General features: G+C 42.7%; 1 protein-coding gene across 2 annotated transcripts; it reads left to right on the forward strand.

Annotated features, from left to right (window-relative positions):
- The first annotated feature begins 29,546 nt into the window (after positions 1-29,546).
- On the forward strand, positions 29,547-108,058 carry kiaa0930. 2 transcript variants are annotated; one of them, XM_078220117.1, is made up of 11 exons: positions 29,547-29,908; positions 65,195-65,343; positions 79,927-80,031; positions 84,295-84,372; positions 86,029-86,130; positions 89,960-90,100; positions 92,675-92,869; positions 93,344-93,376; positions 96,875-97,049; positions 100,656-100,811; positions 107,156-107,590. In XM_078220117.1, exons 1-11 carry the CDS (start codon positions 29,773-29,775, stop codon positions 107,194-107,196), a joined length of 1,311 nt encoding a protein of 436 aa, XP_078076243.1. In that variant the 5' UTR covers positions 29,547-29,772; the 3' UTR covers positions 107,197-107,590. The 2 variants fall into 2 exon arrangements, with proteins under 2 accessions (XP_078076243.1, XP_078076244.1); XM_078220118.1 differs by lacking the exon at positions 93,344-93,376 and having other exon boundaries at positions 107,156-108,058.
- Positions 108,059-144,179: the final 36,121 nt, after the last annotated feature.

Below are 144,179 nucleotides of genomic sequence, written 5' to 3' on the forward strand. Positions count from 1 at the left end.
ATTCTTCCTAGTCTAGATCCACCATTGGTCGAGGAGCCTTTAGCTGCATCAACCTTACGCTCTCCAACTGACCTTTTAAAAGCCACCTTTAAAGCCATCCTCTCAATCTTGCTGCTAATACCTCTGCCAACTCCTTATAACTCCAATTCTGTTCTCTGAAACCACTTCTAATCTATTTCATATTAAAGTTGCCATGTAGGTTATTGTTGTTATTCCATCTATCTGAGTAAGCCTGGCTCCCTCAGCTATCACCAGTTTCCTTAGCACAGGGCAGATACTGATCCTGGCATGCTTTAGAATACATAACTCAACAAGATGTGTTTACCTCCAGATGAGTTCTGTAGCTTGATAAAGTAACAAAGAGGCTTTATCAGATGGCAACACCTTGAATACCAAGTCACATTGCCTCAGGGTGAAGTGACGAGGGATGTCCATACAGGGTTTGCATGTTCAATAATGTTCACAGTAATTTATGCAGAACTTCAAATACTGTGCACTTATTTTCCTGATACAAATTTTATATATCTCTACTAAAGGTTATCAGTCTGAAATGAGCAAATATGAGTGTCACATGTGAACAAATTTTAAATTTACAAACTCTGACATAATATTTTAAAATAACGCTACATGAGTTAAGAAAAGCTGATCATGATACAGTGAGCCCCTCTGTACAGTGTATTCCTCAATACTGTGCGTTTTTCTGTAGTATATTCCTCTGTACAATGTATTCCTCTGCACAGTGAGCCCTTCTGTACAATGTATTTCTCTGTACAATGTTCTTCTGTACACTGTATTTCTCCATACAGTGTATTTCTCTGTACAGTGTTTCCTCTGTACAGTATGTCCCTCTATACAGTGTATTTCTCTGTACAGTGTGTTCCTCTGTACAGTGTGTTCCTCTGTACGGTGTATTTCTCTGTACAGTGAGCCCCTGTAATATTTGCATAGATATGTTACATTATAGTTCAAATTTGACATTAAAGTGAAATACAGATCAGTTTCTTTCAATAGATACTACATGAGATTCTCCACTACACCACACAGGTTATATTTACAGTGCACATTTATATTTCATGTCAGACAATCTTTGGAGAATACAACTCGAGGAGTTTTGCAAGGTTCCTGTCCCTCAGTGAACTACCGTGGGAAAGGCAACTTGGGGCATTCTAAGGTCATGAAAGAATTTTACATCCTTTTTATTTTTCTGTCTCACCCCCACAAAAACAAACATTAAAAAACAATTTCTAACTGGAAAACGCCCCTGTGAGAACTTTTACACAAATATATCCTTTAGTCATAACATTTGTGGAAGTTCTTTACACAACAGTTCAAATTTGATATTACATGAAGTGCAGTAGAGATTAGCTTTTCCAATGCATTGCATGAGGCCCCTCACTACTTCCACATTTGCAAGTTCATATGTACAATGTACATTTATGTTTCATGTGGTGCGTACAACTTACAGGGTTTTACATGGATTCTAGCTATGGTGTGTGTACTATGGCAAAAAGCCTTAAGACAGTGACCTTTCCCCTTTTTGCCTTGACGGCAGTTGCCCCAAGCTTTGGTGGATTCCTCTGTGGTTAGCCCTGGAAGACGGCATGGGCCAGTTTGGAACAATAGCTCGTTGACAGCTGTTTGCACTAGAAGACCAGCAAGTTTCAGGCCGAGAGCGATTTTGACCAAGTTGATGATCCTCCAGCAGTATTTTTTGTTTATCTCGATATCTTCCCAGGCAAGAGCACAGAATCCTGAATTACAGAGCTGCTCGGGATGAACCTCAACAAAAAGCACTGCAAATCTTTGCAGACCTGCTTTGTAAAGTGTGGTGAACTATCGTTGGTTACCACTGTGGGTTATTCCTATGTTACTGTTGGGTTAGGGTGTTGCCACTGTGGGGGTTGTTATAATGTTGTTCCATACTCCCTTTACTGTCGAGAGTTTTATGTTTGCTAATAAAATTGATGCGCGACAATCAAGCACGAGGTACAAGGCTTCAGCTATTGAAGGCTTTTATTAGCAAACAATGGAACTAACTAACACGAGTACACCAATTCAGACTGGAGGGGTCCCGCCTGAGCAGAGGGTCTTATACCTCTCCCCAGGAGGCGGGGCCCGACCGGGATGTGCCATAACAACATCTACCACAGGTAAACACCCTAACCCAACAACATTATAACAACCCCCACAGTGGCAACACCCTAACCCAACAGTAACATAGGAATAACCCACAGTGGTAACCAACGATGGTTCACCACATAAAGGTACTTTCTAGAAGGAAATGGGTGAAATGCATGTAGTGCCGGATTTAGACTTGGTGAGGCCCTAAGCTATATAAAGCTTGGAGGCCCCTTGTTAAAAAGTTACACCAAAAGGTCTCACAAAGGTGCGTACCAAAACAGGACCTTGGGTCGCCACAAAAAAATTGAAAACATAATTATGCCGTTTAATTATTTAATAGCAAGGTATTTAAAGTGAAAAATACAAATTATTTTCAAATGAATGCATTTACTGATTACATATTTATCATTTGGCTGGCTTGATTTCTCTCATAGATTTTGGTAATTTTGGTAATTTTTTGAGTTGCTCTTCAAGCTGGTGCTTTCTTTTTCTTTTCTGGTATCCGCTCTTAAATGTTCTCTTCATTGTAAACCTTCTGAAATTTTGTGAGGCCCCTGTGGATTGTGAGGCCCTAAACTCTAGCTTGTTTAGCTTATGCCTAAATCCGGCACTGAATGCATGCTGGGAACATCTACACTTCCTGCCTGGCCCTCCCTGACTGCCTGGAGGTTACACATTCCCTCTCCACTTCCATATCCTAAAGCTGTGGATGATCGTATCCAGAAATGTGCTTTACGCGTGGCTCTCAGGCTCTCAGGCATTCTGAGTGGGATTTTATAGCCTCGCTCATCTCAAAATCATAAAATCCCGCCCAAAGACAATGAACCTTTCTATTGTCCGCCCCTCGTCCACTCCGATTCCCGTGGCAGGCGGGATGGTAAAATTCCGGCCTTTGTTGTGACGGCAGCAGCTATGAATCAGCAATTCAGCATAAACTCTTTGTTAAATCAAAATTAGTGTCTGAGACTGATACAAATCTATGTTTACAGCTACAGCTCAGTTGAACTGAGAGAAAGGGAGGTTGAAGAAGGAAGACAAAGAAAGGGAAGAGAAGGGGTGGGGCGGGGGTGAATGAGTTCATTCAACTGATTAGGAACTGAATTGCTCTATTTCTAATTTGTTTGGCTCAACAGTGCGACTCATGGAGAATTAACAAAGTAAACCAATCAAAATGCTCATTGACCACATCTCTTGACATCACAATATTTAGCATAGGTTTTGGTTGCCTCTGCTAGGAACTAGCTCCCTCCTCTTCCTTCTTCTACCAGTGGGGATGGGTTTCGACCCATTCATAGAATCATAGAATCCCTACAGGGGCCATTTGGCCCATCGAGCCTGCATTGACTAGAATTCCACTCAGGCCCTATTCCTTTAACCCCACATATTTACCCTGCTAATCCCTAACACCAAGGAGCAATTTATCATGGCTAATCAACCTAACCCTCACATCTCTGGACTGTGGGAGGAAACAAGAGCACCCGGAGGAAACCCACACAGACATAGGGAGAATGTGCAAACTCCACACAGACAATGACCCGAGGCAGGAATTGAACCCGGGTCTCTGGTGCTATGAGGCAACAGTGTTAACCACTGTGCTACCGTGTCACCCCAAATTTCTCATCCTCTTTCCAATTCTCCCTCTATCTAAACTCAATTTGAAATGAACTGGTTGGCAGTGGAAACATTTTGGATGTTTTGTCCGGTGCACTTAGTAAAATTAAGCAACAAATCAGTAAGGTTTAGCAACAGGGCACGACGGTCTAAGCAGTCAAAAAAAACATTGGTGTCTCCATTTCGCAACCTTGTCAAACTGGCATTGAGCAGTGCCTCCCCCTACTGACTATTAGCAGGACTGCACCATATAAACAAAACTTTCTGAAGATCAATTCCATACAAAAGGGGCAATTTCCCCTTTTCGTTCATCTATCCAATTCCTCCATTACAATATCTAATGTTTGTCCCAAATGATTCAAGAACTTTCCCTGACTGTTCTGCCCATGAGTTTCTCCCCGCATGTAATGATCATTCTGTGTGTGTGTGTGAGCTTTGTAATCAGTTGCTATATTTGCCTTTTGCTAATATGAATCCATGTCGTCCTGTTCTCATAATTTTATCAAATGTAATTTTCTTACCTATACAATTTCTGGCTTACGTACCTCTATAACTTAATCTCTCAGCCATCCTCTTACAAAGAAAAGCAGCTTGAGTCTCCCCAGTCTTTCCTTATAATTCAAAGCTCTGGCATTAGTAAATATTTTGTTGCTCTTTGTGGGTGTCCATGTAGGCCACAGAGGAGCAACCCTCCCTCCCCCACCCGCCCAACCCCACCTACTCCCAACCCACCCCCACTCCCAACCCCACACCCCACCCATCCCTTCCCCAACCCTCTAATCACAGATCCTGTTGTGTAGGGGGTTTTCAGAGGCTAAGTATTCAGCTTAACTTTAGCTAATTCAAAGACTCAGAACACAGTATCCTGGTGAAAGACATTTCTTTATTGACCAATGCACGCTGGGAGAGAAGGGCTGGGCAGTCCAACTCTTCTCTGAAGTTACATCACAGTGGCAATACAATTATATAACTTCCAAAATACATTTTACCCGCATTCTGGCTCATCACTGGCTTATCATGAGCCAATCATCATTATTACAGGTCAATCATCATCAGCAAATATCATACACCTTGGCCAATCAGAGATAATCTCTGACAGCATGGGAACAATAAGTTCTAACGGTTTCTGCCTGACTTTCCCATGGCCACCTGTCCTGGACTCTTATCTGGCATAATACTCAGCCTATTCATTAGCTGTCTGGAACCACTGGCATGTCCTTGCTCAATGAATGTCTCATTCACTGAGCTGTGTGGTACCTATGCTGATAAGAGCTATGCTTCTATGGGTGTATTATTATGAAAAATGTGGTTCATTTCTTTATTGACCAATGCACGCTGGGAGAGAAGGGCTGGGCAGTCCAACTCTTCTCTGAAGTTACATCACAGTGGCAATACAATTATATAACTTCCAAAATACATTTTACCCGCATTCTGGCTCATCACTGGCTTATCATGAGCCAATCATCATTATTATGAAAAATGTGGTTCATTTCTTTATTGACCAATGCACGCTGGGAGAGAAGGGCTGGGCAGTCTAATTTATTAGGTATTGGTTCACTGTCTGTGTGGAGTTTGCACATTCTCCTCGTGTCTGCGTGGGTTTCCTCCGGGTGCTCCGGTTTCCTCCCACAGTCCAAAGATGTGCGGGTTAGGTTGATTGGCCATGCTAAAATTGCCCCTTAGTGTCCTGGGATGCGTGGATTAGAGGGATTAGCGGGTAAAATATGTAGGGATATGGGGGTAGGGCCTGGGTGGGATTGTGGTCGGTGCAGACTTGATGGGCCAAATGGCCTCTTTCTGTACTGTAGGGTTTCTATGATTTCTATGATTTACTGGCCTATTTTCCATGATGCATTAGAATCCCTTGCCATTAGCCAAGATGTATGCCTGTTCAATAATACACTTTCAAAAATACATGTTTAAATTCTCCAAATGTGGTTATATGTGTTTCTATGCAGACAGCACCTCTGTAAAATATATGTAAGGCAGTCTGTGCTTCTTATCCTAAGCTACTCCACTCAGTTCTAATAGTCTTCATTACTGTTTTAAATCCCAGAGTATTTTGAAGTCCTCTAATATGTTGTAACATTGAACTGAAACAGTAAGCCTGACAATCACAGCATTTTAAAGCACGATTGTGATCTATGACTAGTTTGAATATAGTTGTATAAGTAATCCAACTCGGCCAATTTTATTGTTCACCTGGTTCTTGTGTGTGACCATAAATTAGGTGCTGACTTATACAATGGCCTGAAATTATATTTTAATAAAAAAATCATCAAAGTGCTCATTTCGTTTATTACCATCCAGCCTCTTACCTATTGTACGCTGTTCTTCATAACTGTCAAACATTTGAATATCTGGTACAGGGTGTCTCATTTGCATTCTATTAATTGCTCAGATTCTGAAAATTTATGAAGGTGAAATGACCTTAACAGTTTCACTATCATGCAGAAGAACCATTGTTTCACCATCATATCAACTTAACTGGACCTTTCCACATTTCATAATCCTCTTGGAGAGTTTGTGTCACAAACTCTCCAAGATTAGTGCTTATTTCAGACAGTTTTATATGATGTCTCACGGCTCTCCAAATTTGCTTGGAGACCTTGGTCTTGATGAATTCCCTTCCTCCTGCATATTAGACATTTGAGTGCGTAGAAAAAAATGGAACTAATTGTGGGTGGTCCCTCTAGGGCAATGGTCGATTACACAGTACAGAAGGAATTTTGGGATTCCTCCCATAGACCAATTCATATCGACTTTAGTCCCCAAACATCTGAAGTAAAATCTTTGGGCTACTCGTTGTTAACTTGCACTTTGTTTGATTGGCTAAGATGTCATCGATTACTGCATTATTTCACAGACTCGAATTTCAGTTGTGGTGTGACCACAATGTTACATTTCCACAAAACTCTCTAAACTTGTCCTTAACAAACTCTAACCATCCCCCCCCCCTCCCCCCCACCACCCCCATTGTCAGGCACAAATTTAGCTGGTGCTCCCAGTCCGGTCCATTTGCATTTCTGCATGACTCTATCACCTTTCTGTACTTACAATGTATTACTATAGAAAGATTGAATTTGGCTGCCTGTCTTTTGCCTGCACCTTTAAGTCAATAACTATTTCATTATCATTTTGTACCAATGGAAGACTTACAATTGGACATGGCAGCATTTTCTGATACTTTTTACGTATGCCACATTTTGCACTAATGTCTTCGATGAGCTTTGTATACTCAACCACATGTATACTTTAGTAGGATTTTTAATCTTTCACAAGAAGGGTGAGCAAATTGTCTGTGTAACTCTAAGATTTTGTTGGGTTTTTTTCTCTCAGACTTTTAACACACGATGCCACTAACATTTCTTTAGCATTCTGAATAGAAATGTTACATTTTGATAAGGGGATACAATAATGCCCTCATTGGGTAAATGGCAAGCATGTTGACTTCCCAAACCAATTGTTTTATCATGTTCCATGTCCAGTTTCATTTGTGCTTTATTCATGGAAGATTTGCTTCGCAGCAAGGATATCTCACTAGAGACTACATCAGTACTAATAAAGTGGTCAACGCCAGCTATTTTGCATGGAATCACCACTCTTTTCAATAACCTCATGTGTTGTCAAACCCAAGTCTGAAACAAGTAGAACTTTCATACCCCCTGACTTTATTTCAATCCTTACTACTGAGTGAATCTAAATAGCATTTTAACCAATCTCTTCCACATACTGCTGAGGGGCAACAACTATCTAGCAAAGCACAATTAAATGTATCTGTGACTAATACATATTGCCAGACTAAAGTTCCTTGTGATGAATACAATTCCATCAGACTGATCATGATCATCATCTTCAACCATCGAATTCCAATGTGCCATGCATCACTTTGAAAACTCTGCCATTCTGCTTTGGGAAGCTTGTTGCATAATGATATTTTGAGTCACATCTAAGATACCTGTTAACTGAGACCCAGGCATTCTGTGGGTTATTTTGTCTATTGTTATTGCTACTCCAATACTATTGTCTGCCAGATTTGCTAAAAATATCTTCAGCCTCATTCCTTATGCCTGTATCTCTTCCATTGAACTCACTCCTGTGGCCAGTCTGTGAACAATCTTGGAAAACTGCAATCATTGAGTCCTCCATCCTTTGTGACATCACAGAATGTCCCATTTACACCATCAAAGTTGCCAGGAACAATTGCTTCCTGTGGAATTTCTCTAAAGCAGCAATTTAATCCAAAGGGTGTCTTTTCTGCCAACCAAATGCAAGTTAAGAGCAGGAACCTATCCATATGGTACTTTTAAATTGCCTGATTGTGCTAAGCTGAATAAGGAATCTGCAAATGGAATTGCTGAAATTTTGAATGCAGGCTGTTAAAATCCATGATGTATTCCTCTATAGAGTCTCTATAGAGAGTTCATCTTTTGGAATCTATCAAAGTCTATCCATGCCCCATAGATTTGATTGGATTTGATTTGATTTGATTTGATTTGATTTGATTTATTATTGTCACATATTTTGGTATACAATGAAAATTATGTTTCTTGCGCATTATACAGACAAAGCATACAGTTCACAGAGAAGTAAAGGAAAATGTGAAGAATGTAGTGTTACAGTCATAGCTAGGGTGTAGAAAAAGATCAACTTAGTGTGAAGTAGCTCCATTCAAAAGTCTGATGGCAGCAGGGAAGAAGCTGTTCTTAAGTCGGTTGGTACATGTCCTCAGACTTTTGTATCTTTTTCCTGATGGAAGAAGGTGTAAGAGAGAATGTATGGGGTGCGTTGGTCCTTAGTTATGCTGGCTGTTTTTCCGAGGCAGCAGGAAGTGTAGACGGTGTCAATGGGTAGGAGACTGGTTTGAGTGATGGACTCATTCACAACCCTTTGTAGTTTCTTGCGGTCTTGGACAGAGCAGGAGCCATATTGAGCTGTGATACAACCAGAAAGAATGCTTTCTATGGTGCATCTGTAAAAGTTAGTGAGAGTCATAGAGGACATATCAAGTTTATATATAAAACTATATCACTTTTGCTTCACTGTCACTGAGGCAAAATCCTGGAACTCTCTTCTTAACAGCACTGTGGATGTATCTACAACATGTTTCAGAAAAGCAGCTCACCATCACCTTTGCAACGGTAAGTAGGGCAGGACAATAATTGCTGGATTTGCCAGTGACCTCTATATCTCGTGAACTAGAAAAATAAAAAAAATATCTCAAGGAGAAGATAAGTTTTTTGTTGTTTTTATTTCTGTGGTGACAGGAGGGCCAATCACAAAAATCTAACTTGCTGCAAGCTTGTTTTCAGCCCTACCCCTCAACAGACCCCACCAGCCACCTTGTAGTCTTGATGTGGAAAAGCCAGCGTTGGACTGGGGTGGGCACAGTAAGAAGTCTCACAACACCAGATTAAAGTCCAGCAGGTTTTTTTGGTAGTACGAGCTTTCGGAGCGCTGCTCCTTCATCAGGTGAGTGGAGAGTTGGGTTCACAAACAAGGCATATATAGACACAGACTCAATTGCAAGATAATGGTTGGAATGCGGGTCTTAACAAGTAATCAAGTCTTTACAGGTACAGACAATGTGAGTGGAGTGAGGGATAAAGACAACTTAAAGAGGTGTGAATTGTCTCAAGACAGGACAGTTAGGGAGATTTTGAAGCCCAGGCCAAATGATGGCGGTTACAGGTAGTGTGACATTAACCCAAGATCCTGGTTGAGGCCATCCTCATATGTGCGGAACTTGGCTATCAGTGTCTGCTCCGTGATCCTGTGTTGTCGTGTGTCTTGAAGACCGCCTTGTAGAACGCTTACCCGAAGATCGGAGGCTGGATGCCCGTGACTGCTGAAGTGTTCCCCAACAGAAAGGGAACACTCCTGCCTGGTGATTGTCAAGCGGTATCCGTTCACCTGTACTCTAGCATCTGCATGGTCTCGCCGATGTACCATGCCTCAGGACATCTTTTCCTGCAGCGCATCAGATAGACAATGTTGGCCGAGTCGCATGAATATGTACCATGTACCTGGTGGATGGTGTTCTCATGTGTGATGATGGCATCCATGTCGATGATCCGGCACATCTTGCAGAGGTTGCAGTGGCAGGGTTGTGTGGTGTCGTGGTCACTGTTCTCCTCAAGGCTGGGTAGTTTGCTGCGTACAATGGTCTGTTTGAGGTTGCGCGGTTGTTTGAAGGCAAGTAATGGGAATGTGGGGATGGCCTTTGCAACATGTTCGCCTTCATCGATGACATGTTGAAAGCTCTGAAGAAGATGCCATAGCTTCTCCGCTCTGGGGAAGTACTGGATGACGAAGGGTACTCTGTCGGCCGTGTCCCGTGTTTGTCTTCTGAGGTGGCCGGTCCGGTTTTTTGCTGAGGCGCGTCGGAACTGTTGATCGATGAGTCGAGTGCCATATCCTGTTGTTTTGAGGGCACCTTTCAGTGTCTTTAAGTGTCTGTTGCGATCCTCCTCATCTGAGCAGATCTTGTGTATACGGAGGGCTTGTCCGTAGGGGATGGCTTCTTTAACGTGTTTAGAGTGGAAGCTGGAGAAGTGGAGCATCGTGAGGTTATCCGTGGGCTTGTGGTAGAGTGAAGTGCTGAGGTTACTGTCCTTGATGGAGATCTGTGTGTCCAGGAATGCAACCGATTCCGGAGAGTAGCCCATGGATGAGTCTGATGGTGGGATGGAACTTGTTGATGTCATCATATAGTTGTTTCAGTGATTATTCACCATGAGTCCAAAGGAAGAAAATGTCATCGATGTATCTAATGTATAGCATCGGTTGAAGGTCCCGTGCGGTGAAGAGGTCTTGTTCGAACTTGTGCATGAAGATGTTGGCATATTGAGGTGCGGATTTGGTCCCCATGGCTGTTCCGTGTGTCTGGATGAAGAACCGGTTGTTGAAGACGTTGTGGTCCAGGATGAAGCGGATGAGTTATAGAATTGCATCTGGAGATTGGCAGTTGTTGGTGTTGAATACTGAGGCAGTTGCAGCAATGCCGTCGTCGTGGGGGATGCTGGTGTAGAGTGCCGAGACATCCATTGTGACGAGGAGTGCTCCTGGTTCAACTGCTCCATGGGTTGTTCAGTTGTCGATTCACTTCTTTGCCGTAATCCATTCTGATCCGACACAGACATCAAGTTTCTTCAAAGATGCAAGAAAGCAGACAAGATCCCCAAAGGACTACAGATCACAAATCCACTCAAGTCGACATATAACACAGACTACGCTGAGAGACTTTGCCGCTGCACCTCTGTTACACTCCTCAACCACCTCATACACCAGATCTACAGCAGACGCCGCAACCTGGAAAGCAAGATAGAGTCCATATTCTCAACTTGCGCTCAGAATGCAGACCAGCTGCGAAACTCTGCCAAGCAGATGAGACAACGGAATTACGCCATTTACATGCACACCAAGAACAGGAAACTTGAGAAACTCGGCATCACCACCAGCAGCAACCAAGCCTCCCCCGGTATCACAGTAGAAAACAGTACCACTGCAGGGAAGTCCAAATGTCAACTTCTCAGACTACGCACTTCAACCAGACGAAATCGAAGTTCTCAGCCGAGGGCTCAATTTTTGCCCCACCACCAAAATGGACCCCATCAGTCTCGTAGTGGACACAGAGAAATTCATCAGGCGAATGAGGCTGCGGGAGTTCTTCCACATACCCCAAGAGGCCAACAGCAAACACAATGAGACAGCCAATGAACCGGAACAGCCAACAGAGAGATCCACAGTGCAGCAACCGAAGAGGAAAGAGTCGAATTTGACCACTCTGAAAGGCCGCTGCCCTCGACTCGACATGTATGCCCAAGCCTTCAGAAGATGCATCAATGCCAGATTCACCAGCCGCACTCACAAGACAGCCCCGAACATCACCCAAGCACAACGTAACGCCATCCACGCTCTCAAGACCAACTGCAACATTGTCATCAAACTAGCAGACAAAGGAGGGGCCACCATCATACTGAACAGAACGGATTACTGCAAAGAGGTGTACCAACAACTGAACAACCAGGAGCACTACAGACAGTTACCCGCAGATCCGACCAAAGAACATACCCGTCAACTCAACAGACTGATCAAGACCTTTGACTAGACCTGCAGAGCACCTACCGTGCTCTCATCCCATGTACTCCCTGCATTGGAGATCTCTATTGCCTCCCAAAGATACACAAAGCCAACACACCCGGCCGTCCCATCATATCAGGCAATGGGACCCAGTTTGAGAACATCTCTGGCGACGTCGAGGACATCCTGAAACCCATCGTACAAAGAACCCTCAGCTTCTGCCGCGGCACTAAAGACTTCTTACAGAAACTCAGCACCATTGGAGCAGTTCAACCAGGAACACTTCTTGTCACAATGGATATCTCGGCACTCTACACCAGCATCCCCCAAGACTGCAATTGCCTCAGTACTCAACACCGACAACTGCCAATCTCCAGATGCAATTCTACAACTCATCAGCTTCATCCTGGACCACAATGTCTTCACCTTCAACAAGCAGTTCTTCATCCAGACACACGGAACAGCCATGGGGACCAAATTCACACCTCAATATGCCAACATCTTCATGCACAAGTTCGAACAAAACCTCTTCACCGCACAGGACCTTCAACTGACACTATACACTAGATACATTGATGACATTTTCTTCCTTTGGACTCACTGGCGAAGAATCACTGAAACAACTATATGATAACATCAACAAGTTTCTTCCCAGCATCAGACTCACCACGGACTACTCTCCAGAATCAGTTGCATTCTTGGACACACGCATCTCCATCAAGGACGGTCACCTCAGCACTTTACTGTACTGCAAGCCCACGGATAACCTCACGATGCTCCACTTCTCCAGCTTCCACCTTAAACACGTTAAAGAAGCCATCCCCTACGTATAAGCCCTCTGTATATACAGGATCTGCTCAGATGAGGTGGATCGCAACAGACACCTCCAGACGCTGAAAAGCACCCTCATAAGAACAGGATATGGTGCTCGACTCATCGATCAACAGAGCGGAGAAGCTACAACATCTTCTTCAGAGCCTTCAACATGTCATAGATGAAGACGAATATCTCACCAAGGCCATCCCCGCAGCCCCAGTACTTGCCTTCAAACAATTGCGCAACCTCAAACAGACCATTGTCCGCAGCAAACTACCCAGCCCTCAGGAGAACAGTGACCACGGCACCACACAACCCTGCCACAGCAACCTCTGCAAGACGTGCCGGATCATCAACACGGATGCCATCATCTCACGTGAAAACACCATCCACCAGGTACACGGTACATACTGTTGCAACTTGGCCAACGTTGTCTACCTGATACGCTGCAGGAAAAGATGTCCCAAGGCATGATACATTGGCGAGACCATGCAGATGCTACGACAACAGATGAACGGACACTGCTCGACAATCATCAGGCAGGAGTGTTCTCTTCCTGTTGGGGAACACTTCAGCAGTCAAGGACATTCAGCCTCTGATCTTCGGGTAAGCGTTTTCCAAAGCGGCCTTCAAGACACGACAACGCAGAATTTCCAAGCAGAAACTGATAGTTAAATTCCGCATACATGAGGACGGCCTCAACCGGGATCTTGGATTCATGTCACACTACCTGTAACCCCCACCATTTGGCCTGGGCTTGCAAAATCCTGCTAACTGTCCTGTCTTGAGACAATTCACACCGCTTTAAGCTGTCATTATCCCTCTCTCCACTTGCATTGTCTGTACCTGTAAAGACTTCATTACCTGTTAAGACTCGCATTCCAATCATTATCTTGTGTCTATATATGTCCTGTTTGTAAATCCAACTCTCCACTCACCTGGTGAAGGCACAGCGCTCCAAAAGCTCGTGCTACCTGTTAGACTTTAACCTGGTGTTGTGAGACTTCTTACTGTGCCCACCTTGTAGTCTGTGAGAGAGCCAATGGCCTCCTTCTGCACTGTAGGGATTCTATGATTCTATAAATTTCATCCATGAATCTTAATAGAAGATTCAAACATTCTTTGGCATCCAGCTGGTGGGCATCCAATTCACAAAATACTCTGTTTCTGATTTTAGTTTTGTTTGGAAGTGGCAATTCCAGATTCCATGCCTTGTTTTCTCTTCAGCAACAATGCAGTCCAAGTCCACCCATATATTTCAATTTCCCATTGGTCATAAGGCTTAGATTCAGGACATTGGTGGGTGATCATACCCTGACAATTTACAATTGCTTTCAGCCAGTCATCACAATAGTAAGGTAGATTACTATCCTCTGTCTGAAAATAAATTTTCTTAGTTTCCATCCTTCAGCTACTCTCTGCTACCATGTTAATTCATTCGGATGCCAGATGGTGAGGCAGGAAACCAGATGCTAATCTTTTAGGTCATGGACAAGGTGCCGCATAGGAGACTGTTAAATAAGTTAAGAGCCCATGGTGTTAAGGGTAAGATCCTGGCATGGATAGAGGATTGGCTGACTGGCAGAAGGCAGAGAGTGGGGATAAAGGGGTCTTTTTCAGGATGGCAGCCGGTGACTAGTGGTGTGCCTCAGGGGTCAGTGCTGGGACCACAACTTTTCACAATATACATTAACAATTTGAAGGAAGGAACTGAAGGCACTGTTGCTAAGTTTGCAGATGATACTAAGATATGTAGAGGGACAGGTAGTATTGAGGAAGCAGGGGGGCTGCAGAAGGACTTGGACAGGTTAGGAATGTGGGCAAAGAAGTGGCAGATGGAATACAATGTGGAAAAGTGTGAGGTTATGCACTTTGGAAGAAGGAATGGAAGCATAGACTATTTTCTAAGTGGGAAAATGCTTAGGAAATCAGAAACACAAAGGGACTTGGGAGTTATTGTTCAAGATTCTCTTAAGGTTAATGTGCAGGTTCAGTTGGCAGTTAGGAAGGAAAATGCAATGTCAGCATTCATGTCGAGAGGGCTAGAATACAAGAGCAGGGATGTACTTCTGAGGTTGAATAATGCTCTGGTCAGACTCCATTTGAAGTATTGTGAGCAATTTTGGGCTCCATATCTAAGGAAGGATGTGCTGGCCTTGGAAAGGGTCCAGAGGAGGTTCACAAGAATGATCCCTGGAATGAAGAGCTTGTCGTATGAGTAACGGTTGAGGACTCTGGGTCTGTACTCATTGGAGTTTAGAAGGGTGAGGGGGATTTTATTGAAACTTACAGGATACTGCGAGGCCTGGATGGAGTGGACGTGGAGAGGATGTTTCCACTAGTGGGAAATCTAGAACCAGAGGGCACAACCTCAGGCTAAAGAGATGATTCTTTGAAACAGAGATGAGGAGGAATTTCTTCAGCCAGAGAGTGGTGAATCTGTGGAACTCTTTGCCGCAGGAGGCTGTGGAGGCCAGGTCATTGAGTGTCTTTAAGACAGAGATAGAAAGGTTCTTGATTAATAAGGGGATCAAGGGTTATGGGGAAAAGGCAGGAGAATGGGGATGAGAAAAATATCAGCCATGATTGAATGGCGGAGCAGACTCGATGGGCCGAGTGGCCTAATTCTGCTCCTATGTCTTATGGTCTTATGGTAATACTAGAACAATTAACATAGTGCAACAATACAAATATCTGTCTCCACCCTCAGCAATGCCCAATGTCTGAGTCTCTCTTTATATGTGCTCAAGGTGCTTAATCAATCAATGTTCACCATCTGTACATCCTGAAGCTTAATAATGCTTTACATATAACATACAGTTAATAGAGGGTAGAGTTGAACTGTTGTTTTTCAGAGTGGAGGAAAAAGTTCTCTGTCATTTTAATTTTCCACTCCCACTCCCACATTTGCAATGTCCATAAGACCATAAGATATCGGAGCAGAATTAAGCCATTTGGCCCATTGAGTCTGCTCTGACATTCAATCATGGCTGATAAGTTTCTAAACTCCATTCTCCCGCCTTTTGCCCATAACCTTTGATCCCCTTACCAATCAAGAACCTATCTATCTCTGTCTTAAATACATTCAATGACCTGGCCTCCACAGTCTTCTGTGGCAATGAATTCCATAGATTCATCACCTTCTAGATGAAGAAATTCCTCCTCATCTCGGATCTAAAGGGTTGTCTCTTTATTCTGAGGCCGTGCTCTCGGATCCTAGTCTCTCCTACTAATGGAAACATCTTCCCCATGTCCACTCTATCCAGTCCTTTCAGTATTCTGTAAGTTTCAATGAGAGCCCGCCTCATCCTTCTAAACTCCATCGAGTATAGACCCAGAGTCCTCAAATGCTCCTCATATATCAAGCTTTTCATTCCTGGGATCATTCTCGCGAATCTCCTCTGGACCCCCTCCAAGGCCAGCACATTCTTCCTTAGATATGGGGCCCAAAATTGCTCACAATATTCCAAATGTGATCTGACCAGAGCCTTATACAGCCTCAGCAGTACATCCCTGCTCTTGTATTCTAGCCCTCTCGAAATGAATGCTAACATTGCATTTGCCTTCCTAACTACCAACTCAACCTGCAATGTAAACCTTAAGAGAATCCTGAAGTAGGACTCCCAAGTCCCTTTGCACTTCCGATTTCTGAACTCTCTCCCCATTTAGAAAATAGTCTATGCCTCTATTCTTCATACCAAAGTGCATAATCTCACAGTTTCCCACGTTGTATTCCATCTGCCACTTCTTTGCCCACTCTCCTAACCTGTCCAAGTCCTTCTGCAGCCTTCCTGCCTCCCAATACTACCTGTCCCACCACCTATCTTTGTATCATCTGCAAACTTGGCCACAATGCCCTCAGTTCCATCATCTAGATCATTGATGTATAAAGTGAAAAGTTGTGTCCCAACACTGACCCCTGCGGAACTCCACTAGTCACCGGCTGCCATCCTGAAAAGGACCTTTTTCTCCCCATTCTCTACCTTCCACCAACCAGTCAATCTTCTATCCATATTAGTATCTTTCCTCTAACACCATGGGGGGCTTGTATCTTATTCAGCAGCCTCCTGTACGCCTCCTTGTCAAAGGCCTTCTGGAAATCCAAGTAGATAACATCCACTGGCTCTCCTTTGTCTAACCTGCTCATTACTTCCCCAAAAAATTCGAACAGATTAGTCAGGCATGACCTCCCCTTGACAAAACCATGCTGACTTTGCCCTATTTTACCCTGCACTTTCAAATATTCTGAAATCTCATCCTTAATAATGGACTCTAAAATCTTACCAATGACCAAGGTCAGGCTAATCGGCCTGTAATTTTTCCCGTCTTTTGCCTGCCTCCCTTCTTAAACAGGGCTGTTACATAAATGATTTTCCTGTCCTCTGGAATCCTCCCTGACTCCAGTGACGTTCCTTGGAGACTGTGCGTGTGCATGGCTGTGCAGCAACCCAGAAGGTATGGAGCAGGCTGCCTGCAAGCTTTAAGGTATCACAGAAGCACAGCCACACTGAAACAAACAGGTTGCTAACAACAAAAGAAATTTGGGAGCGGTAATTGACACTGTCCTCTCTGCCCTTGGCCTTCAATCCTGTTCCGATGAAGTGCAAAGCAAACTCAAAGATCAGCCCCTCATCTTTCAATTGCAGCCTTCTGGACCTAACACTGAATTCAACAATTTCAGCTCAGAACCACGACTCCACATTTTCAGACGATGGTCCTTGGTAATGACTCTGCTGTGGTCGGTTAGAGCCATCAGGATGATTTTGAGGCAAGATGGGCTGGTACGTCAGCAGATGGGTGGGGGGGCTGGGGGTGGTGGGGTGGGGGGGGGAGGTGGTTAGAGGCTGGGGGTTGGGGGGGAGGTGGTGCTTGAAAGAGAAGAAAGGCCAGGAGAGAAATGTCCATCACTGTCCCACATCTATGGCGTACTGCCAGAGGTGGGGAATTTGGAGGTCAGCCTTCCTGCTCGGAAGCCAATTGTATCATTTAAGTGGCCAATTAATGGCCTCTTTCCACTGCTACTGTCATTTTACCAAGAGTGTTGGAGGAGGCGGGGGGGCGGGGGTGGGGGGGGGGGAGGCGGGTGGTGGGGGGGTTGGGGGGGGTGGGGGGGTTGGGGGGTGGTTGGGGAGAGCGGCCTCTGGCCCTTCCCCTCTTCTCCTGGGCCAGGTTCTTTCTGACTGTCCCGGTGACACTCGACCTCCACTGACCGTGCTGTGATGGCGGTGTCCATGGCTGCAGCCTCTCAGTTGGCTGCAGTCCCAGTAGCTGCCACCTCTCCCAGTGACGTAAATGGGACTGAAGAACACCCAGTCTTCTGATTGTCTGTCAGCTGTTGGAGAAGGAATCTCATCCCTGAAAGAGACGGAAGTCCCAATGGCAGCTCATTGGCCGAAAAATAGGAATAAAATCGAGCTGAAGTTTCCCCAAGTGGCCAAGTGCCCCATGTTTTCCAGCCCATCATCACCATCACCAAGATCTGGCCCACCTTTGTTTATTTTCTTGTCACTTTGCCATCTCCTTTTTTCTTGCTCCCTGAACCCTTTTGTTATTTACTGTCTCCTGTCTTCCCCCAGCTCCTTTTTTGTACTTTACCCCCTCCCCCTCCTTTTCATGCCTGCTTAATATCTGTTATATCTCCACATTTTTCTGGTTCTGGTGAAAGATTATAAGACCTGAAGCGTTAGACCAGGTATCTCTTAATATCTCTTCTCTCAGATATTGCCTGTTGTGTATTTCCAGCATTTTCTGTTTTTCTTTGCAAAGAATACAGAGCATAAATTCAAAGTTGCAGGTAACACAAATCTCACTAAATGTGGTACAAACTTCAGAAGGACATAAACTGGCAAAGTAAGTGGTGCACGGCAGGTGGCATTTAACACAGAGAAGTGTGAAGTGATACATTTTGGTAGGATGAAAAAGAGGAGGCTCTATAAATGAAATGAAAGTGGGCACAGGCACAGACAGACCTGGGGTGTATGTACACAAATGTTTGAGGTACCAGGTCAAGTTGAGAAGGCAGTTCAAAAGAAGATAATGTGATTCTGGACTTTATAAACAGAGTCAAAGGGTGCAAACATAAGATGATTATGACAAATATTTCTAAAACCCTATTTAGGCCTCAGCTGGAGTATTATATTCAATTTTGGACACCACACTTTAGGAAGGATTAAGGTCTTAAATTGGGCCCTAAGGAGATTTACTAACATGGTACTAGGGATGAGGGACTTATGTTATGTGAAAGATTGGGGAAGCTGTGCTTGTTTCCCCTACGGACTTCCTACAGAAACTCAGCACACATGGAGCAGTTGAACCAGGAGCACTCCTCGTCACAATGGATGTCTCGGCACTCTACACCAGCATCCCCCATGATGATGGCATTGCTGCAACTGCCTCAGTACTCAATGCCGACAACTGCCAATCTCCAGATCCAATTTTACAACTCATCCGCTTCATCCTGGAACATGATGTCTTCACCTTCAACAACCAGTTCTTCATCCAGACACACGGAACAGCCATGGGGACCAAATTCACACTTCAATATGCCAACATCTTCATGCACAGGTTTGAACAAGACCTCTTCACCGCACAGGACCTTCAACTGACGCTATACACTAGATACATCGATGACATTTTCTTTTCTTCCTTTGGACTCATGACGAACAATCACTGAAACAACTATACAGTGACATCAACAAGTTCCATCCCACCATCAGACTCACCATGAACTACTCTCCAGAATTGGTTGCATTCTTGGACACACGCATCTCCATCAAGGACGGTCACCTCAGCACTTCACTGTACCGCAAGCCCACGGATAACCTCACGATGCTCCATTTCTCCAGCTTCCACCCTAAACATGTTAAAGAAGCCATCCCCTACGGACAAGCCCTCCGTATACACAGGATTTGCTCAGATGAGGTGGAACGTAACAGACACCTCCAGATGCTGAAAGATGCCCTCATAAGAACAGGATATGGTGCTCGACTCATCGATCAACAGTTCCGATGCGCCACAGCAAAACACCGCACCGACCTCCTCAGAAGACAAACACGTGACACGGTGGACAGAGTACCCTTCGTCGTCCAAAACTTCCACGGAGCGGAGAAGCTACGACACCTTCTCCGGAGCCTTCGACATGTCATCGGTGAAGACAAACATCTCGCCAAGGCCATTCCCACACCCCCACTTCTTGTCTTCAAACAACCGCACAACCTCAAACAGACCATTGTCCGCAGCAAACTACCAGCCTTCAGGAGAAGAGTGACAACGATACCACACAATCCTGCCACAGCAACCTCTGCAAGACGTGCTGGATCATCGACACTGATGCCATCATCTTACGTGAGAACACCATCTACCTGGTACACGGTACATACTCTTGCAACTCGGCCAACATTGTCTACCTGATACGTTGCAGGAAAGGATGTCCCGAGGCATGGTACATTGGGGAGACCATGCAGACGCTACGACAATGGATGAATGAACACCGCTTGACAATCACCAGGCAGGCGTGTTCTCTTCCTCTTGGGGAACACTTCAGCGGTCACGGGCATTCAGCCTCTGATCTTCGGGTAAGCATTCTCCAAAGTGGCCTTCACGACACACGACAACTCAGAATCGCCGAGCAGAAACTGATAGCCAGGTTCCGCACACATGAGGACGGCCTCAACCGGGATCTTGGCTTCATGTCACACTATCTGTAACCCCCACAACGTGCCTGGGCTTGCAAAATCTCATTAACTGTCCTGGCTGGAGACAATACACATCTCTTTAACCTGTGCTTAACCCTCTCTCCACTCACATTGTCTGTACTTTTAAGACTTGATTACCTGTAAAGACTCGCATTCCAACCATTATTTTGTAAATTGAGTTTGTGTCTTTATATGCCCTGTTTGTGAACAGAACTCCCAATCACCTGATGAAGGGGAAGTGCTCCGAAAGCTTGTGGCTTGTGCTACCAAATAAACCTGTTGGACTTTAACCTGGTGTTGTGAGACTTCTTACTGAGTTTTCCCTGGAGCAGAGAATGTTAAGAGGACATTCGCTGAAGGTGTTCAAAATCTTGAACAGCATTGATGGAATAGTTAAAAAGAAGCTGTTTCCAGTGGCAGAGGCTTGGTAGCCAGAGGACATGGATTTAAGGTGATTGGCAAAAAAACAAAAGAGACAAGAAGCAATATCCTTTTGCACAGCAAGTTGTTCTGATATCGCACAATCACAGCTTTGTTAGAGCGCATATGAAGGCCATTCGGCCCGCTGTGTCTGTACCAGCTCTCCCTAGGAGCAATTTACCTCGTGCCACCTCCCGTCTTCTCCTCCATAGCCTTTCTTCCTTTTCAGAGAACAATCCAATTCCCTCCACCACATGCTCTGGCAGTGCATTCCACATTTTAACACTCACAGCATGAAAATGTTTTTCCTCATGTCACCATTACTTCTTTTGTCAATTACCTTCAGTCTGTGCCCCTTTGTTCTCAACCTTTCCACAGATTTTCACACTATTTATGGTTCAAGAAGGCAGTTCAACGCCACATTCTGAAGGGCAACTAAGGATGGGAAATAAAAGCTGCTCTAACCAGCAAAGCCCACATCCCGTGACATGAATTTTAAAAAAAACTTGAGATTGTTGCACACAAGTCGATCAATTGGATGGGACACCCAAAAAAACGATAATGATCTGGCTGAGTTTAAAAGTTACTGACTGAGTGACTTAACATATTTCCCTGTTTACCAAGTGTTACTGGGCACTGTCCCCACACTCCTCCATAACAGATTAAAATCCAGCTTGTTAAATTTATTTTATCAATGTTGCCAATCACATCGCTATTGCAACGTGGCATTTGCAAGAATAGCAATGACAACAGTTTCTATTTATATAGCACCTTTAATAAAATGACCAAAGGTGCTTTGCAGGAGCAAAACAAAGCCTGATGTCAAGACACATAAGGGGTATTAGACGGAATGTTACCGCCTCACCCGCCCAAGGCTCGTAAGATCCCACCTGAGGCCAACGGAGAATGCCGTTCGGCGAGTCTTGCCCACCCCGATTCTGGGGCGGGCGAGGTGGTAAAATTCCAGTCATTTGGTCAGATGACCAAAAGCTTGGTCAAAGAGATAGGTTTTAAAAAGGAAAGCGAGGTCGAGGCAGAGAGAGCTCGGGGGGGAATTCCAGAGCTTGATGGAGCCTTGGTCACTGGAGCATGACCACCAAATGTGGAGAGATTATAGTTGGGAAAGCATAGGAATGCAGAGATGAGAATTAGAGGAGCACAGATATCTTGGAGGGTTGTGGACTGGGGGACATTAAAGAGATAAGGAGTGGAAAGGCAATGGAGCGATTTGAAAAGAGGGATAAGAATTTGAAAATAAAGATGTTGCCTGACCGTGGACTAATATGGGTCAGCGAGCACAGGAGTGTTCGGGGAATAGGATTTGCTGTGGGTTCGGACATGGGCAGTGGAGATTTGCATGATCTCAAGGGTAGAATGTGGGAGGCTAGTCAGGAGTGCATGGGAATAGTCAAGTGGAGAGGGTAACGAAGGCACGAATGGTTGTTTCAGCAGCAGATGAGCTGAGACGGGGAGAAGATGGACAATTTTCCCTAAGGCAGTCTTAGCGATGTCATGAATATAAGGTTGAAAGCTCATCGCAGGGTCAAATGTGACACTAACATAGCGAACAGTCTGGCTTAATCTCAGACTGTTATCGGGGTGAGGAATGGAATTAGTAGCTAGACATTGGAGTTCAGAGTGGGGACTGAAAACAATGGCTTTGGTCTTCCCCATTTATAACTGGGGGAAATTTCTGCTCCTTCAGTATTGGATTTCTGATCATTTAGCAACAGTGGATGTGTCAAGAGAGGCAGAACTGGGTCATCAGTGTACATGTGTAAACATGTGCAAAATAAATTACACCATTTTATAATTCTCCTCTACCGCCTTAATGCCAACTCTAAAAATGACTAAGAATCTAATTAATCTCAAACTGACAATCCTGTGACAGAAGTCCTGGCAGAGACACTCTTTCGCTGATTCACTCAGCATGTGATGGTTCCAGACTCATTTACACATCGTCCTTGCCAAAAGAATGTTACACAATCTGTCAACAGTGATGTGCGGTGTGGTCAACAGGACAAGGGATCAACGAGAAAGTGCGTCCAGCTTCAGAGCCGGCAATTATCCTGCCGGATCACAGGCATTAAAGGCTGCAAACAAATTCTGCTTACGGCACCTAAAAATTTACAGGCCAGAAGGAATCCCCGCTCAAGGAGATGGGTCAGGGAGGGAATGAGATGGTGGGGGGTGGGAAGGAGGGGGTGGATGGAATATGGGCAGCCCTGAAACCAGGCTGGGTAGGTCTTACTGGTCTATCTTTCCTGGCTTACTGACTTGCTTTCTCATGAATAGATTAGTGTAAAAACCCAAAAAGTTTACAAATGTCTTTCCGGGAAAGGAATCTGCTGCCTCAATCTCGTCTGGTCTACAGACAAATCCAACTCCACATTATGTCAAGGAATGTAAGAATGGTAGAATCACACAGCAAAGGTGGAGACCATTTGGCTCATTGTGTCTCTTCTAGCCCTTTGAAAGAACTACCCATTTAGTCTGCCTCCCCTGCTCTCTCCCCATAGCCCTGCAAACCATTCCTTGACAAATATATACCCGATTCCCTTCTGACAGTTACTGTTGAATCTGCTTCTTCCACCCTTTCAGGGTATACATATCATAAAAAAGCACTAGCTGCATTCAAAACTCTTCTTCATAACCATCCTGTGTTTTGTTTTGCCAATTATTTAAAATCTGAGCCCTCTGGTTAAAACCCTCCTGTCAGTGGAAACAGCTTCTCCCTATCCACTCTGTCAACTCCTTCCACATTTTGAACACCTTGTTACAAGTCTCAAAGAGACCATTGATGTTGAAAGAGAGATCCAAACACCCGGTGTCATCTGAAAGAACTGTGCCACAAGACTTCACGTTTTTAAACAAAAACAAACTTCATGGTATGTATTTTAAAAGCTTAAAGAAAGCAAGCACTACTAATGTAACTATAGTTTCTAATGTTACAGACAGGAGGAGGGTGTTAATTTAAAACAGCCCTGATTTCTCCTCTCACCATCCATCCATAACCAGAAATGTGTTTTTGATTTCCCACTTTAGTGGTGGCACATTTTCCACAACCCTCCAGTTTTGGACTTACCCAATCCTTTATTTATAACCCCACAGCAAACGTAAGTAGGGTAAAATCAGAGGGTTAGTTTATTTTACACATTCAAAATGTGGGAAGTGGGTTTGCAATGTCTTCTCCTTTTTACATTCATATAATAAAAGAGTGATAAAGGAAAAAAAAGAGATACAGGCCAAAGATCACAGACGAAATAAAAATTATTATTTCACGCGAGCTCAAGGTCCAGAACCAAAAATTCAATGGTGTATTCCTTCAGAGAGGTTAACAGGCTGAAGCTAATACAGGGTAATCCACTTTTCCAGTAACACTGACTTTGACAATGAGAGAAGCACGTTAAGATGAATTAGTCTTGTAGCAGACACTGATACAGAAGTTCAGATCTTCTGATAGAAACAATGTAGATGAGGACCAGGCAATTTAAACCTGAATGGGGCCCTGGTTCTGTTGCTGTTTTGTAGATGTAGGTAGCAGACTGCCTCTTTCAGCTTCACAAGGCAATATTACAGGTTCTGGCAGCTTGGGGTTTGGGTGGTGGTGCAGGGGGCTTATGCGACATAATTCCTACATCTTCTCCCTGGTTTGCACAAAGGATGTATATTCCTGGTCTGGATTCTTGATATGGTTAATGTTTTATCCATTGATGAGTTTACCAGAGGCTTCAGGGTCCTTTGTCCTCACAGATGGATTGCCTCCATTGGCCAGGCCTTTGCCTCAGAAATGTAAAGGGGCTTTAAGGCATTTCTTTGCAATTTGGTTTCTGCCGTCATGGGAGACATTAGTACCTCTTTTGAAATAACAAGATTGCTGTGGTTTACTGAAGGCTAGAATTGTTTTTTGTGTGAGTTGTAATATGTTGTGTCTTCAGCCAGTGTAAAGGCTTTGTCCATTATATATTTTTAAAAAATAATTTTATAAAGTAGCCAGGATCTCTATATTATAAATAGATATTTTTTTCTTTCATGTCTTCTTGGCATGACAATAACTACTTATGCTATGAATTCAGTTTTACCTGTACTTCAACCCTAGGGATCCCTCATCTTATGAAAGCTTAAAGATCCATTCACCTCTTTAGGGACCAACCCTAAGGCCTGCCACAGCCTTCCAGAATTCATTTTGATTTCATTTCAGTGTTCCACCGTTCTGAGGAACAAGATTTCAAGAGAATTTTTGATTGTCTTTTGGCTAAATGACCCTCTGACTTTTCTTTAAGACCTCATGACTGTATACTCCTCAGCTCCTTGTTAGACATACATGGACTGCTTTTGCCAGTCTGCTTTGCTCAGTCTGCTCCCACAACTACATTACGGCCCATTCCAAGCTAAAGATTCAAGCTGACTTCTGCCACAAGGCCTTAGCTTCTCCTCCTTTAGCTTCAAGCAAAGAAGATCTTCCAACACCCTTTCCCCTCATCAACTCCAAGTGACTGCAATCTACATAAGACTAAATCTGCAACAACCTCTGTTGAATCTCCCCTTACCATTCTTTGCTCTAAGATAAACAATCCTAGCTTCTCTAATCATTCCTCATTCCAACCATCAGTTTAGCAAATTGTTCTATACTCTTTAAAGCCTTAACATGCTTCCTAAAGAGAGGTGCTCCGAATTGGACATAACACACTAAGGCCTAACCAGTCATTTATAAAGGTTTACCGTAACTTTGTTGTTTTTGTAAATCTCTATTTCACAGAATCACAGAATCACAGAAATCCTACAGTGCAGAAGGAGGCCATTCGGCCCATCGAGTCTGCACCGACCACAATCCCACCCAGGCCCTACCCCCACATATTTACCCGCTAATCCCACTAACCTACGCATCTCAGGACTCTAAGGGGCAATTTTTAACCTGGCCAATCAACCTAACCCGCACATCTTTGGACTGTGGGAGGAAACCGGAGCACCCGGAGGAAACCCACGCAGACACGAGGAGAATGTGCAAACTCCACACAGACAGTGACCCAAGCCGGGAATCGAACCCGGGACCCTGGAGCTGTGAAGCAGCAGTGCTAACCACTGTGCAACCGTGCCGCCCGAATATTTATAAGAATTTATAAGAATATTTATAATTCTTAGGGTGACATATACTTTAAATGGCCTTATAAACTCGTCCTTCTGCCTTCAAAGATTTGTGTCTGTGGACCCCCAGGTTTCCTATGAAATTGCACCATTTGATTTATATTGCTTCTCCTAATTTTTCTTTACAAAATGCACTACTTCACATTTCTCTGCATTAAATTCCAGCTGACATGTGCCTGCCCATTTCACCAGTCTGCCTATGGGTTCCCGAATTCTTCGATGGCTGGAAGTACAGTGTTGCCTGCACCCCAGGAACCAGATATACAAACTGTGGGGGTAATTCTCCCAAAAAAATTCTAAGTCCTGAATTTGTGTAAAAATGGGAATAACTCTCATCGATTTTTTAGTGGGATTTTCAAAATGAATCTCCCACACTCTGAGCACTACAGAATGTCTCAGAGACATTCACACTGAAAATCAGGGGGCAGGACCTATTCCCGCTGGAGAAGCTGGCAGCGTAACGCCAAGCGGGCCATTATGCATGTGCCGACCTGCCAGCACCAAGATCAGCGCATGCACACTGGCACCACACTGCCGGCCTCCCAATTGCTGGCCAGCACAGCAACCCTGCATCGCTGTCATTGCTGACCCCCCAGCCCCCCGATCCCTGCCCTCCCAGACTTCTCCGGGCCAGCACTGATGTCTCCCACCCTGCCCCAACCGTCCTGATCTTCCCGACCCCTCCCTGACAGTACCGAACCCCTCCACCCCTGATTGCCCTCCCATAGGCCCTGCCCCTAAACACACCGCCCCCTCTGGCCTGCCCGCCTGGCACTACCCGATGCCCGATGGGCAGTGCCAGGGAGCCTCGCTGGCACTGCCAGACTGGCAATGCTGACGGGGAACCCCCTTGCCCCCGACATCCTGGGGCAGGCCTCCATGGCTTTTGTTCCCTCCAACGGGGTTGACTGCCAGTTCCCTGTTGGTGGGGAGCTGTTGTAAACCCCACCTGAGTGAACCACTCCTGGTGGTGGGGAGACACTAGTGGGTCTAGAAAATTTAGCCCTGGGCCTGCTAATGATAACGAAATACAAATTTTAATATTTAAATGGGCTCCGCGCCAATTTCCAGTGAGGAACTGATTACACTAAAAATCCTGGCCCCGGAGACACACAGAGACCGTGGCGCCCAGCAGCGAGCCCTCTAAATGGCCTCCGCTGATGTCTCCTGGCCCGTTGAATTGCTAGAGCAGAGTAGCAGGCTGGGAGAATCGCCCACCCCCCCCTATATTTATAAAATGACATTGATCATCTAACATCTAACTGAGTGAGTGAGAGCGAGAGTGAAAGAAAGAAGCAGAGAGAGTAATTGAAAGAAGGAGAAGGGCTGAAATCTTTGGAGGGAAATACTTTTTACATTCATGTGGATTGTTTTGTTAAAATTTGTGCCAAGAGTAAAAGAGAATTTATTACCTTATAAAAATGATTCATACGGCTCTTAGTAAGATCAATGGGGTAAATTAAGCTTGTCTGATATAACTGAGAACCTTTGCCTTGTGAATTATATCATGTGGATGGAATAGAAACCAAAATAAGGAAATAGAGTGGACAGATGACACAATTGTACATGAAGATTTCTGAATATTTCATAAGTTGCATGGTCCTGACTCCACAGAATAAAAATTAACTTCTTCTGTGCTTGACAATCAAGAAGAGGATACTGTAAGAAGACATCTCAGAGGGTTGTTGGACTCGAGGAAATCACAGAGATAGAGAGGGGTAAGGACATGAAGAGATTTGAAATAAATAGATAAGAATTTTAAAATCAAGGTGCTGTTTAACTGGAGCCCAATATAAATGAACCAGCACAGGGATGATAGATGAATGAGACACGGTTCAAGTCACCGGGAGCAGCATTTTGGATAACTTCAAGTTTACAAAGGGTAGGACTATGGGAGGCCGGCCAGGAGTGTGCACGGAATAGCCAGGTCTGGCGGTGCATGCAGCAAATGAGCTGAGGCAGGAATGGAGTCAGCTGATCAGTCAGTCAATATGTGACCAATAGCTCATCCCGAGGTTAGATATTTCACCAAGATTGCAAACAATTTCACTGAAACTCAGGGGCAACTGCCAGAGGCAGGGATAAGGTGACAGGCTAGAGAATGGAGTTTGTGACTGTAGTCTTCCCAATATTTAGTTATGATGTGGAGATGCCAGCATTGGACTGGCATGGGCAGAGTAAGAAGTCTCACAACACCAGGTTAAAGTCCAACAGGTTTATTTGGAATCACGAGTTTTCTGAGCGCTGCTCTTTCCTCTTTCCTCTTACTACCTAACTCTCCATTCACCTAATGAGGAGCAGCGCTCTGAAAGCTCGTGATTCCAAATAAACCTGTTGGACTTTAACCTGGTGTTGTGAGACTTCTTACAATATTTAGTTGGAGGAGATTACTGCTCATCCAGCATTGGGCAACAAAGGGGTTGAGAGAGGTGGCGCTGAGATGGAGCTGGGTGTCCTCATTGTAGGGGTGGGACCTGATGTTTATAGATAATGTCAATGAGGGGCAGTGTCTAGATGAGAAATAGGGGGATAGATCCTTGGGGATATCAGAGGTGATGGTTCAGGACATTGATGATTCCAACTTACAAAATGAGTTTGAAAATTGAAGTAATTGATGTTGTTTGTTTTATTCTAGAACAGTGGAAAGGTTTTGTTCAATATGAATAGATAATAAATGGCGCAACAACAAGGCAAAGAGGAAAATTAAGAAAGAGCGAGTATGTATCACAACTCATAAATGAGTTGCAGGGACATGCACGCAAAAAGCAGACTGCTTAAATTCACCTTCGAAAATGTGATTGGCTCAGAATGATAACGCCTAGTCCACACAAAGACGTTCAATGAAGTTTGATCCATGTACACCTGGATGTGTAAGAATCATGTGTACATGAATGTAATCCCAGACATCATACGTGATTTGTATCTTTCTCTTTCATGATGAGTGTTGTGGCCCTAAGTTCATGGAGAGCTATCATATGACAGCCGGTGGTTTGCTTGGGTGGCCCTTCAGAGAATTGCCTGCTTGTGACAGCAATAGCCGAATTGTTGGTTAGCAACATTTAACTGGAGCAGTTTGACTGAACATTCATGGTTCTCGGCTCAGAATCTATTGGTCAGGACAAAATAGTCGGGTGTTGCGGAGTTCGGTCACTGGGAAAAAAAGGAAATAACAACAGAAAGTGCTGGAGAGATTCAGCGGGTCTGGCTGGGAAGAGGGAACCAAGAGTTAACATTTCAGGTTCACGACCTTTGGGTCAGAATTATAAAGTAGATTGGATGGGACACAAGTTATTTCTGGATGTGTATATCAGAAATCTGTGAACACACTGAGGTATCTGCGGACTGTGATTACTGCCTGTGTGTTTACATCGGATAGAGTGCAAATAACAATTATTACTACATGTGTCAAGTTTTCTTTGCTTCTTATGATTTGGAGTTTCGGCTTTGCTCCTCCTACAGGGAGCCAACTCTCCTAGATTTTTTTGGATTGATGACACTGGGTTTCCTTACAATTTATTTGAAGAAGGAGTCATACACTTGAGACCACGGATTAACATTCCTGTCTGGTGTAGTCTGGATAATTGCTCGTTTCAATTGGCTGTGGAGAGCAGGAAGTGGACATGTTGTTACCTCCTTCCATGTCTCAGCTGATCTCTCAGAGACGGAAGTGAGTGCGGCTGTCTGAGGCACCCAGGCTGTCAGGTTTTATTTTACTTTAAACATTTCCCTCTCCCCCCACAAGAAAGTGGGCATGTGGGGGTGAGGGTTCTCATCACTCCTGTCCTGAGTAAGGGTGGTGGGGCAAGGGGTTTGGCTGCCAGGGAATTAAAGCGGGCAGGAGAGAGAGACAGCCTGCAATGAGAAGAGTGTCAGAGGGTCAGGGATGGCATTCATTCAGCAGCAGAGCCGAACCGGAGACGAAGGAGAGGACAGCGAGGACGGCTCTCTGCACAAAATGCTGACGGCGATAGAGGAAGAGAGGATCAGGGCAAGCCTCAAGCAGGAGATGAGTGGACTGGGTAAGTGAGCTGTTGCCTCGCCTCCAGTTGTGCTTGCTGTGGGTTGGGGCGATCCCCTCACGGGCTATTTATCTTCTTGTCTGCGCTGCCAGTGTCTCTGTCTGAGATTAGTCCAATGTTTCTGCTGTGATACTGAAAGGTGTGCTGGCTGCTGGCGAGATTCCTGACACATCTGGATCCTTCCCGGAGAGAAACAATGGACTGTTGACTTTCCAAAGTTGTTCTTGGGGAGTGGAGCCTGCACCACTTTGTAAAATCGGTCATATAAATAATTTTTTATTTTCAAGAAACCCCACACGATGTGTCTATTGGTTTTAGTGATAACCTGTTAAGGGCCCTGTTTAAAGGGGTGGTTTTTGCTTGTTGTGTTTGAAGTGGCCGAAAGGAGATGATATTTATTGGTGACTGGGCGTTTCGTTAGTTACACTCCACCATTCATGTCACTCTCGAGTGCTGCATTTTCCTGTTACCTTGGGAGTTGTGTTTCCCTTGAATCTCAGTGCACTCAGAAATGTCAAGGTGTGGGATTGCCTCTGCTGTTTGCTGGTATTCACACGGTGCGCTGTTGAGGGATAGACTGGCTTTTAACATCGACATGATGAAGAGGTGGGTGTGGAGGCTGTGTCAGTATCCCCCAGTTCTCTGGGCAGTGGGCACTCTCTGATGTTCAATGAAAGCTGGGTTTGAAATTCAATCAGATGGATGTAGGTTTGAAAATCCATGTGTGGATGCTGTAGATCGAGTGGAGATGGTTTTTACTGATATGTTTGACTAGTCTTCACTGTGGCACTTGTCTAGGATTGACACTTAGAGCTGCAACATTTTAAATGGTTACTTTATAGAGAGAGAATGCTAGGCTTTAACTTATGATGGGATCGTCAGGTTACATTGTAGTTTCGATGTGGGGCTAAACAAGACTGGGAGAAGAGAATAGGAAAGCTCTCCACTCCCCCCGCCTGTGATTTAATTCAATTACCCCCAGTGCCCAGCTCAGGATGAGGTAACCTGCAGCTTCAAAGGAAGCCGCAGGTGGGGAGGGAGCATGCGTACCGTGGGGCGCGGTGCATCCTGGGGGTTGTAGTCCCAGGAAGCCGGGTTTGTTGTCGGCCGGGCGGAGGGACGGACTACACCTCCCAGAGGGCGCGGCGGCGGCGCAGCCTCAGTCAAAGGGATGATGTAATGGGCAGTGGAGCCACCCTGAAGCTCCCTCTGCGCTGCTGGAAATGAGGGGACAGCTTCTTCATCTTGCCACTTGTTACAGGTTTTCTCAGCTGCAGCATCGTTTATAAACCTTCGCCCTAACCAAGGGCATTTAATTCTGTGCAACTGGTCAACTGCACGCTTGTTGTGCATTTCACAGCCCTCCAGTCATTCCTGTGGCAATAAAATCAATGTATTTGTTCTCACTGCACCTCCCACACCTCCAATTTATTCACCGCCGACGTTGTGTGTAGGGTTTGGGGATGTTGTCAAATACTGGTAGTAAAAGTAAGCAATCGGCTGTTGGATTGTCAGAAGATTTAAGTGAATCACCGATGTCCTCCTCAGGAAATGAAACCTGCTATCGCCACTCTGGCCTATTTGTAACTCCAGCCCCACCAATGTGATTGACTGCTAGCTGCCCACTGTGTGGCCTGGCAAGCCTCTCAGTCACATCAGACAATGCCCACTTTTTCTGGGAAACAGGAAGTGAGCAATAAATACAGCACTGCCAAGGCCCACATTGTCTTTCTCGTGGCTTTTCCCCATGTCACATGTTAGTTGATCATCCATCTCCATGTCTAGTCATTATCAAACTTCACTTTTGGATTGGACAGACCGAATCCTCTCATATTTATCAAGGCTGGGGTCTGGCACCATTTCACACGGCTTCTCTGTACCAGCGGCTGTGTTCCTCCATGGCTAACAAATCCTGGAGTGCGACTTGAGCCAAGAGCATTTGGTTCAGAGATAGGGGTGGTTCTGCCTGAGGCACCTATAGCAAAGCCCACACTCTGTTACTGAATAAATAAGACTTGTTTAAAAGTCCCTTCAATAAAGGTTATGGGGAGACAGCAGGATTAGCTATTGAGTTGGATGATCAGCCATGATCGTGATGAATGGCGGAGCAGGCTCGAAGGGCCAAATGGCCTCCTCCTGCTCCTATCTTCTATGTTTCTATAACTTTTTCTTTGACATCTTTCTGCTGGGCATCTTGGAACCGTCATGGGCACAGGTTAAAAAGGTAAATAACTTCAAATCAAATCTGTCCATTCTAAAATGATCTTTATCAAGTCTTTAAAGACTTACAGTATAATGGGATCTTTTACTGCCTCTGATATAAGAATAATGAAATCTTTCATGAAGCCTGCCACAGACAGATACATTTTTCAGTAATGGCTTGCAACTTTTTAGCAAGATTTGCAAAGGCTGGTTAGCATGTAATCTGAAAAATGTCACTTTGGAATTGCTTTTTCTGAGTGGGACAATTGTTATTTCCAATGCAGTTCAGATGTTCAAGGTAGCTAATTTTTTTGTTTAATAAATATAGGTGCTGAGCTGAGACAGTGAATGTTGTTCAGCAATGAGGAATGGGGCATCATAGTTTGTTACCTGTACCACCAATGTTTAACCAGGGTTACTGCAGTATGACCAGGAATAAGAACTGTGGCTTTTTATCCCATCATGCAGGCCAAGGGTAAATTCTGCTAATATTAGCCCCTGCCCCAAACGGTTTGGTGAGATCAGTTAACTCTGGCAGAGACCATACTGTACTGATCTTTCTGGGTCATTATCCATGCATTTACCTACTAAAGCATTGGGATGGGCCTATATTGCGCATGTTAATTGTATGTACAACATGAGGAACATTTATTGCCTTAGAAGACTTCAAGATGTATCTAAAATTGGGAAAACAGTATGCTTAGGTTGTAGTAATGTTTAAAGTGTGATGTTGGCAGAAAATCATTGATTATAATGAAAATCAGTACATAATTTGGAAATTCTCTCTTAAAGAAGTACTCTTAAGAAAACAGCAGATGGCATTTATGACAGTCCTCGATTTTTAAATAGATATAAATTCCCGCTCTATGCTGCAGCTAACAATCATCGTGAATAATTTGTCTCTGATTCCACTGGTACTGAATTAGGTTCTGGATTGCTGCCCTCTCTATGTACACAGAAAGTAGGAAAGGGCATGAATGCTGAAGAACATTTTTTCTGAGTCCTTCCAATAATTGTTTTATTTTCAGTCTGCTGTAACAAGAGATTTAATGTTGGTTAATGACTGTATCAAATTTTATTTTCATAAAATGAGTCCCTTTTAATAGCAGATAATCTGCATATTTAATGGAATAGTGTCTCCAGATAACTTGTGTGTCATTAATAGGATGTGATGGTCTCTGTAGAGATGTGATATAATAATTATTTAATTCTGTTCACACTATTCAATCTCTAATCATGCTGGGTAGGCAAAGCTATGGTTCATATAAAGAATAACTGATGAATTGTGTTATGAGGTTGCAAGGCACTTGGGCTTGGATGAGGTTAGAAGCTATGTGAACACATCTCATGTAGCTGCAACCCTCAGGACAATGGAATATTTTAAAACACTAGCGTCATGGTGATGTTACTCGAATGGTAATCCAAAGGCCTGGCCTAATGATCTCAAGGACATGAGATTAAGTTCCACCAAGACAGCAGTTAAATTTCAATTCAGTTAATTAATTAAATTTCTTGTATCTGTAATGGTGACTGTGTAACAACCGGATTGTTGTGAGAACCCATCTATTAACTGATGTCTTTTAAATCTACTGTCGTTACCCCCATTTGGCCTATTTATGACTGTAGACACAGAGCAGTTGGTTGATGCTTACCTAGACTCTGAAATGGTAAATCAAACCACTTACCTATGTCAAACTGTTAGAAAGAAAATGGATAGACCACCAGCATTGGCCTATAAGGCACTGCACACAACAGAGGCACACCAGCCCAGTCTGCCTGCAAAGCCCTCCTCAGGAATATCTGTGGACTTGTGTTAGAATTGGGGAAGTGACTATGTCAGAGTGGTCAAGCAACAGCCTGACATAAGCATACTCACAGAAGCATACATTTTAGCTAATGTCCCGGATTTCTCTCCTACCATCCCTGGAGGTAATCTCTTGTTGGAGTGGACCTGGGAGTCCTCAGCATTTCCCCCGATGAAATCCCAGGGCAGGAGGTCAAACAAGGCAAGGGAACTTATTCATGTTGACCTATCTGTCTTCCTTCAGTTAATGAGTCAGTACCCCTCCACCCTGAATACCACCTGAAGGAGCAGCAACAGTAGTAAGGACACAGACTTATGCTAGATGAATACAAAATTTGACCTTGACAGGGAGTTGTAAGGGCAGATGGTGAGAAGCTTGGTAAAAGAGGTTAGTTTAAATATAGAATCATAAAAAATAAGAGCAGGAGTAGGTCATTTGTTTTTTTAAGCCTACTCCACCATTCTATATGATCGTGGCTGATCCTCTCACAAGGCCATACCCCCATGCTCTCCCCATGACCCTTGACACCTTTGGAGTCTAGAAATCTATTTCCTTCTTAAATACATTCAGTGATTTGGCCTCCGCAGCTTTCTGTGGTAGAGAATTCCACAGGTTCACCACCTGAAGAAGTTTCTCCTCATCTCAGCCCTAAATGGCCTACCCCATATCCTGAGACCCCTTGTTCTACAGTACCCAGCCAGAGGAAACAGCCTCCCTGTGTCCAGTCCTGACAGAATTTTATACATTTCAAATGTTCAACACTTAAGAGGATCTTTGTGAAGCGATTTAGGGGGGGGGGGAAATCCCAGAACTTAGGCCCTTGAGAGCTGAAGGCAGTGAATGGTGAAGCAATTAAAATCAAGGATGCTGGTGGTCAGAATTGAAGGATAGCAGATATTTTGCAATGCCAGTGTGTACTTGGGGTAGCGCTTGCACAAGTCGGGTTGCCCAGCTGGGGATGACCCATGAACTGATTTGAACACAGATTAAAATTGTGGCATTGTTTATCCAGGAGCTAATGCACATCAATGAATGCAGGGTAATGGTTGAGGAGCACTTTGTGCACGTGAGGACATGGGCAGCTGAGTTTTGAATGATCAAGTCTAAGGCAGGTGATACCCGGCCAGGAGTGTATTGGAGTAGTCAGGTCTTGAGGTAACAAAGGCATAGCTGTGGATTTTCAGAACCAGACAGTGAAAGTACAGACATATTAAATAATTACTTTGCCTTAGTATTTATCAGGTTAAGCTAACATGGTGGACATGACACCAAAGAGGTGGAAAAGGAGGTAAAGAAATTTAAGATAGAAAGGTGTGAGGGAGAGAGATGATAAATTAATCAAACATGAGAGAGTAAGATCCCTGGTCCATATTAAAGGTTAGGGGAGAGATAGCACATATATATAATAGTGCCAGAGGACGAGTGAAATTCCACTGTGTGAAAAGGGCGATGGATCAAACCCAGGGAACTATAGACTAATTGACGTAATGTCCATGATCAGGGATGTATAGAAAAACACTTTAAGTTAAAACTATAAGAGCAGTTAGTGCAGATTCCAAATGGGAAAGTCCTACTTGAGCAACCTTATCGAATTTTTTGCTGAAGTAGACAAAGGTAAGCAGCAGACAATATATTTGGATTTCCAAAAAGCCTTGAAAAGGTATTGCATTGTAGACTCATGATTAAGGTCAGAATATGTGGAGTCAGCGGACAAGTAGCAGAATGAATCACAAAGTGGCTACAAAACAATAGTGAGAGAGTTGGGGTTAAAGGTGCTTACTCAGAATGGCACATGGTAGGAAGTAGTGTTTCACAAGAATCATTGTTGGGACCACTGCTCACAATTTACACAAACAATTTGGACCTGGGAATCCGAAGTACTGTTTTGAAATTTGAGAATGACACTAAATTCAAGAGTTTAGTTGCTACAGAGAAGGACTGTAGCAAAAAACAGGAAGATATTAATAAACTTGCAGAATGGGTGTGTAATTGGCAAGTAAATTTACTGTAGATAAATGCAAAGTAGTACAATTTTGAAGGATGAATAAAGCCATGTAATGGTTCGAAAATAGCGTAGAAATGAAGTCGAGGAACAAAGATACACAGGTCATCAAAAATAATGATGCTGATTATTAAGATCTTTTTAATAAAAAGCAAACTTAGCCATGCCAATCATATCTGGAGGGATAGAATTGAAAAGCAGACAAGTTATGTTAATCTACTCTGGAGCCTCAGTTATACTTGACAGTTCTGATCTCCATATTATAAAAAGAATACAGAGGCAGTGATGAAGATGCTAAAACCATTCGCTGGAAAGTATAATCAATTCGGGTATGATATCGGGAAAGCTTGAACTGGCTGGGGCTCTTTTCTCTGGAAAAGAAAAGATTATTGGGTGACCTTACAGACACCTTTGTGATTATAAAAGAGTTTGACAGGGCAGAGAGAGGGAAAATGCTTACACTTGCAGGCAAGACCAGAACTAAAGGTCATAAATATAACATAGTTGCAAATAAATCCAATGGAAAATTCAGGAGAACCTCTTCACCCAGAGAGACGTCACAATTTGGTCGCATTGAGAGTAATTGAGGTGAATAGCATGGATGCATTGAAAGTGAATCTGGAAGAGAAAGCAATAGAAGGTTATGTTGATGGGGTTAGAAGATGAAGTGTTGGGAGGCATGTGGATTATTAACATCAGCATAGATTTTCTGTGCTGTACATACTTTGTAAATTTTACAGTTTACTTCCTCTGAAATGATTACTTTAACATTTAAAGCATGTAATCTCTGGTCCACACTCCACCACTGCTGCCACCAAACATCTGGAGTTATCCAAGTCAACCAAAGTTATTGGTTCAGACGGCAAAACTGTCAATGTTCACCATCATTGCTTCTCTCAAACTGACAGTAGCTTCTGCAGTTTGCACACGCTAAACTGTGTGAAAATCCAGAAGTTGTTGTCAGTGATTTTACACTTCCTCAATGTCAAAGCCTTCCCAAACTTCGATCAAATAGAAATCATTGACTAGACAAAAACTTGCCTTTTTGAACCAATTTGTCTCCCTGTTTTTAAAAAAAAAACTTTTTTGAGGAAGTAACATTTTGTTGAATGAATTTTAACTGGGTTTTCAATCCTATACAAAATTCATAATTACTGCTGAACAATCTCATTGTCCCTGAGCAACATAATTTATATTTGAGATGTATCAAATTTCTCCATTGTAAAATTCATATTTTTAGAAACGGATTTTGTATTTCCGCTTCCACTGCAAGGATGTTCCAGTCGTTTATTTCACTTTCTGTAAAATTTTAATTAAATTTGAAACAGTCAGTACTTTTTACTTCCTGGTTTGCTGTCTGTGAGAATACTTTCATGTGATTGACTGCTTACCCCACTTAATGCCATCTCTGTCAAAGGGAAAACCTACAGCAAAGATCACTAGATTTCTGTGGGGAACTTTCATCGAGGGCAGTGGCAAGTATTGTTGCTTCATTGCTGAATGCAAAATTCGGGCCATAATAGGTTGCTCTCTTTGTGAAAGACAGCATGATTTAATGCTACTCAGAATGTGAACAACAGTTACTCATAAAGAGTATCACGGCAGAGGCAGAACTTTGATGCTATGAACTCTGCCGTGCAGCTTGGTTGTTGAGAAAAATTGGTATGGCAACAAATTCTGCCTCTGCTGCTGCAACTGTTTTATCATGCTTTTGCTAACCACTGTGCTACCGTGCCGCCCTGTTTTATCATGCTGATTTTGGCATTGTGATCTTTTTCTAAAGTTTTTTTTTCAGAATATTACAAACATTTTGCAATGTCATTGTGTACTTGGGGTAGCGCTTGCACAAGTAGTGTCGGTAATTAGGAAAATGAGCTGAGCCATCTGGGCTGCCATGTGCTGGGACCAATTTTGGGTTTACGCTGGTGGGAGGATTCAGCAATATCAAAGAATATTTGAATTTTGTGGATTTTTGCTTCATTTAGTATATCGTGCTTTGTTGGATTGTGCAGGATAAATATGGGCTGAAGTCCAAATTCCTAGAGGCAGGAGCTTGTTCCATTACAAATATTTAAATGTCTCCAAACATGTCGCTGCCAGGGGGCCCACAGTTCTGCGTCTTTGTGAGGCACGTCCTTCACAACGTGATGGCAACAGTAACAGTTAATAATAACTTCCAAAGCTTAGTGGTGAGACTTCCAGACAGAAGGTGTGAACTTCAGCATCTAGTGGAGTTTAAACATGACGTCATTCTATAATTGAGCCATTTTTATCTGACTGGACTTCAGGTGTGAAGGGCCTTAGGAAAGTGGAACCTCTTTTTTTTTGGGCAGAGGAAAGAAAATCAAACCGGACTAATTATCCTTTGTGGAAGATGCAACGTGACAGGAAAGCTCTATGGCTGTAGACTAAATTCAGCTCCAGACACTGAGAAAAAACAATCTGTTTATAAGCAAATACCAGGTGAAGGAAGAACGTGTTGAAATACTCACAGTTACAGAACAAGGTGTGTTATCTATTATCAGACACCGACCTTTTCAGCTGCCCTTTGTTGTTCTACTATTATTGATTGCAGTTGGCAATCAATGTACCCCATCTAATATGATTCAGTCTTCAAAGGAGTTTTCACTTGAGCTCCAGGTGACGTCTATTGTGTTTGTTTTATGGGCTGCAGATCAGACATTTTCCAAATGATTTTTCAAATGCAAATGACACAGTCAGGCTAGACATTGAATCTGACTCTAATTAACTTGTTTCAGCAATCGGCCAGCTCCTGTTAATGCTTTATCAATTGCAATATCCAGATTGTAAGCAGCCTTCTACAGTACTCCAGGCAGATCACCCTGCTCCTGTCTCTTTCTCTGTGATGTTGAAGACTCACACTGGGATAGTTTCATAAATACCAAACATTTTACAATGTTTCTCTCACATTGGCTCTCTTGTGTGATCTTAACCAGCGAGTACTGACTGTTAAATGGACCTTAGGGGATGTTATAGGCAAGCCGGCCCCTATCCTTCTAGCATCCAGGTGCCCTTTCTACTAGGGACCAACATGTAATAAGCAAGAGCCCTGGTTTCTTACTTCTCATACCCAAGTACCCTAGCCAGCTATCACACTGCTATTTTCCTATTCTTGATGTCTTCCCTACCTGGTGAATGCCACCATCTCCTCCCTCCCACAGCCATGCATGTCCAGTAACATCAAATGGGCTTCCTCTCAACCTCCCGCCACCAGCTGACTTGGTGGAAACTCTGTGTGGCATAGCTGAGAAATAGTGAAGTGAGGTCCCTCCAATCCACTGGCACTTTGCCTTAGGAACAGCTGGGGAGATGGCTCATTCTGCAATATAACTTTGAGTTCATCCTGAGATCAGACAGGGAGTGCTGAGGAAGAGTAGTCTTATGGCATCATCTGTATTGTGTAAGGCTCTGTAAATGAACATGAGAATGTTTGGTCACAGCAAATATAGCAATGAACTGGATAGAATTGGCAAGATTATTAAAACTATGAAGAAAGCTGGGTTTTTTTAAGTGCCATTTACAATATATGTGAAAATTAGTAAGGCAAAAATTTGTGGGATTTTGTGAGCCTATATTCTAGCGTGTTTGTTTTACAGTGAAATAATTGGGTGATTTCCTCGGTGTAACATCAGCAAATCTATTTTTAAGATGACCATTATGTTGGCAGAATGCAGAGGGGAAATTCCACGCCCCCCCATGAAGGGATTGACCAGGCTGTCTATATGCAGTAACAAGATGGTGGTTTCTCCAAGTGCCAACCCACTTTTACATTTACACTATGGTGCTGTGAGGTACTATATCACAAGGGATTGTGATTGCTCAGGTGTGTTCTTGGAGACTAAATCCCTCTCTCTTCTCTCTTTTCCCCCCCCCCCCCCCACCCCCCATTCCCCAATCTCTGCAGAGGTGGAAAATGTGAGGGAAAATCACTTAACTGTGGCTGTTTTGCAGGCCATAAAGCACACAAAGGGCGGCATGGTGGCACAGTGGTTAGCACTGCTGCCTCACTGCGCCAGAGACCCGGGTTCAATTCCGGCCTCGGATGACTGTCTGTGTGGAGTTTGCACATCCTCTCTGTGTCTGCGTGAGTTTCCTCCGGGTGCTCCGGTTTCCTCCCACGGTCCAAAGATGTGCGGATTAGGTGAAATGACCATGGTAAATTGCCCCTTTGTGTCGGGGGGGATGGCTAGCAGGGTAAATACATGGGGTTATGGGAATAATTATGGGCCTGGGTGGGATTGTTGTCGGTGCAAACTCAATGGACTAAATGGCTTCCTTCTGCGCTATAGGGATTCTATTGAACAATCACCTTGGGAATGTTGGGTGAGATAGCAGAAGATCAATAATTGTAAATGGTTTTCCCTTCTTAGCATTTTGTTAATTTTTATTTGTTAATATTTGACACCATATACATTTTTAATAGTTATTAATATAAGGAAACTGCCAATGGAGCTGAAATTGGGGAAGTGGGGTTTGAATTGGGTGATTAATTTGGAGCTGTATTTTTAGTCCCATAACCTCTGATCTCCAGGGTGTCCTCGTCATGAGCTGCCCCAAAGATGCACTGGATGTAGATCACACGGCAATTGCTCAGGATGTTCAGACTTCTGTTGAGATTAACCCTGGGAACCATCCAATACTCTAATTTAAATTGAAAACTTCAGGTGGTTCCGACTATCTCGCAGTAACAGGTACCCAGGAAAAGTTGGAAGAATGGAAACCACTCCTAACACCTGGGTAACTATAGTTCTGACCCGTCCATCCCAACTACCCTCCTCATCCTCCATGGGACCCCTGGCCACCCTCCTGATGACCCACCTTCTTACCCTCCTGACCCCATCCTGTCCACTAATCTTACTTACTTTATCCCTGACTTCTCAAAGTGGTTAGACATTAAATGAATCATAGAATCTCTACGGTGCAGAAGGGGGTCATTCGGCCCATCTGCACCGACCACAATCCCACCCTATCCCCAGAACTCCATGCATTTACCCAGCTAGTCCCCCTGACACTAAGAGGCAATTTAGCATGGCCAATCCACCTAACCTGCACATCTTTGGACTGTGGGAGGAAACGGGAGCGCCCGGAGGAAACCCACGCAGGCACAGGAAGAATGTGCAAACTCCACACAGACAGTGACCCAAGCCGGGAATCGAACTTGGGTCCCTGGCACTGTGAGGCAGCAGTGCTAACCATTGTGCCACTGTACCTGCTTTATGGCAGCTAGTGCCATATAAAAGGAGTCATGTCATTTGACAGAAAGGACTTTTGGACAGCTGCACTGCATTTCTCTTACCCGGCCAGAGACAAAAGCTCGGGCAGAGTGGCAACTGCCTGCCAGTGGGAGCAGAGTGCAGAGTGGTAACCCCAAGGCAATTTGCTCCAATATGCTGTTAATGCTCATGAGTCTAACAGCCACAAATTCAGCAGGGCAAGGACAAGAGGAAACCAAAGATAAGCAACTTTGAACAGTGGATCTTGTTACATTTCGGTGGCAGTTACGGTAATCGTTGCGGAAGTCAGATTCGACATGTATGCTGTCGACACGCAGTTTTACCTCATCATCATCTGTCTTGAACCCTCCACTCTTTTGAAATTTAGTCTGCTCATCTGAGATCCAATCCAGGATGAGCTGATAACTCCTCCTGCGAATCGGGAGGAGCTGAGGGCATTGGGTGGGATTGTGGAGGAGCTGAGGGAATTGGGAAGCAGCTAAAGGGGAAGAAAATTGTAGGGCTACAGGGAAAGGGTAGGGAGTGGGACTGGGCAAATTGCCCCTACAGAGTGCCAACACAGGCTCAATGGGCTGAATGGCCACCTCCTACCATTCCTTGATTCTATGATTCTAGTTATGGACGAGCTAAACCGGAATATTACAGCCATTCGCACTGGCAGGATTTTCCCATCCCACCAGAGAGAACAGAGATTTGGCTGGGCGCCAAATTCTCCAACCTCGCTGCAGCAGGAGCGTGGCATGAACAGCTGGCAAGATTGCGCCCAATTGTCTTTGGTTCTCGCCACAGGTCCCCAACCACATAGTCTCCCCACTAACTGTCTGAACTAGACTACTCACAAAGCTGGTGTTGCACGTGACTCCGAGAGGAGCTTTCAACTACATATTCACACCAAATCTAAGACTTCACAACGTCACTCTGTTTCACTCTTTTGCCTCACTCAGCTCATCTGCTTTTGAGACCATCATGCATGTCTTTGTTACCTCTGGACTATTCCAGCATGTTCCTGGCTGGTATCGTATCTTTCACCATGGATAAATTTCAGCTGATCCAAACCCCGCTGTCCATATCCGAACTTGCGCCAAGTCCCATTTGCCCATCATCCCTCTGCTCATTGACTAATATTGACTCCAGTGGAACAATGCCTTTATAAAAAATTCTTTATCCTAATTTTCAAACTGCAACATGGCCTCTAGCTCTCGTGCCCTACCATCCTCCATTATTTGCACTCCTCCCATTCTGGCCTCTTGTGTAGTGTGATTTTTAATTATTCCACCATTGGGTGATCGTATTGTTAGTTGGTGAGGCCATCCATTCCGGCATTACCTCCATGTACCTTGAAAGCCATTCCTCTGACTTCTGTCCTAATGTCATGTTATGTGGCTTGATGTCAGACTTGGATTGTACTCCTTACTATCTATGTTAAAGGTGCTATTTAAATGCAAGTTGTTGCTGTAGCTTTTGAGGAAGAAGTGTTTGGAGGTCAGAAATTACACTGGCAAAACTGTTTTCAGATGGATAATGCAACAGATCCCTTAACTCTGTTTTTAGTAACAAAATCTCTAAAGATTCAAAAATATTTATACAATAGAATATCTAACTGTCTGAAAACCGCACTGAAACATGTTTCGCTGGAGAAAAGGGATTCCTTGAAGATTCCACCATTTAAAATCCGACCAAATGTGCACTTTTGTAGATACCTTACATGAACTGTTTTTTACTAGGTTTGGTGCAGGTTCTAGTGCCCATGTCTGACATAAAGACAATGTAATCCTATCTCCTTAGGTCCAACAACAATGCCCCTTTGGAAATGCGGCAGTGCTTGTTGCCATAGTGGTTAATGAAACAATGGCACAGTTGTTGATTTCCACTCCATCTGACGAAGGAGCAGTGCTCCGAAAGCTTATGGTATTTGCTACCAAATAAACCTGTTGGACTTTAACCTGGTGTTGTGAGACTTCTTACTGTGTTCACCCCAGTCCAACGCCGGCATCTCCACATCATTTTTTATGGAACACAGCTCTGCTTTGCAGAGCTCATCAGCCAGTCTCTGACAAGCAGAAAACTCAGTTTATTTCAGTTGTTTATTCAGTTTTCTTTGTTTTGGGGTTCCCTCCAGCTTCCAGCCAGGTATTATTCTCTAATAAGAGGGTTAGCAGACAATTTCCTTTCAAGCCTTTGCAAAGCTACAACTGGGACAGCCCAGAGGAGATGCACAAGAACAATTTCTTTTCAACTTGTCTTATAGAGAAGACTCCACTCTGCTTTTCTTTTCCTTCTAATGCACTAGCTAATATTGGAAAATAGCTGCATCGAGAAGCAATGGCCATGATGGCTACTTCCTGAATTATATTTACTTTGCCATTCATATTCAATTCAGGCTGGAAAACGTGGTGGAGGGCAAACAAAAAGTAGAAAATGGAGATGCCCCACTTACCAGGCACCTTTCCTGTGCTCACTGATCAGGTCACATTGCAGGCACGCACAGGACAGGCACTGCTTTATCACATGAAGTGAATTCCAAGAGCTTGAATTCTGCTGAAAGTCCAGGCAGCTGATGTCTGATTTAGAAGTGGGTGGTTAACATGTGCAATGATGTGATTATTTTTTTTAAATTCCCTAATTCTAATGGGAAGCTTTTCTCTGAAAGGAAGCAGTTTGTAACATTTGCAGTAGTTTGAAAGAAGAAGTATGATGTACGTTCGCAGAAAAGGAGGAGTGGACAGTGACAATTCATGGGAGTGACTGCAGTCATTGTCGATGCACAGACTAAAATAGATTGTTAAACTGGAAGCGAGCCATTCGACCCAACAGGTTTTTCTGGTGTTTTACTCCAAGTGAAACCACCACATCTAATGCTATGTGCCTACCTACTCTCCATGTACTTGGAGTTACTTGTCGAAGTGATTGTTTCATGGGGGTAAATAATCCTCATAATTTTGGAAAAGTAAATGTGTGCGTTTTATCTCACAGTTGAATTTGGTGCAGAATGTATCTTTTTTCACACTCTTGTCCTTTGAACATCAGGACAGAAACTGCTGGGCAGTTCAGTTTAGACAATTGATATCAACTATACACAATTTATATCAATGATCTGCAAGCAGGGACAGAGTGTAACATAGCAAAATTTGCTGACAGCACGGAAATAGGTGGGAAAGCAGGCTGTAATGAGGAAATAAAAAGCTAGGGGAATGGGCCAGAATCTGGCAAATGGAGTTTAATGTGGATAAATATGAGGTTATCCATTTTGGCCGGAAAAATAAAAGGGCAAATTACTATTTAAATAGGAAACAGATTTAAAAGGTGTCTTGCAGAGGGATCTGGGTGTCCTTGTGCACGAGTCTCAGAAAGTGGGTATGCAGGTGCAGAATGTTATAAAGAAAGCAAATGGAATCTTGGCATTTATTGCAAAGGGTTTAGAGTATAAAAATACAGAAATGTTGTTACAATTGTATAAGGCGTTAGTGAAACCACACTTGGACTATTGTGTTCAGTTTTGGTCACCTTTGAGGAAGAATGTGGTGGCACTGAAGAGTTTCTCGAGATTGATTCCAGGTTTGAAGGGGCTGTCGTATGAGGAGTGGTTGAGTAGCTTGGGCTTGTACTCGCTGGAGTACAGAAGAATGAGAGAGGATTTGATTGAGGTTTATAAAATATTCAACGGGATTGATAAAGTAAATGTTAACCAAATGTTCCCCCTTCTAGAACAGTCTGGGACAAGCGGTCATAGTTGTAGAGTAAGAGGGTGGAGCTTCAAAACAGAGATAAGGAGAAGCTACTTCTCACAGAGGGTTATGAATCTATGGAACTCACTGTCCCAGAGTGCAGTGGATGCAGAATCAATCAATGCATTCAAAAAAGAGATAGATAAATATTTGATCAAAAGCGGGATAAAGGGCTATGGGGAAAAAGCAGGGAAGTGGAGTTAGGATAAGATTGAGATCAGCCATGATCATATAGAATGGCAGAGCAGACTCGAAGGGCTGAATGGCCTACTCTCGCTCCTAATTCCTATGCTCTGATCAACAATTCCATCAGACACGTCAATGATCTTTTCATAAAGGGGATTTGATAAGTCTTTGCTTAAATGGTGAATAATAGCTATTGATGCAAATGATTGGAAATTTCTGCATCTTTGGATATGTAACAACGCCTTCACTTAACAAAGCCTGGAGGTGTTTTATGCTGAGGTGTGATTGAGTGAATAAAAAATTATGAGGAGCGATGGTTGTAGTTCTGAGGAGTAAGACATATACAGAATTCTGTGTCACACTGAATCAGACTAATAGCTTGAATCATCCGAGCAGCGGCATGCGGGCAGCTGCTGACCCAACACTGCTGCACATCTCTCCTGATGCCGGCTGTCAAAAGAATGCTCAGCACAGCATTGCCTGGAGGAACTCTGTCAGAGCAGAGTAGTCATGATGTGGAGATGCCAGCGTTGGACTGGGGTAAACACAGTAAGAAGTTTAACAACACCAGGTTAAAGTCCAACAGGTTTATTTGGTAGCAAATGCCACTAGCTTTCGGAGCGTGCTGCTCCTTCATCAGGTGGAGTGGGAGATGTGCTCACAAACAGGGCATACAGAGACACAAACTCAATTTACAGAATAATGATTGGGATGCTAATCAAGCTAATCAATGCTAATACAGCTAATCAAGTCTTAAGGGTACAGACAATTTGAGTGGAGAGAGCATTAAGCACAGGTTAGAGAGTCAGGGGAAGAGAGGACATGCCCCCTTTATGGCATTGCTGTTGTATTCTGATAAGTATTTAAATGTCCGGGGGGAGCGATTCTCCCAGCCCGCTGCACTGCTTTTGTAGGGGGGGGGGGGGGGGGGCGCTGCAATGGGTGTCAGGGCTGTGGGGTGGTCAGAGCTGTTGTTGGGAGGGGCGATATCGGGGCTATCAAGGGTGAGGGGGGGTGGTGGAGTTTCGAGGCTGGCCCAGGCATGTGATCAGGCCGTGGGGAGCTGCACGGCCGATGATGCGGGGTTCACAGGGCTGATCAGCGATCAGGAGGGCGGCAGACAGGAGTCACTGTGTATGTGCCGATCTCGGCATTAACAGATCGGCACTATGCTGTCCATCATTCCAGCGGGAATGCACCTCACCCACGGCTTATTGGACTGATTCGTACTAGTGCACTCAGCAATGCACAGAGTGTGGGAGATTCATTTTGAAACTCCCGCTGAAAAATCCAGCACGATTTACTGCAGTTTTTACACGAATTCGACAATTGGAATGTTTTTGGGAGAATCCCCCCCCCCCTTCCCTCGGGTGGGGAATTGCCCATTGGAATTTAGCTTCGTGGCCAATACCCACATGTCAAGACTTCCCAAGAGTCCTGATGTGCATCTTTCATCAGAACCATTGACTGGAAGATTTGGGTCAAATGTCTTTCTGCAATTTCACTGATTAAGTTGCTGATCTTGTCATTAACTGAAAAAAGTCTGATCCTGCCTAATAGTTTAGACTTTTACCAAGGTTTCCCTCCAACTATTAACATTCTTGCCTTGTTTGCCAAACACATTTTTTATTCTCTCAATTTAGTTTATCTAAATGATAAATAGGTTGAATTATCAAAAATGGCATTAATCAGAAAAAATCCGTCTCAAAAAAATGTATTTTTATCAAATTGAAGGATGGCGTAGTGTTTATTTGTGATTTTGATGCCACCATGTATTTTGATGACACAATTGGTGAAACAATATGACTGTGGCTACTTGGGAATGAGTTCCCTACAAGTGAATACTGCAGCAGATTGGTGTATTGTCCTACAGAGAAGGTGTTTGATTCCATGTGAGAACTCAGTTGTCCTTAACTGCCACACCTCTGTTTTCAATTAGAATGAAGTGTTTTCGCAGTGCTGTTAAAGTAATCACATGAACAGAGTTGAAGAAAGATAGAACACACATTTTGTAACACCTTGCATCCCAAAGTGCGTCAGACAAAGAATACTTCAAAATGCAATCTGTTCAAAATGACAAAGCTTTAGGAGGCAGCTAATAGGGAAATGCATTATCTAGCAGGGCGATGAACATTCAACTGGCTTTTAATATCATCAATGTTGTAGAGTGCTTTAGAGGCAAAATAGAGGCCTACGGAGGAGGATGAGGATTGACAGCTGACAGCAGTAGCAGCTGGACGTCAATGGTGCCTTTAATGTAGCAAAATGTCCAAAGGCGCCTCACAGCAATCACAATTTGTCATCGAGCCATGTAAGATAATGTTAGGGCTTGGTGTGGTGTGAGGTAGGTTAGAAGAAAACGAGGTATCAAGATGGAAGGAATTCCAGAGATCGGAGCATAGGCAGCTGAAGGGACAGCCACTAATGGTAGGATGATTAAAAATCTGAGATGTTCAAGAGGCCAGAATTGGGGAAAAAGAGGTTCTGGGGTTGGAGGAAATTCGAGATAGGGCAAGGTCATGGAGGGACTTGTCAACCAGGATTGGAATATGAAAGTCCAGGTATAGAAAAAGGCAAGGATGGGAGTTTCAGCAGCAGATGAGCTGAGGCAGAGGGTAAAGGTCGGGCAATGTCATTGAAGTGAAAATAAACAGTTCTAGTGAAACATATGAAGTCAGAAATTCATCCTTTATCTCAAATATGACACCAAAATTGCGAGCTATCCGGTTTGAAATTCCGCTTTCCTGCCTTGACTTCTTCACCTATCAAAAATCTACCTCACTCGGCCTTGTATAAATTCAATGATCCAGCTTCCACTGCTTTCTGGTGATGAGAATTTCACAGACTAATAACCCACTCTTTTATTTACTAATGACCCTCTGAGGAAAAAATTCTCCTCATCTACATCTTAACAAGGAGAATTATGTCCCTTAATCTCCCCCGCAAGAGGAAAGACCTTCTCAGTATCTATAGGTACAGCCTGTTCAATCTTTCTTCATAAGATAAGCCCTTCATTCCAGGAATGAATCAAATGGACGTCCTCTGCACTGCTAATTTATATCCTCTTTCAAACAAGACCAAAACTGTACACATCATTCCAGATGTGGCTCACCAATACCCTGTATGGCTCTGGTAAAAGAATCATCACATCTACAGGCTCCCCTTTATCCACCTTGCTTTTTACTTCCTCAACGGACTCTAATACATGGGGTGGCACAGTGGTTAGCACTGCTGTCTCACAGCACCAGGGACCCGGGTTCGATTCCCAGCTGGGTCACTGTCTGTGTGGAGTTTGCACATTCTCCCCATGTATGCGTGGGTTTCCTCCAGGTGCTCCGGTTTCAAAGAACAAAGAACAATACAGCACAGGAACAGGCCCTTCGGCCCTCCAAGCCCGCGCCGCTCCCCGGTCCAGGATTGAATCCTGAATCCAGGATCCCCGCCCAATTTTCCAGCCTATCTACATACCAATATCCTATCCACCGAGCTGTCCCTCACAGCTACGATGCTTTGTTCATTACAACCTATTAACTCAACCCCACCCCCCTATTCCAGACCATGTGATCCCCAGGGAGAGGCGAAAACCCAGAGTGAAAAACCCCAGGGCCAATATGGGGAAGAAAAAAAAATCTGGGAAATTCCTCTCCGACCCCCTGAGGCGATCGAAACGAGTCCAGGAGATCACAATGGCCCTGATCGGAAAATGCTTCCCAACCCTAGTCATTTCCACTTCCATGAACACCATATGAATTCCCTGCCCCCGAGACAGGTTCCCAACTATCCGCAGTCTCGCTCTGTACTGGCACCAGCAAGATGATCATAGAATGAAGCCTTGAAACGAGAAACAAGGAACAATTAGCCCGCGCCGCTCCCTGGTCCAAACTAGACCACTCTTTTGTATCCCTCCATTCCCACTCCGGTCATATAGCTGTCTAGATAAGTCTTAAACGTTCCCAGTGTGTCCGCCTCCACCACCTTGCCCGGCAACACATTCCAGGCCCCCACGACCCTCTGTGTGAAATATGTCCTTCTGATATCTGTGTTAAACCTCCCCCCCTTCAAAGAACAAAGAACAAAGAACAGTACAGCACAGGAAACAGGCCTTCGGCCCTCCAAGCCTGTGCCGCTCCTTGGTCCAACTAGACCAATCGTTTGTATCCCTCCATTCCCAGGCTGCTCATGTGACTATCCAGGTAAGTCTTAAACGATGTCAGCGTGCCTGCCTCCACCACCCTACTTGGCAGCGCATTCCAGGCCCCCACCACCCTCTGTGTAAAAAACGTCCCTCTGATGTCTGAGTTATACTTCGCCCCTCTCAGCTTGAGCCCGTGACCCCTCGTGATCGTCACCTCCGACCTGGGAAAAAGCTTCCCACTGTTCACCCTATCTATACCCTTCATAATCTTGTATACCTCTATTAGATCTCCCCTCATTCTCCGTCTTTCCAAGGAGAACAACCCCAGTCTACCCAATCTCTCCTCATAGCTAAGACCCTCCATACCAGGCAACATCCTGGTAAACCTTCTCTGCACTCTCTCCAATGCCTCCACGTCCTTCTGGTAGTGCGGCGACCAGAACTGGACGCAGTACTCCAAATGCGGCCTAACCAGCGTTCTATACAGCTGCATCATCAGACTCCAGCTTTTATACTCTATACCCCGTCCTATAAAGGCAAGCATACCATATGCCTTCTTCACCACCTTCTCCACCTGTGTTGCCACCTTCAAGGATTTGTGGACTTGCACACCTAGGTCCCTCTGTGTTTCTATACTCCTGATGACTCTGCCATTTATTGCATAACTCCTCCCTACATTATTTCTTCCAAAATGCATCACTTCGCATTTATCCGGATTAAATTCCATCTGCCACCTCTCCGCCCAATTTTCCAGCCTATCTATATCCTGCTGTATTGCCCGACAATGCTCTTCGCTATCCGCAATTCCAGCCATCTTTGTGTCATCCGCAAACTTGCTGATTACACCAGTTACACCTTCTTCCAAATCATTTATATATATCACAAATAGCAGAGGTCCCAGTACAGAGCCCTGCGGAACACCACTGGTCACAGACCTCCAGCCGGAAAAAGACCCTTCGACCACTACCCTCTGTCTCCTATGGCCAAGCCAGTTCTCCACCCATCGAGCCACTTCTCCTTGTATCCCATGAGCCTTAACCTTCTTAACCAACCTGCCATGTGGGACTTTGTCAAATGCCTTACTGAAATCCATATAGACGACATCCACGGCCCTTCCTTCATCAACCGTTTTTGTCACTTCCTCAAAAAACTCCACCAAATTTGTAAGGCACGACCTCCCTCTTACAAAACCATGCTGTCTGTCACTAATGAGATTGTTCCGTTCTAAATGCACATACATCCTGTCTCTAAGAATCCTCTCCAACAACTTCCCTACCACGGACGTCAAGCTCACCGGCCTATAATTTCCTGGGTTATCCCTGCTACCCTTCTTAAACAACGGGACCACATTCGCTATCCTCCAATCCTCAGGGACCTCACCCGTGTCCAAAGAAGCGACAAAAATTTCCGTCAGAGGCCCAGCAATTTCCTCTCTCGTCTCCCTGAGCAGCACACATTTCCTCCCACAGTCCAAAGATGTGCAGGTTAGGTGGATTAGCCATGCTAAATTGCCTCATAGTGTCAGGGGGACTAGCAAGGTAAATACATGGGACTATGGGGATAGGGCCTGGGTGGGATTGTGGTCGGTTCAGACTCGATGGGCCGAATGGCCTCCTTCTACACTGTAGGATTCTTGATATTATGATTATTTAACCATGATTTTCCTGTCGCAAAACTATGTTGACTCTGTCTTATTCTATTATGATTTTCTAAGTATCCTGCTATAACTTCCTTAGTAATGGATTCTAGCATTTTCCCTCTGATAGATATTAGACTAACTCATCTATGGCTTCCTGTTATTCCGCCCCCCCCCCCCCCCCCCGCCCACCCCAGGTGAGTCGCCTGATGAAGGAACAGTGCTCGAAAGCTCGTAATTCCAAATAAACCTGCTGGATTTTAACCTGGTGTTGTGAGATTTCTCACTGTTTGTTTCTAGTCACTGAAGCAAGAGGATGGAAGACTTCAAGCTTTCACCACTGATCCCCAATATCATCAATTGACTGAGTTTTGAGGAAAGGTTAGAAAAACATAAGAAGAAATATTGAAAAGAGGAGAATAAGGAAGCATTTGAGAGCTGTTCCAATTGGAGAAGAATATTAAAAGATGAATCCAGAACATTTTTCGAGTTTAACTATGACTGGAGAACATTTACCTTTGCCCTTCAGATCTCACACATCACAAGTGATCCACAGCCAATAAAATCCATGCTTTGAACAGTGTGTTATGGACAGGAGGGGGATTAATTTAAGCAGTTCTAATTTCTCCCCTCGCCACCCAGCCATAAGCTTAGCAGTGTTTTTATTTGCTTCCCCCCCCCGCCCCCCCTTTATAAGTGGTGGAGTTTCCTAACCCCTCAATTTAGGTGTGATCACATTTTCTATTAATAACAGACAGCAAACTCATGATGGGGTGAATTACTTTATTTGCATGCACTCAAAATGTGAGAGCGGGATGTGGACACATAACGCCTTGTGCACTGTCTCAGTCAGAGGGATAAAAGAAAAGAAAGATTTACAGGACAACGACCACAGAATAAAAGAATGATTGATCACGTAGGTCCAGAGTGGAGAATCCAAGTCCAATGAGATATTCCTTCAGAGGTCAGCAGGTTGAAAACCCATGCTGGATAATTCACTTTTCCAGTGGTGATGGGCACATAGGTGTTGCACCAGAAGTTCCAGTAGAAACAATGCATTCAATCTAAGCAGAGCCCCTTTTCTGTGCTGTTGCTTCTAGAAGTTAGATGAGAGATTGAGTTGCAGTGCAGTAAGGCAACATAACCGTTTCCACCAGCTAGCGGTTCATGTCACATAACTTCCACTCCCACTCGCACTTGCAAAAATACAGCCATCCCTCACGACTGCACTAATGGTATGACTGAACGAAGACTGTCTCAGATACAAATAAATAGATAGTCAGTCGAGGGCTGAGGTCAGGAAGCACTTTATGCAAATATTGGTCTTGTGGTTTGGGTAATGGAGACAATTGTTCAAGGGCAGTTAGGCGCAGCGAGGGTATACGGCCAGTTCCTTAGAAGAACGAGGTAAATGAACCAAAGTATTTTGTTTGCACTGACTAACTGCAGATTGTCCCTTTGCTCAGAAGTTGACAGAGTAAATATTTTATTCTGCTTCATTCACATAGTTGGTTGTTGCCATTTGTTTATTAAAAGCCGGTGTAAATGGAAAACAATGTTTTGGATTTTTGTTCCTCGTTTCAGGTGACAAATCAGAGTTACAGGTGTAACCCCAAATATCAGCATCAGTCATGGTTTTGTATCAGCTGATCATCAACTCTGTGGCTGGAATTTTACCGCCCTGTCCGCCATGGGAATCGGAGCAGGCGAGTGGCGGACAATGGGAAGGTCCGTTGAACTCAGGTGGGATTTTACAGTTTCGGGACGAGCAATGCTATAAAATCCCATCCTGTATCTCTCAATTCTATTAAAAAGTGATATGAAATTGAGGGATCTTCCTTCTGCATATATACCTCATTGTATTTTGCATCTGTTTGGCATGAGCCATCTGCTGTTCGTATTTTAAAAAAATTATATTATCCTTATCAGGGTTCATAATGTTGCCATTTGGCCATGACAAGTTACTTAAAACGAAATGATAACTTGGTTGAAAAACACATTTTCCACATTGTGCTTTCTTCATTGTTCTATGTTTCTTTAAGCTGTGCTATGTACAGTTGTTGACTGCTCTAATTTGGAGCAAATGAGGTTAGTGTCAACTTGTTGAAAGTTGAATGGACGGTTTACATTGCAGTTCCAGGTCCTGCAGATAGCACTCAGCCTTGTTTATATCATTTTCTGATCGTTTTACCACAGAACACAATATATGGTGGTCTGTTTTATTTTCTCTGCAGTTGTTTCTTGGAGGACAGGACCTTCCTCCCTGCACAGACTTCCCTTTATGGGCAAAACAAAAGAAGTGAGCTCCTTCATCTTGTTTAGTGCAGTTAAACTAATTATTTCCATTTCTAGGACGTGCCTGTTAAAGCTGAATGGAAAATTGATGAGTAGTGGAGCATTGATATTCTTTGAAGGTCAAATGTGGTCATCTCATTAAAGATAGGAGGTTATTTCAGAAACTGCTGGCAGTAGCATGAGAAGCACTCCATGGTTTCTCTTGTCACCTCTCTTTGGGGTGCTCATTGTGATATTTTTTACTTGATTAAAATGTCTTTGACTTTCGAAACACTTCTACACTTTTTCTTTAGAAACTGTTCTGTCAATAAGACAGGTAAAGAAATCCAACTGTACGTATCAAAACAGGTTTTTCAAGCTATTTTTCCAATGCATTTTCTGCTGAACCAAAAGGATGGCTGCTACAAGGCATGTGACCATGGAATTGGCCCTTTTGTTCTGGAAAGTACCAACAGGAGTTACAAGAACAAAATAATCCTTCTTTCATCATCGTGGAATCTTACACCCAATTGTCAGGACACTTTAATCATGAAACCAGGGGACTCTCAGATCAAAACCACATTATGTCTGCAGAGTTGTTAAGAGACCTATCGCACACTTGGGACTGACCAAGTCCATTTCAAAAAGGGATCAGTGAGGGGGATAATGGATGTCATTGTGATAAGATTACCCCTCTCATGGATTTGGGTGGTCTGCCTAAACAATGGCTTCCTGACACAAGAATATCAATATGGATAGTAACTCTTTCAAAAGCTAATGACTAGGATATTATCAGTCCTCAACCCAAAAGCCAGTTCCAGATAATAGATACACATCCCTTTTGACATCATTGTGGCGGAAAAAGGTCACCTGTTAACACCAACTGGAATGGATCCCAGCAGCCCAGCTGAGCAAACAGCCAGCCACCATCTCTCAATTCTTCAAAGCCGGTTTGATTTTAAAAGTCTCTGATCATCGCCTGCCAAGTGCTCTAAGCACAGAAAACCCACCGTGCTGCATCGTCATTCGTTTCCAGGTTCTTTTGTGTTTTTGTCTCCAACCAGAATCTCATCTGCATGAAGGAAAGCCCCTCTCGGGCTTTGGAAATCGCGTGAACTAATATTGATTTCTGTGGTTCTTTTGTTGTTGCCAATAGTTGTAAATCTTCCTCTTTTCTATCCCCCTTACTGTATGTGTGTATGTATGTCTGTACGTGCATTTCTGTGTATGTGCATTTGTGTGTGTGTGTGGGGTTGCAAACACCATCCCCACCCCCTGGGTTTGAGTGTGTAGTAGGTAAAAATACCTCTTGAGACTGGTATGAGTCAAAATAGAGTAGGCTTTATTCTCTCAAGCTTGTGGGAGAACTTGACCCCTTGAAAGCGGAAGCCAAAGTTCTCTCTGAACACAGAAAAGTGGGGATATATATACATCATGGCTCCCAGTACCAGTCACGACACCAACACTGGTCTGGTCATGAATCAAAGTCCATACAACAGTCCTTGATCATGAAGCAGCAGTTCTCTGGCTAACTGGCAGCTGCAGTCACGATACAGTCTGAGGTTTCCTGCTCTTCCACGGCCCTTCCTTTGAAGTTACCGGCACAATTGTAGCTGGCCCAGCGGGAGTCCTCCTTTAAACGGCCGTTATCATGCTCCACATCTTGTAATGCTTTCTTCCCTTTACATTTACCACGCAAGCCTGTAGAAAAGGTAAGACTTGCATATCTGCAAACACATTCACATTTACATTTACTTTTGACTATCTTTTGTTATAAGAATAAAAGTTAATTTATATTAATGTCAGAAGCAGTATAAACAAGGGGATTAGCCATAATGAAGGGTTATGCTTGTGATACATTCTAAGTACAAAATCCATTAACCCTTTAGGTACAAAATACATTGAATACAAAAAACATTAACCCTTTCCCTTCTTCAGAGTGTGTCTAAATTAACCTTCTGTGTTAATCATAATGCAAGTCTGCTGCAAGTTATTAGTAAATCTAATGTTTGAGGAAATGCACCACTTTACAGCCTACTTTTAAAAACAATTCAAAAACACCTCTGCTTACGGACAGAGTGGGAGAGTTTTTTAAAAAAGTTCAGTTTCTCTCTCCTGTCTGGAACCAAAGTGTAAAATAGGTCATCTACTTCACAAGGCTTGTTAATTGCATGAGAAGCTGGCTGTAGGGCAAATATAATAGATTGTTTAAATTTAGGACAATTCCATTATAGAGCATGAATTCCTTAGTTTGATGGGAAATCCAATAAGCTATTTTGATCAAATTAGTGGTCTGTTCCTTTCAAAATTGAGCTGACATTTGCTGCTTGGAGTAACAGTCTTTGTGCGCAATCTACAGGTTGTTGCTGGCAAGAAACAGTCCAACCACTGTACATTTATGGGATTTTGATGCCATAATGTAAGATCAACGTGAGTCCGATATATGCAGTATAAGTCAATGTGTTAGCCACAAACCATTGTGGTGAATTTCATTTCTGATTAGTAAGTAAAAATCAAACAAGATGCACCATTTTGCTGGGCATGTAATCTCAATGTTCCTATTGTGTGGTATATGTTTCTGTTTTGAGCACTTTATACTAAAATGGTAAAATAAAAAGCAGAATGCTTTTTAATCATGGTCCCTTAAAGGTGCTGGATTTTTAAGTAAACACATGAAGCACATTTACCAGTCTTGTGTTCGTGCACATAAGAAAATTGCCACTGATATTAGTGAATGTATTTGTGGTTAGTCAGTAAGTGAACAATCCTGTTATAAGTAAATCGCCCTTTCAAATTATTCCTTATTCAGTATTGCCTTGTACAGTTGTAATGCAGATGTGCAGGTTTTTCGAACCTATGCCACTCCGCCATGTGAAGTGTTGACTGACACACGGATAAAATCTCTATGTAATATTTTAGGATAACACTTTTTGATGTGAAAAATTAAAATGGCCACTATGCTCTAATTTCCAGCGTGTGCCTCTGTCCCATTGCCAATCAATACAAACATGAACATGCTTTTCTATGAGAGCAAAACCTGTTCTTTTTAAAAGGAAGCTTCGCACCAGTCCATCGCAAGGAAAAATGTAGGTCAGAATTCTATTGTCTTGCACGCCGCGCTGCCAGTGAAAACGGAGAATTTGGCGCTCAGCCAAATCTCCATTCACTGCAGCAGGACTGGAGAATCCCAGCTGCGGGCGAGGTTGGAGAATTCAGTCTTTCTGAGGTTGGGCTGCGCTGTTCTTGCTTTGGTGAAGCACTGGACCAGACAGTATCAAATTAGCTGTGACGCCTAGAGGATTACAAAAAGAATGGAATTGCCTTTAGAACATGTGGCCTTTGACCTATCTGTTGACATTCAGCCAATTGAACAATATTCCTGACTCATAGCCATGTTTTTAACCTCCTGATCAGTATGTCGATTCATTTGTCCCCCATGTTGTTCTAATGATATTCAGTCTGAACTTGCAGCTGTCATGTAAGACCTGTAAAATGAATCAAAGATTGCAGGAAAATTAAAGCTCAACAACGAGGTCTCCAGAAATGCAGTATTCATGTCCATTTTATTATGAACATTTATTCTGTAGATTTCCAAGCATCAATCAGGGCAAGCTTAGAAATAAATAGTGTGTGTGCGCCAGCAATGTGGCATTTTCATTCTTGTTCTCTAGCTCTGAATGCTACATTTACTCTTCAAATGATTTGCTTTCCCAGTGACCTATAACACATCAGGTTTGAATGCTAATTTTACCCAAGCTGAAATCGTTTGCACATAGTGTGAATCTTTCAACTCGAACCTTATGACTTGTGTTGAGAATCATTTAAGGTGTTTTATCGTTATCAGATGATCACGTGTTTGTAAAAGCTTGAATGTGTAACTAATGCAGTGGTGTTGATCAGAAGGGTACTGGAGAAGCACAGAATCGGAGTTATGTAATGTGTGAAAGTGGAACATTGTGTATGGAACTGCTAAGCTTGGCTCCTATGCAGTAGGTATGGGGGTTGAATGGGTATGGTGTGTTTGCAATTGGTGCATGTTGCTGATTGTTCTGGAGCACTTGGTGAATAGGTTGCTGCAATTGTGGCTCTATTTTTGCGATTTGCTGAGGACTTGGCGAAATGGATTTCAAAAGCAGTCTCTTCGGAGAGTATTTTACAGCCTTGCTCATCCTGAAACCGTAAAGTCTCGTCCAAGGTCGACGACCTTTCCATGATCTGCCCCTCGCCCGCTCTGATTTCCGTGGTGGGCGGGACGGCAAAATTCCGGCCAAGAGTAAATTTGTTTTCTATGTTTCAATGATTCCATTTTTCTGGTACACTCGGTGCAATAAGTACTGGGTGGAATAGAAGTTTTGGTGGGAGTGGACTGGCCAGATAACCTCATTGTAGGCGTGATTAGTTTGTTGGCTAATTTCAATAACTTGTTGAAGCACACGGTGTGTTTTTAAAAGTGGTTGGTGTGCAGTCAGTACCAGTTTTGTTTAAAATTAATGTTCAAAGTTGATATTCATGTATATTGCATAGAGCCGTATGTATATGGGGATCCAGAGTGTAGCAGTATATTTTAAAGGGAGACAGCATTTATTTCCAAGAGTCCTGACTGAAGAACTGTATCTGCTGGAGCACCAACAACACCGAAGGGATCCTGAAGTTTCAAAGAGAAAAATATAAGTGTCTTTGGGGCTGAAAGGAATGTGAACATGGCCAGTGTGACAGAAAGTAGTCAGAACATTTAAATTGATTGATTATTATCACATGTATCGGGATACAGTGAAAAGTATTGTTTCTTGTGCACTATAGAGACAAAACATACCATTCGTAGAGTACATAGGGGAGAAGGAAATGATAGAATATAGTGTTGCAGTTACAGATAGGGTGAAGTGAGAGATCAGCTTAATATATGGTAGGTCCATTCAAAAGTCTGATGGCAGCAGGGAAGAAGCTGTTCTTGAGTTGATTGGTAAGTGTTCTCAGACTTTTGTATACATTTCCTGATGGAAGAAGGGGGAAGAGAATATGTCCAGGCAGCGTGGAGTCCTTGATGATGCTGGCTGCTTTCTTGCTTGTCTGTTTGCCAATCCGTGATGTATCCAGTCTACGGTGCATTAAATTGATTTTGTAGATATGAGGTATGCCAGGCTGACTAAGCTTTTAGTCTTTAACTGCATAGATTTACCATAGACCATGTATAAAGTTCTTAACCAGGATGTCACAAACCTGCATTTATCTCCAATTGCTAATGGAACAAATCTCGACAATCTGATGTTAGATTTATTCACCAACAGTACTAAGCGCAGACTTTTCTGAAAGGCCAGGTTTATAAAATTTAAGTAGAAGTCAACAATTTGAAATATTTCAAAAGAAATGACACTCGTTTGCAAGGCCTGGGGCAACTGTTTAAAGCCACATTGTCTCGAGGAAGATTTCTTCAGTCACAGGAAGTAGGCGATTTAGGAGAATACGTGTCAGGATTTTCCCTGTTATGGACAAGAGGGAGATACCTCGATAGTTCCCAAAGCATGAATTATCTCCCTTCTTGAAAATGGTTACAGGTGTCACATTCCTGAAGTTGGTTGGCGGGTGGTGGGCAGAAAGAGCTAATTTTCCTTCCAAACCCATTGCATGAGTCTTGGTATGAGAAAAAACCCACCAGCCTTGAAGAGCTGGAATACCATCTGGGCCGGAGGATTTCTGGTTTTTCTTGCGGTGTCTTGGAGTGGGACTTGACACTGAGGTCAGAGTGCTCCCACTGGCTGACTTGGCAAATCCAGGTGTTCAATATTATGAATGGTTTTGAGAAGTTAATGAGGAGAAACTGTTTCCACTGATAGGACAGTAACCAGATTTATTATAGATCGTGGCATGTGATTCGACATCCGAAGCCTCAAAACAGCAGGTATAAAATGTGAACCACTGCTGTTGGTGTAAGCAATCGCCATTTGTCACACCATTGCTTTTGGCACCAATCCATAGAATTCATTCAGCATCATATTAGCTTTGGGATTATCGTAAGAATCACACTCTGGATCAGATTTAGCATTTTCAGTTTCAGAATCATCTCGCCGTAACAAATCACCTTCCTGTCCATACATTAAACTGGATATTCTACATTTTCCAAATGATCTGATGACAGTTTGTGCATTAATAAAATCTGCAATTTCATTATCAAATCAGGCAAAACAGCAGATAGGGGAGCATGCATATCCACTTTTTTTTGTGAAGGTTTGTTCTCCACCAAATATCCACCTATTCCATTTGATGTGAACATAATCATTGAATGGTTTGTTGAGGCATATATGCAAAATGTAACTATGGATGTTAGACCCCTTGTATAACTGCAACATGGGTATTGTTATATCTTCACTGGGGTCTCTTGATCTTATCAGTTGTATACAATCTAAAAATGTGTCACATTAATAAACTGCGTATTTTGTGTAAGCCAGCAGGACATCCGTTCCACTTATTGCCTATCCACATTGTCAGGACAGACACAAAAACGCCATGCATGTTTGACATGATTTTCCATTTAAAAAGCACCATAGTTTTAATTTAATTCCATCAGCCATGCAGGCTAGTACCATTCTAAATCTTGTTTTCTCATAGAATCCCTACAGTGCAGAAGGAAGCTATTCAGCCCATTGAGTCCACACCGATTCTCCACCAGAGCATCTCACCCAGGACCTCTCACCCTGCCCTATCCCGGTAACCCCATGTATTTACCCCACTAATACCCTTAACCTACACAATTTGGGACACCAAAGGGCAATTTACCATGGCCAATCCACCTAACCTGCACATCTTTGGTATGTGGGAGGAAACCCATGCAGACACTGGGAGAATGTGCTGCCTCTGTCATTTTCACTAAAACTTCTTTTGAACCTTTCCATTCCATAGTTTGGCTGCAGGGCATATTCGTGGGCATCTCATCCATGTTGCCAATGTGTTTTTGCCACTGCCCAATGATGAATTCTTGGAAACTGGTAATTTTGGCATCACAGTCTTTAGGTCGTCGCTGAGCGATCTTGGTCTTCTGCCACAATACTAGACATTTTCATTTCATAAGATGATCATACCAACTAGCTGTTGCTCTGAAATCTTTGCTGGACTCAGTGTTTCATTTCGCCCAATTAAATGCATTAATAGGCATTGGTTACATTGTCACCAGAACTGCATTCTGACTATTTTTGAGGACCCATTCTGATACATGCTTCTCAAGATCAGGCCAGTCTTTGGCATTTTCTTCAGGAAGAATTCCTCCTCCTTCCATGCTCACATCAGATTTTCTACTAACACTGAATTTCCTTGCTGTAGCAGTTACTTGGTAAATTAGCAAATGAATTATAGCTTGAAACCAGCTTTACATTTAATTCTTTTTGCTGGAGAACTGATTTCTGTTTGTCATTTGCCATGTGTGGGGTCTGCTTTTTCTGGGCTTGTCTTAAACCTGGAGGCCTGCTGGTCCCACGTGCTGATTTATCAGTAAAACATGCACTGCTGAGGTGAAAACTTGGGCCTGACTCCTAATGCGAGGATAGCCTATCTTAGCAGAAAAAGTCAGTGTTGACTTGTACACCAGTTAAAGGCCTGAACAAGAGTTCTGGCACCAAAGAAATCAGGTCATCTTACATGCTGCAGTGCACTGTAATATAATTACCAATCCATGGGAGAAATTAGGAGCTCTTTTGACATAGTGGTTAGCACTGCTGCCTCACCCGGGTTCAATTCCAGCCTCGGATCACTGTCTGTGTGGAGTCTGCACATTCTCCCCGTATCTGCGTGGATTTCCTCTCACGGTCCAAAAATGTGCATGTTAGGTTGATTGGCCCTGATAAATTGCTCCTTAGTGTCAGGGGAATTGGATTAGGAGGGTAAATATGTGGGATTATGGGGATGGGACCTGGGTGGGATTGTTGTCGGTGCAGGCTTGATGGGCCAAATGGCCTCTTCTGCACTGTAGATTCTATGATCTGGAATGCATTACCTAAAAAGATGGAAGCAGATACAGCAATTTTTTTTTAAGGAAATTGAATCAATACTTGAAAAGATATTTACAAGGGTATGGATACTAATTGGATAGCTTTTTCAAAGAGATGATGCAAATACGACGGATCAAATTATTTCCTTCTGCGCTGTTTGATTCTGTGAAACCTGTTTGTATGAATAATTATTTCTTCTGTGTTCCTTATCAACAAGAAGGCAAGCTCTATTTAGAGTACAACACTTTACAGAAATCCCTCTTTGAAATTTGGGGAATAACCACCTCGAATATTGTAATCAGCATTCTGTTTTTTATTGAAAGAATTGTTCAGTAAAATTTGGAGGTCATTGACTTGCCTTGAGATTAAGTATCCTGGAACAATAAATAAATACATATCTCCTTTTAATGGCTAGTTATTGTGTCACGAACAGAATGGGGGAAGTGTGCGTATGATCGAGTCCCACTACTCCACAGGTTGTAAAAGTTCTATTTACTCACCAAAATGGTCAATTATTTACCTTCCCGACTGGTATCCAGAATGAAATACAGTATACACTATATATATATATATATATATATATATATATATATATTACACACACACACACACACACACAGTATACACTACACACACACTATAAAATAAAGGATAAAGTTGGTGAGTCTAGATGCTGTCAATCTGGGTTCCCTCCATGGATGTCTGAAAGTTCTCAGCAACAGGACATCAGCATAGAAAAGCATTTGGGGTGGATGAGTTCTTCTCACCTCGGCTCTGCAGGTCCAAATGCAGATATCCTCATCCCACCAGAGAGGCCGGCAGAATACTGCTCAGGACGCCAGTGCGCATGCGCACCGATCTCCCAGTGCGCCAGGAGATCCTGTTTATTTCCCCTCCCCATGGACAAGGCCTCCTCCCATTGGAATGGTTCCCCCCCACCCCCCCCTCATGACATTGCCAGCCTACAGCCTCTCACCGCCTCCTCCCGCCCCACCCCCCGATTGCTGGCCGAACCTTCTTGGCACTGCCTGGTGACCAGTGCCAGTGTCCCCAGTGGGTGCTGCAAGGGTGCCAGGCTCTATCTGAATGTGTTCATTTGACTCAAATGGGAAAGTTATAGTTGGACAATAGAGTCAAAATGAAGAGAGGAGATGCAAGCTTGACCTCCTACAATTGGTTAATTAGGAAGAAGCAAGAATATGTGGGAAAAGGTTCAGCATAGATCTACCCAGTAATTCAAGGTATAATTGGGTCCTCCAAGCTGAGCTTCTGGAGGATGACTGGCTTTTCCGTGTGTTTACTATATAGGCAACTAAGTAATAATCCATCTTTTATGCAGAATCCAATCATGTATTTTGTTGCTAATGTTACTTTTATTTATCAGTTTTGAACAGGGAGAACCCCAGGTCATACACTATCCCGACTTGGGGACCACATCACTGTCACTGGGTCAAAAACCTGAAACTCTGCCCCTCTACAGCACTGTGGTGTACTTGCATCATATGAGGGCAATTAGAAATGGGCAATAATTTGCTGGCCTTGTCAATGAATGAAGTTTCAAAAATTGCAGCTTGTGACAGAATTCAAGCGGAGCAGTATTTGACTCGGGTCAATTGGACCATTATGGGATTTGACTGGTTGTTCTTTTTGAAGAGCAACATGATATAACATATTAATATATCTCATTTAAAACAGTTATTTTGATTTTTTAAAAATCCCATAAGTAAGGCTATTATAAGAACAAATACTGCAGACTAGAGAGATCACATTTTGTTCATTCATGAGTGACAGATCATTTATTCCTGACCTCTGATGTTGTTTATTAACAGGGAAGCTGTATAACACGCCCTCTCTACAACATGACCCATCACTATGAATGTTCTGACATGTTCAGCTCATGTAACAACTACTATTTATGGCTTTGTTTATTTCACCATTAATATTCATTGTAAACCAGCCCCCTTGACTGTAACTTTGAGAGATTAAGGACATATCATGAGTCACTTCTAGATTCCAGGAGAGACAAATGTATTGTTATTATTTAAATTCTGATATGTTTGACTTGTTTTTGAGATTGATTTTCCTAGCTCACTGTATAGGGAAAGGGTCAGTACAAACACTTAATAGCGCAGGAAGAGAATAGTGTGGGAAGCATCTGAGCTATTTCCTTTACACTGAGGGAATAGGAGCATTAACGTAACTGCAAGATGACCCACGGTTTCAGATCCCTGGGACCTAGATCACTTCTTTTAACTACTGAATGGAAACCTATGGGTGGGCAGGGAGATGTCCTACCTCCATCTAGTGGTTGGAGGAGAAACAATCACCATCAGCCGATCTAAAGCCCTAAACTTTCCCAGCTGATCCCAAATTTTAGAAGTCTTCCTTTGCAGTGAAAGGAAGTGACAAGTGAGTAATGAAACGATAGTTGGTGATGCTGGGTTTAGGTTGCAGGATTTCATTTCTCAGCATTCCTCTACTGGAACTTCACATCTTGTATTCAAATGGTCAAGTTTTTCATTCTGCTTGTCCTAGAGCTGGCCAGATGGACTTGGGAGTTCATCCAGCAGTAAGGATCTCCAGTTGCAAGCAATAAAAGAACTAACTTAGGAAAGTAAATCAAAGAGAGAGGTTTAATAAAGAAATTTCATTACACCAACACTCGGGTCACAGCCTGGGCCACAAATGTTCCCACAATCCCCATCTGCTTTCTATTTATACCAGGTCAGCTGACCACCACATCATTTTGCCATTGGTTAGATTATAACAGATTCCAATGTCATCATTGGTTACATTATAATAATGGGTAGATGTGGATTAGTCCAATCCCGTAATGGTCCAATTGGATTATGCTTGTGAAGAAGTTGTCAGTGTCTATTATTCTTTTCAGCGGTGGAATCTGTGGCATTGCTCATACCAGCCTCTACACTTCTATTATTTCCTGCTTACTGGAGGTTTAGGAACTTGCATTGTTCGGTAATTGGAAACAACACTATTGTTTCAATATTCTTTAACTTATTACTGTACCTCCATTTCTTTTTGTTTTCTGCAAGAAGTATATCAACTTTAATATAGTACGTGTCTTTACATACTTAAGTCTGTTTGACACATAAGGATTCTTCCTCCAATCAACAGACAAATATTCTTAAAGAAGCAAAACCAAAGCCCATTAGTACCAAGTACCCATTTAACAGTTTACACCAAGCTCTGAGCTAATGGTCTTGGTAGCAAAGGCTCAGTTTATTGGAATAAAAAAGCCCTAAAGATATCTTTGAATATCTCCTGGTCAATCTGTATTACAGCCAATATAGAATCTGTTGGAATCAGAAACGCAGTTTTTATATTAAAATATTGGTTAGGTTGACGTGATACCATGGGATAGCCAAGGCCATTCCAGTATCCTGTATTGACATGGATTTTGATGGCCTTCATACCATATGTAAATGTCAGATAGCCATTGATGCTGCAGTTCCATTTAAAATCAAACTGAGTTCCTTTTTAATAGCTATCATGGATCCAAAAGGATTCTGACTTCCGATTACTGGTTTACACAGATCACAAAGGTCTGACCTGTCCGTGGAGATTGAACATTAAGCTGTTTGTAAGACCATCTATAGCAGTCCCGTAGTTACCAAAAGTGAACTGAAATTATGGGTTGTACATTTGAGTCAACACCTTACCACACGTGGCAACATGTTTTTAGGAAGTGCATTATGAAATTTAACTTGCGTGTGTTCCTCTTATGGTAAAGAAAAGCTGAAGTATTGTAATAAGTGAATGGTAACTCTCCCTAATGTGGCAGTCTTCCACAATGTTCAGAAGTGTTTTCATAAATTAATGTGTTAAGTTATTTTAGTATTTCACAGTGAGGGAACAGTCAGAGCAGAATCCTTGCCATCATTGCTGAAAGATTCCCAGTTGAGCATGCAGCTTTCAATTAGTCTTGGTCCACCTTATGAGAAAAAGTTGTATTGTGCAAACAGCATTTCAGGGAGGGGAGGGAGTGCTGCCAAGTTAACAACATGAGATGTTGGTTAAACTGACCATTTCAACATCAGACTTCCACTTAGACCATTTATTTGCTTACCAGGCTGTTTCAAAGATGATCGGATTGTCTTTTGGACCTGGATGTTTTCAACTTACTTCATGGAGAAATGGGCCTCGAGACAGGATGATATGTTGTTCTACGTGCGTCGAAAGCTGACCTTTGTTGGTACAGACAGCGGTGATGGAAAGCAGGTAGGCCCAGCAGAGGAGTACATTAAAGAAATTCCATGTAAATTAGTTCATGCCTTGTTCTTCTGAACCTTTCCGTCAAATAACTCACTGTTAACTGGCTTTGCAATCTTCGGACTTCCTCTTTCAGTTTTAGCCAATTGATCTAACACTTTTAAGTAACTAAATAAAGATGCGGCAAGAAGAATTTGCCAGAAAGTCGTCTTTTTCAAACAACAGATGTATAATTTTGAATTTGCTCAATTTAATTAATCTCCAATGAAATCAAGAACTTTTGGCAAAACCTTCTAGGGGAGGAAATTGTACCATTTCACTTGACTCCTATATATTCAGTTTAATGCAGGTTGTGTGATACAGTTCACTCTGCACAGAGTGCCTGTGACAAAGGAACTTTTACATGCATGTTGTAGTCTGGAGCAATGGAAAACAATGGTACAGTGTGACATGTTCTTTCCATCACATAACTAAGCAGCAATCTCTCCTGCTGTTACTAGCTGCCATTAGTGAGTGCTGGAAAGATTTGCAGACCGATACTCAACCTGCTTGGTGCATTATGAATGCATCTTCTTTCACCACCGAGTCCTGGGATGGTACTTGAACCTGGAACGTCTGGCTCTGTGGAAGGGATGCTATCCACTTCACCACAATATCTCCCATTCAGTTCAGTGCAAACTAATAAACAACGTTCTTTCCTTCTTCCATTTGGGAGGGAAGTAGAAAGCTAGGGTTCAGGATCAGGAGAAGGCGACGGCCTGATGGTATTATTGCTGGACTATTAATCTAGAAACTCAGCTAAAGTTTCGGGACCCGGGTTCGAATCTCGCCACAGCAGATAATGAAATGTGAATTCATTAAAAAATATCTGGAATTAAGAATCTACTGATGACAATGAAACCATTGTCAGAAAAGCCCAACCCAACCTTCATTAATGTCCTTTAGGGAAGAAAATCTGCTGTCCTTACCTAGTCTGGCCTACATGTGACTCCAGAGCCACAGCAATGTGGTTGATTCTCAACTACCCTCTGAAATGGGCAGCTAGGGATGGGCAATAAATGGTGGCCAGCCAGCGACGCCCATGTCCCACGAATGAATTAAAAAATGCTCCAAGATGAGACTCCAACCCACCCACCAACAGCAAATGGCCTGCTGTTGGATCAGCCCATTTCTCATTAAAAGGGAGTTCATACGTGCAGCAACAATTGATGATATTTGAAGAAATTGTTCACCCACCTCCAAAGAAAGCCCAGCTGGAACGTTCCAGGCTTGCTCGAGTTCCTGAGAGTGACAAAGACTAGATCATCTTTATCATCCTATCCAATGATCATCAATTAATGCCCTGAGGACTGGAGGGAGAGGGTCGATTTTTTAAAAATCCTAATTACATTTGTGTTTGCCTGATGGAAGTAAAATAAAGTAAATCATGCAGTACAAGTAGTTTAATTTGTTCATTGTTTAAGGCTCCATCATTTATCTGATGATTCTCTGTGTAAAATGATTAAATGCTAATTGGGAAAATTGTGTCTAAGCACCAAACCCATTCCACCCCCCCCCCACCCCCCCCCCCCCAATTGTGTACAGGGTATTTGAGCAGAATGCCTGAGTAATATTTCAAAAATTTAACTTAATTTCAGGTCCACATGAGATTTTCTGAGGCCACAGTTCATAGTAAGCTGCTTACTGGCTATTAATTGGAACAAAATCCTAATCCTCCAGCAGCCAGACATTTGCAGAGTTGTGTAACTTACAAAACTCCAGTCTTCCAGGAGACCCTTTAGGATTTTTCAGCTGTCTGTAACAACTTCTGCACTTTATTTCTGGCTCTGCAAAAGTAACTTCCTCATGGTATGTTGTTCCTTTCAGAAGTCCAAAAAACAACAAGCTTGAGTCACTGCTTCCTAGAATCACAGAATCTTTACCATGCAGAAAGAGACCATGTGGCCCTTCGAGTCAGCGCTGGCTCTCTGAAAGAACATTCTACTGAGTCCCACTCCCCCGCCTTATCCCCGTAACCTTCCACATGCTTTATTTTAAGAAACCCTTTTGAATACCTCGATCAAACCTGCCTCCACCACCCTCTTTGGAAGCTCGATCCAGACTCCAACCACTCTCTAGGGGAAAATGTCTTTCCTCACGTCACTTTTATGCCTTTTCCCAACTATTTTGAATCTGTGCCCTCTAGTTCTTGATGCTGTCTTGAGTGGGAGCAGTTTCTCACTATTTACCCTGTCACAAGAGTATGTACCGTGTACCTGGTGTATCTGCTCAGATGAGGAGGATCGCAATAGACACCTACAGACGTTGAAAACCTCTATCAAGTCTCCTCTCACCCATCTTCTTTTCTCCAAGGGAAACAGTCCTAACCTCACCAATCTATCCTCATAGCTACAGTTCTTTATCCCTGGAATTATTCTTGTGAATCTCCTCTGTACTCTCTACAATGTCTTCATATCCTTCCTCAAGTATGGTGCTCAGAATGGATGCAGTACTCCAGATGAGGCTTTATAGTGTCATATACAAGTTCAGTAAGAGGTCTCACAACACCAGGTTAAAGTCCAACAGGTTTATATGGCAGCACTAGCTTTCGGAGTGTTGCTCCTTCTTCAGGTGAGTGAAGAGTTGTGTTCACAAACAGGGCATACCTAGACACAGACTCAATTTACAAGATAATGGTTGGAATGCGAGCCTTAACAGATAATCAAGTCTTAAAGGTACAGACAATGTGAGTGGAGAGAGGGTTAAGCACAGGTTAAAGAGATGTGTATTGTCTCCAGCCAGGACAGTTAGTGAGATTTTGCAAGCCCAGGCAAGTCGTGGGGGTTACAGATAGTGTGACATGAACCCAAGATCCCGGTTGAGGCCGTCCTCGTGTGTGCGGAACTTGGCTATCAGTTTCTGCTCAGCGACTCTGCATTGTCGTGTATCATGAAGGCCGCCTTGGAGAACACTTACCCGAAGATCAGAGCCTGAATGTTTGGAAGGGAACACTCCTGCCTGGTGATTGTCGAGGGTGTCCATTCATCCATTGTCATAGCGTCTGCATGATCTCACCAATGTACCATGCCTTGGGACATCCTTTCCTGCAGCATATCAGGTAGACAACGTTGGCCGAGTCACAAGAGTATGTACCGTGTACCTGGTGTATCTGCTCAGACGAGGAGGATCACAATAGACACCTAAAGACGCCCTCATAAGAACAGGGTATGGCGCTCGGCTCATCGATCGACAGTTCCGATTCGCCACAGCGCAAAACCGCACCGACCACCTCAGAAGGCAAAAACGGGACATGGCGGACAGAGTACCCTTCGTCATCCAGTACTTCCCCGGAGCAGAGAAGCTACGACATCTTCTCCGGAGCCTTCAACATGTCATTGATGAAGACGAACATCTCGCCAAGTCCATCCCCACACCCCCACTTGCCTTCAAGCAACCGCACAACCTCAAACAGACCATTGTCCGCAGCAAACTACCCAGCTTTCAGGAGAACAGTGACCACGACACCACACAACCCTGCCACAGCAACCTCTGCAAGACGTGCTGGATCATCAACACGGATGCCATCATCTCACATAAGAACACCATCCACCAGGTACATATTCTTGCGACTCAGCCAACCTTGTTTACCTGATACGCTGCAAGAAAGGATGTCCCAAGGCATGGTACATTGGGGAGACCATGCAGACACTATGACAATGGATGAATGAACACCGCTCGACAATCACCAGGCAGGAGTGTTCTCTTCCTGTCGGGGAATACTTCAGCAGTCATGGGCATTCAGCCTCTGATCTTTGGGTAAGCGTTCTCCAAGGCGGCCTTCACGATGCACGACAACGCAGAATCGCAGAGCAAAACCTGATAGCCAAGTTCCGCACACATGAGGACGGCCTAAACCGGGATCTTGGGTTCATGTCACACTATCTGTAACCCCCACGACTATGCTGGGCTTGCAAAATCTCACTAACTGTCCTGGCTGGAGACAATTCACACCTCTTTAACCTGTGCTTAACCCTCTCTCCACTCACATTGTCTGTACCTGTAAAGACTTGATTACCTGTAAAGACTCGCATTCCAACCATTATCTTGTAAATTGAGTCTGTGTCTATGTAAGCCCTGTTTGTGAACACAACTCTTCACTCACATGAAGAAGGAGCAATGCTGCGAAAGCTTGTGCTATCAAATAAACCTGTTGGACTTTAACCTGGTGTTGTGAGACTTCTTACGGTGCTTACCCCAGTCCAATGTCAGCATCTCCACATCATACACAAGTTCAACATGACTTCCTTCCTTTATGCTTCATTAACTGCTCTCTCAATCTGCGCTACCATCATGAATGACTTATGTACATATATACTGAGGTCCCTCTGTTCCTGTAGCCCCTTTAGAGTTTCTCCCTTTATTTTATTCTTCCTGCCTCACACTTCTCTGCATTGAACTTCACCTGCCACTTGTTTGTCCAATCCACTAACACGTCTGTGTTCTTTTGAATAGATGAAATGCAAATAACTGTAATTGATTTACATGGTACTAATGGCATGTTGTTTGAGTAAATGTGCTTACACTACCTTGAAAACAACAAGCCGGAGTGATATGAAGGTGTGTGTGTCATTTTGATTAAGAATTTCATATTTCAGTCTCGCTAGCCCACCAAAGGAATACTGTTTCTCAGAAAATAAAAAAAAACAATAAACTCTAGGATCTAAAGACAGTGGTATCCTCCTCACCGTTGACATTTCCAATCTTCATATCATCTGCAAATTTTGAAATCATGCCCTGAACACCACAGTTTAATATACATCAGGAAGAGCAAGGCTCCCAACACTGACCCCTGGGGACCCTCACTACAAATCTGAAAAACAAACATTTATCACTACTCCCTGTTTCCTGTCACTAAGCCAATTTCTTACCCAAGTGCCAACTTTCCCTTTAATTCCAGGAGCTAGAATTTTGCTCATAAGTCTGTTGTGTGACACTGTATCAAATGTCTTTGGAAAATCTTTGGAAAACAGCATTACGCTTATGAACCTTCACTGTTACCTCCGCAAAAAACTCTAGCAAGTTAGATGAACATGGTTTTCCCTTAATGAATCCATGCTTGTTTTTCTTACTTATCCTGCACCTGTCTAAGTTAATTTTATCCTGAAGTATAGTTTCCAAAAGTTTCCCAGTCAAACTGCACGGTCTACTGTTGTCCGCATTATCCTTGCACCCATTTTTGAACATTTGTGTAACATTTGCAATTCTTCAGTACCACCGCTGTGTCTAAAGAAGATTGAAAGATTATCACCAGTGTCTCTTAAATTTCCACTCTCACCTCCGTCAATATCCTTGAATGCATCTCATCCAGTCTTGCTACCTTATCTATTTTAAGAAAAGATAGCATTTCTAACACATCCCTCCCTCAATTGTAAATTCTGCTAGAGTAACAGTTACCTCCTCTCTAACACTGGACTGAGTAATATCTTCTTCTTTTGTGAAGACAGATGCAAAGCACTTGTTAATACCTCAGCTATTTCTTGAACCTCCATGTGCAGGTCCGTTTTTTTAGTGCCTAATCAGCCCTTCAAACTTGTCTGAATCTGTCTGATTCCGTTCCTGTGAAGCACATTGGGATGCTTAATCAGAACAAAAGTTATCTCTGCTGCTTTTTGAAAGAAGTGAACTCGACGAACTGAACAACTTCTTGTTAATCCTGTGCTTCAGTTGATGGGTTCTTTGTGGAAGTAAGCACAATGATGTGGTCAGCATGCCTAAATCTTAGTGTGATCATACCTGACATGACAGATTAATTATTTGCAAAGCAATAGTCCACATCACACCTTTTTTAGAATCTGAAAATTGTGTCCCAGCATTCATCCAAATAGAACGACTAATGATGAGTCCACTTTCCTTCTGATATTCACCACTCAGACTCACGAATGATGACATAATAATTGTGTTGTGTATTTCACTGTGAATGTGGGTTTCCTCTGGGTGCTCTGGTTTCCTCCCACAGTCTGAAAGATGTGTGGGTTAGGTGCATTGCACTGAAAGATGTGTGGGTTAGGTGCATTGGTCGTGCTAAATTCTCCCTCGGTGTACCCGAACAGGCGCTGGAGTGTGGCGACTAGGGGATTTTCACAGTAACTTCACTGCAGTGTTAATGTAAGCCTATTTGTGATACTAATAAAGAAACTTTAACTTTAAACTTTAGAACTTCAAACTTTAAAACTCCTTAATTCCTGAAGATCCCAGAGTAATTGTGGCAGGTTGTCGACCTGTTCAGGGTACTGCGTATCTCTGTGTGGTAATCTAAACGGCTTTACGTTGAAAGATTATGGCATTTCAAGTGTGATTTTTTTTGAAACGTTGCCTTCACTTAAAAGTTATTGAGGCATAAAGCAGAAGAGTGATTTCTTCTTTTCCCCTCATTTAAATCTGGCACCAACAACTTGCGAATATTGAAGCAAATTACAGGGTGGGACACTGGGCGAGTGATATCAGCACTTGCTGATAGATGGAACACCACAGCATGACATGTTATAGAGCAGCAAATATGTGGATGATGAGTAAATAGTTTGATTTTATACTAGATGATAGAACTGGGTCAACAATTTTCACTTGTGTCATGAAAATAACTCCAGGATGGTTTCTGGGGCATCTGTCTCCCTCTTTCTACTCTGAACACTGACCACCATGCAAACGGTGCGCACTTTGACTGTTTGCCTTTTATTTAATATAAAGCAGGTCCAGCATTTCCCTGCTGATTAAAGTTGTGGGCACAGCTAGACAGCAATCGAGGTTAATTCCAGTAGAAGACCCTGCGTGGAAACAGCTCCCTTATGCTGTGCCCCCATCCAGTAAAAGCAGCAAATTATTCAGTAGTGCAGAGAATCCAACTCTTGTGGTAATTGTCCAGGGAATAAGTGCACTCTAATAATTATTCATGAACAGTGCAATGGCTACAATTCTTTCTCATCGATTTTAATTAGTTCCATTTTGAATTGTAATCATTTAGCGCTGGAAAATGTGTAGTTTTCTCAGTAAATGTATTCAAGCTTCAAAATACACATTGTGCTGAAAGGTTTTTTGTTCTCTCACCAGTCATATTTTTTGCTGCCATGTTATTTTGTAGCTGAGGGTTGTTCAAATGGTTTCTGTGGTTATTGGTCTCACCAATTAGCTGACCCAGTGCATGAATATTTTTATTTTTTTAAAAGAGGAACATCATTGGGACGTTCCTATTTCTCACACCCACCATATTTAAACAAATAGTTTTGGGGTGATTTAAGTATTAAATTAATAGCACAATTTGTTAAACTCCATAATACTTTAGGAACTTTCAAGCGGTTATTGGATAGGCACATGGAGCACACCAGAATGATAGGGAGTGGGATAGCTTGATCTTGGTTTCGGACAAAGCTTGGCACAACATCGAGGGCCTGTACTGTGCTGTACTGTTCTATGTTCTATAACTACAGATAAACGTGATATTCTAAACCTGATATTTTTTCAGCTGTAAGTAAGTACAAAATGATGAGGGAAGGGCAGTGATGTGTTGACTGAGAGCTGGTGGACGCCTGTGTGATCCACAGCAACCACATCTGCAGTAAGTTTATTTTTTCTTTATTCATTCGTCATGGGATCTGGGCATCGCTGGCTAGGCCAGCGTTTATCACCCATCCTTAATTGCCCTTGAGAAGGTGGTGGTGAGCTGCCTTCTCGAACTATTACAGACCATGTGGTGCAGGTATACCCACATTGCAGTTAGGGAGGGAGTTCCAGGATTGTGACCCAGTGACAGTGAAGGAATGGTGATATATTTCTAAGTCAGGATGGTGAATACTTGGGGAATTTCCAGGTGGTGGTGTTCCCAGGTATTTGCTGCCCTTGTCCCTCTAGATGGTAGTGGTTGTGGGTTTGGAAGGTGCTGCCTAAGGAACCTTGGTGAGTTCCTGCAGTACATTTTGTAAATGGCATACACGCTACTACTGTCCGTCGAGAGAGGGAGTGAATGTTTGTGGAAGGAGGGTTGCTTTGTCCTGGATGGTGTTGAGCTTCTTGAGTGTTGTTGGAGCTGCACCCATCCAGGCAAGTGAAGAGTATTCCATCACACTCCTGACTTGTGGACAGGCTTTGGGAAATCAGGAGGTGAATTATTTGCCACAGGATTCCTAGTCAGTAACTTGCTCTGGTCGCCACAGTATTTGTATGGCTAGCCCAGTTCAGTTTCTGGTCAGTGATAACCCACCCCCAGGATGTTGATGATGGGGGATTCAGCATTGGTAATGCCATTGAATGTCAAGTGCCTGCAGCTTGAGGATCTTTGGCTCAGAGTTAATGAGCTGGAGTTGTCCGAGCACTGCAATGCTTCAGGGAGGGGGAAGGTTACAAGGAGATTTTGTCACCACATCTTCTAACATCTGTGTAACTGTTTTAAAGACCCAGCAATGACAGTCTCCCTCTGACCCACCCAACCTCTAAACCTTTTAACCACCCAAATCCCATCCACTTACTGAACCTTGCGTTCTACCTGGCCTGTCAGTTTCACCGGGCCCTTTAAACCTACCAGCTTTATGGCAGCTTGTACATGAATCCCAAAAAGTATAGCAATTAATTAGGTAGGCAAATGGATTGTTAACCTGTTCACAAACAGGGCATATAAAGACACAAACTCAATTTACAAGATAATGGTTGGAATGCAATCTTTACAGGTAATCAAGTCTTAAAGGTACAGACAATGTGAGTGGAGAGAGGGCCAAGCACAGGTTAAAGAGGTGTGTATTGTCTCCAGCCAGAAGAGTTAGTGAGATTTTGCAAGCCCAGTCAAGTCGTGGGGGTTACAGATAGTGTGACATGAACTCAAGATCTCGGTTGAGGCCATTCTCATGTGTGCGGAACTTGGCTATCAGTTTCTGCTCAGCGATTCTGCGTTGTCGTGTGTTGTGAAGGCCGCCTTGGAGAACGCTTACCCGAAGATCAGAGGCTGAATGCCCATGACTGCTGAAGTGTTCCCCGACTGGAAGGGAACACTCCTGTCTGGTGGTTGTCGAGCGGTATTCATTCATCCGTTGTCATAGCATCTGCATGGTCGCCCCAATGTACCATGCCTCGGGACATCCTTTCCTGCAGGTAGACAATGCTGGCCGAGTCGCAAGAGTATGCACCGTGTACCTGGTGGATGGTGTTCTCACGTGAGATGATGGCATCCGTGTCAATGATCCAGCACATTATCTAACTAGGAGATAACGTACAAGCTTCACAATCTGTCCTTTTGTTGGGACAGGTAACTGTAAAGCAATCATGAACGGTTCCAGTCCTTTAGAGGAAATTGCATGTTTTGAATGCTTCAGGTGAGAGAATGGCATTAGGTGAATCCCTCCCACAAATAGCCACACTGACCTGATGGGCCAAATGGCCAGCTTCTGTGCTGTAACCTGTTCTATGACTGGAAGATGGACCTTGTTGTTCTACTGGTTGGCATTCTCAAAGGGTTGCCTTGATTTCCAGTAACTCAGTCTTGTAGACAGAGGGAGGTTCCATGGGATGTCTTAGTAATAGAGGCCCAGGGTTAAAGAATATGTTCTGCTGATTGAACCATTCGAGATGAAGGCTGAAGACTCTGTTGCTGGGTGAAATCTCGAGTACAAGTTAAATGCTGAATGTCTATCATGAAGACGGTTAGCAAGGTATTGCACGTTTAATTTTTCTAGCAGAGGAGCTGCAAGGTTCTGTAATTAGCTGACATTTGCCAATCCTAACCGTTAACCTAAGCCACATGATCAGATAATAGAAGAACAAGCGCTGAAGATTAGAGGATTCATGTTAACTTGGTGCATAATTTCAGCAATGAGATTTTATCTCAGGACAACGCAAAGTTGACAATGTGTGCAGTCATACTCTGGTGATGGGAAGTGAGGATTCACTCCCAGGAATGCCTGTGTGGGTAGACTGAGGGAGAATTTAGCATGGCCAATGCACCTAACCAGCACGTCTTTGGACTGTGGGAAGAAACCGGAGCACTTGGAGGAAACCCACGCAGACACGGGGAGAACGTAAAAACACCACACAGACAGTGACCTGAGCCAGGAATCGAACCCGGGTCCCTGGCGCTGTGAGGCAGTAGTTCTAACCACTGTGCTTCCCAGAAGAGGAGACGGGAGGCTGGGGCGGGTAGAATGATTTTAAAACACACCTTTTATATTTCTCCTGTCATCACTTGGATATGAGTTACTACTCTGAAATGTTTTCTTTCTAAGGACAGTCACCTGCCTTCAATTGAACAGCTCACTTGAACTAATGATTGCCATTCAGTACAATCTGCAACCTCTGAAGCACAGCCTCCGCTGGCTGGCTAGCTGGATGCTGTTCCTGCAGAGTGGAGGTGGTGTGTTTGTTTCCACGGAAACCAGAATATGCCTGGTAGCGGCTGAATTTATTGAAGAATAGAGCTCCAGCAGTGGCCTGAGCAGAAGTGTCACTCAACCATGTACAAATAGTCTGTGCTGCTCCACAAATGTTGTGGTCTTTTTATATTCATCCAAGTTATTGTAGAATAAGAATAAAATTGCACTGACCTTCTCACGTTGACCTAGGCATTGGAAATGACAAAGGCACACTCTGCCCAGTCAACTCTGCAAAATCATCCTCACTAATATGTGGAGAAATGCTCCAAATTTGGAGCGCTGTTGACAGATTAGTCGAGCACCAGCCTGATGTAATCAGACTCCCGAATTATACCTTCCAGCCAATGTCCCAGACTCCTCCGTCACCATTCCTGGGTATGTTTCATCCCACTGGCAAGACAGGCGCACCAGAATTGGCAGCACAGTGGTATGGAGGGAATGGTCCTGGGTGTCCAAACTTCACTCCAGATGCCAAGAAATTTTGTGGCATCAGATCAAACATGGGCAAAGAAACCACCCACTGATTATTGCCTAACAATGCCCCCCCCCCCCCGCCCCCCCCGCCCCCCCCCCCCCCCCCCCCCCCCCCCCACCCCCCCCCCCCCACCCCCCCAGCTGATGAATCATTCTGAAGGGAGAGGGTGAACAGCCAGTTGTTGTGTGGTCCACATCAGGACCAATGACGTAGGTAAGAAGAGGGATGAGATCCTGAAAGCAGAACATGGGGAGCTAGGAAATAAATTACAAAGCAGGGCCTCCAGAGTAGTCATCTCAGGATTACTCCTAGAGCCAAGAGACCGGGAAGAGGGGAATAGAGCAGATAAATGTGTGGCAGGAGAGAGGGATTTGGATTCCTGAGGCATTGGGACTGATTGTGAGGAAGATGGGGCCTGTACAAGGTGGACAGTCTGTACCCCAGCAGGACCATATAAACGGGCATGATATAATTGCGATTACGGAGACATGGCTGCAGGGCGACCAAGGCTGGAAACGGAATATCTAAGGGTACTCGATATTTGGGAAATGCAGGCAAAAAGAGAAAAGAAGCAATGGTAATGTTAGCAGAGGAATTTAGGTGTTCTGGTACACTGAGTCACAAGATGTTTGTATGCAAAAGCAGCAAGTGATTAATAAAGTTAATGGAATGCTATCCTTTGTAGGGAGAGGAATTGAACATAACGTATGCTATGTTTCAGTGAAACAAGACATTGGTGAGACCACATCTCGAATATAATGGACTGTTTTGACTTCCTTATTTAAGAAAGAATATAAATGCATTGGAGGCATTACTATTCTTTCCAGCCCAGTGAGGGGTACAATGTGAGATACTGCAGCGATTGAGGTATAATTCTGCTAATGATTCACATTGATAAAATGCCTACAGTGCAGAAGGAGGCCAGTTGGCCCATTGATCCTGCACCAACAACAACTCCACCCAGGCCATGTCCCCGCAACAGCACGTATTTGCCCTGCTAGACGCCGTGACACTAAGGGGCAATTTAGCATGGCCAATCAACCTAATCCGCACATCTTTGGAGTGTAGGAGGAAAGCGGAGCACCCGGAGGAATCCCACGCAGACACAGGGAGAACGTGCAAACTCCACAGAGTTTGGACACACATTCCCCAAGCTGGGAATCGAACCCGGGTCCCTGGCGCTGTGAGGCACAGCACTAACCGCTGTGCCACCTTGCCGCTCAGGTTCTCACTTCATTTCTCATACTTTTTTAAAAGCAAGTTCCTCTTCCACCAAATGTCCCCTCTCCTCATCTCCCTTCTATTCATTGCTTCAGCCAATTGAAGAGCTTTCTTTGTGCCTCTGACTGAACCAGATTTGTTTATTCAGTGAAATCAGTTAGAGAAATGGAGTTAGATTGACCTTGCAGACTAGTCACATCACTTTCAAAGCTTGACATCAAATCTCTGAAGTCACTTGATCAAACCACAAGGTTTGTTTGTACTGTACTATCTCACTTCCACTTTCCATGTTGATTTTCTTCAAGCTACATTGACACTCCAGCTCTGAATTTTCTGCTGCCAACCAGGTCATATCTTGGACTCCTTCTGAATAAAGAGCGGAGGAGAAATCGCCTCGTGCAGCCCAAGCAAGAGAAATCTCTTCCAGTTGCTCAGTGAAGTCTGTAGCCGGGATAATATGACAATTAGCTGGAGGAGGCTGTGATTTTGAGCATTTTCTTTTAGGGGAGGCTTGTTGGCGAGTCCTTTACAGGATGAAAAATAGATATTTGGAACTTAATGGTTGGCAAAAGGGCTGCGGGGTGGAGGTGGGTGTTGCTAGTGAGTGACCTGATTGGGTCAATTACTCTGTGTGAAATTGAGCCAGACAGACTCATTTGGTAGCAGCTCTGAGTTAGTTGATCTCAGGCACTGGAAAGGTGTTACATTATCCAAAGATTCCTTCTGCATGTATGGGTGTCAGCTCAGGACTGGTTAAACCCCAACAGTAGTGCTTCTGTGATTGAGTAACTTAAATGGATACTTTGACAGGGTGCCTTTGGGTGATCAATATAGTTTTTTATTTATTCAAGGAATGTGGGCTTCACTGTACTTCTAGATAACGGTTGTGGGTATGGAAGGTGATGTCTAAGGAGCCTTGGTGAGAACCTGCAGTACGTCTTGTAGATGGTACACACTGCTGCTACTGAGCATCGGTGGTGGAGGGAGTGGATGTTTGTGGATGGGGGGGCCAATCAAGCGGGCTGCTTTGTCCTGAATGGTGAAGTTTTCCTCATAAGAGCCATTAAAGGAATGATGAAAATAAGTGTTGTGAGATTAAAAAACATAAACTTTGATTGTAGATTTATTTTTGGTGTTCTTGTAGCTCCCTGCTGTTTCCTTGAACTGTGAGGTCTCCACAAGCTAGTCAGACCAGCAGAAACAGAACCTTCAACTGATTAGTTATAAAAACCTGTAAACTAAAGCATCAATGTCTGATCTGAAGTAAAATGTACAGGTAATGTCCTGAATAAAATCTGTTAATTATTTGTATTAAAACGGGCTCACTCCAGATAAGGCTGTTTGCAATGCACCAACAAACAGTTTACTTCTAACATAAGTAGGATGTGAGTTCCAAAGGCAATAAGGCAAGATGTGTGGTGCTGACTGGAGGAAGGGTCCTGTGTAGGCAATGACACACTCATCAGTATTAACGTGTTTTTTGGGGGTCTTTTTCCCTGTGTTTGATAAAGGGAAAGCCCATGAGCGTTGATATTTTCTTTGTAACATTGGGAATTGGATTTTTTTTTGTCACATTTAAAAATGATGGCAGTTTAGCAGAATATGTAAAGAATATGTTAAATGTCTAGAACTGGACCTGGTTCAAAAAGTGTACAGAACAAATCAATACCTGTGTGTGATGATAAAGTGGGAATCTGAGGGTTCTGAATCATTTCTATTGTAGGAAACTAATTAAAGGTCCTTGGAGCAAATTACTTTATGGCAGAATTATACTTTTGGCTTTCATTAAAAATAACTGCAATAAGAAAAGTAAGGACAGGCACATTTTATTTCCTGTATCCTCTTGTTACCAGCTTGCCAACTAATGGAAACAACATATCATTATTTACATCTTTGTTATAATCCTTGTTAGGCCTTAACTTTCATAGTGGTAGAGGGAAAATTAACTTCAAATTTCTCTTCTTAGCTGTAACTGAGCACCCTGGGAGTCCCCGCTGCGCTTATTTCAATGTGTTACCTCCATCCTATAGTGAGGTGTTAAAAGGTTTCAATTTGCAGCTTAGCCAAGGCCTTGTACAAGTTCAAAATTACTCTCTGCTTTTGTATTCAACTTCTCTTGAACAAAACCAAGGGTTTTGCTTGTACCGCCAACCTTTAATGATCCATATATTGCACAAAAAGGTCCTGCTGTTCCTCCAGTCCCTTTTGAAATCGTACAATTTTAAATTGAGTTTCTTCTCTCTTATCACTCAACTATTATTTTGTACCATTCCACCTTGTATTCTCGCCTATCTGTACAGCCACCAGCTCATCTTTCACAATCCCTGTCGTGATTTTCTGTAAATTCCTATTTGGATCCCCGAAAATATCAGTTGAAAAGCCAGAAGCTGATGTGAAAATAAAACCGTGTTTGGCTCTTGTCGTTACTGTGGATCAGTAACTCTGCTGATCCGGTGTGGAAATATTAAGTGTGAAATTTTTCTTTTCCCCTCTCCTCTCTTGCACTGCCAGGTTGAAGTTGAGGTTTACCGCAGAGATTCCAAGAAGTTACCTGGTCTCGGTGACCCAGACATTGACTGGGAGGAGAGTGTTTACCTGAACCTCGTTCTACAGAAGGTACAGTGAGACTGGTCACGTGCCATCCTCAATATGCAATACCTAACATGCCTTCCAAACCAATGAAACCTATAAAACCTTGCTGACCAATGGCCTGGCTGGTTACTTCTTTGTGTGTTATAAGCCTCTACAATTGCCAAGTGATTACTTCTTATTTCAAATGCACAGAAGATTTCAAGGTGGGTTTCATGTGTCTCATTGGACTAATGCAGTGTTTGTTGTGATAGTGAGGTGGGACAGGCCAGACAGATTGTAAAGTTTAGTCTGCATTGAGTAAGCTGACTTTAATGGGGTTCTGAAATTGGCCTCCATATCCCTGGGCTAGAGAGGAGAGTCAACCAGGGTTCCAGCTCCCGGATAAATGTAAAATAGTGCGGATGCTGGAATCTGAAACAAAAACAAAAAATGCTGTTAGATCTCAACAGGTCTGACAGCATCTGTGGAGAGAATAGAGCCAATGTTTCAAATCTAGATGACCCTTCATCTCTCGACGCTAGCTCTATTCTCTCTCCACAGATGCTGTCTGATTTGCTGAGATTTTCCAGCATTTTCTGCTTTTGTTTCTGCTTTTGTTCCAGCTCCTAGAACTTGCTTATCGAAGGAAAGTTGAACATTAAAAGTAATTAATTGCTGTCAAGCGTTTTGGGATGTTCTGAAGATGTGATAATGGTTAAGTAAGGTTTGTTTTTTTCCTGTCCTGATTACTGTCTAGTGATTCCTGCTGAAAGCCTGTATATGGGAACATAAATGGAAGACAGGTTAGGTTTGGCTCTGTCCTTCTAGTTGAATAACTCAATAACAGTTCATGTTCTAGCCTTTATATAAGAAGTTGTTTCCTTCACTAACGTTGTAAATGAGGAGGACAAAATTTTGCTAGATTTACACACTTCTTAATATCCTGTTCAGTTCCATAGGTAATCATGATGTGGAGATGCCGGCGTTGGACTGGGGTAAACACAGTAAGAAGTTTAACAACACCAGGTTAAAGTCCAACTTGTTGGACTTTAACCTGGTGTTGTTAAACTTCTTACTGCAGTTCCATAGGAACAGGGCCATGACTATGTAAACCCATACAAGTTCTTCCTTTGCTTCCTCTTTTGAGTCTCACAATTGGGACAAATTTCTCGAGAATCTTTAGCACTTGCTGTGATTTCACACGCTGATTACAGCTAAACTGGAGCACCCTCTAGTGACAGCTCAATTTTTGATAGTTAATCTGATTTAGTGGTTGTAATTTGCTGTAGGAGTGAATCTAGAGAAGCGAAACTGGAGTGGATAAGACGAGCAACTCTGCAACTCCTTAACCAATCAGACTGAAAGATTGTAAAATTAACCGTGCATGATCTGACTGGGGAAGTACAAGTAAGAGTGGATGAATTTGATACCCAATCAGGTAGAGGAATAAAGAGAGCATGAAAACAAGATTGGATTAAGAGAGGAAAGACAAAGGGGAAGTCATTTTGAAAACCGTTACAATTTTAAATCTCCAACATCACTTAAAATCTGAAAGTATGAGACACAACACTTGTAGTCGTTAATTTCAGTGCCAGAGAGGTGGCTTGACAACTAGAAACTAGAAGTAGGAGTAGACCATTCGGCTCTTCAAGCCTGCTGCTCCGCCATTCATTATGATCATGGCTGATCATCGAATTCAATGTCCTGAATTCCCTTACCCCACCCCCACCCCCACCCCCATATAACCTTGACCCCTTTAGGCCCTAGAGTTGTATCTAATTTCTTCTTGAAATCAGACAACGTTTTGGCCTCGACTACTTTCTGTGGCAGTGAATTTCACACATTCAGCATCCTCTGGGAGAAGAAATTTCTCCTCCCCTCAGTTCTAAAAGTTTACCCTTTATCCTCCAACTGTGACCCCTAGTTTTAGACAATTGACACATTACATTAAGCAGGTCCTTGGATTGAAATGGCAATACAACATTGTGTGGCAAGTTTAGTTTGTATCTACTGGGCACATGCATTAAGCAGCATGAAGTCACTTATTTCAGTGGTGAGGCAAACAGCAAGATGACATTCTAGCGAAGCAAACAGTGAGGCAGACAATAATTCTTGGATTTCCACCTTTAACTGTGTATCCACAGCCACCTTAAGTTGCTATAACATTGGTACTGGCAATCATTCATGCACATTTACCTTGCTGTAATCTTAACATCAAATTACAGGCCATTTGACGGCACAGAAGGAGGCCATGCAGCCTATTATGCCTGTGCTGGCTCTTTTGAAAGATCTATCCAATTAGTCTGACTTTCCTCATAGCCGTTTAGATTTTTTTTTTCCAAGTATAAATTCAATTTCCTTTTGAAACCACCAGTTCCATCTGCTTCCAGCACCCTTTAATTGCACTACAGGTCATAGTGACACATTATAAACGCTTATAGTCCCTCTGGTCTTTTGCCAGCTGTTGTAGCCTGTGTTCTGGCTACCGATTCCCCCTGTCACTTAAAACCATTTTTCCATATTTACTCTCCAGTGCCTTCCACATTTGAATGCTTTAATTAAATTTCCCCTTAACCTTCCCTTCTCTTTGGGCAGAAAAATCCCAGTCTCTCTTGTCGTGAGGTGAAGAGCTTGGCTCTATTCTTTCATCACTGACATAAATTAACATTTTCTTTCAAGATTTGATGTAAATAAATAAACTTTGAATTTTTTTTATCTCACAGGAGTTAACAGGAACTCGTGGTTTGTGAAGTGATGGGTATCTCACTTATAATCTTCACCCTAGGGACTGGATTAGTCAGTGAAACTGACTCGTGAGGGGAGGGGCGGGATGCAGAATTCTGCCCACAAACTAAACAATACATTTTTTTTTAAGAAAAGGATTTTAAATGATTAACGTTGGGAGAGACATGTTTGACAGGAAACTTCAGTTCACATGGGGGAGCTTAAGTGGGTACGGTGTCCTATTAACAAGCCAGAGGGTACAAGTTTAAATCCAAAAATGAGAAATTGTGAAATTGGATTTGTGTAATCAGTCAATTTGTGGTAAAGCACAAAACCTACCTTATTCTTTCCTGCTGCTGGTGGGTGCATAGTGATATGTGCTGCCACCTCTATGCAGTCATGTGGCACTTGTATTCCTAATATACCATTAGGTTTGCCTTAGTGTTCATTTTTCCAAGTAAAAGCAGGAAAATTGAATTCTGACGGTTTGAAAAAATTACAAAATTGCAATTAAAGAAAAACTATTAACGGGAAGGATGAAACCCACTCATGCTGTCTGGATTTTCTTTGAAATCTGTTGAATTGATTTAATTTAATTTGATCGTTTCACTTTGTGAGCTTTTTTTTATTCGTTCATGGGATGTGGGCAGGGATATTGCCTATCCCCGAGGGCATTTAAGAGTCAACCACTGCTGTGGGTCTGGAGTCGCACATAGACCAGACCAGGTAATAAAAGCAGATTTCCTTCCCGAAAGGACATTAATGAACCAGGTGGGTTTTTTCGACAATAGTTTCATGATCATCATTTGACTTTTAATTCCAGATTTTTTATTGAATTCAAATTTCACCATTTGCCGTGGTGGGATTTGAACTCGGGTCCCCAGAGCATTACCCTGGGTCAATTGTCAATTTTTCTGGAATATTTTGTTTAATTTGTCAGTTTCCCCCCCCCAAATCAAACGTGACTGAGGAAAGAGGGACACTGACACTGGAGCTGGATGCTATGAACCTCCTGATCCTATGGCAGGTACTGGGGGACAAACTCTTCACAAACTGCCTTTTCTCTCTGTCATCATTAGCAATGTCTCTGTTTTTGTGCCGGCTGGAGTGCAGGGAATATAGCTGAACCTCTAACATTGCTTCAAATGAACCAATCTCTCACATAGCTTCACCCCATTCAGAACGTCTTGGAATAGATTCAGCTTCACACTTAATTTGGGCCAATGAAGAGATCAGAGATAACTCTAGTAAGAACACTTGCAGCTCTGGTACTGACACAGCAGAGCGGGGGGTTCAAACGTCAAACTATACTGAATTAACTGACACAAGTCAGGGCAGCAGTGGAGTCACTACAGCTGAGCTCAGTGGACTATGGAGTGGGGGGAAAAAAATCACCTGCTAAAAAAATCCATAAACGTGGATTTCTAGTGAAGGCAGACTTGATCTTGATTGTGATGCACCGTACTGCTGAACAGCCTTTCAACACTCTTGATTCACATGTAACAGATGAACATTTGGACAAGTTACCATCAGGCTGAAAGATTGGTGTGAAACCTACATTTCTCTCTCTCTCTCTCTGTGCAGCTGGAATATGTTGTAACATGTGCTGTGTGCACGCGTTCGGACGGAGGAGACATTCACATCCACAAGAAGAAATCGCAGGTGGGTGGCTGATTCGATTTTGTTTGCCAGGATACTGGATATAGAGTGTGGTCTTGCTGGCCTTGAGTTTTGTTTTTAGGCTGTGTTGAGGAGATGCACAAAAGTTCAAAATATATCTATATATTGTTACAAACCAGATTTTGGATTCAGCAAAGAAGTGATGGGGCTGACTTGTAAGCTACCCGCAAAGATCTTGCGAGCACTTTCTCCTGGATTTCACCTTCCTGACACTAATTTCATTCTGACGCCAGCTGTAGGGAATCTCTGGCATCCAGCAATACTGCTGCCATCAAGCAAGCTAAACAGCCAATCACACTGAAGAATTCTAATAGACAGCAAACCAAGGAAACAAGCCGGTTTTTATTTTTTTCACTTTTACAGAAAGTGAAATAAAGGTTGGGACATAGTCATTGGAATAAGGTAGAAGATGGATATGACCAATTTTTTTTAAAGGAAATAAGTTTAATTTAAAAATTCTATGGAATTTTGTCATGGAATGAAGAAATCTGATGCCACAAATGCTCAGAGCCAGAGAGGCTGTTCAACAATAATCATTAATGCATTGCAAAAAAAACCCACTTTTTCAAGGTTTTTACAGCACTAATTAATAGTGCAAGAAGTGGAGAGTTCATGTCAATTTACTGATATTTGAGATGATTTTTATTAAGAGCGCACCATCTGTGGAGGAGTGGGGAATCACTGATAGCAACTTCTGGATTTTTGCAATTAGCTAATATGTCGACACCAGAGGTTGCTGTCCATTTCACAGAGTAATGATAGTGAATGTTGACTTTTTAGCTGCTCTTGCAACTACAAAACCTGGGACATGTATGTCAATATACCACATTCACAATCTAACATACAAATCATCTGCTAAATGGAATGAATAAGTATTCCTAACCTCAATTCATTACAACATTGCCATTTTCTGCACTGCCACACAAGGAATTCCATTGAGGTAGGAATGTCTCACATTTTCACCAAGGTTCACCTTAATCACCCACATAAATTTGAATAATTTTTTTTTACCACAGTCAGGTTTAATTTCAACTGAGCTGATTTGGAATTCAGGACAACCAAGAAATGGGAGAGCCAGTTCTGAACCTGTATTTACCATGCCCATAGGGAATCAGTGCTTTAAGGTGGATGACAGGCCACATTTATACACGGATAGAAGCAAATGTAAGACACATTTCTCAATTTTGACCTGGTTTTAGCGCTTCATCAACCCATTCCAAGCAGGTATAAAATCTTGTTTCATTCTTGTCCACCTTCCTCACAAGAGATCAACAAATAGACCCAGCCAGCTGGCAAACCAAAGCTGTACCTCTTCACTGGGTATATTGTATCAGCTGCCTTAGTAGCTTTAGTGGGCAAACAACCAATAAGTTAGACAAGAGGCATTTCAACAGGTTAGTGACCTGCTGTGGTTTGGCCTGTTTGCAAATGGGGAGCAGTGTCAAGCCTAGACCTTGCCAATCGCTCCTCACCTCCCACTTACTGTACTGAATCTCACAGCAACTGTTTAGTTTATGTATAAGAATTTATTGTTGGTTTCCAATAGAGTTTATAGTCATGATACCATTTAAGTTCTATGGGGAAACCGCACCTGTAAGATCAATATTATTTTTCCCTGTTGCTTCTTTTTTTAAACAGCAAGTATTTGCATCTCCAAGCAAGCACCCAATGGATAGTAAAGGAGAAGAATCCAAAATCAGTTACCCAAACATTTTCTTCATGATTGACAGCTTTGAAGAGGTAATTGTTTCCTTAATATTCACTGGATGGCCTCCAGAGGAAATCCTCACATATACAGAGGAGTTTGGGGCACCGTTGTCATGACTACCCCTTGTATTGGCCTGTTTCTCTCAGACAAATTCTACCTGTGAGCCGGTAACTGATTGCACATTTTAGGTTCCAGGCACATACTGCGTTCTTCAAAAACTGTTTTGTGTCTGCGGCAAAGTGTTTTTTTTAACGTGTGGTGGCTTATGTTACATGCACACATCCCTTTGAATCAGTGGTCAGTTATTCTCTGCAGGGAAGTGGTGTCAATAAGCAACAAGATTAATAAACATACATGCCTTTGTTGCCTTTAGACATGACAGTGCCAACACACAGCTGGTTGTCATGCCAAGGTCTACCCGCTGTAAATTCGAGCTCATCCAAAACTGTGTTCTAAATTAACCAAGTGCCGTTTACCCATCACCCCTGTGCTTGCTGACCTCCGTTGCCTTCTCGTTAGGCAACAGCTTGATTTTCAAATTCTCACTAAGACAAAAGCAAAACACTGTGGATGCTGGAAATCTGAATTCAAAACAGAAATTGCTGAAATTACTCAGCGGGTCTGGTAACATCTGTCAGTAGAGGAACTGAGTTAAAGGCCAGGCCAGAACTTTCCGGCTGTTCATGCCTGTGGGATCTTATTGTCCCGCCGAAGGCACACCCCTCCGTGGGTTTCCCAGCGACATGGGATAGAGTCAATGGGAATTCCCATTGACAGTGCTGGGGCCAGAAGATCCCACTGTCAGCCAACGGGCGCCACCTCCCGTCGCAAGAAACACACCACAGGGAGGCCAGAGAATCCTGCCCAAAGTTTAACTTTCATCAGAACTCTCAGCCTAAAACATTGATTTTGTCTGCCTCTCAACAGCTCTGCCACATCTGTATTTCCAGCAGTTTCTGTTTTTATTTTAAAAGTCCCGCCCTTGTTTTCAAGTCTTCCCATTGTCTCGTCCTTCTTTGTGATTATAATCCCCTCCATCCCCGCAACTCTCTGAGATATCTGCTCTCCTCCAATTCTGGCCTCTTCTGCATTCCAATTTTAACTGCTGCACTGTTGCTGGCCGTGCTGTCAACTGCCAAGGCCTTAAACTCTGGAATTTCCTCCCTAAACCCCTCTGGCTTTCTTTCCCCCTATAAGATACTGTTTAAAATTTACCTCTTTAACAAAACATTGAGTCCTCGCCCTACTATCTCCTTATGTGGCTTGGCATCAACTTTTGTTTTATAATGTCCCTGTGAAGGGAGGGCCCTGGAAGGTTTTATTATATTAAAGCCACTATGTAGGTACAATATGTTGTTACTGGTGATTTCCCATTAATTAATGTCATCAATGCAAAATAAAAGGCCTAAGCTATCTCAGGAATGAAAATAGTCAGGAATACAGATGCTGCGCTAAGTTGTGGAGAATATGGAGATATAATGTATCAGAGCCAAAGGATGGCACTTAGAGAATCCTAGGTACAGAGAGTGGCTGCAACAGGACTCCCGGGAGGATTGAGAGGAATGGACACGGTGACTAGAAACAAAGAGTTTAAGAACTTTACAGTGGAATTGAGCAGCTAAAGATGGACAATTCCTGAGGTCATTTAGCAATTCATTGTCAGTGCAAGGATCCCTACATGAACAGCTTGGTAAATTAAGGGGCCCAGCAGTCTATTGCCTCAAGAGGAAATAAATTGCCCTTTTGTCCCTGATTTCATTTAGAGATGAGTTGGGATCTGCGCCTGGCCTGGTGCATCATAGCTGAGCTGAATATATCTATTTTCTCCTGGATTATTTTTTGCTGGTTTACTTTGTATTAATCTAGTTTCCTCTCGATGAGAGCAATTTCCTTGATCCTATTCAATCCTATCTTTCTATTTGTCCAGCAAACATTGCATGAATCAAGTCTTTGTTGATTTTCAACCCCAGTCTATCCCCTTCAGCAGCGTTGCATGCTGGGTAGTGTAATGTTCTAATTATGTTAGGGGTTGTTGGTTTTAACAGAAAAACTTGTGAGGGGGCGGTGCAGCCGGCTGGGAGACATAAGCGGAGGCTGGGTAGCAGGCGTCCCACTGGGCGCCATGGCCTCCACCTGCCTCTGGCCACCAGAAATCAGTGTGGAGCTGAATAAATTATCTAAATCAGCATTTGAATATGATTAGCGGACCCGGGACTGAAGTCTCCGGGCCCACTAGCGTCTTTCCCCCACCCCGTCAGGAGTGTTTCACTCCAGCGGGGTTTGCAATAGCTCCCCACTAGTGGGGAGTTGGTGGCCCAACCCTACTGGAGTGAAGGGGGGGCCATGGAGGCCCTCCAGAAGGTTGGGGCAAGGAGGGTGCCCCCTGGTGTTGCCAGCTTTGCAGTGCCAGCCTGGCCCCTGGCACTGCCCAAGGGGCAAAGTGGCAATGCCCAATGGTGCACCTTGGCACTGCCAACTGGGCATTGGGCAGAGCCAGAGGGAGCACTGGGATCGTTGTTGGAGGGAGGGAAAGGGCTAATTGGGGGGGGGGGGGGGGGGGGGGGGCAGTCAGGACTGAGGGGGGTGGATTGGCTCCATGGGGAGTGGGAGTGGGAGGTGGGGGTCAGGGCTGGCCCTGAGAGACGTTCGGTTGGCTAGCAATCTGGTGTCAGGGGGGCTGCATGGCCAGCGATGGAGGGTTGCTGTGCTGGCGGGCAATCGAGCTGACCAGTGATTGGGAGGCCAGCAGTGTGGGGCCACTGCGCATGTACTGATCTCGGCACTGGCAGACCGGCGCATGTGCAGTGGCCTGCCCTGCGTTATGCTGCCAGCCTCTACAGCGGGATTAGGCCCCGCCCCTGGATTTTCAGCGTGATTCACAACTGAGGCACTTTGTGGTGCACAGAATGTGGGAGATTCGTTTTGAAAATTCTGCTGAAAAAAACCAGTGGGATTTACTCCAGTTTTTACGTGAATTCGGCACTTAGAATTTTTTTGGGAGAATCCCACCCTTGGTTTACATAGACATAAACAACTACAAGGTTTGTTGCAGGAGCTGTTGTGTATACAGTGTAGAAAATGAAACTAAACAGGAGCCTGTGCATCAACTGCAGAAGCAGACCATTCAGCCCATTGTGTCTGCACCGACTTTCCGACAGAACATCCCACCCAGACCCTAACCCTGTAACCCCACGTATTTACCCTGCTAATGCCCCAACCTGCACATCCTGGGAGACTAAGGGGTAATTTAGTATGGCCAATCCACTTAACTTGTATATCTTTGGACTGTGGGAGAAAACCTATGCAGACATTGGGAGAATGTGCAAATTCCACGCAGTCACCCAGAATTGAACCCGGGTCCATGGCACTGTGAGGCAGCAGTGATGACCACTGTGCCACCATGCCGCCCATTATGTGATGGGTTCTTAAAGCAATCATGCAACCATTTAAATATAAAACGGGTAGCTCAGCTAATTCAAAGTAAGCTGTAAGGAACAATTTAGATCAATTTTCTCTGAGATTTTTGGACTTTATTTGTTACAGTTGTTTACTTTAGATGCACCTGTTTCTTGATCCAATTTGGAGTTGTGCTATAATAGGTGTGGCTAAGAAGTTTGACTTCAGCTCAAGGGATTATTGTGCTTTGTTCAACATTACACTAAAAATGCATCTATCAAAAGAGAACTTTTAAGCTCTTTGCAGAATGTGAATAACATTATGAGACAGTATTGTCTAATTCATGCTGAGGTGTTGAATGTTCTGGTTGTTTCTATGATGTTGCCTCATGTGTCTGAAGCTGTTATTCTGTCACTATTGCTGCTGCTATGTAAATAAGTTCATTTCTGTTTTGTGCATTTGCAGGTATTCAGTGACATGTCAGTGGGGGAGGGAGAAATGGTCTGTGTTGAGCTGGTCGCCAGTGATAAAAACAACACATTTCAGGGAGTAATCTTCCAGGGCTCCATAAGATATGAAGCATTAAAAAAAGTATACGATAACCGGGTAAGTGAGCTGCTCTTCTCTAATCTGCAAACTCTGAGTGATCTTGTAATCTTGCTGTATTGTGGAGAATCTCTCTATGATTGCCTTGTTGAGGGCACACATAGATTACTGTGTACAGCTTTGATCTCTTTTAAAGGGAGTGCAACAAAGTGTTGCAAGACTGAATCCTTGCCTGGCATGAGGGAGTTGACCCATGAGAAGAGACTGATCCACTCAGTCTAGAGTTTAGAAGAATGAGAGGCAAAGTAATGTAAATGTTTGGCAGGGTAGATTTTGAGAGGCTGTTTCTTTAGGCTAGGCAGTCTAGAACTAAGGGTCATGGTCTCGCAATAAGGAGTTGGCAATTTAGGAGTGAAGTGTGGAGAAATTCCTTCATTCAAAGGATGTTAATCTTTGGAATTCTCTACCCCATAAGGCTGTAGATGTTTATTTGTTGAGTAGATTGTTAGATTTTTGGATTCATTCATTCAGAGCATAATGAATAATGAACATTCATTATGCTCTGCCCAACGGCAGACCCTTGGCTCATTTATGCTTCATTCTGAGCCATTTTCCTTGACGGTTTTGTTCGGTGTCAGTGCTGGTTTGCCATTGCCTTCCACTCTCGGGAAGAGTGATGAAGTAGATCCCACGTGGTGGTGGTGGGAAGTGGGCGGGGGGAGGTGTTCAGGGATTGGCGGTGCAGAATTGTTAATGAGCTGTTCCTGTTCATCTAACTGCAGTCACCTTGAGGTGGCAATGCAATCATACCCCTGTTCTCACTTGCTGATGTTGGCAGCCAGGTCTCTCCCACCCAGACTCATATTTAAAATTCTAATATTTAGGCTTAAATTCCTCCATAGCCTAGCTATCTTTACATCCTCCAGGGCAACAACGGCCCTTATTGACCAATTTCCCCATGTGCTTCCAGCAACAGTCTTGAGATGTTTCTCCACATCTGAAAGTATCAATTGCAAGTTGTTGTTTGTGTAGTGGCAGCTGAAGTGATTGTAGTTCAGACTGCAAGGTAGCATAAAAATATAAGCAATGATCTTATTAGTACACTGTCACTGAGCAATCTACCAACTCATGTTACTTCACCTCCTGTGAAAGTACCTTGAAATATTGGACATGATACTCAATTGTCAGACCAGTGAGAGGTTAGTTGCAAAGTTAATGTCACAAAGGTTCCCTCTTCTTTTGTGCAGGGGTTTCTATCTTGTTAGAGTTTAATGGATGGAACATATAAGTATTCACGTCCCCCCACACCCCAGCATGATCTAAATGAATGATGGAATGGTTGACTCTTGCTTGCTCCAATTGGGTGCAAAGTTCAAATCTGGGATGGGCTTGGAAACAAGAACAAGCTATGTCAGAAAAATTGAGATAATATCATTGCAAAACTGAAGGCAGAGAAGTCAAAATGAGAATGAACCAGCGTTCCACTATGTATTGGGAATGTGTGATCTAAAGCAAGTTAATGAATGCAGAGCGAAATGATCAGCAAGAATGGAACGGAGGGAGAGCTGAAGGTGGTCTTTTTGGAAAGATAGATCAGGAGAGAAGATCCCCTGGGGGACATGTCAGTTAGATAAGCCCCCATCAACCACAGCGTGTGCAGTGATTGAGCGGAAACCTTGTGGCCACGGAGATAGCTTTGGCATAACTGCAGAAAATGCTGGAAATGTTCAGCAGAACCATCAACATTGGATCAATAATTCTCTCTCTTCCGGGAGTGCTGTGCTTCAGAGGCTGAATGCAGGGATGGTTGCTCTATCGAGCACTTATTAATGAAGAATTACTTTGTTCAAGAAACTGCAGCTCTTGAAGCGGTTCTGCTAATGTAAGATGAGTAACCAGTTCCCAGATGCATTTTCTACACCAGCTTACAGCTAACCCAGCTGCGCTGTGTTTAAATGTGTGTAAACTAGCAATTACATCATTCAGCTGTTTGAAGAATTTTAATTAAAAGTGGCTGTTTTCTCAGCTATTAGTAAATATTGTTCAGATTGCTATAAAGCTACCCACCAATACCTCGCTCAGATTCGTGGAGTTTTCTTTGAAGTCTTACACAATTACTGCCCTGTCTTTCACTGCTTTGTTTGAATAGTGGCAGTGCCCGTTCATATTTTAGATAGACTGGCATGCCTGAAAAATGTGCTCACCACCTTTTGTTTTTCTCTTTCGCTCTTCTCTGACAATTCCTGTCTCCTCTACTTTGGTAATGTCTGGCTCAATGGGTAATGCAAAAGCTATGAGCCTTCAGTTCCACAGCCCCAGGGTCAATCTCCTGGTCGCCAATGAGTGAGCTGACCTCAGCCAAGACAGCAATGGTAGCACTACGACTGGCCTGTTTCCAGAATCAAGAAAGGAAAATCATTGCTGGTTCTGTCCTGTGATCTCCTAATGGGCAGTGTATTGATGCCAAGTGTGACAGGAACCACAGCTGAGGTAGCCAGACAGTAGAGTAACTTGCCAGGACTAACTGTTCAGAGTTGCACAGGAAAAGAAGGTAACTGGCGGACCACCAGCCTTGAGAGAGGCTCAAAAAATATTCACTACAGCAGCATGTGTCTTTTTTCCCCTTTCTTTCAGGTAAGTGTTGCTGCTAAGATGGCCCAGAAGATGTCTTTTGGCTTCTATAAATACAACAACATGGAATTTGTCCGGATGAAAGGCCCCCAGGGAAAAGGGCATGCTGAGATGGCTGTGAGTCGTGTTGCAACGGGAGACACGTCACCCTATGGGACGGAGGAGGGATCTGAGCCAGACTCACCACTGCATGAGCATGTAAGTATTAGGGAACCGTTGAGGTTTGACTCTTGTAGAGATTGTTTCCCCTGGGTCAGTGATCATCCGATCCACAGAATTTAGGTTTATCGCTTATTTGTGACTTTTATTTTGTTCCTATCCACTATTTAGAAACCTGATGATCTTACAGTACTTCTAGTTGAGTTACAGTCCTTTAGACTAGAGAGGAAGAATAGCCATTTGGGTGAGATGGATAATTGAGGTCTGTTGGCAGCATTAATTTAACCTTCAGAAGAGGCTTTTGCAAATACTAATTATTCTGGAAGTGTGAAAATGTTTTCCAAGGACATACTTTTTATTCCCTCTCACTTTTACATACACCACGGCAATGTGTCTTGTTAAACATAAATGTCCATTATTTGCCAAAGAGCCCCTTTGGCAATAGCTCTGAAGCATGTTCTGCCATGGTGTGACATGGTCTAACTTATAACATTGCAATTTCTCACCACCCAGGGGGATGCATCTCCTTCCTGCAGTGCATTTTGGGTAGGTTAACATTACCCCCACATGTCTGTGTTGTGTTTTCTGTGTTGTGTGCCTTCTGTTATATATATATATATATATATATATATATATATATATATATATATATATATAAAATAATGTATATATAAATTATATACATTTTTTGCTATATATATATATATATATATATATGCAAAAATTATGTAACCCTGTGACTAGATCTAGTGTTGCATGTGTAGATGGCAGTTTGTATGAACATTGTTTAAAATCTATTGCACAGCTCCCAATAGTGTGAAAACTATCATGTGAAATTAAGACCAGGCTGCTGGTTATATCTGACACAAGGTTTGCAGGCCAGAGATGTCAATTTGTTTAAGGAATGCTTGCATGCTCCCCAACACAGTGACTGTCCATATGCTGTTGCTGGCTTTAACTATCCCTCCTTTTCCCACTGCCCTGAGTATTAATTATTAGCTTCTTGTGATACTGGCAGATTAGCGTTTTCTCAATTTGGCCTGGCTCTGAAAGCAACCAGTGAATGGAATAAGGTTCCATTTCAGAAATAATTCAGACTTGTTTTAGTGAATCCAAAGGCTTGCAGTTTTTTCTCTAAATAAAACTGTTCTTGGCATCCTCAGGCATGCCATATTAAGCAAGATTTTCTTTTGAATCTTGAACATGTTACATTTGATTTTAAAAAGTTCCTCCTATCAATCTTTAATATTTTGTAGCAATCAATAATTATATTCCTGATACAACGAGCCTCCAAGAACCTTGAAATTGAATCAGGCTTAAGTTGAGCATCAGACACGAACAGCTGAATCCGAGGCAATCGATGAAATCAAATGGATATGTTGAATGCTCAAAACTCAGTTATTTAAGCTTGTGGCTTTCACTAGAGGAGAATTCATTTGGCTGTGATCATTATTTGTACAATGGAATAAATGTTTTATTGCTATCTAGGTATAAATTAATTAAACTGGCAGCCAGTTCATGTCAATTGCCGCTGAATGATGGTGAGTTTTTTGCTGGGCTCCATTAGGTGCTATGTCGAGGTTGCTGAGACACGTTTCATATCGAGCACTTTCAGAGAAAACCGATTTCCCTCCTCCGATCCTAGTCTGGATCTGAACTCATTTTATTCCATTGTTTTGTGTAATACAAAGATATTAATGAGAACAAGGATCATCAATTGTGCCAATTTGTTTTTTAAAGTGAGTGCAGATTTTTTAATAATTCACTACGATAATATATTTTTTATCTATCTCCCTCCCTCCTTGCCTTCTGACTGCCTCCCTCTACCATCATACAGGTCCCCCCTCCACTGCTATCTCTCTTTTCCCCCTCTCGTGCTCTCTCTCTCTCCTCTCCCCATCTTCCTTCTCAATCTCTCTTTCGCTCACTCACTTTCTCTCTCTTTCTCTCGCACTGAAATACCAAGCTATAAAGGTCACTATTTTTGCTGCAAGGCTGGGGTTCCGTACTGCATTGTAATGAACTGTGCCTAGACGCCTGTGATTAAGACTGCAGTAGAACCAAGCAGAGTGTAAAGATCTGACAAATACTGCTTTCAGTTAATTAAAGAGTTGGAGCAGGGCTGTGGTGTGTTTGCAGCCTGTGCAGAGGCAGAAACATCAGGTGCGAGGATTTTGTCGGCTGTGTGGAGCCCGAGTAGTTCCATTTCAGTTTGCTTTAGATTCTCTGGCAATACATTGTGTGGAATGTGTAGTACAACCTCTCGGCACAAAACGTTTTTATCAGATTCTCTTCTGAAGGAAACCACTTGCTGTACACTGATCCATGCAGCGAATATTAACTCTGGCTGCGCGAGACCTTCCTTTTTCGAAATATCGATTGATTTTCAGTTTATTTTTCAGTTAGCACACTTATTGTTTTGAAGGAGAATATATTTTAATCTGATAGAAAAGCAGCTTGTGAAGTAATGAGCTGATCTAACTGCAATACCTCCTGGGCCCTGTTACCCATTCCTTTTCATACAGTTTGTTGTCAGCCATTGAGAGTAAACAGATGTGTCTGTTTCCATTGGTGCTCTTGGTGAGCGAGCTGAATATGAGCGGATGGAAGCTACTTTATTCCAGGGGTTTGGGTTTAACTAAGGAGCATACTGAAGGCCAAATAGAAATGATAGTCATGGAGTAAACTATTGGGGGCTATCTTGCTGGCAGAACGTCATGCCTGACATGAGATTCTGAAGTCAGCTTCGTTTGAACAGTGAAAATGATCTCCCACCTCTGGGAGGGCACCACTGTGCTTGTGTGTGTGTGTCTGTGTGTGTGTGTGGAGGGGAGAGAGCAGGGTAGAGGAGATGGTGGGCTGCTGTTGCAGCTTCAAAAACAGTTCCCGACGATGCCCTTCACTTTGAGCATTAGCAGCACCATTCAGCCTGAAATGTGTGGCAGCTTCAGGCAGGCTGCAGATCTATCTGGGAGACCCGGAGGACCAGTTCAGGAAGCTGGTGTGCTGTGTGTGTGTGTGTGTGTGTGGTGTGTGTGTGGTGTGTGTGTGCTCCCAGCATTGCAGTAATGTGCTGCATGATGACATGAATGACGGTTTGCACCTTGCCTGCTGCAGTGCTGCTGTTCCCAAACAAGCCGCACACTGGGTGAATGCAGCTGATATTATTAATGAAGGGAATGTGTACAGTTGTGGTTCTGTGATTTCCAATGAACTTTGTGAAATCCTGCTATTTAAAATGGTAACACCTGTGATTGTGCTTCTTTGGGGAACTTCCTCGAGCAAACAATGTTTACAGAAATGTCACTGATATTGCCAGTTGCAGTCTGAAAGAACGTGCATGCTAAACGGTGAGAATCACAGTGACCTTTGCAGCCACTGGTAGCTGTGGGATTATAGATCATCTTGTACCAAAACCCATTGAGTTTCTTAGTGGAATGCAGCCTGAACTCTGGAAATACTGGACCCGAAGCAGCTAAAGATCAGAGAACTAGTGTCTATCCATTCAAGAGTGCAGGAATTGGTTAGGACTCAGACACAGAAATGGTATAATTATGCTACTGGAGTTATTTATAGGCCTCCAAATAGTGAAAGGGAAAGAGTTAGATGTGCAAATCCAGAGGGAAATCAGATGAGCAAGATCTATATGATGATACTGGGACACTTGATCCCAATCAATGTTTGGGCAAAGGGTAAGGGTGATTTTTATAATAAAATATGCAACAGTTTTGCTTCAATAAGTCCTGTAATAAGTCATACAATGCTCCAATAAGCTTCTGCGCACCCGTATAGAGAAACGTAACCCCTCTCCAGACTATCTCAGTGACAATTTTAAGTTGATCGCTCCTCACCACCAATGCCCAGCTGGTGTAAACAGTCTTCTATTAAATGTTGTCACCCTTCCATTGGAACGAGACTCAGTATTGTCATTGTCTTCTCCGATGAATTCCCGTTTCCATACATTAGAACACAGTGACACAGTATTGTTTAGGCACCTTTGAACAATAACGCTGGAACTTACATAATTTTTGGGTACAATTTTAGGTAACTTCTTTCAGCACACCGCCAACTCCTGAGCGCAACAATCGTCCGTCCTTTTTCTCTCCTTCATTACGCAGAAAAACACCCAAAAACCGGATGGCAGAAATGAAGAAGTCTCATTCAGCCAATGACAGTGAGGAATTCTTCAGGCATGGCTCAGACAGTGCGGACTCGGAAGGTGCACCTTCAGCTTTTTTTGTACAGTTTCTAACTAATTTCTCATGCTTGCTTTGATAATAATACATCTTATAGTGGATTGGCCCTTTGTTTTGTCCTGGGTTGGCGAACTTCAATGCCCAACACCAAGAATGGTTCAGTACCTGCCCCACTGGCTAAGTCCAGAAGTCATGATGTGGAGATGCCGGTGTTGGACTGGGGTAAGCACAGTAAGAAGTTTAACAACACCAGGTTAAAGTCCAACAGGTTTATTTGGTAGCAAAAGCCACACAAGCCACACAAGCTTAAGGCTCCGAAAGCTTGTGTGGCTTTTGCTACCAAATAAACCTGTTGGACTTTAACCTGGTGTTGTTAAACTTCTTACTGTGTAAGTCCAGAAGGACATGCCTGCCAGATTGGATCTGTGGCAGGTAGTGTTTTACTACTACTTTCACGGGACATGGGCATCACTGGCTGCACCACTGTTTTTATTGCTCATCCCTAATTTCCCTTGAGAAGGTGGTGGTGAGCTGCTGCTTGAATCGCTGCAGCCCATGTGGTGTAGGTACACCCACTGTGCTGTTAGGAAGGGTGTTTTAGGATTTTGACTCAGTGACAGTGAAGAAACAGCAATATATTTCCAATTCAGAATGGTGAGTGGCTTGGAGGGGAACTTCTAGGTGGTGGTGTCCCCATGTGTCTGCTGTCCATATGCTTTTTATTTTTAAGTTTATTTATTAATGTCACAAGAAGGCTTGCAGCAACACTGTAATGAAGTTACTGTGAAAATCCCCTCGTCGCCACACTCTGGTGCCTATTCAGGTACTCTGAGGGAGAATTTGGCATGACCAATGCACTTAACCAGCACGTTTTTTGAACTGTGGGAGGAAGCCTGAGCACCCGGAGGAAACCCACGCAGACATGGGGAGAACAGGCAAACAGTTGACCCAAGCTGGGAATCGAACCCAGGTCCCTGGTGCTGTGAAGCAGCAGTGCTAACCACTGCGCCACCGTGCCACCAGATGGAGACGAAGTTTTATCTTCACATTGAAGACATGAACCATCATGCTGTGTGGCTCTACCGCTGTGGTAGATGGGATAGATTTAGACCAGGTCTAGCAGCTAAAAACTGGACATCCACAAGGCACTGTGGACAATTGGCAGCAGCAAAATTGCATCCAGCCACAATGCATAGCCTCACGACCTGGCATATCTCCCACTCTACCATTACCATCAAGCATGGGACCCAACCCCATGAAGGGGTGTAGAGAGCGTGCCAGGAGCAACACCAGACGTACCTAAAAATGAGGTGCCAATGCAGCAAACCTACAACATAGGGCTACAAACATGCTAATTAATGGAAGCAGCATGTTATTCACAGAGGTAAACAATCCCACAACCAATCAGATCAAATCATAGCTCTGCAATCCTGCTTTATCCAGTCAATGTCCCTAGCCAAGCTGTTTTAGTGCAGTTGCAATGCTGACATCTACCCGACAATGTGGAAAATTGCTCGTGTACCTCTTGTCCACAAAAGGCAGGACAAACCCAATCCAGCCAATTTCCATCTCATCGGTTCACTATCAATCATCAGCAAAGCGATGGAAGGTGTCATTGACACTGTTATCAAGCGGCACTTACTCAGCAATAACCTGCTCACTATGCTCAATTTGATCTGCCAGGGCCTCCCAGCTTCTAACCTCATTTTAGGCTTGACACAAGAGCTGAGTTCCTGAGGTGAGAATGACTGCCCTTGACATCAAGGCAGCATTTGATCAAGTGTATCATCAAAGAGCCCAGTACAATTGAAGTTAATTGCAACAGGGGAGAAACTCTTCAGTGGGTCGAGTCATACCCAGCATATAGGAAGATGTTTGTGTCTATTAGAGGCCAATCATCTCAGCCCACGGACTACTGCAAGAATCTCTCAGGTTAGTGTTCAGGGCCCAAACATCTTCAGCTCCATCACCAATGATTAAACATTCACTCCCTCCGCCATCGATATACAGTGTGCACCATCTACAAGATGCCCTGCAGCAACTCCAAGCCTCCTTTGACTGATCTTCGAAAGCCAAGACCTCTAAATCTAATAGAGCAAGGGCAACAGGTGTATACCACCTGCAAGTTCCCCTCCAAGTCGCACATCATCCTGACTTGGAAATATATTGCCATTCCTTCACTGTCAGTGGGTCAAAATCCTGAAACTTCCTCCCGAACAGCCCGGGGGTGTACCTGCACCACAGGGACTGCAGCAGTTCAAGACAGCAGCTCACCACCACTTTGAGGACAATTGGGGGTAGGCAATAAATGCTGACCTAGCCAGCGACACCCATTCTCACGAATGAATAACAAAAATGTGATTTATGCTGTTTGAATATTCTGTTGCTTCCCATAGCCTTGCCCATGTGTCCTGCTGTTGTTTGGTTAAATCTCTCCAATTAGATTTATGTCCTTTCCACAGTATGAAATGCTCTGAACATGTCAGAAAATAGTTTGTGAATATAGGGCATTCTGCTTCACTGATCGAGCTGCAACTTCACACAGTTCAAGACATGTGCCTCACCATTCAGTTTGCTTATATTCCTACTTAACCAACCTGGCCAGACATTTCTATTCTCATTCCTAGTGAAATGTCAACTATTCCCAGGCATAAATCTTTGGCTCCTGCCTTTTCCTCATTTACCGGCTTCCCCTGAGTGACATCATCCAAAGCCACGTGTCTGCTGACAACACCTAATACTAGTTTCCCACCACCGCTTTGACTCCCACTGTTTCTGTGGTGGTGTTTCTTTTTTGACTTGTGCATATGCTGTAGCTTCCTCCAGCTAAACACTAAGATCCAAAGATCACTTTTCAACCTTCACCAGAAAATTCATCCCCTTATTACCAACTCCATTCCTTTATGTGGCCACGGTCTTGGCTGAAGCAGACTGATTGCAATCTTTGGAGCTCTGTTTGACCCCAATTTGAGCTTCTCAATTTGTATCCTTTCCATCACAAGATGACATCTCAATCTATCTGCTGTTGAAGCCTTCATTCGCATCAATTAATGGAATGCTCTCCAGATTCCTATGAAGGCCTCACTACCCCCAAAACTCTGTCTCCATCTTATCCTATTTGTGACATTTGTCCAAGCCTATCTTCACTGGTCGGCTCTAGCTTCATAGTACCTCTAATTTAAAATTGTCATCTTTGTGTTTTAAAGTCCTATTTTGTGGTATAAAAGTATCTGGCATAGCAAGGGTTAATGTGGGACCGGGAAACAGTACCATCTGCAGTGTGACCTGAGATGGCAATGATGTTTTCTAAGGCTTAATGCCTTAAGTCCACAGTAATCTATCATTGTTTTGTAAGGTCCGTTTCTTAACTGCCAGCTAAAGATGTCTTTCAATGTAAGAACAGCATTATTACGAGCTTTCGCTTATCCTGGCATAGTTGAAAATCTATTCTGCAAAGGCGTTAAATACCATTGTGTGATTACACAAACGTTTTTTTTGAAAGCATATTCTAAATTGCTGGATTTCATCACTTTTGTGTTTTTTTTCATACTCTTTTTATTGCATTTTGAAAAACGATGTGATGCAATAAATGCTCTCATTTTGAAAATAAATCCACTGTCTCTTTGCAGACATGCACGGTGTGTCCAACCTGCGATCTCGTTCTTTGTCTGGGACGGGGAGGTCCCTGGTTGGATCCTGGCTAAAGCTGAACCGAACTGAAGAAAATTTTCTACTCTATGCACACCTCACCTATGTTACATTACCAATGCATCGCATCACAACAGGTAAATTCTGTCAGGGTCTCACTGCAGTCTGACAAAGAACAATACAGCACAGGAACAGGCCCTTCGGCCCTCCAAGCCCGCGCCGCTCCCCGGTCCAGGATTGAATCCTGAATCCAGGATCCCCGCCCAATTTTCCAGCCTATCTACATCCTAATATCCTATCCACCGAGCTGTCCCTCACAGCTACGATGCTTTGTTCATCACAACCTATTAACTCACCCCCACCCCCCCATTCCAGACCATGTGATCTCCAGGGAGAGGCGAAAACCCCAGGGCCAATATGGGGGGAAAAAAAATCTGGGAAATTCCTCTCCGACCCCCTGTGGCGATCGAAACGAGTCCAGGAGATCACACTGGCCCTGATCAGAAAATGCTTCCCAACCCTATTCATTTCCACTTTTGCTTTACGAACACCATCTGAATTCCCTGCCCCCGAGACAGGTTCCCAACTATCCGCAGTCTCGCTCTGTACTGGCACCAGCAAGATGATCATAGAATGAAGCCTTGAAACGAGAAACAAAGAACAATTAGCCCGCGCCGCTCCCTGGTCCAAACTAGACCACTCTTTTGTATCCCTCCATTCCCACTCCGTTCATATAGCTGTCTAGATAAGTCTTAAACGTTCCCAGTGTGTCCGCCTCCACCACCTTGCCCGGCAACACATTCCAGGCCCCCACGACCCTCTGTGTAAAATATGTCCTTCTGATATCTGTGTTAAACCTCCCCCCCTTCACCTTGAACCTATGACCCCTCGTGAATGTCACCACCGACCTGGGGAAAAGCTTCCCACCGTTCACCCTATCTATGCCTTTCATAATTTTATACACCTCTATTAAGTCTCCCCTCATCCTCCGTCTTTCCAAGGAGAACAACCCCAGTTTCCCCAATCTCTCCTCATAACCAAGCCCCTCCATACCAGGCAACATCCTGGTAAACCTCCTCTGTACTCTCTCCAAAGCCTCCACGTCCTTCTGGTAGTGTGGCGACCAGAACTGGACGCAGTATTCCAAATGCGGCCGAACCAACGTTCTATACATCTGCAACATCAGACCCCAACTTTTATACTCTATGCCCCGTCCTATAAAGGCAAGCATGCCATATGCCTTCTTCACCACCTTCTCCACCTGTGACGTCACCTTCAAAGATCTGTGGACTTGCACACCCAGGTCCCTCTGCGTCTCTACACCCTTTATGGTTCTTCCATTTATCGTGTAGCTCCTCCCTACATTATTTCCACCAAAATGCATCACTTCGCATTTATCAGGATTGAACTCCATCTGCCATTTCTTTGCCCAAATTTCCAGCCTATCTATATCTTTCTGTAGCCTCTGACAATGTTCCTCACTATCTGCAAGTCCTGCCAGTTTTGTGTCGTCCGCAAACTTACTGATCACCCCAGTTACTCCTTCTTCCAGATCATTTATATAAATCACAAACAGCAGAGGTCCCAATACAGAGCCCTGCGGAACACCACTAGTCACAGGCCTCCAGCCGGAAAAAGACCCTTCCACTACCACCCTCTGTCTTCTATGACCAAGCCAGTTCTCCACCCATCTAGCCACCTCCCCCTTTATCCCATGAGATCCAACCTTTTTCACTAGCCTACCATGAGGGACTTTGTCAAACGCTTTACTAAAGTCCATATAGACAACATCCACGGCCCTTCCTTCGTCAACCATTCTGGTCACTTCTTCAAAAAACACCACCAGGTTAGTGAGGCATGACCTCCCTCTCACAAAACCATGCTGACTATCGTTAATGAGTTTATTCCTTTCTAAATGCGCATACATCCTATCTCTAAGAATCTTCTCCAACAACTTCCCCACCACGGACGTCAAGCTCACCGGCCTATAATTACCCGGGTTATCCTTCCTACCCTCCTTAAATAACGGGACCACATTAGCTATCCTCCAATCCTCTGGGACCTCACCTGCATCCAGTGACGAGACAAAGATTTGCGTCAGAGGCCCAACGATTTCACCTCTCGTCTCCCTGAGCAGCCTTGGATATATTCCATCAGGCCCTGGGGATTTGTCAGTCTTTATATTCTCTAACAAACCTAACACTTCCTCCTTTGTAATGGAGATTTTCTCCAACGGTTCAACACTCCCCTCCGAGACAGCCTGCTTCACTAATGCCAGTGCAAAAGGAAAGATACTGATAACTTTGCATCAATGGATTGTTGCTTGGGAGGCACCAAGGAAAAAATGGATGATAAACCTTTCTTGATCCTTTTTAAATTAAAGTGTACTTAATGTGATTAATGCACGGATATATTTTCTCCTCAAACAGAAGTAACGGTTAGCTATGCCCTGATGACTACCTTGCCTGAGTATGGGACTGTGATGTGAGAAACATGGGAGCATAAAGTTTCAAGCTAGGACTTTATAAAGTAGTTACCAGTGCAACTGCTGTTTACGTTTGTTTATTAGTATCACAAGTAGGCTTGCATTAACACTGCAATAAAGTTACTGTGAAAACCCCCTAGTCGCCACACTCCAGCGCCTGTTCGGGTACACTGAGGGAGAATTTAGCATGGCCAATCCACCTAACCAACACGTCTTTGGACTGTGGGAGGAAACCGGAGCACCCAGAGGAAACCCACGCAGACAGTGACCCAAGCCGGGAATCGAACCGGGTTCCCTGCGCTGTGAGGCAGCAGTGTTAATCACCGTGCCACTGTGCCACCCCCTGGGGGATTGCAAGGAGATTCTCCGCAGACTCCAAGTTAAAACTCTGTGCAGTAAATTATTGATCCTAACAGGAAGATCAATGTTTGATCTTCACCTTTTCTCTTCCCTTGAACGAATGGATGTCTGCAAAGATAAGTACTTTAAATATCTAATTATTCAATTTTGATCTATTAAATCGCCCCAATCACATTGTGCTAATTAATAAACTATTTCTGAATGACATTTTGCAATATTAATCAAAGTCTTTGCTAAATCAGGATTGTTTCCTTTTAAATGTTCAGCTGTACCTAATCTCAAGGGTTTTTAAATCTCGAGATCAGTAAATCCTGGTGATGCCAAACAGCTGAGGGGAAGGATAGGTCAATGCTTTGGGAAGGGTCCCATTCAAAATGTTGTCCTCTCTTCACGGATTCTGACGGATCTGCTGCATATCTTCTGTTTTATGCTTTTAGTTCCAGCATTTTGAGTTTTTTTACTTTTTAGGAACAGGAGTAGGCCATTTGGCCCATTGAGACTCCACTATCATTCAATTCAATAATGGCTGATCATCTACCTCAATGCCAGTCCCCTTCCCAAATTATCTCCATATCCCTTGATATTATTAGTCTCCAGAAATTTACTGATTTCTGTCTTGAAAATGTTCAATGATTGAACTTCCACAGTCCTCTGGGGTAGAGAACTTCAAAGATTCACCATCCTCTAAGTAAAGAAATTCCTCATCTCAGTCTTAAATTGCCTACTCTTTATCCTGAGATAGTCCCTTGGTTTTAGACTCACCAGCCAGTGGAAGCATCCTATTCAGATCTACCCTGTCACGCCTTGTAAGAATTTTGTACGTTTCAGTGAGGTCACTCCTCATTTGTCAAAACTCTAGAGAATTCAGGCCCAGTCTCCTCAATCTCTCCTCATAAGACAATCCCAGGTCTGGTGCACCTCCATTGCACTGCCTCTATGGTAAGTACCTCCTTCCTTAGATAAGGAAGAGGCGGCGTGGTGGCACTGTGGTTAGCGCTGATGCCTCATAGCGCCACGGTCCCGGGTTCAATTCTGGCCTCAGTGTCTGTGTGGAGTTTGCACATTCTCCCTGTGTCTGCATGGGTTTCCTCCAGGTGCTCCGGTTTCCTTCCACTCTCTCAAAGACGTGCAGGTTAGGTTGATTGACCATGTTAAAATGACCCTTAGTGTCAGGGGGATTAGTAGTGTAAATAGGTGGACTTACAGGGATAGGGTCTGGGTGGGACTGTTGTCGGTGCAGGCTCGATGGGCTGAATGGCCTCTTCTACACTGTAGAGATTCTATTATAAGGAGACCAAAACTGAGGTCTCACCAAGGCTTTGTTTAAGTGCAGCAAGATATCTTTACTCCTATATTCAAATCCACTCACAATAAAGGCCAACATACCATTTGCTTTCCTACTTTCTTGCTACACCTGCATGCTAGTTTTTAGTAACTCATGAACAATGACATCCAGGTCCCTTGGACACCCGCACTTTCCAACCTCTCAGCATTTTAGAAATATTCTGCCTTTCTGCTTTTTTTCTGTCTAGGCGAATAACTTCACACTTTATATTCCACCTGCCACGTTCTAGCCCATTCACTTAGCCTGTCCAAATCCCCATGAAGCTTCATGACATTCTCCTCACAACTTGCATTCCCAATCAGTTTGGGGTCATTTGGAAATTTTACAATTGATCCTGACATCCCAATCATTTAAATGGATTGTGAGCAGCCATGGACTGATCCTTGTGGTACCCCACTCGCAGCAGCCTGCCATCCTGAGAATGACCCGTTTATTCCTCCTCTCTGCTTTCTGTCTGCTAACTAATTCTCGATCTATACTAGTATGTTTCCCAAATTCCATGCACTCTAATTGTATTCACTAACCTCCCAAGTGGGACCATGTCAAAAGCCTTCTATTAATCCCAATACACTACATCCACCTGTTCTTCTTTACAAGTAACATCTTCAAAAACCTTCAGATTTATCAAACTAGATTTCCCTCTCATAAATCCATGTTGACTCTGCCCAGTTTTAGTATTCTTTTCTAAATGTCTAGTTATCACATCCTTTAGAATAGATTCTAACATTTTCCCTACTACTGACATCAGGTCTGTAGTTTTCCATTCTCCCTCTTCCTCCCTTCTTAAATCGTAGTGTTACATTTGCTTCTTTCCAATCCAGACCTTTCCCAAAGTATTGATTTAGTTTGGGTTTCTATATTTGTTTTTCCAACTATCTATTATCACACAGGTAGGCTAGGATAAGGGAGTGCTGGTAATAGTGCTGTTCCAACATTACAAGGCATCGTCAACTAGCAATATTAAGAAATGGATCTTACAAAACAATGATAGGTTGCAGTGGGTTGGAAGCATGATGCCTAGTATGTGCCTTGGAAACTAACATTGCCAATCTCTGGCACTGATGTAGTGCCTTTAACATAGAAAGACATCCCAAGGTCCTTCACAAATGTACTAGGAAAATGGAGACTGAGCCGAAGGAGTAGCGACTAGGAGAGGGAAACGGAGAGGCACGGGGACATTGAAATATGAACCCAGGTGGCTGAAGACACAGTTTGGGGAGAATGCACAGGAGACTTCAGGTGGAGGAATGGGGGAGAGAGGAGGTTGATGAAAGAGGTTACAGAGATGGAGCATTAAACATGAAGATTGGAATTTTCCAATCGAGGCACTAGGAGTGGAGGTGAGTGTAGGAAGGGTAACAATGCAGGATAAAATGCTTTTGGATGAGAGGTTAATGGAGGATGTGGAGGTGGCGAGGGGTGAATAGGAGCCTTTAGAACAGTTAGTGGTGTTTACCCAGTGTTTAAATGTCGTATGTAAATAAATGTCCCCATTGTAAGTTACAGTGAAATTTATCGCTTAACAGCTTAAAGAAGGACTTGCTTTTATATAGCCCCTTTAGGATCTCGGGTGTCCAAAAGCACAGCATAAAACTCTGCCCAAGATAATCTGCTTTAGTGAGGTTGGTTGAGGGATAAATATTAGCCAGGTCACCAGGAAGTGCTCTCCTGCTCTTCAAAATAGTGCCACGATCATTTATGTTCACCTAAGAGGGCAGATTGAGTCTCTACTGAGTGACAGCACCTTCAACAAAGCAGCACTCTGGGTACTTACCGCCCTGATTATGTGCTTCAGGCTCTGGAGTGGTACTTGAATCCATAATGTCTGACCTGTAGACAAAAGTTTGATTCGTGAGATGAGGGAGACGCCCAGCTTCCTCAGAATGTGTTCCTTTTATACTTTTCAGCACTGACTTTCCTTCAGTCTCTCAGATGCCGGTCAACAGATTTTCAGGTTCTAATGACGTTGTCATCTTTTCCCAAACACATTTATCTGCGTGCAGTATTGAAGTGAAATGACTTATCAACTGACTGAATTGGAACTAAATTATCTTTCAAACAATCCCTGTTAAGTGACTCAGAAATTGACCCTGATAATGGACAATGTTGGATGATCAATTTCCAAGTTTCCCCACTCTATCTGATTTCTTGAGAAAATTATAACCACTTCCACCCATTGAACTTCAACGATTTTGTGAGGTTCTCTGTTCTACGTAGTGTCTAGCCCTGATCTTAAGCTCATGCATGATTTTTTTCAGCACTATTGAATCCGCCTTTCTCTCTCCCTTCAGATATTCTAGAAATACGGCAGAAACCAATCCTGATGACATAGCAGACAGTAGGCACCGCCTTACAAACTCGCAGCCAAGTGCCTCACTGCAACTGGATTCTTGACAACACTACCACCTAGTGTCGGGATGGAAGGGAAGTTTATTAGAATACCAGCCAATCAAAGTGCCTCCTTCACCTGCCCGCAGGACATCACAAGTGTTCATTTTCCAATCTCACTGCGTTTGTGTTTTGACAGAGTCCAGTTAGGAGCTGCTTCTTACTTAGAAACCATACAGAATGCTTCGTGGACAATTTCTGAAGACAATAACTTTGTATCTAGCAACAACAGTAAAGGAGAACAAAAGATGGGGGGGTGAGGGGGGGTGGGGAGGTGGGAGGGGAATAATTTGCTGAACTTTATATTAAACAAAAGACTTCAAATTAATTAAATCTTCAAGAAGGTGTCTTCAGTACGTAGATAGCACAGTTTTCTCCCATACCCTATCTTTTGTCGAAGGTCTATTTGATTTGCGCACTTGCATCCAGTAATGTAGGATATATTCTTGATCACTTTTTTAAAATGGAGGTAGAGGTACATGCTCTCTGGCATGGAATCTCTGGGACCGCACAGTGTTAACAGATTTTACAGATCAAATTCTAATAAGCAATGGGATTTGCTGGTGGGGGTGGGGTGGGCTGGGTGGAAGGGCCTTCCTTATTTTTTGTCCAGAAGACGCCTTTTGTTGATTTTTGTCAAAGCCAGAGGGGGCTCAGTAACAGACAAACATTTGGGAACTGTTTTGCACTGCTTGTATACTACAGGCAAGGGTTGGATGTTGCATTCCACCTGTGTGCACATCAGGTTTTGAATGTGTTGAGCGGAAACTGTATAAATGAATGTTATTACAGAATCCTTTTCCTAGAATACCTTTGTGGCGACATTGAACTTTTTCTTTAGTCTACTAGTTGGGATGGCTGTCATAGTGAGTGTACGATTGAGATGTGATTTGAGTAGCACATTCTCGAAGATTGTCGTTGTGACCTTAAGTCATTCTAGCTGGCAAGCTGGTCTGTACAATGAAGGTGGTTCTACCATGGGAAGTCAGCAATATTGCAATAGGTTCTCTCCGCAGCCACCTGGGTGACTGGAGACTGAGTAAAGAATATTGAGATGCTTTTCCACAAGTTGGACAATAAAATAATGAATATCTGAAGTAGGGGGTGGGGACGGAGGCAAGCTTTCTACCTTGAGATTCTTCAGTTTGCTTTTGTCCAGCCGAAGCCTGTGTACCATCAGACCTTGTGGCTCATTCATTTTGACGCACTCTTTCCATTTCTTTCTACTTGATCAAGCCAAATGGTACAAAACATTGGCCAACAGCTTGTTGGAAAAGGGTCACTGCAGCTATCCGAATCATTCCCCAAAGTCTGTGTGCCAAGTCTTATTTTTATTTTTGAATTTTCACTACTTCTGTTATCCAAGAAATGTGATGACTGCAGGCTTTACTTCAGCCTGCCCTCTTTCTCTCCAAGAGCCAGATTGGCCTTGTTTTCAGTATTAATTATATTTGCTGTAGATTAAAAATACTCTGGCATATTTCTGCAGTGCACAGCTACGGTTGCCACCTTTTGCTGCACCCAAGTGCAGAATAGGGACAAGTTAAGATCATGACTTAAGTTTAAATACTTAGCATGCTGTTGATTTTTTTTTTCAAAAACCTTTATTACAGATTTTTATTTTGATTAATATTTCCACATCACAAAATATAGAGGTCAGTGGAGGAAAAATGGACTTCTAAGCTTAATTAGAAAATAGACCAGTTTTTCTGCCAAAATCTTCCGTTCTCAGTTGCGGCTGGAATTTTCTGGAGCCGTTGAGAGTGAATGGGGTTTATGCTAGAATGCCAGATTTTCTGTTCTCATTCCAACAGGTCCCATCAAAGACAAGACCGGAAAATCCCGCCTTCTGTTGTTCATGTTAGCAATTCCTGCATGTACCATTTAGAAACTGAACAGGTGGCAACTCTACGCAAAGCAAAATGGAAATATAGAGGTCAGGGTGAAATAGATTAGTCTTTTCTCTGTCTCTTTAATGAAGCAGCTTTTCTGATGGAGCACTTGACATTTAGACAAAAAGAATATAAGTTGATACGGCAAAACTATACAAATTCCAATCAGTCTGTGAGAATTGGAGATTTTGAAAGGGAATATTCAATGTACTCTGTACATGTGAATAAGCTCATCCAATTCTCCTCCAAAACAAACCTAGATTGTATTTAAGATATGTTAGTATGTTTTTTAATGGACTGTACAGCATATTTTCATTTAGTTGGCTATAAAGCTTTATTTTCTGCTAACAAGCATTTTTGTAAAGAAGTGTGTGTGGTACCCAACCCTTGTGTTATTTAAAGTGGTGATGGGACCAATATATGTTTTTTTATTTATCCAATCATGGAGTGTGGGTGTGATTGATTGCCCGTCCCTTATTGCCCTTGAAAGGGTGGTGATGAGCCGCCATCTTGAGCTGCTGCAGCCCATGTTGAATAGAACAGGAAGCCCAGAGAACAATTGGGGGGTGGCAATAGCGCTATTATGTAATGGCTGAATACCAACTTCATTGGTTCATTTGTTCAGTGCCATCTTTTGTTGGACAGAACTCTTGTGAGAAATGTAGAATTTTTTTCTAAAATGGTAGCCTGACCTCTGGTCAGAAAATAATGTCCACGTCACTATGGTATGTGGTGAATACATCTTTTATTGATTACATTAGGTGGCCAGTGGCTTGTAAGCATGAAGCTGGTCTTTAATTGTTGATGTATGCAGATCTTTTGCTCCTATTCGAACAGCGATTTAAAAGTATATTCACTGCTCATTGCTGGGTAAAGAAGCCTCACACAAATTGCTGAATGAGCCACAGGTTTGTTTTATAGTGCAGTAGAAGACCTAATGCTGACTCACAACAGTCCAAGTTCTTTTAGTATCTTGCCTCTTTTCTAGAAGTAAAACACTAGGTTCCTTTGATGGGAACCAGTCTTCCAATCAAATTCTCAGTTCACATTTGTGCACTGCTATTGGTAGCGGTAATGTTAGGAGATATGATAAATCAGCAAAGAGATAGCAAATGCCATTCTCTGAATTTGGAAAATGCTAACAGGGCTGGCAAGAGCTCTGTGACTGAAACCACTCTTGTCTCTTGGCGGCAGGAAGAGAATGCAATTAGAAGAAATAAAAATAGAAAATGCTGCAAAAACTAAGCAGTTCAGGCAGCATCTGTGGAGAGAGAAACAAATTTAATGTTTCAGATCAATAACCTTTCAACGAAGATGGTGATAAACTGATCGGGATAGAAAAACTAGCAAAATTGTATCTTTTCAACATAAAGATCTTCCTAAACATTTGATTAACTGCATGATGAGTCTTATCTCATCATCTTATTACATTTTTTAATTTCTATGCTGCGATTTAAGTGACTGACACACTCCAATATGGTGTTCAGATATTTGTTTGCTAAAATGGTTATTGCCTACACAATGCTCCTTCCTCTCTGTTTCACCTCCAACTGTTTTCACCAATTCTTTTTCCAGAAGGCTGATGTTTCTAATTTATGCATCGGTTTGGCAGGTGCCTTTCAGAAAATTACATTAGGGTGTTCTAATTACTAGGCAGTATGATGGAAACCATTTTCAAAGGCCACCTCCAAAGTGTAGGTAATGCCATTTCTAGCTTAAGGAATGTTGTGCACATTGCTTTTAGAAATTATATAAATTCAGTAACTTGGAAACATTGAAAATGTCCAACTTGCTTGTTATGGAGTTCTGAGAAGTTCTTTACACCTGGTTAGGGGATGAGAATGAATGTGCTCTTATATTTTCACACTTTCCTCTGTTCTTCCTTTCTCTTCCTCTCTTTCTGTTCCTTTCCACCACAACTGTCCACCTTATTTTTAGACATGAGGTAAAGGTTGATCTATGATATTCCACACCATGCTCACAAAATGGGGACGACGATGCCCACAAATAACTGTTTTTCTTAACGAAAGAAATTCAACACAACAGCCAAAGGTTCCTGTACAAGAATTTAAAAAATAAAACCTGAAAGTGGTCTGGGGCTGAAAAGGACCCAAAATGTTAAATTCTATTTTCCTGGGTTTAGATGGAAGTACCAAGCTCTGATTAAGTGAAAGGTCTTTTTTTTTGCCCTAGTTCGCTACATTTCCTCTGCCTCACCTTAGACTTTAAAAAAAGTCTTGTGAAATTCGTTGTTTTTGACGGGCAAGTATTTAATTGAGAAGCAATATTGATTTGAAATGCTGATTCTCTTCCCAGGAGAGGGAACAACAGCAGTTTTTATTATGGCTGTAACAGTTGTTCATTGAGCATCAAAGTCAGATACAGGAAGATTCTCAAACCATTCTGTGGGCAGTAACTATAAAGAGAGTTAGGTGGAATGGTGGCACAGTAGTGAGGACTGCTACCTCACAGCGCCAGGGATCCAGGTTCAATTCCGGCCTTGAGTGACTGTCTGTGTAGAATTTGCACGCTCTCCCTGTGTCGACGTGGGATTCCTCCAGGTTGCTCCAGTTACCCCCCACACTCCAAAGGTGTGCAGGCTACGTGGATTGGCCATGTCAAAATTGCCCTTAGTGTCCCAAGATGTGTAGGTTAGGGGAATTAGTGGGGTAAATGCATGAAGTCATGGGGATAGAGCTGGATAAGTTGCTCTGTTGGAGGGCCGGTGCAGACTCGATGTGCCAAACGGCCTCCTTCTGCACTGTACGGATTCTATTCTATGGATTCTATTCTATTCAATGACAGGTGTGCCATTAATGTACAGTTTCTACAGCATCTTAATAGAATTTGAAGGAAATGCCATTTTACCAATACTACAGAATTTTAAAACTGTACTTGTTTGAGGAAACTGCACGTGGTTTTTTTTTGTTTGTTAACACGAGCAACCTACATGATATTTGTGGATGTTCTATTAATTCTGTGTTTTTTTTCATTTTTACCTCTCAAAATGGCTTGACTCTTAAGCAAGTTAAGTTTTTAATTGGTCACTAATGGTTCCTTTTTGCTAAGTAAGTTGTCTCTTGAGCCCTTGCAGGGAATTGACTGACTAGTTGTTAAAGATACACGTTCACTCCTATGTTAAATGCTGAAATACTTCCACAAACTACAGATATTTCTTTCAGAGCCAAAGAAAGAAACCTGGATGCATTTTTTTTTAAACAACGTAACCCGTTCTAGATTATGGAAAGGAAATACATTATGGCTGATACACACATACTCTCATGGATAGAAATGTATGCTTTCAGATGGAGCCTACAAAAATGCTGGTTCACTTGTTTTCCTGTTATTTTTCCTGATTAAGATTCTTCATTTATTTGCATTAAAGACTTGTACATAACACAGGACTCTGATCAAAGCCATCTGCTGAATGCTATCTAACTCTTGTGATACAACAGGGCATTCTGTTCAGTCAGGATCTGTGTCATTGTGTGTCCAACATTTAAACTTGGAAGTGGCCTAGTTAAACAAAATGTTACGAGTGCTTCTAAAGACAGGACACTCAATAATGTAGAGATGTCCAACCTTTGTAGCTGTATCTGGACTCTTGTCTTATTTTAATTCAAGTTATATTTAGAGTTGCAATAAAAACAGAAAATCCTGGAAAATCTCAGCAGGTCTGACAGTGGAGAGAGAATAGAGCCAGCGTTTCAAATCTGGATGACCCTTCGTCAGAGCTAAAGACAAAATAGGATGAGATTAATCATCCAGACTCGAAATGTTGGCTCTATTCTCTCTCCACAGATGCTGTCAGACCTGCTGAGATTTTCCAGCACTTTCTGTCTTTGTTTCAGATTCCAGCATCTGCAGTATTTTGCTTTGATTTGAGTTGCAATTATGTTTTAGGTTGGTTTTCACCCTCAATGTGAGCGTTTTCTGTTACATGCCCATTGCATTTGTGAGCCCAGGATAGAAAAATCTTTCTTAATGTTGGTATGGGAACCAATACTGTCTCGAATCCTTCTTGCAAAAGTTACCCTTATGTACAGCAGCTTCTCCCAGTAAGCCTCTTCCATATCATTGTTTTGGGGCTCCTTCGTTAAAAGGGAATGCCTTAGTGGTCTGGCAAACTTTGGGAAGAAAGGAAACTGTGATTTTTGAGTGATATAATGGATTTTTCTGTTTCTTTTTGTAAATCTTTCCACATGATGTCTTTGACAGAGGATCGTAAAAAATTATTCGTGTGTGTACTTTCTGTTAAACAATAATGAGATTGACTTGCATTGTTTATTGCTCATTAATTCAGGTTACACTTGACACTATTGCATAGCATCTGATATTCTGGATTATCTTCATTACTGTCACTAATACTGAAATGTCCCAGAAATGCACCCCATGCAAATATTTCTATTTGTAACAATATTTAACAGAAACAAAAAAAAAATGAATGAAAGGGATCACTGTATTGTGTATGGAGAAAAGCTGTTTACAAAAATCTTTAGGCTTTTGAGGCAAAATGCCATGTGTTACCTCAAGGAACTCACTATGTTTCAAATGTCAATGTGTGCTGAAAAATGAACCCTACATGCTCTGTCATATCTGCTTTAATTAACTGACTATGTGATAACAATGTCTAACAGATTTTTAACTCTAATGTGCCAATAGGAACAGGAAACTGCAGCTTCTAAAGGGAACCCTGCAGGCTGGAGATCTTCCATTTTTTTGGGGGGGGTAGTGTGTAGTGAACGCATGGCTATTTGATATAATCTATGTGGGTCTGTGAGCTGGTCCAAAGCAGTTGAAGTCATTTGAGTTTTATGCTGAGCCACTGAACAAAGCACTTTAGATTGTCCTAGCCCTTCTTAGCCCCACCCCTCTGCTGCAAGGGGAGGTGCTAGTTGTAGGTTTGCTGTGCTGTTTGTTTAATTTTCAAATTTCCAGCTACTTAGGGTCCTCATTAAAGAGATATTGATTTCATGAAAACACAAACCATTGTGTATCACTCCTGTGTGATTTTGTTCTAATATAAATGCATGATTGTTCTGGCTTTTTTGTTAAACCTTTCCCCAACACAAACACCTTAATTTGGATGAAAATTGTGCCTGACTTGCTACCTTTCCGTTTGTCATTATTGTCTGGCTCCCCATTTGTGTGAATTTCTCCTGACTGGATAATACAGGAGCTCTGTAGATCGCAGGATATTGTGCAGGGGTCTGAGTTGGAGTATATCTCTTCAATCAGAGTATGATTGCTGCTGCCATTGGAATCAAAATTCTACTCTTGTAGAAAACTGTGGATATATGTGCATCAAAAGAGACACTACCTCACCTGGAATTCTGTAGCAGCACCACCTTACCATCCTGCCCAACATCCTGTCAAATTCCAGCTGCCTAATTTTAGACATCCTGACACTAATCCACTGTCTGATTTCCTTATATATTCCAAATCAATGTGAAGAATGAGATAGGAAAGTTCCCAGTATCAATTTACTGGCCAATCCACTTCAGGTAATCCAAAGCAGGGAAGTTTAGCAAAACATTCTGCTGATACTCTGGTTAGTTTTTTTTCCTCTACAAAGTTTTTGGTGGGTTTATTTAAGTTCAATCCTGGAAGTAATAATTTCAAAGAAAACAACTGTTGAATAACACTGTTAGAAAAAGATGAAATACAACTTGTTAGGCTGCTAGTGGGATTCTACAGGAAGGGCCTGTTGTCATGGTAACATGCTGGCTTGGTTAGGCATATAGAGCAGTGGTTTGCCCATCAAAAAGGTCACCAGTCGCCTACAGCAGTGGATTCCAAAGGGAGAATATTAAGACAAGGTACATTTCCTCAAAAGTTCCAAATACTTGACTATTTCCATTAACCTTCACTTCAGGCAGCACTCGTGAGTGATCTTGAACGTTTCAGTGCCAATTTCTGTTTTCTGCAACTTGATGTGCCGGGAATAACAGCAGCACTGAACATTACATTGTTTAATAATAGCAGAACTTTAATTGAAGAAATGTTTTCTTGCCTAGCTCCTGTATTCTTGTCCTCTAATACTGGTGGACAATCCACATGTACTGATTAGCTCCTGGGGGCCCTTCCACATTTAGATAGAGATAACCTCATGAGACTTGCTGCACAATTTGCAATCTTCACTGGAATCAGTCATATTTTGCATTAGGGAAACACAACTGAATATCATCAAATGAGTAATTTCTCTGTTGTCATGTTGAAGGCTTTGTTGAATAGCAATAAAGCAGCAGTATGTGCACTGTGGAACTGAGGATAGGCTAGCCCTCCCTCAACGCAACAATATTACATTATTGTTTTAAGCATTTCATTAAAATGATTTTGAATATCTTTGTATTTCCCTCCTAGAGTATAGACTGGTCTGTGATACACATATACTGACCCAAGGTGCTATACTTAGGGGCTGACACTCAAGAAAATAAACAGCAGAGAATCAAAGGAATGATTGCGACATTTCAAAAACAGTGCTGGTGGTGTTTTATTGTGGTTCATTTTCCCACAGGGCTTCAACTTCCTTGTATCTCACTGATTCTTGTGTGTAGTTGATAGTTCATCCATCTTTTTGTCTCCTGGATTTTTTTTTAACCTTCACAAAAGCAAAAGTTTATTTAAGCATTCTTCCAATCTTTTTCATATTTGTCTTGTAGTTAATTCTCTGTGTTGAATTGGGTAAAGGGAACAGATTGTTGACGCAGCTGTACTGCTGTCGTTACTTAGTGTCGAGGCCAAAAGCGATGTGTTTAACGCAGTTCGATTATAGATATGGTGTCAAGTTGTAGAAAAGTAGGTTTCAGTCTTCTATGTAAATGTACTATTAAACGTCCTCTTGATGCTTCAACTCAATTTAATAATAAACATGGATAAGTCGATTGTCAGCCTGTTGTGTGATTTCACTAACGCTGTAAAAAGGCAGTGGAACAATGGATGTGTTAAACTTGCACTTTGTGAGGGTACTGTCAACAAGATATGAAACAACTGGCCTTTTCTCATCCCCGTGTCCTTATAGTCTCTGTGCCGCAGACTGTTGAGGCTCTGTGCTGAATAACTTGTCTGAAAAGAACAAAATGTGGTGGGGGCGGGGACGGGGCCTAGGGCGAGAGAAACACAAACTGAGGAAGGGGGGAAGAGAGAAACACAAACTGAGGTGGGGGGGCAGAGAGAGAAACACAAACCGAGAGGGGGGGAAGGTGAAACACAAACTGAGAGGAGGGGGGAATAGAGAAACACAAACTTGAGGGAAGCGGGAAGAGGAACCATAAAGGGTGGTTTCATATTCATGTGCCAGCACTGTTTTAACTCTCTTACTGTAGGAGTTTGGTAGCTATGATGCTACTCTTAGGACTGAGACTCACCTCCTTCACTGGAGGGGTAAGGGGAGGATGGGTGGTCTAGGAGTCAGTGTAATGAAATTTCTTGTTACAATATGCAAGTGATTGTAAAAATATTAGTCAAAAAATTCCACCACACCACTAAAAACAGATGGTGTACTTGTATACTACTGCAATTTCTACCGCCGGTGCAAGTGTAAAGTATCTTTTCATGGGTAGATTGTGGAGTTATTGTACGCAAATATTCAGCCACTGGTTGTAGTTATTATAGGAACGGTGTCCTTGCAGAAACCTCACCCTATTAGGAAGGTACATTAACAATGCAAATATATTTTGGTTCTTAAGAATAGGAGTTAGCCATTTTGTCCCTGGAGCCTGAGAAATAAGAAGTGGAAAATCACTTTGATAGGATTGTACTGCAGGCCCCCAAATAGTCAGCGGGAAATTGAGGAGCAAATATGTAAGGAAGTTACAGATAGCTCCAAGAAAAATAGGGTGGTAATAGTCGGGGACTTTAACTTTCCCAACATTGACTGGGACAGCCATAGAATTAGAGGCTTGGATGGAGAGAAATTTATTGAGTGTATTCAGGAGGAATTTCTCATTCAGTATGTGGATGGCCCGACTAGATAGGGGGCAAAACTTGACCTCTTCTGGGAAATAAGGAAGGGCAGATGACAGAAGTGTTAGTGAGGGATCACTTTGGGACCAGTGACCTTAATTGCATTAGTTTTAAGAAAATGATAAGAGAATGATTGATAGGTCTGGCCCAAAAGTTAAAATTCTAATTTGGGGCAAGGCCAATTTTGATGATATTAGACAGACACTTTCAAAAGTTGATTGAGGGAGTCTGTTGGCAGGCAAAGGGATGTCTTGTAAGTGGGAGGCTTTCAAAAGTGTGTTAACCAGGGTTCAGGGTAAGCACATTCCTCTTAGAGTGAAGGGCAAGGCTGGTAGAAGTAGGGAACCCTGGATGACTCAGGATATTGAGGCCCTGGTCAAGAAGAAGAAGGACGCACATGACATGCAACTGGGATTGGGGATTCCTTGAAGAGTGTAGAGGATGTAGGAGTAGAGTTAAGAAAGAAATCAGGAGGGCAAAAAGGGGACACAAGATTGCTTTGGCAGATAAGGCAAAGGAGAATCCAAATAGCTTCTTCAAATACATAAAGAACAAAGAACAGTACAGCACAGGAAACAGGCCCTTCGGCCCTCCAAGCCTGTGCCGCTCCTTGGTCCAACTAGACCAATCGTTTGTATCCCTCCATTCCCAAGCTGCTCATGTGACTATCCAGGTAAGTCTTAAACGATGTCAGCCTCCACCACCCTACTTGGCAGCGCATTCCAGGCCCCCACCACCCTCTGTGTAAAAAACGTCCCTCTGATATCTGAGTTATACTTCGCCCCTCTCAGCTTGAGCCCGTGACCCCTCGTGATCGTCACCTCCGACCTGGGAAAAAGCTTCCCACTGTTCACCCTATCTATACCCTTCATAATCTTATACACCTCTATTAGATCTCCCCTCATTCTCCGTCTTTCCAAGGAGAACAACCCCAGTCTACCCAATCTCTCCTCATAGCTAAGACCCTCCATACCAGGCAACATCCTGGTAAACCTTCTCTGCACTCTCTCTAACGCCTCCACGTCCTTCTGGTAGTGCGGCGACCAGAACTGGACGCAGTACTCCAAATGTGGCCTAACCAGCGTTCTATACAGCTGCATCATCAGACTCCAGCTTTTATACTCTATACCCCGTCCTATAAAGGCAAACATACCATATGCCTTCTTCACCACCTTCTCCACCTGTGTTGCCACCTTCAAGGATTTGTGGACTTGCCCACCTAGGTCCCTCTGTGTTTCTATACTCCTGATGACTCTGCCATTTATTGTATAACTCCTCCCTACATTATTTCTTCCAAAATGCATCACTTCGCATTTATCCGGATTAAACTCCATCTGCCACCTCTCCGCCCAATTTTCCAGCCTATCTACATCCTGCTGTATTGCCCGACAATGCTCTTCGCTATCCGCAAGTCCAGCCATCTTCGTGTCATCCGCAAACTTGCTGATTACACCAGTTACACCTTCTTCCAAATCATTTATATATATCACAAATAGCAGACGTCCCAGTACAGAGCCCTGCGGAACACCACTGGTCACAGACCTCCAGCCGGAAAAAGACCCTTCGACCACTACCCTCTGTCTCCTATGGCCAAGCCAGTTCTCCACCCATCTAGCCACTTCTCCTTGTATCCCATGAGCCTTAACCTTCTTAACCAACCTGCCGTGTGGGACTTTGTCAAATGCCTTACTGAAATCCATATAGACGACATCCACGGCCCTTCCTTCATCAACCGTTTTTGTCACTTCCTCAAAAAACTCCACCAAATTTGTAAGGCACGACCTCCCTCTTACAAAACCATGCTGTCTCTCACTAATGAGATTGTTCCGTTCTAAATGCACATACATCCTGTCTCTAAGAATCCTCTCCAACAACTTCCCTACCACGGACGTCAAGCTCACCGGCCTATAAGTTCCTGGGTTATCCCTGCTACCCTTCTTAAACAAAGGGCAAAAGATTAACTAGGGAGAGAGAAGGACCTCTTAAGGATCAACAATCTATGTGTGGATCCACAAGAGGTGGGTGAGATCCTAAATGAATATTTCTCATCAGTATTTACTGTTGAGAAAGGATGTTAGGGAACTTGGGGAAATAAATAGTGATGTCTTGAAGAGTGTACATATTACAGAGAAGGAGGTGCTGGAAGTCTTAAAGCGCATCAAGGTAGATAAATCCCCGGAACCTGATGAAGTGCATCCCAGGATGTTGTGGGAGGCTAGGAAGGAAATTGCGGGTCCCTTAGCAGAGGTATTTGACTAATTGACAGCCACAGGTGAGGTGCCTGAAGATTGGAGGGTGGCAAATGTTGTGCCTTTGTTTAAGAAGGGCTGCAGGGAAAAGCCTGGGAACTACAGGCTGGTGAGTCTCACATCTGTGGTGGGTAAATTGTTGGAAGGTATTTTGAGAGATAGGATCTACAGGCATTTAGAGAGGCAAGGACTGATTAGGGACAGTCAGCATGGCTTTGTGAGTGGAAAATCATGTCTCTCAAATTTGATTGAGTTTTTTGAAGGGGTAACCAAGAAAGTAGATGAGGGCAGTGCAGTTGATGTTGTCTACATGGACTTTAGCAAGGCCTTTGACAAGGTACCACATGGTAGGCTGTTGCATAAGGTTAAATCTCACGGGATCCAGGGTGAGGTAGCCAAATGGATTCAAAATTGGCTTGATGACAGAAGACAGAGGGTGATTGTAGAGGGTTGTTTTTCAAACTGGAGGCCTGTGACCAGCAGTGTATCTCAGGGATCGGTGCTGGTCCACTGTTGTTTGTCATTTATAATAATGATTTGGATGAGAATATAGGAGGCATGGTTAGTAAGTTTGCAGATGACACCAAGATTGGTGGCATAGTGGACACTGAAGAAAGTTATTTAGGATTGCAACGGGATCTTGATCAATTGGGCCAATGGGCTGATGAATGGCAGGTGGAGTTTAATTTAGATAAATGTAAGGTGATGCATTTTGGTAGGTCGGATCAGGGCAGGACTTACATTGTTAATGGTAGGGCGTTGGGGAGAGTTATAGAACAAAGAGATCTAGGGGTATAGGTTCACAGCTCCTTGAATGTGGAGTCAAGGTCGATAGGTTGGAGAAGAAGGCATTCGGCATGCTTGGTTTCATTGGTCAAAACATTGAATACACGTTGGGACGTCTTGTTGAAGTTGTACAAGTAAGACCACACTTGGAATACTGTGTACAGTTCTGGTCACCCTATTATAGAAAGGATATTATTAAACTAGAAAGAGCACAAAAAAGATTTGCTAGGATGCTTGATGGTTTGAGTTATAAGGAGAGTTGGATAGACTGGAACTTTTTTCCCTGGAGCGTAGAAGACTTGGGGGTGATCTTATAGAGGTCTATAAAATAATGAGGGGCATAAATCAGCTAGTCAACATTGTTTCTCAAAATATCAACAGGATTAGACAAAGTCAACATGGATTAATAAGAGAGAAATCATGTTTGACAAATCTTCTTGGGTTTTTTGAGGATGTAAGTAGTTGACTAGATAAGGATGAACCAGTGGATGTGGTGTAATTGGATTTTCAGAAAACATTTGATAAAATTCCACATCGGAGGTTAACAAAATTAAAGCTCATGCGATTGGAGGTAATATATTGGCATGGATTGAGAATTGAGAATTTTGGGTAATGAACCAGGCCAGGTGTTAGATTTGGAGGTAGGGGAGCACTTTGGTGATAGTGACCACAATTCGGTTACGTTTACTTTCGCGATGGAAAGGAATAGGTATATACCGAAGGGCAAGAGTTATAGCTGGGGGAAAGGAAATTATGATGCGATTAGGAGAGATTTAGGATGCATAGGTTGGGGAAGGAAACTGCAGGGGATGGACACAATTGAAATGTGGAGCTTGTTCAAGGAACAGCTACTGGGTGTCCTTGATAAGTATGTACCTGTCAGGCAGGGAGGAAATGGTCGAGTGAGGGAACTGTTGGATGGGTTAGTAAATTTGCGGATGACACTAATGTCAGTGGAATTGTGGACAGTGTGGAAGGTTGTTGCAGGTTACAGAGGGACATAGATAAGCTGCAGTGCTGGGCTGAGAGGTGGCAAATGAAGTTCAATGCGGAAAAGTGTGAAGTGATTCACTTTGGAAGGAGTAACAGGATTACAGAGTACTGGGCTAATGGTAAGATACTTGGTAGTGTGGATGAACAGAGAGATCTCAGTGTCCATGTGCATAGATTCCTGAAAGTTGGCACCCAGGTTGATAGGGTTGTTAAGAAGGCGTACGGAGTGTTAGCTTTTATTGGTAGAGGGATTGAGTTTCGGAGCCAGGAGGTCATGTTGCAGCTGTACAAAACTCTGGTGCGGCCGCACTTGGAGTATTGCGTACAGTTCTGGTCACCGCATTATAGGAAGGATGTGGATGCATTGGAAAGGGTGCAGAGGAGATTTACTAGGATGTTGCCTGGTATGGTGGGAAGGTCTTATGAGGAAAGGCTGAGGGACTTGAGGTTGTTTTCGTTAGAGACAAGAAGGTTAAGAGGTGACTTAATAGAGGCATACAAGATGATCAGAGGATTAGATAGGGTGGATAGTGAGAGCCTTTTTCCTCGGATGGTGATAGCTAGCACGAGGGTACATAGCTTTAAATTGAGGAGTGATAGATATAGGACAGATGTCAGAGGTAGGTTCTTCACTCAGAGAGTGGTAAGGGCATGGAATGCCCTGCCTGCAGCAGTAGTGGACTCGCCAATATTAAGGGCATTTAAATGGTCATTGGAATAGTGTAGATTAGATGGGCTTTAGATTGGTTTCACTGGTCAGCGCAACATCGAGGGCTGAAGGGCCTGTACTGCGCTGTAATGTTCTATGATCTAAAGGTAGGGAAGTCTAAACTAGAGGGCATATATGTACGGTGAGGGGGGAGAGATACAAAATGGTCCAGAGAGACATTTTTTTCTCACAGAGGGTGGTGAAGTCTAGAACAAGCTGCCAGAGGTAGTGGTAGAGGTGGGTACAATTTTGTCTTTTAAAAAGCATTTAGACAGTTACATGGGTAATATGGGTATAGAGGGATATGGGCCAAATATGGGCAATTGGGGCTAGCTTCTTGGTTATAAAAAAGGGCGGCATGGACAAGTTGGGTCAAAGGGCCTGTTTCCATTGCTATAAACCTCTATGACTCTATAATCCTATTTTGCCATTCCACGGGATCATGGTTGATCTGTAACCTAACTCATATACCTACCTTTGCCCCTTATCCCTTAAGCCCTTTGATTAACAAAAATATATTTATCTCGGATTTCAAATTAACAACTGATTTCATACCAATTGCTGTTTGTGGAGGAATGATCCAAACTTCCACCACCCTTTGTGTGTAACTCCATTCCTGAAAGGTCTGGCGCTAATTTTGATACTGCCCCCGACTCCTACATTTCCCAACCATTGAAAATAGTTTATCTCTATCTACTATATCTGTTCCCTTTCATATCTTGCAAATATTGGTCAGATTACCAATTAACTATTTAAATTCCAGGCAAAACTGCTCTCTTTTGTGTCATTTCTTCTTTTAATGAAGCCTGTGGTCGTTGAGCTTCATTCTGGTAAATGTGCTGCATGTCTGTCAAAAATCAATATATCCTTCCTCTCATTAAATAACAAAAAAGTATTTATTGAAGTTGAAGAAAGATAATAAAACACTACATAGAACAATCTTCAGCAAATTAATAGTAAGTACTTCAAAGACTGAAAACCCAAAAGTATCTGTTTCCCCAATCCTAAATTCTGCCGAAACCTCAGTTTCCCAAACAACAACCATAAAGCTGTTGGCCAAATCTGGCCAGTGATCACCACACTGTAGAGCCTTAGTGACCAGGACTTTGGAATGGTCTTTGGTTCAGTGAAGAAAATGATCTTTTGCACAAAATGGCTTGCCTTCAGCATCTCTAGCTGAGCTGTTTCCTGAGGATGTCTGCCCCTCTCCCCTGCTCTTCTGCTACCTTCAGCCCCTAATCTCTGATTGAACTGGTTCCTGGAGAGGCTGCCTCTCTCTCCCTTGCTGCTGCTTCTTCAACACCTCCTCTGTGTCTAAACTGCTTCCAGGCTCACAGCACTCTGACTGACTAATTATCAATTGCAAAGAACACCCTGTTCCCTATTCTTCCCCTTCTCTTAGATGCTGCCCAGACATGGTTTACAAAATACATGGCAATTTGATTTTACTTGTGGGGAGAAAAAAAGATTCATTTTAATAGCATCCTACCATTTTGTGACAGGATGCATAGTGTTCCTCATCAACTTCTTTTTCTCAATGTAAAAAATTTTTTGTTGACTTTTGATATTCCTTGCAAGTTTCTCTTCAGATTCCTTTCGTAGCATTTGTCACCTTTTATTGTTCCTAATATCTACCTCATTTGCCAGGATCTGTGCTGTATTTTGCATTTTGTCTCTGTTAGTTGTCCATGTTCTTTTTGGCAAGTAGAACTCTTGTCTCTTAGGAATATAAACTGGTTCTATATCACTATTTTTTTAACCTGTTCCATTGATCTGTCATTTTACACATTACCAGATTTGTTAAGTTTGTTGTGGACGGTCTCTACTTCATCCCATTGAGGTCACTGTTACCTACATCTTGAATCCTAGTGACTGCTGGTCAGCACTGCTGCCTCACATCACCAGGGTTCCATGTTCAATTCTGGCCTCGGGTCACTGTCTGTGTGCAGTTTGTATATTCTCCCCGTGTCCATGCGAGTTTCCTCCAGGGGCTCCGGTTTCCTCCCACACTCCAAAGATGTGCGGATTACGTTGATTGGGCATGCTAAATTGCCCCTTAGCATCAGAGGGATTAGCAGGGTAAAATGTGTGGGGTTGCGGGAATAGAGTCTGGGTGGGATTGTGGTCAGTGCAGACTCGATGGGTCGATTGGCCTCCTTCTGTACTGTAGGTATTCTATGATAACTATTTCATATTTCTTCCTTTCAAACACTATTGAACTTGATCAGATTACGATCATTATTAGATAAATACTCGTGAACCATTAAGTTTTTTTTATGTGGTTGTGAAGCGTGAGGTTGTTAAATCCAATCTGTTATTTATTACTGGATCTAATATAGTCTGCCCCCTTGTTTGGTTCTAGGACATATCATAGCACAAAATTAAGCTGAACACACTGAAGAACTTAATTAGCTTTGATGTGCTAGTCTCCTTATCCCAATCTATATGAAAATCAAAATCCACCATTGAAATTGCTCTACTGTTGTTACATGCTCGTCTAATCTCTGCATTTATCCAATCTACCACTTCATAACTACTACCAGAGGATCTCTATACAAATCCTACGACAGTCTTAAATTCTTTTCTATTTCTTATTTTTAGCCACAAAGTCTCTGCTGGATGCTTATCTCTTGTAATATCCTCTTGTCATTGAAGTGATTTCATCTTTGATCATTAAGGCTACTCCTCTGCCTCTGATATTTTCCCTACTTTTCTGTGAACTTGATAACCTGGGCCAGAATTTTACACTCTTCCTTGGCGTGTTCTGAGGTGTGTGTGTTGGGGTTGGGGAGGGGGGTGGGGTGGGAGGGAGAGGGGGGGCGGTGTGGAAGAGTTTGCAATTGCATGGATGGGATTCCCTTTGGGATCTCACCTGCCCTGACCCGGTCGCTATTTTATGCTAGGATGGATAGGGAAGCCTGTCTTTGCCTCAATAAAGGCCCGTAAATGTCCATTTAATGGCCACTTAAGAGCCTTTTCCCACGCAGCTTCAATTTTTAGGCTGCTGGGCACCTGGTGGATTGGGAGGGGGGGGATTGAAACAAAGTTGATATGGGGAGGGGGGTGGGCGGGTGGGTGAGAGGGCGTGAGTGCCTCCAAGAAAAGCCCTTTGCTAACTGGGGCACCCTCCTCTTAGATAAAGCCCCGGTGACCTCTGGACCTGCCCTCTATCTGACCGATCTCTCCCCTGGTGACCCCCCCAGGCTTCCCTACCACCACCATGCCTTTGACCCTGTCACTTGCCTTTCCTCTGTTTCCTGGCACTTGGTCCCAAGCAGCTAGCTGCAGTGCCTCTTCTGGCCACTGCAGCACTGTTCCTTGAATAACTGGAGAGCTGTCAAGGTGGGACTTCCTTCTGGTGATGGACTGATGCCAATGCTTGTTAGAGTGTGAAATAGCATTGGGCCTCCTGAAGTTGGCAGGGATGTGTTCCCTGAGCCCCCGCCAACCTGAAAATTCTGCCCCTGGTAAATTTAGTTCCCCATCCTGGCCACATACAGCTATGGCTCAGGAATAGCTATGATTTATACCGTCCAATTTGCACCGACAATTCACTCTTATGTTCCTCACACTCTGCACTTGTACAAAGAACACTTCTTTGTGCCACACCCTTTAACCTGTCATCCTCTAATGTTTTACCCAAGTTGAATGGGGTGAAAATGGATCTGGCTCAGATAAATTGGAATCAAACCTACAATGGAACAATTGGCCGCCTTCAAAGAAATGATAGTTTGGATATAGTCGGGGGACAAGATAGAGAAAGTTAAAGTAAAAAAGAGTGTATCCAACTGATGTCAGGTTAATAATACAAGTGAAAACTAGGCTGAACATAGAAACATCAGAGGGAATTGAAGAAGAGTATGAGCAGAGGTTTGCAGCCAACATATATGGAAATGCAAACATCTTCTATAAGCATACAAATAGTAAAAGAGCAGTAAGAGGAGGAACGGGACCAACTGGGGACCAAAAAGGGTTTTGCACATGGAGGCAAAGGGCATTGCTGAGGTATGAAATGAGTTCTTTACTAAGGAAGAAGATGCTGTCCAAGTCACAGAGGAGGTAGTTGAAACACTGGCTGGGATATAAATGAGTAAAGAGAAAGTATTAGATAGGCTTGCTGTATTTAAAGTTAATAATGATCAGGACCAGATGATCCCCATGTACGTGGGCAAAGTAAGGATGGAAATAACGGAGGCACTAGGCAAATCTCCCAATCCTCCTTGGATACAGGGATGTGCCAGAGGGCTGGAGAATTGTGAATGTTACACACTTGTTCACAAAAAGGGTGTAAGGATAAACACAGCAACTACTGGCCAGTTTGTTTAACCTATTAGTGAAGGGAAATCTTTTAAAAATAATAATTTGGGATTAAATTAATAATCACTTGGACAGATGTGAATTATCTAAGGAAATCCAGCACAAATTTGTTGAGGAAAAGTCATCTTTAACTTTTGATGGGGTAAAAGAGAGGGTTGACACGTATGTGGATTTTTGTTGTGACAGATTCCTCGTTCTTCAAGTATAACAAACTGTAAATGATTTCATTGTCTTCCATGGGTCCTCTTGTGACTGAAGAGTCAGATATGGGATCAGGCATTTGATGAAGTTCCACATAACCCATTTGTCGGCAAAATTCAAGCCCGTGGGGAGAAAGAGACAATGGCATCATTGGTACTAGGTTGGCTGAGTGACAGGAAAAAGACAGGATGGTATATTGTGGGGTCCCTTTGGGGTTGGTGTTTGGACCACCACTTTTCTTTATTTTAAAGATCTAGACTTGGGTGTACAGGACACAAAATCTGCAAATAGCACAAAACTTGGAAGTGTGAATTGTGAGGAGGGTAGTGATAGACTTCAAAAGGATACAAACAAGAATGTGCAGACAAGTAGCAGATTAAATTTAATGCAGGGAAATGTGGTGATCCATTTTGGTGGAGTGAATGAGGAATGAGAATATAAAATAAAGGATACAATTCTAAAAGGGGTGCAGGAGCAGAGGGACAGGGGGTGAGGAGGCATTTGTGCACAAATCATGAAAGTGACAGGGCAGGTTGAGAAAGTGGTTAATAAACCATAAGGGATCCTGGGCTTTTTTAAATGGGGCATAGAAGGAAGAAAGTAAGGCGGTCAAGGTGAACCCTTAGAAGACATTGATTCAACCTCAACAGGAGTACTGACCTGCTCCAGTTCCTCAGCTCTCTGTTACTATTGAGTCTAATTGTGAATGCCAGACCACAGGAAAGATGTGAAGGCATTAGTGAAGGTGCAGAAATGATTTACAAAAATCTTTGCAGAGGTGAGGAACTTTGGTTACAAGGATAGATTGAAGAAGCTGGGGCTGTTCTTGGAGAAGATTGAGAGGTTTTTACAGAGATGTTCAAATGAGGGGTCTGGGCAAAGTTATACATTGAGAAACCGTTCTTGTTGGCAGAAGGATCCAGAACAAGAGAGCACTGATTTAAGGTGATTTGGCAAATGGAGCAATGGCAATGGGAGGAAAAGCTTTTTTTAACATAGCAAATGCTTATGCTCTGGAGTGTCCTGCCGAGATTCAAAAGTGGTTTTCCAAAAATAAAATTGCTTAATTATCTGAACAGGAAAAATTTGCATGGCTTCAGGGAAAAGGTGGGACTGGGACTAGGTGAGTTGCTCCTCAGAGAGGCAGCATGAATACAATGGGCCGAATGTCCACCTTCTGTGCTATAGCCATTCTATGATTCTAACTTTCTTATTTCTCACACCTGATTTACTTTCCAGCTTTTAGTTTTCCCTGTGTCTATAGTGCCATATGTCCAATTTCTGATTTGTTCTCTTCAGTTATTTTGGAGCTATTTTTTATATAACCTTTTCCATCAGATCCCTATCCCCTATTTCCTAGAAAGTCTAGATGAGGACTCTATCTATCCTTTCTACTGGGACCTTGGTTCCAGCCTGGTTCAAGTGGAAATGTCTGCCCCAATATTGGTTTCCTATGCCACATGTTCTCCTCTCTAATCTACTTAACCCTAAACCAGTTTGCACATAGAATCCCTACAGCGCAGAAGGAGGCCTTTCGGCCCATCAAGTCTGCACCAACCACAATCCCACCCAGGCCCTATTCCCGTAACCCCACATATTCACCCTGCTAATCCCCTGACACTAGAGTCAATTTAGCATGGCCGATCAACCTAACCCGCACATCTTTGGACTGTGGAAGGAAAGATGTGGGGAAGGAGGAGAAGGGGATACATGGGGAGGAAACCCATGCAGACATGGGGAGAATGTGCAAAATCCACACAGACAGTGACCCAAGGCCGGAATTGAACCTGGGTCCCTGGCGCTGTGAGGCAGCAGTGCTAACCACTGCCACCGTGCTGCCCTAATAGCTCAGGTAATAAGCCAGAGATCATAGTCCTTATGGTCCTGTTCTATCATTTAGCTTCTGGTTCTATGTATTCTTCAAATTGGTCATCTTGTCTCCTCCTCCTTATGTTGATGGTCCTAATACAGGTCACAATGACATGATTCACCCCTCTTTCTCCAGTGTCCTTTCAAGCCGGTTGGAGATGCCCCTCGACCCAGGCACCAGAGGTCAGTAACATATCATGTGGAACTCTCAGTTCTGCTTGCAAAGGATGCTTTATCTGCCCCTTTATTACATTGCTTTTAATACCACATTACGTATCCCCTCCTCCTCCTTCCCCCTCTGCACAACTCCCTGCTCCAATGTTCATTCTGTCTGCTCTTCCGTTGTCTTGGTCATTCTCCTCATGGGTAATAAGGATGCTGAATACGTATTAGATGGGATCAGTTTCTGCAAATCTTTGTCCTTTATCTAATCTGATTTCCCCTTACTCTGCACCCTATTGATCACAGCAACTCTCTCCTGAACCGGCACCTTTCTTTGAGGAGTGACAAAAGCCTGGAGAAAATTGTCCAGATACTGCTCCCACTCACTTGTGGAGTCTCTGACTGTAATCCCAACTCACTGACTCTGAATTGGAGTGATTCAAGACACAGAAAGTTTGCTTGGTACCGACTCGCTGTCCACAAAGTCCCACCTACTGTAGCCCAGACACACACATCAAAGGGTATGTGGGGGAAGGGGGGATTAGGCTACTGAGTTGGATGATTATGTTGAATGGTGGAGCAAGCTCAAAAGGCTTAATGGCCTACTCCTGCTCCTATTTTCTATGTTGATTTATGGCGCGGTAATTTGCCAAGTTTGAGTTGTCCGGTTTCTTGTGTACAGGATGTATCAATTTTACACATTGTTGAATAGATGCCAGTGTTATGGCTGTACTGGAACAGTTTGGCTAGGGGTGCAGCAAGTGCTAGAGCAGAAGACTTATAGTATTATTGCCAAAATGTTGTCAGGGCCCAAAGCCTGTGCAGTAGCCTAGTGCCTTCAGCTTTTTTTTATATCACGTGGAGTAAATCAAATTGGCAGAAGACTGTGATGCTGGGGACCCCTGGACAAGGCTGAGATGGATCATCCATTCAGCACTTCCATTTTGAATGCTTCATCCTTATCTTTTGCACTGATGTGCTGGGTTCCTCTATCATTGAGAATGGGGACATTTGTGGAGCCTCTTCCTCCACTGAATTGCTTAATTGTCCACCACTATTCACGACTGATGTGGCAGTTACATGTAAAGATTAAAGCAAAATCATAGAATCCTTACAGTGCAAAAGGAGGCCATTTGGTCCATCAGGTCTGCTCTGACTCTCCGACAGAGCATCTCACCCAGGCCCTATCCCCGTAACCTGACAGACTTACCCCACTTATCCCCCTAACCTACACATCTTGGGACACAAAGGAGCAATTTAGCATAGCCAATCCACCTAACCTGCACAGTTTTGGAGTGTAGGAGGAAACCAGAGCACACGGAGGAAACCCACGCAAACATGGGGACAATGTGCAAACTCCACACAGACAGTGACCCAAGGCTGGAATTTAACCCAAGTCCCTGATACTGTGAGGCACTGTGCTAACCACTGTGCCACCGTGTTGCCCCTGGAAATATTAAATTTTGCTTTCAACTTTAGGTTGAAAAGGGGACAAGAAGAAAGGTAAAGTTTGTTTATTTATTAGTCACAAGTAGGCTTACATTAACACTGCAATGAAGTTACTATGAAAATTTCCTAGTCGCCACACTCTGGCGCCAGTTTGGGTACACTAAGGGAGAATTTAGCCAATGGCCAATGTACCTAACCAGCACGTCTTTCGGAATGTGGGAGGAAACCGGAGCACCCGAAGGAAACCCATCCAGACACCGCACAGACTTTGACCCAAGCGGGAATTGAACCCGGGTCCCTGGTGCTGTGAGGCAACAGTGTTAACCACTGTGCCACCCCATGGTGGTCCTATGAGTTCAATATTATGGCAAGACCAAGTATGAATTGTTCATAAACTGACTCCCAGGTCTCAGTCAAGTCAGGAGATGACATTGTGGCCTGGGAGAAAAGGAAAAAACTGAAAAAGAGTTCATAACCACACAAGAAAAATCAATTAAAATATATATGAGATGCTCAGTAGCAGCAGTGTGTACTATCTACAAGATGCACTGCAGCAATTCACCAAAGATCCTTAGCACCTTCCTAACCCACGACCACTTCCATCTAGAAGGACAAGCAGCAGATACATGGAAACACCACCACCCGCAAGTTTTCCTCCAAGCCACTCACCATCCTTCGCAGTCGCTTGGTCAAAATCCTGAAACTCCTTCCCTAATGGCATTGTGGGTTAGCCCACAGAACATGTACTGCAGCGTTTCAAGAAGGCAACTCACCACCACCTTCTCAAGGGCAACTGGGGATGGACAATAAAGGCTGGTCAGCCAGCAACATTCATGAATGAATTTAAAAAAAACATAGGTTAACTTTAATCTTCACTATGAAAAAAGATAACGAATAATCACAAGTTTAATATCAGACTTTATATTTTTGTGTGTGAAGTGGAACATGTCTATTTCACAACACCATCTTGCTGAAAACTCTGAAATAAAAGATGGTACAGGGAAACAGCATCAGGCAGTCTTGGTGATGGACTGTAAAGATCAAGGAACTCCCAACATCACCCGTTAGTCTCCGTTGATCTAGTTAATCTCAGTTGTGGTGGACATGGGGATGCTACAGTTTACTTGGGGCTCCCAGGGAAATGGGGGGAGGGATGATAATCAGCAAGGACTTGCTATGCCAATCTATTTACCAATACTGAGGTGGATTAAAAAACACCCGAGAATGACTGATTTGCTGATTTTGAGCCTTCCTGCTACAGGTTTGTGTCTTCCACTTGCACCTCCTCACAGAATTGTATCTGAGGTCAGAAACTTAGATTTATGATTTCCCCACATGACAAGTCCTTCCACTCAGTGTGGTTTAAAATTGATTCCACTTTTTTCCTTCTGCCATAACAATCCAATGCGCTGTCTATAATCAGCAATTTGTACTGTGTCCAGCATGTTAAGTGAGACCTAATCCCATCTCAGCCTAAAGTGTGGATCAAAGTGAAGCATTGACCTCCGGAAAGATGAGGAAAGAGCAGCCAATTGTGCTACCACATCCTGCAACACAAACTATAAACATCCCAGCAAGTTACTACATTTCCAACAACATAAATATTCTGAGATTTGTGTTTTTTTCCCCTGATTGCGCATTGATTACTTCCTGCCCTGAGAGTGTCTGTTCTAATTAGAATTAATACAATTATTATAGAACAGAATTGTAGCTGTATGCTTTCCAGCTGCTTGTTCTGTGAGCCATAATTAAAACCTGGAATAGGAAGTTCTGTTATGATTGAATTACTGGGAATCAAGCCTTGCAATGCAGTTACTGGTAATTTGGTATGCAGATGCAATCAGATCGCAAACCATCTGTTTAACCAGGTCTGAAAAGATTTCGCTTCCACAGATTGCTTCCATTTCTTGTCTAAAACTTTATAAGCCCAGCATGCATCTTACAAACCATTTATGTTCAAGTGCATTCTAATGCAAGAATTCTGTTGTACCAGTGTGAGATTTATTGCATTTTTTTGCAGAAAATTCTAACTTGAAAGCACAATTAAGAAGACTTATGTAGTAACTATGACACAATGTGACAGAATAATGTATCTTTAAGAAAATAGCCTGTCGCATGTTACAGTGCCATTTCATTTGCATATATCGATAAATTATGCATGAAAAGAAATTTGTAATCTTGATCCAAAATGCCGTCAAGGAAAATAAATTGTTTTTAAAAGTAATTCGCATTTATATATCTGCTGCAATTTTTGATTGAGAGAGGTTTCTCTTCTGCCTGAAAAACAAAAGTACATACGACTTTTCCTGATATATATGGTGCCGAGATCAAATAATCACTTAGATGAAAGATATTTCGGTGCCATATGTTGACTAAGCATTGCTGTTTAATTTCTCTTGCCTGATTCAATTTGGTTCCTTTCTCCTTAAAAGCAGGAATGACTACAAATATATTTGCTAATTTGCCTTTTAAATCTTTTTTTATTCAAAAACGCAAAGTTGCTTTGACTTTTCTATAGTATCCTCTTCCCCTCTTTCCCCCCCTTCCCCCCACCGCAACGCACCTCTCTCCTTGAAGGTGGGGGAAAGCTATAGATTATTTAGGAAGGTGGCTAGTGTCAGTGGCAATTGCACTTTAATGTTGGTAAGTGTAAAATGTGCACTTAGAGGTATGAAACAAGCCAAGGTATTATAGGATTAATGAAAAAATATTTACGAAGACAGGTCAGGAAAAATGATACCTCTATTTATAAATGCTATACTATGTAATGACAGTTTGATATTTTCCTTTTTGTAAAGGTTTTATTTTGCTGGGAATGGAAAGGTATCAAATAATGGCAGGAGGCATAAGATTGCAATTAAAGTACACAGATGAAGATGGTCAGCACTGTGAGAACACCGGGTGGTGTTTCATTTGTGTGCTGGGCTAGTTCAGGGTTGAAGCCAAGAATTATTAGAAGCAGTTATCAATGAAGACTAGTCTTCCTGGCTATACCACTGCTTCCTCCGTTTTGCTTTCATTTACTCAACGTCACCTTTCCCTCGAAAAGAACTTGATATTTGCCAGCCTTTATTACTTGTGTATCATCAGCTGATTCTGCAAGTCAATTCTGGAACCACAGGTCTTTGGGTAAAGAGGGAAGGGGTTCTTGAACCAGGGTGTTGTGGCTCATTGAATAAGGGGCTGCCACATGACATGGTTTGTGGCAAGTTCCTCCCAAGCACCAATATCAATTTGTCCCCTTTCAATTAAGCCTCCAGAGTCCTTTACAATGTTTACTGTGTCCTCCTCAAGATTGGGTGCCATCCATAAGTTGTGAAAAGAGGATCAGCTTAGGAAATTGATTGTTTGGCCATGCAGATGCAATGTTCAGACCAGGGGAGCTGATTTTTGAAGATGACCATGGTTACGATGCTGAAGGGATGGATTTCAGTGAGGATGCTGGAGTTCGTTTTCCCAAATGACTTTGAGATCCGGTGGAGATATCACTAGTAGAAATTCTCCAGTGCCTGGAAGTGATTTTGGTAGATGACCCATGTCTACTGCACCTTGGGCCTGTGTCTCATGCTGCTATATCCTTACTGAGGATATATTTATTTAGAAGAATGTTCCTGAGTGTTCCGGAGAAATTGTTGCATCAAGAAACTCTGTGAGCAGAGGATGAAGAATAACCAGCATTGATTGAGAAGCAGTAAGGAAGGAGAATGTCAGCTTAAACTAAAGCACTGGAGAAAGAATACCATTAACTGGATTGGAGCAATTAGCTTTTCTCTTTTCCTGTCCCACAATAGGAGAGGGATTTTGGGGAAGCGTTTCTCTAAATGTGATAGCTGTATGCAGATCCTGGATAGAGGCCAATCTTACATCTATGGAGAATTAGAAGTTGAAAGAAAGTAATTGTTTCAAAATATGGAACTGGCAGTCTTGGTGCTGATTTCGGCATCAGAGAAGATAGTTATTCTGAGATTGTAGAAGATAATACAGTCAAGGATGTAACAGCAGATCTAAAGATGTAATAATTGCAGGTGAACTACCATGTCCCCCATCAACCAACAAAAAGTATCAAAATACTTTGGTTTGAATAACAACTAAAGGGTTCACGAACAACAAGTTGCATTCATATAGCCCTTTATAAATGCCTTGTAAGATACATTATAATTTTGATCAGCTGCTATTTATAATGAAATCCACTGCTTTAAATTTTATAATTAGATGGATTGAATAAAGTGATTCGTGGTTTGGCCTCATTTTACCCTTCATTTTCACTCCTCTTGGAAATATACCTTACGTTTTGATTTATCTACAGATGATTTCCTAAAAATTCTATCTCAACACATAATCATCTCCCCCCCCCCCCCCCCGCCCCCCCCACTCTGCCACTTACTGACACTGGAAGTTCCTTCTTGATAGTCCCAGTGCAGCCTATTCTTGTTGTTGCTGCTTCAGTTCAGATCAGCTCTGTTACCAATTTAGTACAGAGCAGGAACTCACACTTGTAACAAGTCTAGTCCTGGTACATCTGCAGCTCATAGTAGCAGCAAGAAAATCAGTGAATTAAGTTACGTGATTTGTGTCCAGATCTCTAGGGATATAAATTAGCTGTTGCAGAGCACGTGACATCAAGAAAACAAGTAACGATTAACTTATGAAGACAGAGTTCTATACATATTTCCAAACTGGCTTGAGGAATAGGTAATGCTGGAAGGTGCAGGCCTTACCTGAAAAATACAGCATTTTACATTAATGGAGGATGAGAAACACACTGGTTACAGTTGAATTAGATGGATATTTATCTGTATAATTTTATATGGTGTAAGCTCTGAGAATTTATTGCAGCAGCAGGTAAATTTTGTTTGTTCATGTGCATGCACACACTCTATAAATCTTTCTAGCGGGACGTGATAAATTGAGGGGAAATGCTGGCTCGTAGTAGAGCAGTCCAGCGCCCTAATCTAAGGAAGCTGAGGCTCTCCAATTGAGGTCAGCTTGCTCAGCAACTTCTAGTCAGTGAAGAATCCTGCTGCAGCCATTGAAGGAACACACTACAAACTTGAACAAAGCAAAGCTTATGTATTTTACTATGTAACTGTTCAAAGCGGACAGCTGCACCTAGTACTGCTGTGCAAATGTGAAAAATAAGGCATAATTTGTATATAAAAAGAAATGATCAGTAAAGTGAAGTATACTTTTCTGGTTAGCCAGAACAGATAATACCATGGCTGCTAAGCAATTAAATAACTTTAATATCAGACAACTGCATCAGGTCTTCTTGACCATAAGTTTTATCACCCAAATTTTATAGGTCAGTGTTACAAGCAAATATTAAATGGGGAAAAAAAACAGAATTAGATTTTATTCACTAAAGAATGAACATTGATTATCGTAATTGCTGATCTTGCTTTGACAGCAATTAGATGAGCCATTAACACCAAGAAGGCCTCTGCTCCAATCTGAAGTCTGACATGAATTACCTGATCTCAGCCCGTGTTAAGTAATAATAATGGTATTTTATTCAAGATACAGGTTTGCAGCCCAAGGCTGAATGTCAGTGTAACTTGCATCAAAAAATTCATATATAAACTAAGTAATCAAATTTTAAAATATGGAATGTGATCATATTTAATAAAATAGACAAATTCAACTTGACAGGAAGTAGTAGACAGGATATTAAAAGGAATATTGAATTAAAATTAAATTACAATTACAAACCAATACACACGTTTCTACATTAAATATTACAGATTTGACCTGAACCATGTAAGGAATAAAGCTACATTGGTACATTCCGATCCAACATCTTATGGAGATGAATTTATCTGAAACTTGGAGTTTCCTTGATTTCTCTGAATGGTAGTGGTAGTAACTAGTTCTGAAATTGGGTAGATTTTCCAAACTATTAGATATTAATTGTTTGTAGAGTTTCAAGCTTTGCAACTTGAATGCCGTTGTTGTACAACTGGTATTGAGGGCATAAGACCAATCTCAGGGCACATTTCAATATTCTTTCAATCTGGGTAGTTTGTGCATACAGTGAGACCACATTTAGAGTAGTGTGTGTGGTATTGGTCTCATTTTAAAAAGGATGCAAATATATTGGAAACAGTTCAGAGAACATTTACTAAACTAACATCAACGGGTAGGTTTCCTATGAGGAAAGCTTGTTACGCGAGTTTAGGAGAGTGAAAGGTGACTTGATTGAAACATACAAGATCCAGAGGGGTTTTGACAAGGTGGATATGGAAATGTTTCCTCTTGTGGGAGAATCTAGAACTAGGTGTCAATATTTAAAAATAAGGGGTTGCCCATTTAAGACGGAAGAAAATAAATTCTTCGTCTCAGATAGATTTGTAACACTTCCTCAAAAGGTTGCAGAAGCAGAGTTTAAAATATTTTTGACACAGATGGAGGTAGATTCTTGTCAAGCAAGGGGTGAAAGGTTAATGGGGGTAGGTGGGAATGTGGTCTGATCAGCAATGTTATTGAATAGTGGAGCAGGCTGGATGGCCTAATTCAAACGCTCATATTTCTGGATTAAAAATATAATTGTTTACAAATTATAGTGTTCAGTTTGTAGTAGTGGCTTTGTTTAACTCTAGTACAGTAAAAATGTTTATTTAAAACATGAAACCTCATGGTGTAATTCTTTTAATAACTGGAAGTTTAAATTTATTTTTAAGTTATTGGTCTCCCTCAAGATCTTAACAATCGTAACTAGGGAATGGCATGGAAATTCTCATCTCATCATTGGAGGGGTTCTCAACAAAGATAGCATAGGTAACACAATCTGACTGATCCTTCAACCAGTGATTAATAAATTCCCAAGATATAGTTGGATAATGGAATCTGAACTACAAACAGAAAATGCCAGAACTATCCAGCAAATCTGGCAGCATCTGTGGAGAGAAAAACTGAGTTAATGTTTGAGGTCAGTGGTCTTTCATTGAGCCACAAATTTGGCCTGATGCAGTACACACTTCAAGTATCAGAACTTACATCAGTAAAGGAGATCTGAATGGACAGGAATTGAGGACTCAGTAAGGGTGAACAAGAAAGAGTAAAGCTATTGAAAGAAAAGCAGGGCCAATTAAGAATGTGATAACTTCAAAAAAGATTTTAATAGCAATGGTTAAATTGCAACCCCAGATCCACAGGAAGATTACTTTGGAGACAGGAAAGCTATCTAATATGTAAGAAAACAATCTGAACCGACTTCGAGCCCAAAACATCATTGGCTTGGGTTGTAGAAGCTGAAAGCAGTGCCTGGAAAGAAGAAAGCATGATTCCTGAATGCAATGGCATGTATGTATATTAGAGACCCAGAAGTGCAGAAGTAGCAGCTGGGGAAAGATCAGGATAGGATGGGAGAAAGTGCCATTACTGAACTGTGCTTTCCAAACAAAACGTATGTCACTTAGTACTTGCACCATTTGAATCTAGGATCTTTGCATGACCCAAATGTGACAGTCATTTTGCACACAGCAAAATGCCATAAATATTAGAGATGAATGAGCCATTAATGATTTTTTGTGGTGTTGGCTGAGGGACTGATATAGGTGTGGGTAATGGTACACTCTGCTCATTTTTCAATAGTGCCATGAAATCTTTAATGTGAAATGCCTCTGTTTAATGTCACATTCAAGTATGGCCAACAATGCAGCATTGAGTGTTAACCTAGATTGTGTTGTGCCAGTTCCATTCGAGTAATCCAAAACTCATGACACTTCCTGACATTTACATTCATAATTGTTCAGTGATTTCACAAACAAAAGGAAGTAGCCTTTTCTGATTCATCATATTGGAAACATTCATAATTTTAAAAAGTATATAGCTCCTCTTAGCCTCACTGCTACATAGAAACACTCCCATTATAGTCTCATAATTATAATTCATAACCCCATATGCTGCACACTCTCTATAGTTTTAATGTTGTTTCCATAATGACGTTCAAAATTGAACACTACCCATAACAATGACTTATCCATTGTTATGTAGGAATTTATTATCTCAGCTTTTGTACTTTTCAATCCATGTACACTATTAGAGCAAATAGAGACAAACTATATCCTCTGGTGAGTGGGTGTATATATAATCAAATGTCATAGATTTAAAATAATTGGCAAAAAAGGCCCAGAGGGGAGATGGAGATTTTTTTTCATTCAATGGTGAGTTTTAATGTACTACTTGAATTGGTGGCGGGAGCGGATTACATAAATAATTTCAAGAGATTTGGACAGGTACTTGAAGGTGAGGGACTTGTAGGGTTCTGAAACAAAGCAGAGGTGAGAGTCTAAGCACAACTATTTCTTCTACACTGTAAATTTCTAATTTGCCTTATACCAATTACACTAATCTCAAATGTTTATACGGAGAATAATTTTAAATTTCCATTTTGATTACATTGTTCCTCTTTTCCATTGTATTTGTCTTTGTGTCCCTTCTAATACTCAATTACAACCTAACTACAAAAAGCAGATTCAATGATATTGAAGGAAGTGAGAATGGAAATTGCAGGGGTTCTGGCCATGAACTTGCAGTCCTCTCCAGACTCAGAGGAGATGCCAGAGGGCTGGAAAATTGCAAATGTTGCACCTTGTTCAAAAATAATTGTAAGAATAGCCCCAGCAATTACAGGCCAGTCAGATTAATGTCAGTAGTGGGCAGGGTTATTTGGGATAGAATTAGATTCACTTAGGAAAATATGGGTTGATTAGGAAAAGCCAGCATGGATTTCTAACAAGAAAATAGTGCTTAACTAATTTGGGAGTTTTTGAGGAGGTAACAGAAAGGATTATTGAAGGCAATGCTGTTGATGTCGTGTACATGGACTTTGAGAAAGCATTCAATACAGTGCCACACAACAAACGTGAGAAAAGTTATAGTTCATGGAGTAATATGGATACAAAATTGCTTAAATAATAGGAAGCAGAGAGTAATAGTCAATGGATATTTTTTGGCCTGGCAGAGTTTGTAGTGGTGTTCGCTAAGGGTTGGTATTGGGTCCCTGGCTTTTCCTGATATATATTAATGATCTAGATTTTGGTGTGCAGGGGATCATTTCAAAGCTTGTTGGTCCCACAAAACTTGGGAAGTATTGTAAACTGTGCAGAAGTCAGTGTAGAACTTCAAAAAGAACATGGACAAATAGGTAGAGTGGGAAGATTAAGTTCACTGCTGAGAAGTATGAGGTAATGCATTTTGGTGAGAAGAACGTGGAGACACAAAATGAGGGCTAAAATTCTTAAAGGGGTGCAGGAGCAAAGGGACCTGGGTGTGTATGTACATAGATTATTGAAGATGGCAGGACAGGTGGAGCGAGCAGGTAACAAAACATTAATATATTCTGGGCTTTAATAGGGGCATAAAACACAAGAGCAAGGATTATGCTAAACTTATTCAAGATGTTGAATAATTTACACAGAGGGTCGTGGGGGCCTGGAATGTGTTGCCGGGCAAGGTGGTGGAGGCGGACACACTGGGAACGTTTAAGACTTATCTAGACAGCTATATGAACGGAGTGGGAATGGAGGGATACAAAAGAGTGGTCTAGTTTGGACCAGGGAGCGGCGCGGGCTAATTGTTCCTTGTTTCTCGTTTCAAGGCTTCATTCTATGATCATCTTGCTGGTGCCAGTACAGAGCGAGACTGCGGATAGTTGGGAACCTGTCTCGGGGGCAGGGAATTCATATGGTGTTCGTGGAAGTGGAAATGAATAGGGTTGGGAAGCATTTTCCGATCAGGGCCAGTGTGATCTCCTGGACTCGTTTCGATCGCCTCAGGGGGTCAGAGAGGAATTTCCCAGATTTTTTTTCCCCATATTGGCCCTGGGGTTTTCACTCTGGGTTTTCGCCTCTCCCTGGAGATCACATGGTCTGGAATGGGGGGGTGGGGGTGAGTTAATAGGTTGTGATGAACAAAGCATCGTAGCTGTGAGGGACAGCTCGGTGGATAGGATATTGGTATGTAGATAGGCTGGAAAATTGGGCAGGGATCCTGGATTCAGGATTCAATCCTGGACCGGGGAGCGGCGCGGGCTTGGAGGGCCGAAGGGCCTGTTCCTGTGCTGTATTGTTCTTTGTTATGTTAGCCCTCAGCTGGAGTATTGTGTACAGTTCTGGGCACCATCACACTTCAGTGGAATTCACTACCCTGGGGTAGTGGGGGCAGGAAATGGGTAGGAAAGTGGAGTTGAGGCTGGGATGGGGTCAGCCATGATCATATGAAATGGCAGAGCAGGCTCAAGGTGCCAAATTGCTTACTCCTGCTTCTAGTTCTTACAATTCTTAGGGAAGGAAATGAATGCATTGCAGAGAGTGCGTAAGAGGTTTGGAAAGAAGGCTAAGAGTAGATTCAATGGAGATGTTCACAATCATGAGGGAACTGGACAGAGTAGGTAGGGAAAGACTGTTTCTGCTCTTGAAAGGACAAGAGGGTGCATATTTAAAGTGATTTACAAAAGAAGCAAGTGTGATGTGAGAAAAAACTTTTTCACACAGAGTGGCTCAGATCTGGAATGCACTGCCTGCAAGTGTGGTAGAGGCAGGTTCAACTGAGGTTTTCAAGAGGGCATTAGATGATTACTTGAATAAAAACAATATGCACGGGAATAGCACTAAGTCATGATGTTCATTTGGTGAGCCAGTGCAGACATGATGGGTCAAATAGCCTCCTTCTGTGCCGCAACAATTCTGTGATTCAGAGAGTTTAACTCAGCAGTCTTCAAATATTTAATTATATATTTGCTAACCTTCTAGAAGGTGCACTCCAAAAGAAAAGTTTAAATTTTTTCCCTTTGCGTTGAAATTTTCTCAGGGGGAAAACACAAGAAACTATACAAAATCATCAAACTGTAGTAGAGTATAAAAGGCAAATACGTTAAAGATCATACCTACTAGCCACCTTAGGTAAGTATGATGCAACAAAAAATTTATTTCCTTCATTTTATGGCCTAGCTGGCCCTCACTCCATCTGCAGCTTTCAGATGTGAGGGATAAGCAAAGCAATAACCGTCAAGAAAATGCAAACTGTCAATAACCTAAATATTTAACTATGATCTGCAAAAACATACTACTTGACGGAGCTCAGAGTCATAGAGGCTTACAGCATGGAAACAGGCCCTTCGGCCCAACTTGTCCATGTCACCCTTTTTTTAAAAAAACCCCTAAGCTAATCCCAATTGCCTGCATTTGGCCCATATCCCTCTATACCCATTGTACCCAAGTAACTATCTAAATGCTTTTTAAAAGACAAAATTGTACCCGCCTCTACTACTACCTCTGGCAGCTTGTTCCAGACACTCACCACCCTTTGTGTGAAAAAATTGCCCCTCTGGACACTTTTGTATCTCTCCCCTCTCACTTTAAACCTATGCCCTCTAGTTTTAGACTCCCCTCCCTGCGGGAAAAGATATTGACTATCTAGCTGATCTGTGCCCCTCATTATTTTATAGACCTCTATAAGATCACCCCTCAGTCTCCTACACTCCAGAGAAAAAAGCCCCAGTCTATCCAGCCTCTCCTTATAACTCAATCCATCAAGTCCCGGTAGCATCCTAGTAAATCTTTTCTGCACTCTTTCTAGTTTAATAATATCCTTTCTATAATAGGGTAGCCAGAACTGTACACAGTATTCCAATATCTTGTACAACTTCAACAAGACATACCAACTCCTGTATTCTGGAGCTGAATGAATATCATCAGAACAGAAACTGATAATAAATGTCTAGTAAACGTTTAACAAACAAATGATAAGATTTGTTACTGATGATATGATATCTCTAATCTCCAGCTGCAAAAGCCTTGGATATCTGTGCTCCTCTAATTTTGGTTTCTTGAGCAAACCTCTATTTTAATTGTTGGTGGCCATGTATTCAATTGCCTAGACTTTAAAGGAAAACCCTCTTTACATTTCACCAACTTGTTTTTCTCCTTTGTGACTACGTAAAATTTATTTCTTTAGCCAAATTTTGGTCATCTGGATGAATATCACTTTCTGTCTGTGTCATACTTACTTTTATGATGCTCCTGTGGAGCACCATGAGATGCTTTATGTTAAAGGTGCTGCTGTCATTTTTGTTGCTATTATATAATACACTATTTGAATAAAACTAGTCATGACAACAAAATGATCCACTCGTATGAGGCAGAGTAGCAATGTCTCTGGAAAACATTTTATTCATGCAAATACTTAATGATTTACATATTTTCATTTCTATCTTCAAGTGTTTTAGCCAGGTTCTTGATATCCAGAAATAGGACAACACACTTCAAAATTATGGGAAATAACAGTTATCGGAAAGCACACCTAGCGAGAGCCAACAGGTTTCACAGTGATGGTTTGGATATTAATACGCTACATGCTCTGATAGGAAGACCCTCATGTTTTTGGGCAGAAATTGTAATGTCCATTCAGAAGATTCAAATAAGGCTTCATTTCAAATCAAACTTATTTAGTTTTAATAATCATGAAGGGGTAAGGGCATGTTTTAATGGAATCAGATGATTATATAACAAGAGTACATAAACTAAAGGAAAATATTGAGATAAAATGATCAGGTTATCAATAAGATTAAGGTAAAGCACTCAAAGCCAACAAAATTAAATTGGCCCTCATCAAAATTTGTACTTCCTCACATATAGTAGTGTTGCCACATATAGATTTTAAAAAGCTAAATGCTCTTATCACAATAAGTTTTTACAACAAAGGCATTTAGACATTAACAAGATTTCTTAAAATGCAAAACAGATAGAATATCACATCAATGTCTTCCAACAAATGAATCCCTTTTTATTACTCAATAAAATGGAATATACAGAAAATTCCAAAATCCTTAGGAGGTGCAATTTCATAACAATAAATTTTAGTCCATTCGGTTTCAACTGTTTTTGGAGTCTAGAAACGTAATATAAAACATACGCAGTGAATTGTCTTAGGCTGACATAATGATTAATGCCAGAAATAGTGTCCAAACAATTGGATATTTACCAAGAAGTTAGAATTAAAGAATTTATAGATAGTGATTTTAAAAATCCTGCGAGTCTGATGTCACATATTACCAGAAGTACTGTATTCTGGTATTGACACAAATGCCACACTCCAGCTAAACAATACCTAGAATGCTTAATTGTAATAACCATTTTCCACGATATCCCAGCCACATATCATTTACTCAAAACATTTTAACCACATATTTTCTCAACATAATTAAACTTATTTTTATACTTGCCACTATTCCAATCGTTACAAATCCAAATTTTAGTAGCAAAAAATCTGCCATTCAACATACATTGGAATGTTTACTGGAAGTGAAAATCCAAAAATGATCTACATTTTACAGAAAAGCATAAAGAAACTAACCAAAGTGAATATGCATCTGGATGTTGCTTTACAATACTGTGCGGATATAATGTAATACAATTTTTATTTCTCACTCAATTTGAATAATTAATACGTTTGATGTTTTCCTAATCAATGACTGAACTCTTCATGTACACAATTTAGGATTGGTTTATACTAACAATGCAAGGAAAATGTAAAATGGTCAATTCTCACACATGTAGGATTCTAATGAATATGCATAGAAACTCAAATACTCACAAAATAAACTAAATGCCTATTACCCCAGTTTGAAAGCAATCACATTGTATATGAAAACATAAACCAAAATGCATTCTTTGCAGCTATTTTAGAATGTTTAGAGGCTTCTGTATGGGATTAGAGAGAGAGAGCAATATAGTTAATATCATTAAATATATTTCTGATCTGTGCAGCAAAATATTTTGTTTTACAACTCCTACACATTTTAAAATATATCATAGTGACATCCCCAGACTCATCAGGGCACAGCGATTGAAGAGGCTTGTTCCATTATTTAATTTGGCGTCCTTCGATTGATTTTACTCAATGTGTACAGTGCTTTTGATCTGTACAATGAACAATTCAAACCTTTACCAAGTTTAACTGGGGATGGGGAAGAGCGAGCAATCCAGTGCGCTAATCTAATAATCACCAAATTCAAGGAAGCTGCAAATTGCAAAACTGTCTAAAATTAGCTTGTAAAAAATCAAAGTAATGTACAGAACCATTGCTTTTCTGGTTAAACAGGGTCACTTTCTGCCAAAGATTCTACAAAACATCATTAAGAGCTTGTTTCATGATATTGGCTTTCAGCTCATCAAGATGCAAACATTTTCAAAAATTAAAATGCTGACAATTATCCTAACTACATTTAGAACTGACCTGATGGCTGCACACATGGGTATGAACTGTTTTCTGTAAAAATCTAATGTTGAAACCAAGCTTAAATTCTAATAGAGAACACAAAAATTCTCAGCAGATT

This window comes from Mustelus asterias, chromosome 9 (genome assembly GCF_964213995.1).
Source record: "Mustelus asterias chromosome 9, sMusAst1.hap1.1, whole genome shotgun sequence".
In the NCBI taxonomy this organism is placed as follows: Eukaryota; Metazoa; Chordata; class Chondrichthyes; order Carcharhiniformes; family Triakidae; genus Mustelus; species Mustelus asterias.

What these genes read in the sequence shown, in the direction of transcription:
- kiaa0930 (XM_078220117.1), top strand. Translation starts at nt 29,773, where the DNA reads ATGGCATTCATTCAGCAGCAGAGCCGAACCGGAGACGAAGGAGAGGAC. An exon ending in ACTCACCACTGCATGAGCAT is followed by an intron (nt 92,870 to 93,343) that starts GTAAGTATTAGG and finishes CTCACCACCCAG; the next exon opens with GGGGATGCATCTCCTTCCTG. An exon ending in AGACAGTGCGGACTCGGAAG is followed by an intron (nt 97,050 to 100,655) that starts GTGCACCTTCAG and finishes GTCTCTTTGCAG; the next exon opens with ACATGCACGGTGTGTCCAAC.